A 105,668-nucleotide genomic window follows, 5' to 3' on the forward strand; every position below is an offset into this window, starting at 1 on the left:
TTTATATATGTCTATGGTCCCTATCAAGATTCAAGGCACTCTGCTATTTAGTATTTATTATTTAGCTACAAAACGTCAAAACAAAATTTAATATTATTATATAATATACAGATATACTGTATGCAGACCATAATACTAATAATACTATACAGTAACGCCGAACTCATATGTCATGTGATGCGATTGTTTCACGTCTTAGTTCTTTAATGGAATGGGTGAATCAGTGGTGGATCCAGGATTTAATTTTTTTTTTTTTTGGGAGGGGGGTATAGTCCAAAACGCAAACTTTAATTTTTTCAGTAATTAACAAATACATATAGACAATAATTTTAAATGTGTATTTAACTTATGCCAATGCGGGGGCCTTATATCCACCACTGAGGTAAATCGTGGATGAGTTCTATAGAGGATAATGGGTTAATAAAGTTAAATAAAGTGTTATATATTATATTACAATTGATGTCTGATAACGTGAAACAGAGAAGTTATAAATCAAATAGACAACAATTTTAGATTTCGCTTCACAAAAAAAGTTCAAGTTCGGAGTCATTAATAACCTAACCTAAGCTCGTATATCAACATCACATGGTGCCTCAAATTCAGTCCTCCATCAGGGGCGACACTACACGGGGTTCAGGGTGGCAAGTGTCTCCCAACATTTAATTTTGCCTTTCCCTTGCCTCCTATAATTTAATATTAAAAATATGTAAGTAAATAAATAAATTGTAAACCATTATTATAATAATTATATAATATATAAAATAGTATTAATTACTTTAAAGAGTTTTTAGACTTATGTTATATTATTTTAAGTTTAACTGAATTAAATATGCTTTTTTTGCACATTTAGAAGTAAATATGCTTATAAATTATAATAGAATTAATACTAACAAACTAACAGCACACTTTCTAAAATCTCATACATAAAAAAATAAAAAGTTATATGTATTGTTACATACCACATACGAATAAAAGAAAACAAAGGCAATTTGAAGTTTTACAGTAGGTAATACATTTGTGATAATAATAAACTAGATATATTTTGTAATTATTTATTTTGAAATATAACACATTATACCTTATATCCAAAACATTTTTACTAATACTTTCCTGAAAATATGGTATTAATAAATTAATGGGTGATCAAGTAGTCGTACATAAATGCCCCACCAGAAAAAATGTTCGCCCGGTATCGCCCCCCCTCCAATAAAAAATATAATAATATAAGAGTGTTACATCTAAATCCACTGTCAAAATTGTGAATAATATTCTTAAAAAATTTTTACGATTAAAAATATAAAAAAAAAAAATAAATGTCGCACTTGTATCTTGGCACGGGGTAAGAGCAAAATCTGCTGTTAAAAAATATTAATACCACTGTTATTTAAACGTGAGGCAAGTGACTATAACTTAATAATTGTAGCTATAATACTACGTTTTCAAAGCTGTATTTGTCCAAATAGTTTAAAAGTTACAGCTACTTCAAATTTCAATTTTTTTGTTACCTACATATTTGGAGTATACTACAAATCATATCCTAAAAATTATTTAAAACATCTCCTTACTTATATTTATTCATTTTACTTCACTCTCCGATTAAATATTTTTAATTTTTAATTTTTTTGATAAAACAACAAAGATATTTCAAAATACTTTATGGAGGTTAAGTATAAATATGATAAATATTTATACTTGTTACCTATATATAACTAACCTACGAGTTTACGCGTCAGAAACGATAGAAACTTTTACTTTGGAAGTTTTGAATCTACTATGGTGGTTCAGTCATTTTTATTTTAATTAACTCTGAATCTTACATGGGCCATAAACAACCAATTATAAATTTAATTTAATGGTCGGTTTTACTGGTTTTAGTTTTTGTTATTTTTAAATATCGTTAATCGTTGGTTTTTTTTTTAATCATGCACTATTTAATTTTTGTAAGACTTTAATGAGTACACTTGTTGAGAATACATTTTTTTTTAATCAACTATACTAACCAAAAGTAAATTATAAATTAATAAGATTCTTTATATGGCATACCGCCTAATGAAGAGTGTGAGGGAAAAGCCCTCTACAAGTATTTCATTGTGAAAAATTATGAAAAATAATAAAAGGGCCAACAATTATTGGCCCCCTTAGTAGAAATATTCTAGCTACGTGCCTGTAGATAATGCTGGCCGGTCAAATCTTTTTGTACGCCCCATCAAATCGGTAACCACGACGCGTTCCGCCGTTGCCGTACCCGCGCCCTTTGGTCCTAGCACTTTCGAGTGGCTCGAGGTAATCCACCACTTGTGGCAATACGGTATGGCATTGGTGGGGAACATACGCGAAGCTCCTCAACCGTCTAGACATGCGACGACGATCTAAGCTCACCGACCACTGCCAGCTCGGTTTCGTCCGTCTACGGCAGATTGTGGCTGGGGGTAGAGTAATGTGGTGTGCCACATAAGACCCTGCGCATGACACTATCTGGTTGTTCGAAGTACCATCGCGTATAGTGTTAAGTGTACGCTGCAGACGTCCGCGGCATCATGCTACATGACTGAATGAGCGTCGATCAACGACAACTCTCTTCCTTGTCGGGCGGTTAATACCGACCCGGTACTATTTTGAGGACTAGCAAATTCCGGGAGTGGACCCGCAAATACTAGCAATTGAGACGAAACTTTTGATACTGATTTGAATTGTTTTGAATAAGGTGGGTGGGCTACCTGAAGTTGACCCACCCTTGAACAGGGGAGGATGAAATGACTAGCAAATTCTAGCAAATTACTCGCAAAATTTTGGTATAGATTTTGTATGGATTGTGCGATGTCGGTGGGCCAACTTCATGAACGTCTCTCACGGGGAAGACATAAAATCAGGGTACCCAAATTCTACATTATCCCACAAGATTCCGCCTGTCTCGGTCACACTCTTCTTTGAGGTAGGCTCCGTCGAACAGTAACCGTAACTTCTGAATCCGACAATTATGTATCATTTAAAAATTTAAAATGATCCTTAACTTAGGAGTGAGCATGGAGTTTTGGATATAAATTTGGATTTAGTTTATATTTTTGTGGTCAAAAATGAAAATTTTTAGTATTTTTTAAAAATTGAATTGAAAACAGAAATTTTTACGCAAGACCAGTTTTTGACAAAAATGATTTTGTTTTTTTTTATAACTATAGTTAGTCGCAGAATATTATGTCAAATAATATAGCTGATATAGGTAAGTATAAAGTATTATATAAAACTGGACGTGACATTGTGTAGGAATACAGCGACAACGCAATGATGAAAGGGCCACCACCTTTGCATCATTTCTACACTAGCGCTTCATAGTGGCTGCATCATATAAATGGTCACCAAATATTAACATTGCTTAGTTTATTTGTCAACATGATTGATTGACATAACACCTGTATGACGAGTAAAACGATATGCGTCGGTCTTTCTATACATCATAATACATTTAATATTTATACATTTATCTTTATGATAATATATTTTATAGAAATATTCTTAAGTCTGTGTACATTTTATAAATTATTATTGTTATTATTTCATATTATTTAATTTTTGATTATTATAGTATTGTACATATTTAATACCTATTTATAGAGTTTGTAATTTTGAAGGGCCACATTTTACTGAGAAAAAAACTGGGTTAGATGATATGACCAACCAAACCCTCCTCTGAGTCTGCCCCTGATACAACCATAAGCATCAGTTAGAATCTTACCACAATGTACACTGAGATGCATAGATTTTAAATATAATGGTATAATGACATAATATGCAATATGTTCATAAAATATAAATAATATAAACAATAAATACCAGCCGAAGTGTTGTCGTTCAATCACTCAATGATTTCTACTTTCTTCAAAAAAGTATAATATAATATGTCCACGTACTTAGCACTCATGTTTATTGTACCAACAATATATAATACTATTTAAGAATAAAAAAAAATTTAAAAAAATATAATTTACTAAAATATGCCCTATGGCCTCCGTGTATTTTATATTTATTTTTATAGTTCTATATTTTGTTCATATATATATTATATATGTGTCTGATGTCTTGACCAATTTAATTTAAGAATATTATTTTATTATTTACTAATTTAAGTTGAATAATTATTTTTCCTGTTCGTTAATAAAATTATTGAACTTATGTAAAAAGTTTGTATAATAAATGTATTTAAAAAATATAATATTTTTACAAACGGATAATAAAATAAGAGCACAATATTTTGCATAATCCACAGGCATGATAAATGACATATTTATAACAAAACATTTAGATAGGATAGACATTATAATTTATAATAATAAAATAGGTATTGTTAAAATGTTGAGCGATTAAGTGTGTAGCGTGTAATATAATGTGTATTGGCTATTCACAAATAAAATAGATTAATTCGTTAATTGATGAGATTTTATTTTTCGAGTAATTAGTGATTATTTCATAATAGTAATAAAAGTTGTACGTACTTAGGTAATGATTTGAAAGTTCGAAACAGCGACTTGACATGCTGTCATGGAATAAAAACGTATTACCTGTGCGATCTCCATGACGTCGTTGTATGACTAAAATTAAATCAATACTTTGGATGTGCGCCGCGGCCCGCGGCCCACAGTTTTCAGTACGTAGCATACTATTTTGTGATGTTTTTGTTTTGACCGCCCCTGACTTCCGAGCGCGTAGTATTATGGTACGCCATTTATAATGACTGAGTCGTGTCAATGGCTACTAACGGCGGCGAAGAAGGAAGTCTTTTTGATTTGGACACTGTGCGGTCATTACATAAGACAGTAATTGCCCTGAGAACGGCTCTTGAACGGTCAAAAGCGGAACTCGAATTGGTCAGAAAATCTTGTGGCACCATGGATGATAAAAAGGTACCCACAAATTTAATATTTTGAATATTTTGATGGTTTCGTGGATTATTGAATTAAATTCAATTTAATCCAATTTATTAAATATGACTATATGAGTTTTATTGTATGCGTGTATGTATTATGTCTCCACAAAATATTCAAGCGACTAGTTAATTAATTGAATAGATATGACATTGAACATTTTTGTTATAAAATGTTAGGCAGTGATTTATTTATCTATATATTATATAGGTATTGAAACTTATATATATATGTATTATAGGTGTATATTGATTAGTATTTTTTCTTTGGCTCAATATGCAGAGTTCAACCAATTGTTCTTACAATGCTTAATTTATCATTTAAATATTATGGTGCTTCGTTAAAAAAAAATATATTTTATCATATTTTCCTGATATATTTAGATTGTGTGTCAAAATTCAGAAGAAACCGATGAGATTGAGTTAATATTTACAACAGATGACACTATGAATGTGTCACCTAATGAAGATCTTGTGTCTATAGATAATGTTTTGGAAACTGATATATCAAAGTGCGGAGCAAATGCCAAAGAAATGACAAATTCTAAATATCTTAGTCCCTTACGACCTATTTTAAAGGACATTACACTAAAAACTCAAGAAGTTGAAGCGCAGACAGACATCACTGCTTTGCCTCTACAATGGCGCTCCGAAGGATTTCTTGTTAATCAAGCCAAGACTACATCACCAAACACAACGTTACCATCCAAATTTATTGTACCAGTTGACAAGAATACACGCAAACAATGTTTGCGTGTATCTAAAAAGACTACAGAATCAAGAAGGGTCATGTTGTCAGATATTAATTTTACAAGTATGGTGCCAGAGTTGTCAAGGAGTGTTGATCATTTGTGTCGGCAACCAGGACCTCTCACTCGTGAACCATCAAGATCAAAGTATTACTTACAATGTTAGTTTAGTATTAAGATTAATTTTTATTTATTTTTGTATAGATTTCCACGAAGTCCTGGTTATTTTTCTGTTGGTTCATCATCTTCACGATATGATTTTGGTTCGGTATTTTCAGTGCATTCGTCATGTTACCGGTGTCAAGTAAGACCATCAGTTATGTCATTAGAGGCACGGCACAATGCATCATGGTCGTCGATACCATCTTCGCCTACTAAATGCCGGCGATCAGCAAGTGTTCCATGTGAACCATGCGCATCATTACAAGATGTGAAGTATTCATCTACTGCTACATTAAAAGCAGAAGATGAAGCACCAAAGAAAATCAAAAACAGAGTATCATTTAAAGGTCAGATTACTTTTTACCTAGTTGAATGAAAAAGACTAATTTTAAAAATAATTTAGAATCAGGGAAATTGCGTTTGTCAATGCCAGATTTAAGAAAATCAGAAGGAGACTCAACTGATTCACTTATAGAAGAATCTGAATGTGTTGTTCGTAATGCTATAGACTGTCTGATCACTGGATGTCCCATAAATGTCAAGGAATGCAAAAAACACAGACGTTATTCAGAACCGTATCATAATAACCTAGGTTAGAAATCAATTTTTATTTAAAAAAAAAAATTTCTTTCAATCTTATAAAATATTTTATATAAATAAATATTTTATTAAAATGAAAACGTCATATTAATATGTAACTTACCAAGATGAGAACTATATGTAGAGACAGTAGTTATATCTATTATAAACGGCCTATATATGTTTGCTTATTTTTATAATTTTATTATTTAACTGCCTGTTTTTACCTACAGATAACCATTATTCTAACTTATTCTACATTTGCCAATGCTATCACAAACTATATGAAAATAATATTACTTACATTATGGTATATTAAGGAAGTAGTAAGCAAATCTTCAAAATAAAATATTTTTATACATATAGGAAGTTTCATTATTAATTTAAATAACTTTTATAAATATTAAAAAAAAATTAAGAATTCTCTAGTAGATTTCAATGGTAAATATTAGTAATCCTGCCATGTTTTATTTAATTAAAATAAAAATATATTTTCATATAGTCTGTGATAAAAATATAATATGCTTATTATCTAAGTACTTATCAGTACGTGTTTAGTCATTCGTTCACTTTGTGTATAATAATACTATTGAAATGTTAGATGTTGAATTAAATGGAATTATAATAATTATTCAATCCAAAAAAATTAATTTTTGAGTTATCATTAAACCATTAACCACAAAATAATGAAACTAATAGTAATATAAATGGCATGATAATATAAAGAAAACTTTTCTACTTAAGAAAAGAAAAATTGGCCACCCATGGATACTTCTTGGTATCGAGTCTTCCATTTCAAATACAAGTAGATCACGCAGTCTGATAAGTCACATATTGAACGATTACTAAAAACAGTACTTAATATTTAAAATAAAATAACTTTATAAAAAATTAGTAGAAAAGTAAATACATATAATTTTAGAATGTTGTTCAATGAAAGTGTATGGTAAGCCATATTTGCCAAAGTCCATTTATGATCTTCAATTGAACGCCTATGTCAAAGTTATTACAAGCTTTGGTAAAGTAGTAGGTGGGCGGCTGCGATATATAGGTCATGTAGCGACTATGACAGAGCCATTAATAGGAGTACAATTTGATCAAAAGATTGGTGACTGTGATGGATCTTTGAATGGGATCAGATATTTTGAGTGGTAAGTTAAATAAAATACAGTTTTATTGTAATAATTAATTTAATATATATTAATGTTTTCAGTGGAATCAATAATGGACAATTTGTTCCATTTCAAAAGATTGTTATGGCCTGGAGAGATATTTAAGCATATACATGGAATATTCATAGAAAAATGTTATTTTATGTGTAACAGTATTATTCAGATAAATCTTGTTGTGAATTTACTATAATCAAAACATATTTATATTATTATTAGAGAAATTTATTGTAAACATAAAATAATTATCATTATAACATTATGTTTGAAATTTAAAATACTTTATTAACACAAATACAAATAAAGTTCAGATAATAAAGACAAATAATATTTGCTAGAATTTTTTTTATCCATATGATATATTTTACATGGCTAAAAAATTTATAACATTCTAAATTCTAAAATTATTACCTTCATATGCTTACATAAAAGACTTGGAATTTATTAATGCAAGCCCATTATAATTTTTCATTTAAGCTCGGCTTTCATAATATTTTGATTCTTTTTGTTTTCTAACAGCCTGTATGCATTTAGCCATAGTGGGTGATGATCTACTAATAGAATCGGTCATATAGAAGTCTTCTAGAGCAATTTGTTTAACATTTAAAGGGGTACTAGCAGTCTGGGAAGATAAATCCTAAAACAACAAACGTTAATATATTACAATAAAATAATTATAGTGATGAACAATGGACTTAATTACTTTAGACAAATCTGAAGCTTGAACCAAAAAGTTTGCTTCTTCTAGGTCTCCATATCTGGTCATGCTTGGACAAACATCAGTTATACGGTCACGTACCTCATTTAAAGTGTCATAGGGAAGTTTTACACCCACAAACTAATGATAAAATACAATATATAAATAAATAAATTATTAAACACATGATAAAATCTTACTTCAGAAATTGCTCTGATAATTTTCCAGTCTGAACGTGCCATTCCTGGTGGCTGCACAGCCATCAATGTTTGTTGTGCACGACCTTCGGTATTTACATAGGTTGCCTGTTTTTCTGTATAGGCAGCACCTGGAAGTACAATATCGGCAATAGCTGCTCCAGCATCTCCGTGATGTCCTATAAGAAAATTAAATATTTAAAAAAAAATATTAAAATAAACTATTATCTTGAAATAAATAATATATTTCCATAAAATATAATGATATATAATCTTACATCGCAAGTTTGCCAAATTTCTTAGACAAGAATAATCATTAAACATTGTTCCTTTACAATACATAAAACTTATAAAATATATTTAAAATGTATTTTTAAGACCATATAAATAAAAATTAAAAAATTATTAACAAGTGATAACCTGTTATAACAACAATCACATATACATCATTGACTAATTTGTATATTAAAGTAATAAATATATATTTTAACAAATAATATAACCATTACAGATATATACAGGTTAACAAAGCCATCCAATTTCTAAGATCAAAATATACATCATAATTAGTTGTTTTGCTAGTTTGCTACCTCAGTTATATAAATTTTACATATGTATACATATTATTTATCATATAAATTAATTTATTACAAGTTTCAAATATTACAATTTTAATCAAAATAACTATGATTTTTTTATAATTTGTATTAATAATTTCACTTAGTTATATTATTTAGTAATACAAATCCTGTGTATACTTTGATTAGTTTTATATTATCCATAGACATACTAAAATATGGAGCATTCTTACAGGGAATGGGTAGGTTTGAATCTTGTAATGACTCCAATCATTGTGCTTAAATTACAAATATGTAATAAATACATTTTTATCATACGTTTTATGATGATACTATAGGTATTATAGAAGAGTGATTGGAATTGTAGTGTCTATACACACTGAATAGTATAATTATAATTGAGAAATTCTTGCGCACATGTACAGTCTACATTATACACCAATAGCAACATATTCAAATCAGACTGCTATAACTAGTTATGCCTAATAGTATAATGTCAATGGTATCCTATAAATATGGAATGGCCATAAGCATAACATAGGGGAGCTCGGGTGGGCTTCAGCCCCCCAGAATTTTTGGGTAAATGTATGTGCATATAAACATATTAGTTTAAACTTTATTTTTATCTACCATATAACAAAAATTGTTTTATATTAATGATTAATCATTCATATCGGTTATAAACACCAATAGAAACAATAAATAATTAAAAAATTTGCTATAAAACATTTTTAGGAATTTAGCTCCCCCCCCCTTAGTTAAAGGATTAGTTACGCCTATGGGAACAGCTATTTATAGTTTTTCATATATACAAAATATCTTAAGTAATTATGCTTCTAAATATAAAATATGTTTACCTTGATATATAACAGTGGTTCCAGCAGGCTTGCACTTTGTTAATGATTCATTGTCAGCTCCTAATAAATAAAGTACTTTGGCAGCAGGTAGATTATGATTAGGCTTAAAACCTAAATCTAATGCAGCCACTTGTCCAGCAACTTGTTGCAATACATTAAGAATTTTCCATCCCTTTTCAGCCTAATTTTTTTTTTCTATTAGTATTAATTATAAAATATTAAATAAATAAATTACATTTTTTGCTAATTCTTGAGAAAGCTGCTGTGCCTGGGCCAAAAGTATAGCACCATCGTCCTGTTCAAATTGTTGAGCTCCTAAAATTATGACTGGACGCTTAGCTTTAGATAGTTTAGCAAAAAATGCGTGTCTTTTTTCAGCTAAATCCTTGAGTATTGCAGGAGATTCACCTAAATACTAATTATAAAATCTATATCTATACATAATATATGATATAACAATAATAATAATAATAATATTATAAAGAGGTAAAGTTTGTAAGTTTGTGAGCTTGTAGGAAGTAATCTCTGAAACTACTAAACCAATTTTGAAAATTCTTTCACCTGTAGAAAGCTATATTAATTCCTGAGTGACATGGGTTATATTTGGTTATGATTAATAATATTTGTCAATCAATTCTAAAAAAAATGGGTTGATTTATTGATTTATTGGCATGCACTGACTACATAAACATAAATGTGAAAATGAAAATTTTTATCATGCATGTTCTCTGAAACTATTCCTCCGATTATCTTGATTTTTTTAAAGAGAAACTTCTTTACAGAGGGTAGAAAAAAAAACGGCGGTAGGGTATGGTTAGCCGTCATAGACCTAGCAATTTATTATTGATAATATTATTATTAAATTATTATTATTATTATTTGTTATTGACTTAAAGTTAAAAAATTACTTATTATAATAAATTAAAAATACAGTTCTAGTGAAAACAAAATTGTAGTGTATTATTTTTATTTTATTCCAATATCCACCTAATATCTGTTGTATGACTGAGAGAAGTTTCACTTTATTCACGAGTACTTGTTTCAAGCACAGTTTTTATTTTTTTTAAACAAAGCAATAAGTGCTCGGAATTACTAGTAAAAAATAATATTAAAAACTAACTTACCTCGTAATCATAGGATAGGTCAACTTTAGGTCCTAATAATGCTATTTCCAGGTCATTATGTACATAAGATTTACGAATACGAGTGTTTAACAAAGGGGCTTCATATCGTGGGTTGGTTCCAATTAATAACACCAGATCAGCTTGTTCTAATCCTAAAAATAAATTTAAAAGTAGCTTTTAATTAGCTTATACAAATAATACATACCAGAAATACTGCTATTTAATATGTATGAAGATCTCAGGTCAGTACCAGAACCAGTCATTGGAAATGGTTCTTCTGTGTATAATTCTTCACTTCCTAATCTGTTGAGCAAGTCTTTTAATGCTATCATAGATTCAGCATCTGATAAACCGCCACTTACACCCACAATCTAAAATAACAAGAATAAATTACAATATATAAAATCAATTTTACTTTACTATTACATTTCCATTAGCACTAATTAATGCTCTAGATGTTGCTACTAATGCATCTTCCCATTCAACTGGTACTAAATTTCCTTTATTGTCTTTAATTAATGGAGTGATCAATCTTTGGCGTTTAAGTCCATCATACGAGAAACGTGATTTGTCTGATAACCATTCTTCATTAATATCCTAAAATAACAAAATTATATTAACTAATGAAAATAATACTGGGATCATACTAAATTACTTCATTTAAACGTGGCAAAATTCTCATAACATCACCAGCTCTAGTAGAAACAACAATATTGCTTCCTAGTGCATCTAAAACATCTATACTATCAGTTTTTCTAGTCTCCCACGGACGTGCAGAAAATGAGTATGGTTTACTGGTTAATGCTCCAACTGGGCACAAATCTATTACATTACCACTGAGTTCAGACAAGAACATTTTTTCTATATAAGTTCCAACCTAAAAAGTAAAAATAAAATAAATCAAATCAATGAATGATTTATTATAATGAATACTGAATCTAATTTATTGATTCATACAACACACAAGTGATCAAAATTTTTAAGATATTATACCTGCATATCTGAACCTCGCCCTGTTGTTCCTAGATCATCAACACCAGCTACTTCCGAAGCAAAACGAATACATCTTGTACAGTGTATACAACGTGTCATTATAGTTTTAACAAGAGGTCCAATATCTTTATCTTCAACAGCCCTATATATTATTAGTAATTAATAATTTAAATTTATGTATTTTAATTTAAAATAATAAAATACCTTTTTCCACTAAAATCTATGTCAACAAAACGAGATCTATCACTACCAAATGCCATACTCTGATCTTGTAAATCACATTCACCTCCTTGATCACAAATAGGACAATCTAGGGGATGATTCATCAACAAAAATTCCATAACACCTTCACGAGCTTTACGAGTTAATTCAGAGTTTGTTTTAATTTTCCATCCGTTCATCACTGGCATGGCACATGCAGCAACTGGCTAAATAAAATAATAACAACATTAGTTATTATTTATATAATTATATAATACAGTTGTGAACATACCTTAGGTGACCTTTCAACTTCAACTAAACACATCCTACAGTTTCCAGCAACAGCTAAACGTTCATGATAACAGAAGCGTGGAATTTCTACACCAGCAAGTGCAGCAGCCTAAATAACCACATTTGTTAAATATTTCTTCATGATTACAACAATTTATCAAATTACTTTACCTGTAATACTGTTGTTCCGGGATCTACAAGAACTTTTTTATCATCTATGAATACTTCAAGTTTGGATGGTGGAGCTGGAGTATTAGAATTTGGTCGAAATTGCCCTGATGTAACCGCCAAACGAATACAAGGCACAGTACGCTGAAGCGTTGACCGAAACATGTTAATAAATGGAATCTAATGAACAGGTTTTTTTTTTCTCAATGAGTTTTTAATTTCACTTCACATAAATGAAAATACACTTTTGCACTAATATGTACACCGACTAAATGTAATATCGGTGAACCTAGTAGAAGAAATAAAATAGTTTGATGGAAATCAAACCAAGTTCAAATGATAATAATCATATGATATTTTGATACCACATTATACCAAAAATATAATACCACTTCCATAGATAATAAAGTAGTATGTGTGATTGTATAGCAGTCTTTAATTAATTATTATTATAACTAGGGGCTGGTAAAACTCGATTTCAGTGTTTAGAAACCGCCTTCGAGGTGGTTGAGTGAAAATAGGGAAGGCTAATCGGTAGGGAATGGCGATCGGGTGCATAGACCAAAAAACTAGTCTATCGAGTGTCTAGAAATTGATCACTAAGAATGTGATAAAGTCGATTACCGTTTTTATGAGTTTTCTATAACTTATCAGTTATCATTCGGTGTAAAAGTTTCTCCCATCGCATGCCTGGTTCTTTTTTGAATTCCAAAATAATAAAAACATGCCGACAATTGTAATTGAGTATCTACCTATTAGCCCTCAATCGATACCTGATTCCTGACGTCGAAAGTCTGAAGCTGTGTTGCAGTATAAAATGTTAAAGTCGATTGCCATGTTTGAGTATTAAGCTTAGAATAATAATCATCAGGGAAGTGCATTTTACACGCATCTAAACCTAATAGGTAGGCAGTCCTGCGTCGGATCGCGGACGATAAGGGTGGTGCATGGATGAAATTGTGTATTTCAATTATATTATGTGGCGTACCCGATTTTTTTTTTTTAATAGTAAAAAAAAAATACTAAAAATGGTAATAGGGTGTCTAACTATCAGTCCTTAACCGATGCAAGTCGACACTTGTGCTGGGCAATCCCCTTCGGCGGTTTATTATACCTCCTGATATAGAAAATCTGATGCTGTTTTACAGTAAAAAAAATTTAAGTCGAATTACGTGTTAAAACTTAAATCAAGTTGTCAAATATCATCGGGAAAAAAATATTTTAACAAAATAAAACCTCCTATCAGGTCGGCAAACAGACTATGTCGGATCGCAGACAAGGCTTGATTTAATAAAATTAGGGCCAAGTGCACAATTTCTTTTGGGGCCCTCAAGTTAAAAAAAATGTTCTAGAAAAATTCTACATAGAAAAGGGAGGGAATGTTAATAATAAAAAAAATATATTTATATGTTAAAAGTGTTAAATACCAAAATACCTATCTCAAAACTCAAAATATTTGTACATTATTTCATGTACTATAAATATATTTTAGTTACTCAATTTAGTTTCTAGGTCTAGTAAATTAAGGACTATGAAAAGACAATACTAATTTAATAACATAAGAAAACTATACTATATTAAAATATTAAAAATACTTAAGGATTTAATTATATAAATTTAAATTTAAATAAATTAATTTCAGTCTTCCATAAAATTATAAAAATGGAAAATAACTTATTAATTTAACAATTTATTCTGTATAATTAAAATTAAATAAAAAATGACCAATTTTTATTCACATTTTATCATAAAAGAGTTTAAATTAGTTATTAGTATTACAGTAATGTAATAAAGAATGTGAGCATTAGAATTTAGAAAAAAAGATGTCAAATTGAAATTGTATAAGTGTAAAGTGTTAAATGGGTTTATTATACTGTAAATCACCACATAAACATAAATAATTCCTTTTTATATAGATTATAATATAGTACTTTATTTTTTAGGAAAATATTGCTATAACTCTTGCATTCTTAATTATTCGATCATTTTAATAACAAAACTTATTAATTCAATTTTTTTTGTTAGCTAAGAATGAGAATGTTATAGTATAGGTAGATTTATTGATACGCATTTTTAAAATAAATTCAAATCTTGAATTGTGAATTTCAGAATTTGTGAATAATGTTTTTAATTAATTTTATTAATATTTATTATCAATATATACAATCATATTGAAATACTGAATAAGATAAAAATACAATATACAATTTAAAATACAGCTTTTATTAACTTAACTTTAAAAATTAAATTGTCTTGGTTTTAAAGATGTAAAATCTTTGATGACATCTGATAGGTAATCAAAGTTGTTAGCGATTTCATGATCAATTCAATAGAAATTTTACCTAACGGTTTTATGAAATTGTTTAATTAAACGTAAATAAAAGAAAAGCTTCTCTCTGCTGAAGCTGAAGACTGCAGTTGCTGGTATAATTAATAAATAAACAGATATATTAGTATATTACACTACAAAAATGAAGATATTAGGGCTAACTTTTGATGAAAATCTCACTTAGAAATAACATAATATAAATAACGTAAAAATATACTAAACATAATAAGTGCAAGAAGATGCCTAGCAAATTTACATTGGGGAACAGTTACAGAAACACTAGTCAATAGTTGAGTAATTACTACGACTAATAATATACAACTTACTTATCAGATCAATGGGCAGTGATTGATCATGGCTCAATATTTTACAGTAGTGTCAAAAAATTCCACCTCTTTAAAAAGTATTTTTACAATTAGTTGTTGGCAAAACCTAACCTAATGTCACCTACACTTTAATCTGGCCTTAGATATACAACTATACAACAGCTGCTCTACAGTGGGATAATTAGAAATTAAATCTAACCGTTTGGCTATTACTGAGAGGTTTATTAATTATTAAATTATGTTAACTTAAACATATATTTATCTTAATTTTCATTAAATTATATACAGATAAATTCTGTACCTATGTGTATGTGTACTTATAGTATTTGAGATTCTGACTTGGACTTATGGGTTACTTAGTTTACTTCCAAGTTCCTTATGATTAAATATATTTTGGAATTACAACAAATTGTATAGAATATGTTATAAGTACAGACTAGGATACAGGGTATATGATAATAATAATAATAATATACAAGTATATCTAGTCCATGGTTATAAACTTTAATTTGATAAGACATTGTTTTTTTTTCAACAACATAATCAATTGTCAAGAGTTCATTAATTTAAAATTTAACTTTATATTCCATTTTTTTCAAGCAAAAAAAAAAAATCAATTTATTTTAATTGTATTATAGCAGTTTATTATAATTTTATAACAATAATGAATAATGATTTACGCCTCAAATAAAATGAATAAATTAAAATATTTATCAATCATAATCTTAAGCAATACTCAAAACTGGTTCTCTTTAAAATATAATGTAGTATATTTTAAACAAAAAAAACTAACTTCTAACTTTTATTCTTACTTAAGTCAGTATTTTCACAAAATTTACTTCTAAATAACTAAGTTAGAAAATTGGTAAATTTCAGAAACCAATTTCTATTCTAACTTGGTTTGTTTTTGTATTAAAGTAACATAACTTTAACTAGTTGAAAAAAATGACTAATTTGCACAGCTTTGCTCATAGCTTACATACAGCTTATACTATTTTCTTTTATAATAGTTACATCTTACATCATATAATTTTCTTTATTTTAATTTATTTTTAATTTTTTTTAATTTTTAATTACTCATATGAATACATTTACAAAAAAAAAAAATAAAATAAAATAATGCATGCCATTGCTAGGCTATTAATATAAAATGGAAATAATCAAATAGTAAATAATAGATAGCTTAATTAAATTTATAATTTGTAGCAAAATTATTGAGAACAACGATGAATGAAATTTGTCTTCCTAGAAATAATAGGTAGTTTAAAATAAATAAAAAAAAGTAATTTATTAATAATAATAATAATAATACAATAATATAGAAACAAATTTATAGAATAAAATATAGTTCTTAGTAAAAAATAAAAATTTAAAACTAAACTTAATTTGAAATGAGATTTTCTAAAAAAAAGTTAGAAATAATTATGAGTTATGATAATCTGGAATATTATAAGGTAAAGTTTAATGTTTAATGTTAAAATTAGTTTTGAATGTTCCTATTAAAATCATAAAATTTCATTTTTTAACCACTTAACTAATGTACAATGTCTGTATTAACTGTACTATATAAAATAAGTACCTATGTTATACACACTATGAATGATTATTGTTTATACATTATAATTTTTATGAAAACATAGATTCATGAAGTTGGGCAATGTTATCTTCTCTTGATTGGCGATTTTTTAACTCTTGCTTATACAATTCATAGATTTCATTATCAGTCTTTAATTCAAACTTACAAAGTGGACAAAAATTACTCTGAAAAAATAAATGAAATATTTTAAAAATGTCTAATTATTTATATAAAACAATTATTTCGTTACTTTTTCCAGCCATGTTTTTAAACAGTTTTCGTGAAATATATGACTGCATGGCATATTTAGTGCTTTATCATTCAATTCATATTGACATAAACAGATTCGACATTGTTCATCTAATAAATAACACAATTATTTTCAGTAAAATATATTTTTCTGAAATAAAAATTTTACCTATTAGTTCCTCAAATGATGGCGCACTAAGTTTTTCTATTTCTGATTTAGATGCAGGAGGTGTGTTTTGAAAATTGATCATATCACCATATCGTGCTGGATCGTGATCAAAAAGCATTCTAAACGTTTCTCTTGTTAGCCGTTCTGTACGAACAGTAGGCATTTCATCTTCTTCTACGTGAAGTTCATCAAAATAGCTTGCCATAACTAGATTTTTAAAATATATGTAAGTTTAATGTCATCTACAAATAGATACTTATCAATTAAACTTAATTACATACCTTGAATTGTTGAAGAAATTTATAAGTTCTATGATACTCTATAAAAATTATAAAATGACAGACAAATAAAATTATGACAAATAGGTTGTAAGTAGTAACTAATAGTAAAAAGTGGTACGCAGTAAGGAATTTTTATTTCAGTTAAAATTAATAACTAATAAGTCATGATTGACTCATAAACTATTAACCTCTTTTTTGCTATATTCTTTATAATTTATGGAAATTATTATCTCTTATCTATATGAAAACATATGTTTTGTTATCAGTTCAAGTTTGTTCTAGTCATCTGAAACGGGATGTTCTGAATATTATTTAAGTATTAAGGTCAGCACTCGAGATTCCATAATTTCTTATGGTTTAGCATTCTTTAGATAATTAATAATTATTTACACCAGTTTGTACAAATGGAAATGTGGATTGTTTAGATTACATTGAGAATAATTAATAATAGTAATAATAATTCTAAGTATTATTAATTGTATAATCCATTTATTTTTTAATTGTGTCTTACTTAATTAAAAAATGTCTGAAAACCAACCAAAAGAGGAGAATACACAAAATGCTTTATCCGAATTGCTAGATGATGCTCTCAAAGATTTTGAAAATACTGATGAATCAAGAGCATCAGACGATGCATCAAAAATATCTGAAATTACTAATTTAGATGCAAGTGATAACTTTTTAAAAGAGAGTCTTGAAGAAACAATGAAAACATTTATGAATAGTGATCAAGCAGAATTAGCTGCTGGCCTACAAGAACTAATTTTAGGAGATGAAGGATCTGAATTACAAATGGTTATTCAAGAATCATTAAAAAGTTTAGCAGAAGCTAAACAAAATCTACCTGAGGGAAGTGATTTAACTTCGATGTTTGCTAATATGGGTATACAAGAGGATATCAGTTTAGATGAAGATATGCTTCCAATGTTAATGCAATTTATGCAGCCATTGTTGAGCAAAGAAGTGCTTTATCCATCTATTAAAGATCTGTGTGATAAATACCCAAAATGGCTTGAGGATCATGAATCAACATCTGATAAAGAAGAGTTTGAAAGGTAAGTTATTGACATAGATAATAATTAAATAGTAAATACATATTTATTAATAAAACTATATGTTATATAAGTTTAATTTAACATTCTAGGTATACACAAATGTTTAATAGTATAAAAGAAGTTCGTGATCATTTAGAAAATCAACATGATACAGATGATGATATCACTAAAACTAGAAAGTTTAAAGAACTTATGGAATTGTTAAAAAAAATGCAAGAATGTGGTCAGCCACCAGAAGAATTAATGAGAGACGTAGCTGATGGCAATCCAATATCTGATAATGTTGGTCAATGTACTCTCATGTAGCAAATGTTTATCTTGAAGTATTATTTTTATTGAGTCTTGTTTATTTATTTATTATCAGTTCGATAAATGAAGACTGAATAAATATAGGGTATAGGTAAAAGGGTAGCAGATTTTACCAGTGTGAAAGGTAAACTTCTAAAGATACTATACATCATATTGAAATTTTCTAAATTTGTTAAAATTTTGATTTATTAAATATTATTGAAATCAAATAATTTCATTTTTGGTACTTTAAACTAAAATTTTTTGTTTTTTTTTTCTTTTAATAATTTAAGTATTAAATAATATCTACAAATTTTAAAGTGTAACATAACCCTGGTATAATACATAGGTCTGTCATATATTTTAATTCAAGTCACCGTTAAAAATAAACACGATGGCCAATAAATTTTAAGAAAATAATTTGTTATATCGATCAATATTACTTAAAATCTTTTTTTTTTATTTTGGATTGGGAAAAATTAATTTAATTAAATAAATAGTTATTTGAGTGGGATAAATCAAAATGTCTCAATTAGTGGTTTTATGTCAATCTTTAAATCTTTATGACATAAAAAATATTACTTTTAATTTTTTAATATAATGATTATTGATGTTATATGTATATATAAAATTAATTTTCTGACAGGGTTTTTTTTACTTTGATAAAGTGTATACTTCATTAAATATTATTATATCATTTAGACTTACAATCATTGTATACTTTGATATTTTCTAAAATAAAATATGGAGAATAGTGCTTACATTATTGTATAGACATTACGATTATTTATTATATTTGTGTAATAAAATCAAAATATTAATTAGTAACGAATAATTACTTTTATTACCTATCCATAATTTGTTTGTATATAGTGTGTACCACTTAAAAAGTAACATAAATATTTTAGCTGGTTGATCTAAGATTGGAATGAGAATTTTCGAAGAAAATGTAGGATACTATTATATACATTTTGAGGCAATTTTCGAAGTTGTTTTCTTTTTGACGTGCATTTGAGAAATTATTGCAATTGTAGTATATAAATTTTTTTGATTTAAGTAAGTAAATATTATAAATTATGATTTAAGTAAATTTGTGCAAAAAATATACTTATATCATATATATATTAAAATATCAATATTTTTTAAACGACTACACTCAATACTTTATAATTGATAATAATAAAGTCAAATACTATGTACGATCGTATATAGTACTTAATGAAATGTATCCTTTTAAATCATACGGTGAATAGATCAATTATAAATAAAATAATTACTATTAATATAACGAGCCTAAAATAGATTTTTTGTTTAATGAATCACTGTGATATTATATATTAAATAGGTATAAAAAAAAAAAATGATTTCGTTATCCGACATTCAACTTTAAACGCTTAAAACCCTAAAGCCGAGGGTACGAGCTATGATAAATTGATAAAGTAAAGTTTCCTTTATCATGCGTAAATCTAAAATAGTCACAAATATAGATAATAATTTATTTACCATAATATCTTATTATATTCTATTGTTTATTATCTATATATGTGAAAATAATTTTCGAATTTTTATGATATCTTATCTCTGCAGCTCCACCCCCGTAAATGATAGCAATTAAAACTGAAATGTAAACAAAATCGAAACAAATAACAATTGATTTTGTAGAAAATAAAAAAAATGACTAGTCATAGACTGGTTTTTTTATTCGTCTGAAAAAACTTCTAATTCGTTGATTTAGGTATAAATTTAAAATATGTGCGGAAGAAGAATCTTATCCGGTCTTATTACACTAATACAATAACAGACATGTGGACTCCAACCAAAACAAACAAATATGGAGTTGGTGAGTTTTACTTTGGATTTGAAATTATTTAAGATGTATAGGTAATATCTTACATTTTGTTTTAGTTATATACAACTGGCATGGAGATAATCCGTATGGTTTACATCTTGAAATTGGGGATACTGTCCAGATCCTTGAACAATGCTGTGGTTAGTATAAACATAATTATATACAATTAATATAATATTTGAAATCTATTTTATGTATCATACAGGTTGGTACAGAGGATTTGTTACTAAAAATCGATCAGTAAAGGTAAGACATTTATAATGTTATATCGTAAGTCTTACCAATATCATAGTACTCTTTTTAATATTATATTTTCTTTCATTAGGGTATATTTCCATCTACCTATATTCATTTGAAGCCCTGTCGTATTGAAAATGAGGGGTATGACAAATTTATACATTTTTATTTTTTTTTAAATATTTATTTCAATTTGAAATTTCAGAAGTTTTGAAACAGTTGTACCACTAGAAGATATGGTTGTCCGAGAAGTGTCATTGGTTTTACGTGATTGGAATTGTATTTGGAAGTCATTATATGTGGTATGTCAAAATCTATTTACATATTTATGAATTAAAAACAACATATAATAAAATATATTTGATAGTAATATGAAAAATGATATACCTTTTACATATTATTAATAATTAGGAATGAAAAGAATAAATCTTAACACACTCTCATAAATACAATAATAATTGAACAGTAGTATACATGATTATTTTAAACTTTATGGTATTTTGTTTTCAATTAATACATAATATATAATAGTTAATATAATATTAATTACAAGAAAAAATATATATTTGTAGGAACGAGAAACATATAAATTTATTACATTACGAAAAGTAATGCGAGAGTTACTTGAATGGAGAAAACAATTATTAAGCGGAACATTAACTCAAGATCAAACAAGAGAACTGAAATTAAAGACTACTGCAAAAATTGATTGGGGAAACAGGTAAATAGGAAAATATTGCATGTTAATTGCTTTATTCTATTGTTCTTAAAAACAGGGGTCAGAGAAACCAAATTGGTATTGTTACTCGGATATAAAAAAATTGTTGTATTCAAAAAAAAGCCAAGTACCAAAGTATTTGGTTTTTCATTGCATTATGAAATGTTTATGCTGGGTTTTATAATTCATTAAACATTTAATTCAAATAATTATGAGCTAATGATACCTTAAAAATAATTTTTTGGTTCAGCCATCATTGAATTAATTACTTTTTGCAATTTGTCATAAGAGTTCTTCATGTAATTAATTAGTAACATTATCAGTTATTTTTGTCACTTGAATAGTTCTGCATTTCAAAATAATTATTCATAATTTTCTAATCATCAAATACTGATGAATTCATCAACATTACTAAAAACCAAAATTGTCATAAATAGTTGATTTTATATTTTATGATTTATTTATTAATTGTGTAAAGTTACCTTTGGCATTAACAATATATTTTTTTGCATTGCTAAATGAATAGTGAATTGCTTTAGGTAATGCAAAATATTTTTTAAAAGACATTTTAATCCTCTTCAAAATGTATTTTTAAATTTGGATTAACAATGTTTGACTTACATAGTGCTATATTATGGTTTATAATGTACAGTTATTTCATATTTATAACTTTAGATCATATCAATTTTATCGACACAATGATTTTCCCAAGTGTTTTAACATCATTTTTATATTTTCTTTAGTAATATAATTATTTAAATTATGATTTTTAAGTATCTTGAGGGTATATTTTTTAATTTTTGGATTTTCTTACAAATAAGTATTATGAGGTGATAGAAATTTAATTTTTCAAATAAGAAACATTCTTTTTTTTTCATTTACCACTCTAAATTGTTAAGCTGATGATTTTTATTTTTTATATTTATAAATGTTGATATATAAATCATCAATTGAATAACTAGTTTCTAAGTTATTGAAGTATATTTATTATGGATAAATGTAATATTCAATCTAGTACTTAACACGTAATATTTAGAATTTTAAATTTAGAGTGAATTGACTTATTGTAAAATTTAAATAAAAAAATATTTTCAATATGGCTCAAAGATCATATTTAAAAAATATGTATTCAAACTTAAAATTTTTTTAAGGAAAAATATTAACATACAAACCTGTTTAAGAGTACAGATAATATTGTTATATTTATATTTTATAAGGTTTGTTAGCTCTAACATTAAAAGTAAATGTGAACTATAGAACTTTAATTTGTTATGCTTGTAAGTTGTAAAATTAAGACAATAAATACAAGTGCAAACTCTTCCTAATGAGAATTAATTTAAAATAATAAGTGTTTTTTTTATATTTGTAAAAATTGTGATTTCTATTAAAATTACAAACTTAACTTTTGAATACCAGTTTATCATGAAGCAGTTAGGCAATGGTCTATACCAGTGGTCTCCAAACTACAGCCCACAAATTTTTAACCGGTCTACCAAAGGAGGTAAATAATTTAAAAATATGTGTAATATTCAGTCGTTATTACGCACACATGTCAATTGTTACTTGTATCGAAGAAAAATAACAATTTCATATTTTTCATTAATAAAAAGTTATTATTAAAATTAATACTAAGTATATTTAAGTATATTATAAGAATTATAACAAGTATATATATAAATATATTTTTATAAATTTATAAAATTAAAAATTATGTGTTCATACATTTTGGCCCGCTAAGAGCTTTTGATATTTTATGTGGGCTTAAAGTGAAAGTTTGGAGACTCCTGGTCTATACTAACTAAAACATTTAATGCTTCAGGATTACACAATTAATTATTATATTATAATTTACATATAGTGTAGTTTAAAAAATATTTAAATGGTATATATTCTTGATTATTTGAAAATAGCCAGTTTAGTTTTCTGATAAAAATAAATCTTTGTTATGCTGTTGGCTGCTGAATTATCAATAGCTTTGTTGTTTCTATTGACTACATTTACATTTGAATGATTTAATATTGACAAAATTTGCAATTTTATTTATTTTGGTTTTTAATGGTTCCTAGTAATGATTTAAAACAATTTAATAAATAAGGGTATAATATATATATATCTATAGTGAATATTTTACTTCAACATCTATGTCATTTAATATGTCACACTAAACAATCAAACTTGAATAAATATGTTTAACTTTTCAATTTATTTATAGCTACATATAATATATGAATTAATATTTCTAATTTAAATAACAATTATTATTTTAATATTTTTTTTAATGAGCAAGGCCCAGGGCAAGTGTCCTATTCTTTATAATAATAATCAAAAATTTTAATAATAATTTGTGTAGCATCTATGAACTATTAAATTATCATTTATTTTAGATACAATATTAATGTCAATAATAATATTATATTATAAACTAAAATGTATTATTCTAGCTAACATACTATCTCAAAATATAATATATATTTAATTGATTTATACTCATATTATTTTCATTAAATGTTAAGAGGATTTAAGGATATCATTATCTCTGACTAAACATGTATACATTATAGAAAATGAAACTTTAAATCTTTTCAAATTTTTTCATTTTGCACTTAAGCTATTTAAATTAAGTTAACATCAATAACATCAATCTATTACAAAGTTTATTAAGGAAGTGTTTTGTGTACTACCATATTTGTTTGATATTTAAATGTGTACTGTATCAATAATTATAAATCCCAAATTCACTAATTCAGTTATTTATAATCAATGATTGTAATATAGAACTATTTATAATCAATTATGATTACAATAATTAAATATTAGCTTTTAATAAATATTTACGCTTCCTTAATAATTTGTGAAGATATGTTATGGTTACCTAGTTTGAATAGTTTGACAAAAAAAATGAAACATGGCATAAAGACCTATATATTTGATTGAAGTTAATGGAAAAAATTACATTGCATGTTCATTGCAAAACATAAACATATTCACTTTCATATATTATTTTAATTGAATATAGTCCCATTCATATTCTAAAAAAGTCAATGAATGCATTTGTTGTAATTATTTTTAAACATTTGCCACCCACAATAAATTGTCATAATATACCATATTATACCACTATGTTAATGTAAATATTTATTAGTAATTTTTTTTTTTTACATTCTACTAAAAACTATAGATATATGAGCTAAAGGTTTATTTAGACAGTATCTCATTATCTAGTTAAAAAGTTTGAAGTTAAGTTATAACATAGTTTTATCGATAATATTACTAGTTAAAATATAACCAAGTTATTGTCTTCATTACTAATGGTTATAAATAATGTTAACTTAACTTAATTTTTTTAAAGGTTATTTACATATTTATATAAAAAATACTATCTCCGTACCATATAATGCTCATGTAGAATGATTCCTTTGTGTAGTTGGACAACTGTTAAGGTAGAGAAGAAGGTCTGATGAGAAAAACAAAAATTTTATTATTAAAATTGAATAAATGGTTTGTGTAATATATTATAAAATAAAATAATAAATATTTATAAATATATAAATAAAATGAATGGGCTGTGTTAATCGTTTATCTTTACTAAAATTTGACTGTTCTATTTACAACATAATATAAGAGTGAGTAATATAAAAGAAAAACAATTTTAAACTTTCAACTGAACTTATTTAATGTTTTCTTAATTAATGTATATCCTAAATTAGTTACTCAGTCATTTTTTAAGTCATTTTAACATAACTTAATCAACTTACCTTAGTTTAAAAAAAAGTTTACTTGTTCAAAAAAGAGTAGTTTGGTAGTTTTAGCAAGGGCATATTGCGCATTATTAATTTATTTTTTAGGTTTATTCCATCAATGAATTCTTGAAGTAATTCTATATCTTAATCAGGGTCGCGTGGGTATCTGAGGGCCCAGGCAGGAATTATTTTCTGGGGCCCAATAATTTTATACTCTATTTTGGGGTAACACAGTACAAGGGCCAAGGCAGGAATTCCAGCCCTCCGGCCTGACCCTGATCTTAATTATTTGTTTAAAGACAGTCCAACCACTGCAAAATTTCAGGATTTTAACAATACTTCAACAAATTCATTTTTGCATAAAAGTAAAACATATTAGAATTACAATAATTATACCATCCTATAATTAAAAATATATAAAAATTATCAAAAATCAATAAAAAATTGAATCTTGTTCTATACTTGAATACTTCTAATTTATAAAAATAATTAAAAGTTAACAACTTGTTGATTAACAAAAGTTTTTTCTTAATGCTGTATTTGCTATATATTATATAGTATTTAAAATGTTTAACTGTTAATAGACTTATAATAATAATAATAATATTTTTATATGGAAATAATATTCCAATTACAATCATTAATAATATGTTATGCTAATCTGTTTATACTTTTTATATTAATATATGTACATTTTAAAAATAAATCTTTTTCTTATGTTTAGAATAAAATTTAGAACTTAGCAATTAGTCTTTAAATAATATAATCTTTTTTAATAAAATAATTTGTTTTTGTTGAGACTGGTACATTTTTTTATTGGAAATTATAGCTTGAATTTTAACATATTACTACCTTTTTAATTTTTCTTTATCTACAAAGATCAAGAGTTGTTTAGTCATTTAGTGTTCAGCAGTTTTCTTAGTCCCAGGATATATAGATGATGAAATGTACTCCTTAAAAATATTTATTAATAGTTATTACCATTACTATTATTAGTTCTTATTAGAAAATAATTGATTTTAAAGTATTTTTTTTTCACGTTTCAAAATAATTTTTTTTTTTGTAATTATTTATTATAAAGGACATACTTTCATAATTCTTCATCAAGCCATAAAATCCATTATGTATGTACTTAGATAAATATCTTGTACTTTTTTTATATAATTATTATTTTGAAATTTAGGCAATATTATAAAAATTGTTTGCATACCTGTGCATACCGCATGTTCATGCCTTTATATTGTCTTGATGAATGCACTATTTATTGGCAAAGGAAATAGGTTAAATTGATTATTACTTACATATGTAATTCAAGTCTAGTTGTGATATTTTAAAATATAAATAGTATTATATTAAAATAATAATACATTTTTAGTTAGTATAATATAACATTAAAAATAAAATTGATTAATGCATATAATCATTAAATAATTCATAGTTTATGTATAATATATAATTATAAAGTTCATTTATTTAATATTTAAAATTATTATTGAATACATTATTAGTCCTTTAAATTTAACAATTAAAATCAAATCATCGATACCAATATAAGGAGACTTTTTATACAATTTTTTGTTAAAATAAATCAACTAAAATAGTTTTAAAATTTACAGTTCACAATATCTTATCACAATTAATTACAACTTTAATAGAAGTTAAACTTCCAATTTAAAATCAAAATAACTTATTAAATATAATTAAAATAATTGTTTATACTAATTAGCGCCAAGATGCATAACATGACTGCTAGTCAATCATTTAAATATAAAAGAACACGATAAATTTATTTATATGTAGGAATAGTTAGGTTACCAATTGTTTAACATGGAAGATGTAAAAAACTGTATCAAAATAAAGGATGAAGTTGAAAAAATTTGGTCTTAGAACTAATATTTGAATAACACATAAATTACTTAATGTTCAAAGGTTGTGTATATGGAATGTTTTTCTAAGTATTGAACACAGTTTGAGATTAAATATTTTCAACTCCAGATGTTTTTCTTATTAGATAAAAAAAACTATAGACATTGATTGATTTTTTTTTGTTGTTCAAGTCTAAGCCTCAGTTTCTTTGTGAAGTCTCAATTTATCCAAAGGATACATTGGTGATAATTCCAGTGTTGAAGGAGCAGTTGGTAAATTATTTCCCAAATGTAATCGTGAACTGAGATCATCTAATACTTCGGTAAACTGTCCCATATTCATATTTTGACCCAAAAGATGTAATAATAAGAAATCTCCAACCTGAAATATAATTAGTTTCGATAGTTAGTAAAATATTAAATGTATGAATAAGGTTTTTTAATATTTCGTTTTCAAGAAAAGGAGTTTATTATTTGATATGATTATTACACAATCATTAGTTTTTGGACAAAAAAAAAATGTTACTATTATAATAATTTAAAAAAAGCTTACCTGTGTTTTCCTGATAAGTGCTGACACTGATTGTGGTGTACCAAATTTAAAACGGCGTAATAAAATTGTTTCTCTAATTGAGGGTAATGTTACAACAGCGATACTATATGCCAATGCCATTCCAGATATGACAGCCAATATAATGAACCAAAACCATAAAAATATGTAGATTTTTTCATTCAAGATATTCAATGCCAATACACAGAGTGCATCATGTGTTTGCATTGATCCAGATGGACCATACTTGTGGAATGTGCATTTAGTTACTCTTGGGAAAACAGCTACCATTGGATCAATTCGGTTTTCTTGATCCATTTGACTGAGTTCTAAAACTTTAGTACCGTACGAAAAAAATTCTCCTCCCAAGAAACTGTCAATGAGGAACATATTTCCAATTACATTAAGAAAATTGAATACCTAAAAATTACATCAAACATTAAATTGAATATAAAAACCAAGAATTTATTCAAATATTTACTTCACATAAGAAATATCCTGAAGCATAAACATTGTGCATATGTAATGTATCAATAAGGTATTGAACTAATTGTTTTTGACGACTTAGTCTGTCGTCATTTTGTCCAATAGAAGCACCACGTACACCATCAGTGATCATGCGAATTTTGCCTTCTTCCCAATTTTTCCATAACCAGTGGGGCACATAGAACAGAATGCCTTGGAAAAATAGCATAAATGGCACCCATTGATAATAAGCATGGTAGCGTACTTGATCTGTACCATCTATATAATCTGATACACCAGGATGAGCAACATGTGTACCAAGACCTTTACCAATTTTATCTGGCAGCGTAAAAGTATGGGTAATCCAACAAAATGTGTTAATAACATGTTCTGGGATAGCACCATCAGTTATACAAGATATAGGATCACCTACAAAAAAAATATGTTAACATGAATAATCAGACAACTTCTAAAATTTGGTTGTTTCGACCTTGATAATAAATGTAACAGTTGAATTCAGAATTATAAGCAACAGGTAGTTTATATAAAAAAAAAAAGAAATTCTCTGGATGCATACTAATCTATTATGCTATTTTACAATATTTTTTTTTTTTTTGAGGAGACAAAGAGAATTTAAATCTTGGTTCTACCAGGGTCCCCTACAATTGCGTCACTTTATAATGTTAATTTGTTTTTATGAATTTATGATTAATAATCTACTCTTTGAACAACCCATTCACTTGCTTATTATTTATATAGGTCCAGGGTCAATTGAAAGGAATTGCCTCCTTTATTACAAACAATAATAAAGCAGCGTTCACCGTTGTGAGTTGCTATTCTTCAAATAATTTACCATTATATAATTCGCATTGGAAGAATAATTGTAAAATTACACTTACCTATTAGATTGTTAGCAGTGACCAGTATACAACATCCAAAGAGTATTGCCGTGGTGAGCCTGTAATGCGCTCTGAACACTGCGTTGTCGATGTTGGCCTTGTCCACCACGTAACGCACCTTAATGAAGCCGGCCACAGCCGACAGCATCGGGAATATGGCCATATCGTCGTCCTTTATACGTTATTACACAAAGATCGGATCTAAATCGGGGGACATGCACAACAATCAGTTTATATTCAATGATAATTTCCGGAAAATTAAAATGGTCGTTCGACGTCTAAACGTCGTACAAATCGCGCAAAAACTGAAAAACCGTGGTAAGCTTAACCAGGGGGCGGGGGGTGTATACAAAAATAACAACTAAAATCCACAGTCTTCAGGCATGCCACCGGACATCGGCGGAGGTATGCTGTGTGCCTGTATATATATTATAGACACGCAGTAACAGGTATCTGTGTCTGATGTCAACAGCCTCCCGTGCTGTGCTGTGCCACTTGCCACCGTCTCCCCCTCCCCATAGTCGATCATGCAGCACGCTCCTCGAATGCACCGGAGTTCTTAGACGGTTGCCCGTTGTCTATTATTATGCTCAAAACTGGTTTTTCGACCCGATCGCACGCACACATAATAATATCACATAGGTACGCACACGCATACCCGTAATAATAATTCCGACGTGTTCATAAAATATATTATTGTTGTTAATATATATATATATATATATTATGTCTTCGGGTGAAATAAATCGTATGCTATATGGCCGTAAAGGAACGCCGCCGAGTGACTCATGTAGTCATGTACGATGTACCCATTATAATATGCACCGACCATTCTTCGAATTTTCTCGTTCACCTATGTGTATATAACACTGCGCTCACCACACCATCAACAATTACGCGCGACTCGAACAACACTATTCTGTTGCACAATGTTTTATTAGTTGTAATAATGATTCATTTTACTAGCGCGTCTCCCGACGATTTCAATTCAGAGGCGGCAGATGTTTGAGATATCGTCATCATCGCCAGTCATGAATTTATTATATAGAGAATTTATTATATAAAAAATAATATATAGGAATTTATTATACATCTTTTTTCTATCAGCTATTCAAATAAACCGAAATCCTTTTCCCCTTCAAACGGTCCTCCGGAATTCTAACATACCTAATTTTATATAAAAGCGCGAGAACTACGATGATAACGCGTACGTATATCATATTTATTTATCTATCACTGTAATACACGCATGTTACCTACAAAATAATAATATGTACACACAAAACATAATTATCATTCGGTAGGTACCTGTACAATAATGTAAAAACAAAAAGCACGTTTACACGCTGTGATGGCAAACAATGGGAAGCGGTGACGTGCTAGACGTCATTTACTGTATGTCAGGTGTTTGCGGCGCGATGGCGTAGGTCGAAACAAATACAAAGCAGCAACAAGTTGTAGCGCAAAAGATTTTTATACGAGAATACAAATATTATTATTATGGTGATTAAGTTGAACAAACCTCAGAGTCGCTCTAGGACATCTCGTACGGCAAACCGTATCACAGTCGATATTTTAAATATGGTATAATATACAATATAATATGGAGCATTATTTGTATGATACGATAACAATATTGTTATTAAATAAAACGCAATATTACGGGGTGGGAGGGGAATAAATCAAAAACGTGTGAAAACTAACCAGTTCGTCAGCAATGCCTGGGTGAAATATCGTGTGTCACCGTCGATCTGGAATCGTAATATTTTATTGTCGTCGTTACTTCGCGTGTAACACGTATCGGATGGCGATAGTCCGCACCCAATCGATGCAGTCGCCGTTACTAGCGGTTCGTTCGTCGACTGTATCAAACCGGTGGACGAACGCGCGCCGCGGTGCACGGGTTAGTCGCCGCCGCTGGAACGCGGAGCGCTCGGAACCGGTATCCGCCGCGCGCTTGATGATATTATGTGTTCACCACCGCGTTACACGACGAGCTGTTGTTTGGCGGTGTCATAGAGTGCAGGGACGCGTGCGTGGAGGGGATTTACGAGACGGATTTCCGATCGAAACTAAGCTACGATATTAATGACTGTCGAGTGATTAGTTATTACGATTTATGGTGGATTTACTGCCGAAATCCGTTCCGAGATGTGTGGAAATAATCTTGCCGCGTTCCAATCTTTTTACGGAAACGCGCTGCCAGTCCAGCCCGGTAGGTGGCGCCATACCCGCGCTAGTTTCCGTCGAACGGGTTGCGTTTTACACCTTTTCATCCTATCTGGTTATTATATACGAGCGGTAGTCGTAGGATTTTCTCGCAATGACTGGCTGATAAACCGAAAGTCTACCAATTTAAAATCATTTTTGATGTTGTTTAAATTTGTCATGTAACATGGTATTTAAGCATACATAGCAGTAAGATTGGTAGGCACTAGGCGTACGCAGTACCTACTGCCGTTGTGAAAAATAGAAAGTTTTGACGCGGTGAGAATTCGTTTAGGTATAATATACATAATATTATATAAAGAAAACAACGGATTTCCGTACACAATAATAAATTGTATTGTTCTCGCTGTGAGAACCGAGAATAAAGTATTTGTTTTATTATGACACGGCAAAGTGTAATAAACCATTTATACGTCTTTGCCATTCTCCTATAGGTTCACTTAAGTATAGCCAACTGCCAAGATTTAGTAAAAATCGAGAGCTTTCTAAATGCTTATAATTCTAGATCGTTATTTTTATGTTCATACTCGAAATACTGCCGCAAGATAATTATAAAATTTTTTCATCATCTTTTAGCTACAGGAATTTTTTATTATTTGAAAAACTGGTTTCTGGTTTCTGATAGGTAACGATGCCTCTGTTGCTCTGTTCAAAATCTAAAATGTCTATTACAGTCTACACGAAGCTGATATTTTAAAATATACTATAATAATTTATAATTATATAATATGAAAACATCAAAACATGATTTGATCATTAAAAATGTATTTAATAATTCATAGGTCCTCAGGAATATTTTAGTTGTATAAATTATAAATAAGTATTTACCTTCAAATTTTTGTTAGCAATTATTACTCAAGCGCAAATTGTGTCTTAAATTTTGGGGAGGTCAATGAATTTTTTTAGCCAACCCGCGGGGACCGCCTTACAGTTCTACAACCCTCTTCATTTAAATTATATATTCTAAAAAACAAGCATTTTTTCATCATGTAATTTATTATTAAACAATATAAACCGTCAAACTGTTTGCTTGATACGGAAATCTTATTATTGCTATTATTCGCTTATTTTTAAAATCTCGGAGATAATTTATATTTTGTAAAATAGGTGTACATATTCCATATAAACGTTTTTATACAAATAGTGAATAATAAATAATAACTAAAAATTAGAAGCTAAAGTTTTAAATTTAATGCAAATAATTAAAATCTCGAAAATTCACCGTGTGATTTTTTTTACAACTCTTTTTACAACTGATAATACACAATACCTATACTATTTTTTTTTAAGTATCATTAATAAGTTTTTATTTAATACAAAAAAACCACCAAAATCTTCCTCCTTTACCATTATAAAAATGTTATAATATACACATGACATTATGGTATTCCTAAAAATTCATACATTTATCAATATAGCCCATATTGATTTAAGTTAGACTTATTTACGTGGAGAAGTATGTTATCTTTATGTTTCACTATGTTTGTCAAATCAATCTAATATTTTGGGTCGTCATTTATTGTTTTAAATAATATTTAATAATATCTGACAAGCCGCTATATATTATATTTGCCTGTCTGCGACGTGGACTTTAAAATCAAATAATTCTATAGACATTTGATAAATAGCTGTGCATTTTGAAATTTTACCTACTGGTCCTATAAGGTTATAAATTATAATTCTGTCTTTATTTATTTAACATTACAAAACTCTTGTTTGTGTTTCCAAAATATAACATCAAATTTTATATTAGAAGTAAAAACAAATAATTTTAAAAATACAAGATGAGTTCAACTTCATCAGTCAGTTAGGGATATCTGTCAAATTTTAATAAATTATACAATATTATTACAATTTTATAGGATTATTATAATACACATAATTTACTTAAATTATAGTACCTACCTAAATTCTAAAACACATATATCTATCTAATATATGTACTATGTAGACTATTCTGTGAGACACTGTGAAATGTGTATGTATTTAATTATAGTTCATTAATAAAAGGTCTATTACCGGTGGCGCAACTAATCAAACTGCACCTCAGTGTGACTTTTAATGAAGGGACTCTAATTAAAGTTTTTTTTAAATGAAATCACTTATCTCCGTAGACTAAATGTTTGATCGATTAATAGGATTTTAACATGATATCAAATGATTATATATTTTTAATTGTATCTAAGTGTTAATTGAGTTTTAATTTTGTATTAATATATATTATATGATATAATACATTAATATGTTACGGTAAATTAAGTTATAGCGGATTATAATGTTCTTCGCCCGCCATTATAGGTGTACGCACTGGTGTTGTAGGATATGCTATAGGAACACCTGTGGGCTGCGAATAATTTCAGTTTTCACTAACAATTTTTATTTTTTCTAACTAAATATAGTTAGCATTATTAATAGTTATAATTTACAAGATAATATCACATATTAAATGCTATTTCTTATGATATTATTTTAAAATATTTAATTAAGTTATTATTTTTATCATAACTTTTAGAAAGTGCTTTTATGACTAAATTTGTTTTTAATCAAAGCATAATGTGTGTTGACGTATTGTATAAAATAAATTACATTTTTGCCTAATGCATTTTCAAGACTGAAGAAAAAGTGCTATTATTATTATGTGAATGCTGATTTCTTAAAGCTTAATGCTTAAACACATATAAATAAATAATTTTCAGCAACATCTACCATTAAGTTTTACGCACGCCTATGCCCGTTATTAACGTTATTTACTTACAAATAAAGGGATTGTTGGATTATAATCGTTGGTGAATTACGTTAATGACCTATGAAATGTAAAATTTTGATAATAATCCGATTTAGTATATTTATGAAATATGATTATATGGTTTGTCTAAGGCTGAATGAGGCAGGTTCAAGTAAACCCATTAATTAATATAGATTAAGAGTAGACTACCAACAAGTAGTGATGTTGAAGTACTAAAGGCAATGCATTCGGAACATTATCCGATTTTAAATGTTCCTATTTATTGGACTTTATTTTTTTTGAGGAATCTTGTTTTTGGAAATTTTGTTCCAATATCATAACTAAAACAGTATAACAATTTCGATACATTGAAAATTGGAGTTCATTTTCGCCAGTAGAGTTTTTTTTTTACAATTTTTGTAATTCACTTCAACAGAACAAAATAAGTTTCAAATAAATTGGTCTTGAAGGTGTCAGCTTCACGCATAACATAAATGTGTATAGTTCATATTGTTTATAATGATAATTATCTAGGTATGTATTTGGTTAATAGTTCCGCTTAATGTGATCACATTGGTTTAGATCAATTTGATTCTATTAACCGGTCGATTGCATAAAACATTTTTTTTAAAGTATGTGTTATGTGTATTTAAATGCTTATAATACTTTTAATACTTGTATATGATTTGAACATGAATAATAAATCGTTCGTTTTGTTAAGTTACTTTAGTTATCTAGTGTCTACTAATTTACTATAGTTCTTAAATGTTATTATGTTGTAATAACTATTTTTTTAAAATTTTTTGTTAGTATTAAATAACAGTATATTAGTATATTGCGTTAATTAATATTTCAAGGACAGATTTAAATACATATATTGTACTTGTATTTTGCATAATATACATAAACTATATACTAATGATATCTACTGTATAATATTAAATAGGTCATATAAAATAATAACTATTGATAATTGTTGCACTATAAAATTGTGACTTTATTTTTTATATAACTAATATAATTATACATAATATATATTTAGTAAAAACTAAAAAGTAGGTATACTATATTCATATTAACTTATTATTCCTAGGTTTTGGGCGTTATATTATTAAAATATGTTGTATTTCGTATTAATTTTAACGATTCAATTTACATAATATATTGGCTGTTGGTATTCGTATGTGTTCAAATTAAACAGTCGTTGAACTTGTTTTAAACCTTTAGTATTCGGTACTAGGTTCGTTAATAATGCTGTAGTAAAATGATCTTATATTCATTGTTGGTAACTACTGTGGTTTTAATATAATATAATAATATGTTCGTTTATTATTATTAATATATCAACTTACTATCATCGATGTCATTAAACATTATCATTTTATTTAAAACTTATTGAACGTACATTTGTGGTCAAAACATTATAAGTCTTCTAATTTTGTTTTTTAATTTAAGTGATTTGTTAATTTAAAAAATAAAACAATGTTGTAAGATCATAGTTTTGTAAGCTAATAATAATAGTAACAAATCATCAAATTTTAATACGGTTATTTTAATTAGGTATTTAATTTATTCTTATTTAAAACATGCTACTATTTTAATTATTTTTATTCGTATTATACATGAGAATTAACTAACTGATCATTAATTAAATTGTATATGACGTGTAAAAATAATGTATTAACATTTTACATTTAATACATTTGTACGATTGTTTTTTAAAAATATTTTCAGTAATATAAAATTTTTCTTATTTTCTTAAATTAATTTATTATCTTTTAAAACATTGTTGTTTAACTGAGAAATATTTGGTGGTACAATGTTTATCAACATTATAAATTTTTACTGACTGAATAATTTATCCTTTTTACATGTAAACACGTTAGCAAAATACATATAAAGATTTGTGCCACAGTTTAAAAAAATTGAACTAACGCAAATTATTTACAATCTTGTTCATTACTTCATCAGATACAAAAATGGTAATGTGTTATATTACTATATATTACTAATTGTAGTATTTTCGATAGTTTACTGTTTAATAATATGTTAATATTTGATAATGCTATAGGTATAATAGGTTGTTAAATGCATTTTAAATCATACTATATTTTAAATTGATGACTACAAAATTGAGATTGTTTTTTATACTGTAAATTTTATCTTTTCTATTAATTATTGGATTTTGGATCCAGCTAAGCGTACCTATATGGCTATATAATTTGAGAACATTTTTCGGGAATAGCTTCACATATTATAAAATGTGATAATAACCAAAGGTAAATTATTATTATTATCTATGTTTTTTGTCTCAACTATAAATAAAATATACTAGTATTAGACATATATTTAATTTTGACAGTTTTGTGATATTTTCATTAAATTAATGTAGCTTATTAATGTGGTAATATGTATCTAGTTAATAGTTATTAACTTTAAAAGCATATTACTTATTATTTTATCTCTGACTGAATATTTTATGGTATACATATCTAGTTTATAATCCTTGTATATTTGTATGCGAGATTATAGAGTGTACACTTACTATAGAAATAATAAAAGATATTTTTAGATAAACAATTTTTTACGTCTGTATGATATCTAACTTAGTTAAGCTAATAGTGTTATTGAATTTATTGTTAATCTTCCATCTTTTAATTATTTCTGCATATTTATATTTTAAAATTAAGTAAAAGAAAAACTTATTATCTTGTTTCATAAATGATTATCTAATAAAATAATATTCAGATTGTCCTGAATGCATGAACCGGCATTGGTCGTTTTCATTTTCAAATCGTAAAAGCGTCTAAAGTTTTTGCCTGCTCTAATTCTTGTCTCAAATGTTTATATTCAATTATACTAATCTCAACAAACAACTCTAGAAACAAATAATAAATTCAAATCGATTTTATAAGTTATTATACTTTGTTTTCATTTAACTACAGTGATACTACTACAACAGTCGTTAAGTTAGGCTATCACAACATTCACACCAAATAAGCTACAGTGAGTTTTATAAAAATTTGAATAGCATTTCGTGTAGGTATCTTTGGTATTGATTAGATCCGCCTAAAACTAAAATAATAATTTTTTTTATTAGCTTGTTTTGTGTATGAAAATTTTACTCCTACTCTCACAAATTTAAAATTCAGTTAATATCCTCATTTGACACGTAAAAAATTAATGAGAGTATTTTATAATATCTACTGTATTTGTTTTTAACAAAAAAAAAATGTATAAATATTCAAAATCACTAATCAGTTCATTGTTTGTAGAGCAGCAGAGCACCCTGTATTATGTTACGTTGGTTCTGAGTTTTATAATAATAGGTATTCGGTATAGCTACTTTATACTGTATATGTAACAAATAAGGATTAATAAGCATTATCTAATTGTTTATTCGAAATTTAATAATGAATGATAATAAACCTATATTAACACTTTACACACAACTATCGAATTCATTTTAGAAATAATATAATATATCAACACGTGTACGTATAATTTGTTATAAAAATCTATTATCTTATATTTAATATACTGGATTTGGAAAAAGAATATTAGGAAAAATAAAAAAGTAACGTTCCTTGAAATGATTAAAATCAACTTTACTTTTGTTTAAACTTTGAAGATTTGCCCCATATTCACCAAACACTGAACCTCAAATAAATAATTGTAATTTAAAAATCTATATATTTTTTAAATTTTAGTAGCTAAAACTTGCAAATATAATAGGTACAAGGTTTTTAATTAGCAGTTCAATCTGAAATCTAAAAATCTAAAAAAATATTTGAATATACATTTTTTTCTTGACATTTTTTGATCAAATTTGAATTTAATTTTTTATTCAAATTAAGAATTACGATTTTAGTTATTTTACTATTTAAAAATATTATTCGTGGGTGCTTGAAACTTTTACGTATATTATTAAATTATATAATGTATATAATGACATTTAGATTAATATTTATCTTTATTTGATAGATACTTATTATACCACGAAACTATTCACACCGTTCTACTGTAATAAGTTGGCATTGGTTCCATAACTCATAAGTAAAAAAAAATATATATATGAATATATGATATAAATATTCTAATATAACAATTAAATATAAATAACGTAACAAATGCAATGTTTTAGGCGTTTTTGCTAAAAGTTATTCAACTTACCTATACTATTTTTAATAAATAATAATAAAATTAATTACTATAGTGGAAATATAAATATATCATAATATGTGTTCAATAAAAAAAACCGACAGACGATTTCCCTCAGAATTTTTTATGTAATATAGATACTACGATTTATTATCAAATTCAAATTTATCCAATGACGAGGTTTACTTGATAACTATTGTATAGAACAGTAATTAACTACCTTTTCCCCCTTTTTGTGTTCGTTTTTTATATATTATTTGCATTATTTGTAATCATTACACATATTAATATGAGTAACAATAGTTTTAATATATTTTATATAATAACATTAAATGAATAAATATTTTATTATCTTATATTAGTCATTTTATATGTTGCAATAAAGAGTTATTTAAAAAAAAAAAAATACATATTTATGTAAACAATATAAAAAAATGAATAAAATTCACCAAAAATACTAAAAAATGAATCTAAAGCATTAAATTCCTTAAAATGCTGTTTGAAATTGTTCCATTAGATTTTATATTATTTAATGAATCAAATTTCTATAAACACGAGAAACACATTAGAGAAAAATAAAAAAATTCAAATGCATCAAGTTCCGGGACCTTATAGTTATAAATAATAACCACAAATAATATAATTTCTTAATTACTTGCGAATTCATACAATATATTTTATTTTTATTACAAAAACAGACTTATACCTAAGTAAATAGGGTACATGGTACATAATATATCATATATTACCTATGTACATATTAAAAATATTACACGATTAGAAGGGATTATTTTTTCGTTTTTAACTATTTAATTTTAAACCGTTTATTTTCTTCGAGTTTATCCAATAACTAGAATCTAGTATTTAATTTAGCTGTTAACTATAATTATTATTTATTAATTATAGAAGAAATATTATACGATGAGAAAAAAGAATAATTATTTGCGTAATCTTAATAAGTAATGTGATTTCACATTTACTATTTAGTATTTTAGTATACACATTGATTGTCAACATAGCGGATGGCGATGCTGTACAGAATATATGTGATAGGTAATAATAAAGTATAAATAACGTAATAAAATATATTGATGGTTAAATTACAATGCATTAATTGGTACCTACCTTATCTTTTGCAAAGTGTTGAATAAAGAATTTTAAGAAACAATTGTCGTACAGAATATGGTACAATAAGTATGGATTAAAATTAAAACACAGTGATTTATAACAAAATGATGAGTCGTAAGTTATAGTTCCGGATATGTGCCGAACCTCAAATCTCATACCTATATTAATTTTTAATTTTTATAATATAATATATAATTCTAGATGTATGACGATATAAATTAATTTATTCGAAATATGAAAAAATTAATATAGTTTAAAAATCTATAATAAATTAAATCATAATTGTTGGTATTATAAAGGTTCCAAATAGTAGATAAAATATTAAATAACCAAATAATTTATGATTAGTTATTATTTATTACCATTATTATTATTATCGTATCTTATAGACTGTAGTAGTAACTGTCAATTACCAAATATTTTATTACGTATACATTGAAAATAATTAAAAAACAACTTAAAATTAACAAATATCATATTATTGTGGAATATGCAGACCCCTGTTTTTATAAAAATTATTAAACAATTTTCTTTGCTCCAGATCTTGATAGTATATATATTAAAAATGTAAAATTAAAAAAAAAAAAATTTTTTTTTAGAAAACTGGGATTGGATTTAGTTCCTAGGTGTGGTGCTGAGATGGTTGATCCAGCTACAATGAGTGCCGTAGAGCTTTACAAAGTCGTATGTATATTTAATAATGCAATAATTAAGTACCTATCTATATTTAATTGTTTGTAGACATATAACTTTTCTCTTTATTAATTTCAGCATGTTCAAAGTTCGGAAAGCATTCAAGGTGTATCGGTTAGTATTTTATTATACTATTATTATATAGTTATTTAATATATATTAATAATGAATTTATTTCAATTTTAGGCACGAGGTACGTTAAGAAGGCCTAAAGATACATCTAAAATTCAAACACGTCATATGTTTATGTGTATGCGAGACTTTGGTTACCATATTGGGGAAGAAACCGAAGTATATTTTTCACTCTACGATGCCAAAAATTTTAAATTTATCAGGCAAGTTTTATATTTGTTATTTATAACTTATATTAATATGAAAATATATTCATTTATTCGTGCGAGTTTCATAATCGCTGTATATTAATTATATTGTTTTTGAAAATTTCCAGTGAACGATTTTTAGTAAAAATTTCTAAAGAAGGCTTTTCCAATTATATTGAAAAATTACACAATAATTGTACGATTTTTACGGTAAGTTATGAATATCTAGCGAATAATCATTCTTTATCGATTTGTTTGTTTTAATAATGTACTAAATATGTATACGCCCGACTATATTTCGTCTGTATAATAGGAACTCGGGCTGCAGGATTTGTCGCGCGATCTTTACATTGTAGCTCACGTAATGCGCATCGGTAAAATGGTGTACTCCGAGTCGTCCAAAAAAGTGTCTCTGTCGTCGTCATCGTCGTCATCGTCAGCGCAGACACCGGTGTCTTATTTCAAACGTCCGCTGGGGGTTGCAGTCCTGAATATCGGTGAAATGCTGACCTCAAACAACAGCGGCGGTAGCGACGAGCGGGAATTCACGTTCCGCGTGTTCCAGACGGACGAAAAGGACTTCTGTCAGCTGCACGACACATTGATCCGGAAACAAAACAGCAAGTACAGCCCGCTGTCCAGCCACCCCAACTATGGTATCGTCATATCACTACGGATATTGGACGGTGACCTACGACAGGTGCGTGAGGAAAACCCATTGGCGTTCAAAAACGTGTCGACCACGAAAAAAATGGGTTTCCCGGACGTGATAATGCCGGGACACGTGAGGAACGACTTGTACCTGACCTTGGAGAGAGGCGAGTTCGAAAAGGGCGGCAAGTCGACTGGCAAGAACATTGAAGTATCTGTTGTCGTGTTCGACTACGAGGGTAATGTTGTCCCGGATTGCATATGGGGCGCGTCGGGAACGGACTCGTTCGCCGAATACCGTTCGATGATTGTTTATCATCACAATGCTCCGTGCTGGATGGAGACCATTCGGCTGGCTGTGCCTATTGAGAAGTACAACATCGCGCACATACGCTTCGAGTACAGGCATTGTTCTAGTAAGTCATGCACGTTACAATCATTAAAATATAATTTAAACACAACCATTTTATGTTTACTAATTAGTACGTATACAGAGTGATTCTTTTATCATTGAAGTGTTGACTTTTTTCAATTTTTTTTTGTTCAAAATTTTTATTTTCATGCTTTTCTAAAATTATATAACATTTTTATTTTTTTCACTCTTATATTTAATAGTGAAGTCACTATCAACTTTTGATTTTCAAATGGCAATCTAAATTTAAAATGTTACAAAACAGTAGGACTTTTTTTAATGAATTTTAACGTTCAAATTATTATTTTTCATTTAACGGTTAGTGAGTAATAGCCGCTCAAAGTTGGATGGTTTGAAATTTATAGATGTTCGTCCTACAAGTTATTACGGCTGTGAAGCGTTGGTAACTACAGGTATACAAAGTTCATCACTGCATCGATAATTGATTATCGATAATGAGTTTATTACATATGAAAATAATAATATGTACCTCTTATTATCTGTTACCCATGTGACTACTGGTCTTCAGAAACGTAAGTATTATAAAAACCGAAAACCGCCAAACCTATATCTTGCTAAAAAATTAACGATAAATAATAATTTTCAGAACGTTAAGATTCATAAAAAATTATCCCTATTAATTTATAATATTTTAAATTGGTATAAGTCGCCATTTGAAAAACAAAAGTTGATATTGGCTTCACTATTAAATAAAAAGGTAAAAATATTAAATATTTCATACAATTTGAGAATATATAAAATGAAACAAAATATTTAAAAAGAAAAAATTAAAAAAAGTCAATAGGTATTATACTTGATGAATTAATGAGTGTTTAAGGATAAAATAATCACTTTGTATATGTTTATTGTTTATGTCCATGCGCTGTACATAAAAAGATTATCAGCCCGCCAACAAATGGAAATCGCCGATAATGTGATCAATAAATCAATATTTTAATAGGTTTTTACTATACTTGTAATACTTTGTATTAATAAATTAAAAACAAAATAATATAATATAAAATAATTGTAGACCTATACTAGGAAGTATCTAATAAAATATATATACAATAAATAATAGTAACATAATTTAAAAAATATATAATATAATATATCATATCATATCTATTATTAATTTTAACAGATATAACCGAGTTATAAAGTCTATATAGACCACCATTCACCAATATAAAGTTATTATATTTTTATAATAATTATCATTTAATATTATTTAGTATAATATTATATTACATTTTATTTTTATTTAAAAATAAATGTATAATCATTATTATAACTAGTAAAGTAGTAATAAATAATTTATTATAACAGTTGATAATTAATCTGTTTAAGAGCATTATAGGTTTGCTTTAATAATTTAAAATTCGTTCATTTCAATAGATTCACTTTGACAATATTACTATTAGTCATTATCCAATTCAATAATGTATGATAACTAATAAGGATTAATAATATATATTAAAATAAATACAATTTTACTTTAAAAAAAATAATTATAATGCTAATTTTGTTATATAATAATATTATATTTTATTATTGTACTTAGTAGGTGCTTCACTGCTTTATAATTTAAACTTTCAAGTGCATTCATTGTTCTACATTAATTTTGATTAGCTTTACTTTTATTAATATTCTTAATTATTATTAAATATTACTGATCAGCATAATTATAATATAGGTACCTATTGCAAAATCGAATGAATGTTTATCTATTGAAAATATAGATATAATTTTTACAAATTTAAACATTTTTTTCCCCAACGTACCTATGAATTTAAGTTGTACGGATTGCTGTAGGTATCTATTAAAAATATCTACTTGACGTTTGCGTTTCTAGCTCGTGACAAAGCGGATAACAAAAAACTGTTCGGCATATCGTTCGCGCGGCTGATGGAACCCGAAGAGGCTACGCTGCAAGACGGCATTCACGAATTGTTTGTCTATCGCTGCGACGAGCGCACCAAACTCCACCCCGATGACTACTTAGGTCTGGCGGCTAGTGTACACGAATCATCGACTTGGAGCAGTTCACCGGAACCTGGTTCTGTGTTCTCGTGCAGCCATAAAGAAATAGTGACGATTCGCACGATGTTGTGTTCAACAAAATTGACGCAAAACGGTATCTAACCATCTGAATTATATTATGATACGAACGTCAAACCTTATTATAGATGACAGCTTATTATTTCAACTTGTTTCGTTAAAACTGTGTCTGGAAAATTTGAGACTGCTCGTTTCAAATTCGTGTTGCCCAGTTTGCTCAGTTTGCCCACTCAAACATAGAGGCCGGTTTTGTTTTAGTCTAAACGTTTTAACATTTTATTCAAATAAATCTGATTAGAAGACTTCGTATTTTATCGGATTTTGTTTTGTTTTATGAATAAAAAGTAGTTACTGTAATGTTTATGTTTTCAGTGGATTTGTTGTCATTATTGCAATGGAAAGAACACCCTCATCGAATTCAAGAAGCCTTGACGCGAGCTTTACGGCTGGACGGAGAAGAACTTGTGAAGTTCTTGCAAGACATATTGGACGCTCTCTTTTCGATGTTTTCGACAGACGATGGCAATTCAACCATCCACTCTGGACTTGTATTTCACGTTCTAGTCAGCATTTTTAGTTTGCTCTATGACAGTAAATTTGAACATTTTAAACCAGTGATGAATGCTTACATCAAAGAACATTTTGCCGCAGCTTTAGTATATAAGTAATTTCCTGGTTATATAAATAACAAATACCATAGACATATAATAAATTATTATATACATACGGGCTATGAATCTATGGCAAATACAGTTTTATGACAAAAATTGTTTCATTGATTAAATTGAAAATACAATTATTTATTATATATTACTTTTTTGTCTATTTTATGTTTAGAGGGTTATTAAGCAGCGTCCAACATTGTGCTGAGCTAGTTATGTCAACAGACCGCCAAGAGCCGATACAAAAATGTTTCCGTTCATTAGAATATATTTTCAAATTTGTTATTCAGTCTCGCCTATTATTTTCTCGTGCAACTGGTGGCCAGTTTGAAGATAGTTTCCGTTATGATGTACATCGTGTGTTTGCTTCATTGGACAAAATGCTGTGTTCATCTTTTGAAATGATTTTACCTACTCAAGTAAAAAAAAAAAAAATATTATTATTTATAATTATTCAAATAGTCAAATTAGTATATAACTATTATTTTTCCTCATAGATTGCATTATTGCAAAGTGCAAGTGCTGTGTTTGACCAGTTAGTTCAAGTGTTACCAGTCATTGAGGTAGCCAAACTTGGAGTATCCATGTTAGATTGCTTGCCATCTCGTGATTTACCTACACCATTAACCCAAGCTAAATTAGGCGCTATTAAAGATTTGGTAGCTGGAAAGGTGTTTAAAGATGATGGTAATACATGAAATATTTCTTTTAAGTCCATTTAAATTAATTGTAACCAGATATGCATTTTTATTTTGTGTATTAAGGCTTATAAACAAGATTTCTTTCTTATTTAAAATATTTATATGAATGAACTTTTGATATACTATACTATATTTTTGTTTTTCTGTGTTGTATTGTAGAAGCAAGAAATTTGTTATTGATAACAATATGTAAACATCTAAGACATCATATCAGCACTAGAGAAGAAATTCAACTTTGTACAGATATTCTAGGAGAAATTTTAACATTTCTATTCCATTTAAATCGTTCTCACGACAGTAGCAAGGTCAACATATGTTTTCGCCGCGATTTAGAAATACTGAGTCTTAGTACTTTAGACATGTTAATTGAAACATGTCTTATTGTAATTGATAGAATGGTCTCTGTATTGGTAAGTTATATTTTGTTTTTATTATGAATTAATATTAAATACTATTATAGTACCTATTATTAATTTATAAAATTATAAAATTTTATTTTTCAGGCTAATATGGTTGCATGCTTAATTTCTTTATTACAACTTCTTGATGATTATCATTATAAACGACTTTGGGAAGAATTAGGTGATCGTAAACCATTAAAAGATTTTCTATTAAGAGCATTTTTATTGTTTAGACATCTAATTAAACATGATGTATTTCCAACTGATTGGATGGTTATAAAAATGACTACTAACAATGTAATTCTAGCAGCTTTACAACAATTAGCAAAACCACTAGTGTTTTGCTTCTTAGAGACTTGGCCACATTTTGATTACCAAGTTTGGTCCACTTATTTTAAATTAGCTGTTGCATTTCTCACTCAACCAGCTCTTCAGTTGGAAACATTCACTATTGTAAAACGAACAAAGATCATTGAGAAGTATGGTGATATGAGAGTACTTATGGGATATCAAATACTGTCTGTATGGTCTAAGCTTGGTAAAAAAAAAATTGTTTGCTTTTTAAAATAACCCTAATAAACTAAATTATAATTTAATAGGCGACCACAAGATAAATTTTATACCATCCATGGTAGGACCATTTCTAAAAGTTACTTTGGTGCCAGAAGCTGAATTGCGTAAGGCTACACTTCATATATTTTTTGATATGATGGAATGTGAACAACGAGCTCGAGGCAATTTCAAAGAAGTGGAATCAGAACTTATTGACAAATTAGATTATTTGATTAGTGAAAACAAAGGTGACGATGAGTATCGACAACTTTTCAATACTATGTAAGTTTTATACAATTTTAAAAATTAAATCCAAGACAATTAATTGATATAGATAATTGTTTTTTATTGCTGCGTATAGGGAAAATTTAAGTATAGTGTAAGTCCAATGAAACTTGAGAAAAATAAAAAATTTAACTACATTTTTGGTATAATTTTATAGACTATTAGAGAGAGTACATCAAGAAGAACAGGATGGAAGTTGGCAAGAAACTGGATCAGTGTTCATTCATTCTGTTACACGTTTATTAGAACGACTATTGGATTATAGGAGTGTAATGCGCGGTGATGATAATCGTGACAAACGTATGTCATGTACAGTGAACTTGTTGAATTTCTACAAAAATGAATTTGATAGAAAAGAAATGTACTTAAGATATATTTATAAACTTCATGATTTGCACATTTCTGCTGATAATTTTACTGAAGCTGGATTTACACTAAAACTTTATGCTGATCAACTAACTTGGACAGATGGACCAGTACTACAAGGTGATCCAGCGACTTCAATTTGTCAATGGCAAAGAAAAGAACAGCTATATCATGAAATTATACAATACTTTGATAAAGGAAAAGTAAGTATAAAAACATCAAAAGTTAAGCTTTATTATTTTATCATAAAATTTAAATGAATAAAATTGTTTTGTAATTATTGTTGCAGTGTTGGGAAAAAGGACTACCTCTATTAAAAGAGTTATCAGATTTCTATGAGAAACGACTATTCGATTACACTAGATTAAGTGCAGTATTGAAAACACAAGCCAAATTCTATGACAATATTCTGACTCAATTACGACCTGAACCAGAATATTTTAAAGTTGGATTTTATGGACAAGGATTTCCACTTTTTGTTCGGGTACATTATTAATTTACTTATTAATAGGATGTTATATCCACATGTGTTGTTTCTGTCTTACATACATAAATATGGACAATTTTCATTCAGCAGAATTAATTTTGTGATGATAGCTTTAATATTAGAGTAAATTTACCTACCATCAAATTTAAGAGTCAGAATATTATCTAGGAAATATATGCTTTTATTAATATTATAATTTTAAAGTGAGCTATGAACATTTTAAAGTTGTAAAATTTTACTTAGTTATAACACTTATAACTCACTTTAAAATGATAATATCAATAAAAGCATATGAATATATGATAATATGCCTTGATAATATTTTTACCTTTAAATTTGATAATAAGTGAATTTACTCTAATATTAAAGCTAGCATCACAAAATGTGTTCCGCTGAACTCAAATTTGCTATAATACATATTAGTAAGACAGAAATAACACATGCAGGTATAACATCCTCTTGATTTTAAATACATACATATTAATTATAAATAATATTTTTGCAGAATAAAGTTTTTATTTATCGAGGTTTAGAATATGAACGAATGGAAGCTTTTACCCAACGATTGCAAACTGAATTTCCAACTGCCCAACTTTTAACAAAAAATAGTCCACCATCGCAGACAATTTTACAGTCTGATGCCCAATGTAAATTATATTTATTATTAATAAATGATGAAGTCCTAACTTTTGAATTACATTTCAGATATTCAGATTTGCAATGTAAAACCGTTTCCAGACATTGGACCACCTTCTTCTGACAAACCTTTAGCTATGATTCCTGAAAAAGTTGGACGTTTTTATGAAGTAAATGATGTATGCACTTTCCAATTGGATAGACCTATGCACAAAGGTCTGGTAGATCGAGATAATGAATTCAAAAGTCTTTGGCTGGAACGTACTATTTTGATTACCAGTGAACGTCTGCCTGGTATACTTCGATGGTTTGAAGCTATAAGTACAACAACTGAGGAAGTGCCCCCGATTAAATTTGCTTGCGAAACTATAGATTCTGTTAACAAAAATTTAAAACTTATTATTAATCAGTATACAAACGAGCCAAAAAGAAACATTAATCCATTAAGTATGAGACTTCAAGGAACAATTGATGCAAATGTTATGGGTGGTATATCGAAATACCAGTCAGCATTCTTTTCTCAAGACTTTGTTCAAAATAATCCTCAATATTACTCACATGTTTTACATTTAAGCTCATCCATAAATCATCAAGTAGGATAATAAATTTCATCAAAGATTGAATGCATAATATTATGTTATATGTGTTTTTTTTAGATTGAAATAGTAGAAAATGGACTGTTAATTCATGGTCAATTAGCACCACCTGAAGTACAGCCTCTTCATCATCGTTTAGTCGAACGTATGGTACAACTGAAACAAAATTTAAGAGCCCCACCTCCACCAGAAAGCATAATCAAGTATAAATAACAGATTACATTATTCAAAAAAATAAAATAAATAAATATGTGTATAACAAATTAATTTTATAATTATTTTAGTACCCCATTACCACCAATACCATGTGTATCAAATGATAACAATTTCCATTTTCGTTCTACTGAAGAATATACAAATACCGTTACTTATTTTGATGAGCGACGTGATGAATATGAAGATATATATAGCAAGACATTTGATCTACCAGATGCATGTGCTCCAATAGTTCCACATAGAGAAAATCGAATTAAATCTGAAGGATCCTTACCAAACAATAAGATAAAGTAATAAATCAAAAAAATATGATACTTTTATTCATAAAATTATTGTGAATTATTGTGTTAATTCAGAGCTGATCCAAAATCAAATACTTCTTGGAAACCAGGAAGTCCCAATTTGCAAAGGCACTCTATAGATAGCAATGTGAGAAATTCATGGCCACTTGAAGATAGTTCTCCACCACCATTACCTCCAAGAGGTACCATTTTAATAAAATATTTAATTATTTATTTATTCATTTATTAATTTTTAGCGCCAGAAAAAAGAACCAATGATGCTCCTCCATTACCACGAAGATTACCTTTGCGCCGTGTAAGTAACATTTCTATTTTAATTATTAGTAAAATACTTTATTACTATTTAAAAATATTATTTTTCCTTAGGATTCTGAAATTACTGATATGGAAACACCTGTGTTACGTGATTCAGGCTATTCAGAATCTTTACATTCGGCATCATATGAAGAATTTGTACTACCTTCAATTGATAGAGATAAGACACCACCTCCATTGCCGCCTAAGAATATACAATCTCAACCTACTTCTGAGCCAAATGGTATAAATAAAATACAGTAGACTTTCGGTAACTCCAAATTCTCGATATCTTAAATAAATAAATTTCTCCTTCAAATATTAATAATAATTAACATTTAAATAATCATGCTAATTTAAAAATTACTTGAACAAGTTTTAGATATCTCAAATTTTCTTATCCAAATTTAGTATATACATAAATAAAGAGACGAGAAAAGTAATACATATTGATATTACATACTAAAAATAGCTTATCACTGCGATTATTTTTTTGTTTAAAACTTGATTTGTAAAATCTAACCATTATAGTAAATTTCAGTAAAGGCAATGAAAGTGTGGGAAATTTATTAAGCCATTCAGTTGTTTAGAAAAAGGAATTTGAGAATAATGTAATAAATAAACAAAAACAATTAATCTTACACTAATTCTTTAAAAATGATAACATTTAAGTAGATATATAAATGTAAATTTGAATTTTTTTAATGTAAGCTTCATACATATTTAAAAATAAATATAATATATATAATATTATATATTTTTTAAGATTTTGATAATTCAACATTTTAGCAAGTAGAATTTTTTTATTTCTTCATGAACTTTGAATTTCTGTGAGTCTACTGTAACTATATACTATAAAGGGTATATTTTTCAAATACATTTTTATTTTAGAACTCCCAATTTTGGAAAATTACTCTGTTCCTGGAACAATGAGGCGCTTGGAATCCAGCCCCTAGTCATAAACAAGACTCATATTATAGAACTGGTGCCATGATATGCATAAATGTAACTATTATTTAATATGAACTAAGTTATTCTTAAATTATTTTTATACTACATTATTGTATTAATGAGTGTGTTTTGATGTTTTAATTTTTTCATATATTTTTTAACAGTACTCTTTATGATTTAAGTTAAAAATTAGAATGTAATTTGATCAGTGTTTTTTATGTGTGTACGAGCATCACTACTTATTCCTATCAATCCTATCCAATTGGCTATTTTCATACACTTAACAATTATATTTATTCTATTCTGTATATTATGTACTGAATAACAATCAGAAAGGAACAAAATTGTTCATTTGTTTCGATAACATACAAAATTTGTGTTTTTTTTTTCATTTTTGAATATTAATTTTCATTACTACTTTTATTTAATTTTACTATACACATTAGTTTTATTAACTATTAACAATTAAAATTTTTAGTTCTTATAATTTATTTATGGGCTAAAATATTTTTATAGTATTATTTAATGGTTTAAGAAGAAGTCGTTATCAGCATGTGTTTTCAATGTCCAACTTAACATACTAAAATGTGCATTCAGGAGTTCCAATTTTATATTGTTAGCATAAATATTAGAACGAAATAACTAATAGTTATCAAACTTAAAGCTTAGAAACTAAAAGCATTATATATGTCTTTTTATTAGTTTTTGTTAGTTTTTATACTATATTAATTTTTAAGTAAATTATGAGTACCTATGTACTCTATAATGCTCATTAAAAATGCTCATAAATTGATTAAAAAATGTAAAAAATAGTAAACGGAAGATATTAAAACCAATAACAGAAAATTAGATTTGCTCAAATCAAATTTGGTATATTGTATAATTTGTAAGACAGAGACAACACATGCAAGGCGAAGTCCTCTTAAACAATATATTATTAAACATTATTCTTGTAAAATGTGTTAATTTAAAATATTTTTGTTTTATTTGACATTTTAGTATTGTAAATTTGTACTATTTGTCTTTTAGCCCATTAAGATATTATTATAAAGAACAATATAGTGTACTAATTAATAATTACTCTTATTTGTATGACTGATGTTACCAAATCTGTATACTATGTGTGGGACTGGCTTTTAATTCATACATTAATTTTTTAGTTCTCATGCTCAATCATTTATTTTGTGTGTGTCAATTTTATATTATTATTATACATTCCAGTCTTCCATGACTATATTGATTATATTATAATTTATTTGTATTACATTAGCTATATTATTATAATTTACATCCTCGTAATCCAACTTTATGATGCTCATTATTTATTTATCATGAAAAAAAATAGATTAGAAATTATTATATAAAAATAAATAATCGATGTACAACAGCCAAAAATGAGTTCTATTTTGAAGATTTTGATAATTTAGATTATTATAAAAAATTTGAGAAAAAAAACGTGGTCATGTGCTGTGTGCAAAACAGCAGTGCCCATGACCATATGTGTGTGTAATTCCATCCTTGTCTAGGGGAGTGCTAACCGTCTCTCCTTTTATACAACACGAAACAGTTTATCAGTTTTTCATTATATATACTATCAATTGCAATATTACCATGACAAGTGAGAGCGAGTCAACGATAAATAATCAGATCGCTCTATGTAATAAATGTGTTTTTCATATGATGTTTTTAATTTGATATATAGATAGCGCTGTATATATCAAAAAATAACGAAATGAAGTTTTTAGCTGACAAACATTTTGCTGATAGGTACCGAAATTAACTAACTATACCATTATTACGATTTTAATTACTTTTCGTCACAAAAAATTATTAATTAATCAAATATTTGTCATGCTTTTTATTTGATACTTGTTGTTGTTCGATTCACAAACTGGAATATGATGCGGTGTAGTAGTCATGGCAAATAAGTTTGAATGTCGAAATATTTATTTAATTTTATCTGCTATGTAGAGGAGATATATTGATTGAAGATGAGTCATGATCTACCTACGGACGAGTAGGACGTGGGTGTATTGTGTTTGTGTATAAAAGTAAAATTATAAGTATACACGCATATAGACACTGAAATTTGTTACACAATGTTATCGATTTAACAGCAGAAAATAATAAAAACGGATGGACGCACAAAGCGGTACCTAGCCGTTGAGGGTGTTCGAAAAACGACTGATTAATTACACTGATGCCCTAGTCGCCCTGACTGGACATCAGCGTTACTAAAAAACATAAGCTAACAACAAATACACAATCAATAGTTTTACACCACTTTAAGATCATAAGAATATTATAATTTATTTATGCAACTATTCCCCACTTTTGTTGCTACTAGTGTTAATATATAAGAATATTGAATACTCGTTACTTAAAAATTAAATTTCAATCTACAGACATACATTTCATATTAAAGTTTGATTAAGATGTAATTTATTATAAAATGGTATTTGGAAAAAAAAGCTCTGTACCAACTAAATACATTATTCGTTATTTTATTAAGATTTACATAATTAAATATAATTATTACATTTATCTATGTAACATTTCTTTAACATATCTGATATCTAAAAGTATAGCTGCAGTCTGTACTTCACATTGTTGATAATTGACATTTGTACCTACATAATTTAAAAATGTTAAAGGATAAAAAATTAAAATAATTGTCATTTGTATATAATTTAAATGATTTATTATTAATAATCATTTTTTAATTTTACAATACAAATGATAAACAATTATTTTAAATTTGTTATCCTCAAATTTTTTTTAAAATATGTAGGTACAAATGACAATATTATTGACAATGTTAAATGCAAATTGCAGCAATGTAGCTATATACTCAGATATGCTAAAGGAGTATTATATAGATAAATGACTATTGATTATATTTATATTTTATGTAAATCATAATAAAATAACAAATAATGATGTATTTAGCTGGTACGGGGCTTTTTTTCCCATGAATGTTGTTAGGGGATTTTTTATCCTAGATTCTATAAAATATATAAATTAAAGATTTCAAAATAAACCTATAATTTACTTGTTTTATTTGTAAACTAATAGAGTTTATTATAAACCTATTTCATTGCTCTTTCATAGTTTAGTGGTTTTATTTGAAAAAATGTATTCAACTCATGTAACCGATTATGTACCTAGTTATGTGCTTAAATGAATTTTCCATTTAAAATTATTTTACAATCTTATTCAGCATGTCTACATAATTTGTATTTGTATTTTTATCTTTTACTTGCAATTAATCTACTCTTTATTTTGTTGTACCTTTTCTCAGAAATCAGAATAGATTATTTGATGTGTGGTCAGCATTTCACGCATAGAAATTATAATAGTATATGAACTATGAGCACATATTCATCTTATTAAAGTTAATTTAAAACAAACTAACTTGGTCAAGTGTATATAAATATAATACCTACTTGATCACCAAAGTTTCATTTAGAATGAGTGTATCACACAGTCCACACGGCCAATAATAAGCAATAAGTATAGATTTAATTTATAACATCATTATATATTTTTGTAACTGATTATTGTATTAATTAAAAAATAATAGTAATCAAATAATCAATGTACAACATGTTATAATATTAAGGTAAGGCTAATAAAAATATCTTAGTATGAAAGATGAAACAATGAAATATTAAAATATTAATATATTATGAATATTTACTTTTAGTATTAAAGTACATTGATTAGTTAACCAATAAATAAATAAATAAAATAATTTAGTAATTTACTTTATCTCTAACAAGATTTTCAATTAATTTTTTCAAATAAGTATTTTACTTTCTTAGCGATCTTATTTGTGAATTGTCAACGTTCTCATTAGTTTATAGTTTTTTTTAGCAATATTTTTTGCATTGTTTCTCTATTCTTGAAAGTTGGTGATTTTACTCGCACCTTTGAGATAATTATTAATTTATATATTAACAGTAAAAAAATAATTTTTAAAATTAAACCTAGAAATAAATACAATTTTAGTGATCATTAGGGCCAGAAAATTTGTGCATTAGCATGTTTTTACTGAATGCACCAAAAAATCGCTAGATCAACTACAAATTGTAATCTGTGTGTAATTACTTGTTTTGAATTTTTATTTTATTTGTTTGTATATTTCTCAAATTTTTCATTGTTAATTGTATATTAGAGATAAATATTATGTAATTGTCAAAAAAAATTACTCAAAGGTTTATCGATAAATAAAATATAAAATTAATTTATAGTTGTTTGACAGCATAGCATTGACAAAGTAATAAATTGTGAATTGTAATGTTTAAAATATAATAGATATTAATTTTAAAATTTTTATTTAAATATTTATTTTTATATGTATAATAAAACAATATTTTTAGTTATAAGTCAACGGAATCCATATAAAAATTGTTGTATTATAAGGTAGATTTTTTTTATTTATATTTATAAATTTAAAAAATAATTTAAGATCATAATATCTCAGCAGTAGGGCCCATACAGGGTCCCGATGATCACATGGCTAGGGCTTAAATTCAATAGTAAATGAAAAAAATATGCATGGTTTATGAAAAATATTTCACTTAAATGCAACCAGTGGCGCTAAACTTGGCCTTTAACATTAAATTTAATCTCTACTATAACAGTTATATGAGTATATGCCAATTAAAACAAGATATTTGGGGAGAAGGGTCTCCTCCTCCAAAGAAAAAAAAATATGCCACTGAACATGTCAATGCATATAAATCTTATTCTTAGTGATCACCGATAACCTATAATTTTATTTATTTTATTGTTTTTAACTACTGACTAAAATAAATTTAATGTAATGGGAGTTGTAATGTTGAATAAATCCTATAAAAAAAATTATGTTTATTAATTATAATTAAATAAATTCCACACATTGATTATCAGATTATCAGTCAAGACAACATAGTAATCTTTTTTTATTTTCAATTTTTACATAACTCTAATTGTGGTTAAAATAAATAACAAATTGGATAATATTTAATTATTTTTAATTAGTTGAGAAATTAGGCTGAAATTAACATCAAGTCATGGTAAACTTTTTTTTAAACAATATTCCATGTACCCTAGAATAGTTTTTTTTCAAATTCGAAAATTGACTAAATTGCAGGCAATTTTTGATTAATACATTTGCCAGAAAAATTAGGTAAACAAATATACTCATAAATTAGTCTAAAACGAAAGAAAATATACAATAATATATAATAATAATAATAATAATAATAATAATAATCAAAATATTTTATAGTTTTATACATATAAATGTTTCTATACACTTCTATAATGGAAATTAATTGCAATAATTACAAATCAATAGTCCTACATAATTATACACTTACACTTATATAAATGATAAAATTTCAATATAATATATTCAAAAAAATAGAATGTACATAATCAATGAACACTTTATTTAATAATAATCTATTATTCCCGTATCAGTGGGAAGTGTTTATATTTTCGCAATGATTAGCATCAGTCTGTTTTGGCCATTTTGGCACGCAGTTTAGCATGGACTTGTAAAAATTCTGGTTTATCTTCATCCTTTTCTTTTGAATCAGTTTTTTCCATTTGCTACAAATCAAAATGAAACATAATAGTACTGTCATAAAAAATTTCCAACTCAAAAATAATTATGTAAAATGTTTAAATATTAAATTCTTGTTTTGGAAGTCATACATATAATTAATTTAGTTATTATTGCTTTACATTTTTTTGAATTAACTTCATTTTAATAAGTGATCTATAAAGGACATTTAAATAAATTTATTTTGATGGATGGAGTGAGAATAGCGTTAACCAATGTAAGATATCCTATACTCCGATTGTTATTTACATGATCCTCGATATACATATGTCATACGGTATCATTAAAGTATCAAATTTCTAGGGGGCTAAACCGCCTATGATTATCTATTATTTTAGTTTTTAGGTTATAACAAGTAATATCATTTGATTATTTTTATGTCAAGTTATTCGTTATAGATAGAAAAGACTATTTAAGTAGTTTAAAAGGGATAAAAGAGACTTACAGAATACGATCCGAAGTTACGGAATTTTAGGTTGCCTTTTGGTAACATTTTTATGAGAGAAAATCTCAATCCATACAAACTGCTTAAATGGCAGAACGATTTGCGGTTAAGCCTCGATGTTAAATGGTGTATATCAAATTTCTAAAGCAGTGTGACGTGGGTAAAATAATAATTATTATTTAAAGAGTCTCGCGTTTTAGCGTACCTACTAGTTTTAAAATATGTCTATGCATTCATATTATATACATTTATTATGTACTCTCTCCCTCCCAAGAAAATTTTCTACGGGTCCATTTACTTGTTCAATAATATTCATGTAATATAATATAACAGCGCTATTCGACTGTATAACCAATGATTTTTAACATCGAAAACGTTGGAAAATCTTTATGCCACTAATAGGAATTCTTATTTTATTTTTTTACGCGGTTCAGCACCAGTGAACACAAACATTATACCACCAATTTTCTATTGCCAACAGAAAATACTAACAAAATATTTTATGTTTATATTTAAAATAACCGTATATCAAACATCGAAATGTACATTTTTTAATTGAGCTCAGACCTATTACAGTAAATAAATATTTTTTTATTATAAATCTATCTACATATATATAGGTAATAAATCCTTTTTTCAGGTTGTAACCAATGAAGCCGCGGGAACAGCTTTTGAAATACTTCCACGGTGCAGGTATATTAAATATAATATACATAATCAGACTTAGTGGCTATATTGGTACTATATTTTAATATAGAAATACCAATATGTTTTAATTTATAATCAATTTATTAAATTAAAATTAGAACGTAATAATATACACATTGATGAACGTGCACTTGAAGTGTTGAATGATACTTAAAAGTGAAGTGGTATATTAATCTTATGAGTTGTTTTTTATAGTTTGTATACAAATTAAGTTATAGGCTTATAGCAGACCTGTAGTGACGTAAATACGTAATTATATCATAATTTAGAATACTAAAAAATGTTCAAACTTCTAATAAAATACAATCGCTATAGTTACAGTTATTATAATTACCTATTTGAAATATAAGTGATAAGAACATGACTATTATTGAACAGTTATAGTTTTAAATGTTACAATTTAAAATATTGTATTCGCCGTGTGTCGTAATTCATAATATATTTATAATTATGAAGAATTATGTACGTAAAATATTCTGTTCGTTGAAAATAAAATAAAATATTAAAATACCGTTTCAATTTTTTTGGCCCGTTCTTCTATCATTCGTTCGAATGGTGTACGGCAAGAGTTCTTTTGTTGTTCGATCTCCTTTTGACTTTGCGTACGCTTGTGTTTTTCTAGCGCTTTTTGTAATTCTGATTTTTGTCCCAGAACATTTTTGCCACTAAAATATCAATTAGGTCTTATAAAAAAAATTAAAAAATTTTAAACACCTAAAATATACATTTTTTGGTTGAATAGGAGTTCTCGATGAAGGTTTTGATGGTCAGCGGAGGTCAGGCATGGGTTGGCTGGCTTCCGTGGTAGGATTAGTCCATCCTGGTGCATGTCTCTCGTGCAATCAGTCGCCATTGTCATATCTGAATAATACAACATACAGTTATGGCTGTAATTAATAATAGATAAAACAATGCAAAATATGTTTTACATTATTATATAATATAATTGTCACAATAGTAATTAACTACAGAAAAAAACACACTGTTTGGTACGAAAAATAAATTCTACAGAATGTATATAGAACACAATTAATAATAATATTTATATTACTTGAAAATTATTATAATTCTACGTGATTCTGAAGTTTCAAGTAAATATTGGTTTATGACAAATTCAAAAATATAATTAGTTAGATAACCTCATTATACAAGGTTTAGCTTTTAATATATTCACTGTATAAATATATAAAACATACATCTTATATATAATCTTATACTTTCTTTGAAAATACATTTTAAAAATTTAACATGCTCGTATTTATATATATATATATATATATATATATTTTATATATTTTTATATATTACACATTACCACAATTTTGGAACAATAATATGGTTACCTTATGATGTTATATATAAAATTATAATAATGATTATTGTAATTTATTAGTATACGTAACCAATACTAAGGTTAAAATAGTAAAAATATACTTATCAAAAATTTTTGTCAAATGTACAGAATTGATTTTTTATCTTCTGTTAAGTTTTAGAAGATGAGATAGGTAATGTGTCTTTTAAACAATGATATTATAGCTATTATATTTACCTTTTTTTCAGAACCTATTGAAAAGAAAAAACTTTACATTTGAAAATATTACAAAATCAACAAGGCTTATGAAATATACAATATGTTAAATAGTTAAATGGTAATTATCATAATTTCATTTATAAGTTCAAATACATAATTTTTACATAGGTATTTTAATATTATATGCAATTAGTTAAATGAACACGTGATAACTTATGTAGATTTATTAAATCATTAAAACTAACACATTTTGTAAATGTTGGTTTATTTAACAATTAATCTACGTGTCAATGATGTGATTTATGATATTTCTAGAGAATATTAACCTAGTTACCCTATTTTCTTTTAAACTAAAAAATATATTCGTAAAATCAATAGCTTTCCTGTACCAGCTCAGAATACAAAAGGTAGGTTCTGACTTAAGTGTATTTTAAATTTTTAATCTTACATCATAGACCATATGCAGTTAATTGAATTAATTTCCCTGATGTAAAACTGGTATCTGAACAATTTTTATAAACACAAAACTTATTGATATACAATGATAATTTAAAATATAGTGTCATTATAATAAAATTCAGCATTGTGTCAAGATTTGATTGAATTATATTATTGCAGTTATGCGAGTGAAAAACTTCTCGTTGCCAACGCCTGCTACTTCAAATACTCGTTCCTTTCGTTCTTATCTACATTTTAAATTTAATATTTTGAGATCTACCATAGTTCACGAATGATAAGAACACTACTTTATGTTGGCCCTTGTATAAAGCTGACAATGGCAGTACGACCTTTTATGTAAAATAATTATTAACAAGAGTCATAACGGGCGGAATCGACACGTTTCTTGGTTTATAAAGAAGTTTGAAATTATGAAAGGGGGCAAGAACAATGATAATTTTAATAATCATAAAAATAAATTTAAAACTAACACACGTAATTTTTTGTTTTAGAGAATACTGACATCAGGACAAATTGATAATAGTATTTTCCAGTAACAAGTTAATATTTCTAATTAGTTATATTTAAAAATACAATAAAATAATTGTAATTAATAAGATCCATAAAACTTAAATTATTATTTTTTAGAGCCAAAAATAAGTTTTCAAATCCTAAAATGTAAAGATTTTTAAAGTTTAGACGTTATAATTTATAATGTATAATACCATTTATCAGTGTTTAATTTCCTTGAATATATATATATATATATATAATATTTATTTATTTATTTAATTTAATTCTCTCGTGTTTCGTAGTTACATATAGGTACTAGGTACTCATTACTCATTGTTTATAAAAATTAGTGAGACGTGAACTATGTAATTGCAAAATAAAATTACGTACAAGACCATTAAAAGCATAAATGATTTATAAAAACAAATGCCGCCGGTTATGGTGAAAATTTTAATATACCCATAAAATATTATTCATCTTAGCAATTCTCCTAAATGTCAGGAAAATTAAAAAATGCTTTCAGTTTTGTGTGAATATTTACTACGTAAAACTAAACATACGTATTAAATTGCTGCAAAAGTCAAAAATATTATGGCCACAGCATCAGCATACCAAACTTATGAAAGACTCTACCTAAAGCCTACTTTATATTATAAATTATCACCCCCTCCCCTAAAAAAAGCAAAATTTATAATTACGGCCACTGATACAATTAATATGCATCATAAATATGTATATATAGTTGCATTAAATGTGTCTATTGATATTATTTATATATTTTAATAATTGAGACCTTGACGATTTATTTTATATTTTTTTTTATTACTTATAATAATTATAAAGACATAAAGTAGAGTATTAAATGTATAAGATAAGTCTATATTTTTATTTTTTGAACAATTAAAATGACACTTGACCTAACTTAACAAATTACATGTGAACATAAGTTTAACATTGGCTGAATGTATACAATGTTCACACTTCTTACATTCAGTTATAATGTGTTCAAGTGTTTGGCCGTTAGTGAATAATTGCAAATAAAAAATATTAATATGTATTCAATAATACGAAATAATAAAAGTTGTACATGAATAATATAGGATCAGAACACAACGCACATGAGGGCTCTGACCAATGACACAATATCAAAAACATGTGGATAAGTCCGCGGACTTGAGACTTTTAATAAAGTTTTAGAATTTAAATTGAAACAAATTTAAATTGGCCAAAGTTTAGTATAATAATCAATTTTAATATAAGTAACAATAAGACAGTAATAATGTTTATTTTTTGCAAAATATAACGTTTAATATGTACTATAGTCTATATTATATTAATTAACAAGGCACGTTTTCAAACGGTATTTGAGTTGTGTTTTGATAGCAATAATATATGACAGTAACAGTAAGACACATTTTTTTTTCTATAGTCACAAAAAGATTTAAGTTTTAAGTGGCACAAACACATTTATGTCATTTTGAAGATTTATTGTAAGAACAATCATAGTATAGGTTGATACCTTCATCGGTTTCATTGTGCACTACTTGTTGCTGTTTGATCGTTCTAAATATATACGTAAGACTGTCACTTAAGGAAATAGTGAAAATACTTTTCAGCATTCTTATCGGGATAGCACAAAATATACAATATACAAAACACGTACTACTACACATAAACACAATAATATATGGGCATTGTCTATGATATAGACTATAATATGTTTATTATATATATGTCTATACTTGTACCAAGGTCATTATGTGTGTGTGTGTAAAATAAAATAAGAGACAAATACTAAAATATCATATACAAGATTTTCGGTTTTCTAGGCTAAGATAAAATGTCTGAAATTTTTATGGATGGGCCGCGACACGAAAAAATAATAACGGTTTAAACTATGCGGCCACTCCTCTTTCAAAAATAAAAGTATAAATAAATACTGCAACTCGAGTGGAAATTATAATAAGGTATTACAGGTAACAGGTTTTTAAGTCATTAAAGTAATTATTAAAAGGTGTTATACACATAGTTATTGATTATTTTTTATGCGAATATTTCTTTAAAAATTCGAAAATTAAAATTTTTTTTATATTAAGCGTATATTAGTAAAATGCTTTAATAGTAATGGTGTCATGCGTATTATATTATTAATACCGATTAATCACATAATGTTCCAAATATAACTTTTTTTCAGTCTTATATTTATAATTAAAAAATATAAGTATATAGTAAGTATATTTAATTATTAATTACCTATTAATTTTAAATATGTTTAAATTTGATATATCAAATAAAATTCGAACCTTTGCACTTATAAAATACGCCAGCCGCATCAGCGTCTATTAATATCATCTTTTCAAATCTAACCTTTAGAATAAAATTATATAGGTACTCATATATATATATATATGTGTGTATAAATTATGATGAAATAACTTGTATGTACATAAAAAAACATAATAATATGTAATTAAAGAATAAATCATAACATATTATTCCATATAATTAAAAATAATAATGATTAAATCCCTGATATGAAAGCTAAAAATTTCTGTTTTGAAAAAATTTGCGCTTTAAAGGGTAATTTTCTGCATCATAATGCGTCCGGTGAAATTCTGGTAATGTGGTATATGTGAGCATAGTATACGAAAATATGGTTAAATAGCAATTGTTATTATGTTATTATTATTATTATTTTTTTTAATATTATTGTTTGATAGTCGATATTATATACGTATTGTATTATATAGTTTAGGGCGAATTATATATTTTTTTAAAGAAGAATATTTCCTGTGCATTGACCCGATAGATTTTCAATATTTACATTTTTGATTTAGTTATTAAAACAATAATCAAAATTATTTTATATTAAAACATGCTTATATTTATTAAAAATATATCCGGTAATACACAGGAAATATTCTTCTTTATAAAATATATAATAACTGGTGCCTTTACCGTAATCTGAACTAGAGAATCGTAATCGTGGAAATACTGAATATCTTTGTTCCTATATTATGTAGGAAATAAACATAGAAAACAAAAATGTTGGTGTGGTGGCCCCTTAATATAAATATAGTAGAAAGCAAGTCTTCTGCAAAAGTGAATACGCGTAATAATCGCCATTATAGTTGACATCCCCTAACCTTGGAACGACCTATGGGTCAGAACGCGCGAGGTCAAGAAATCCGTTCTTCTGAAATCCAATTAATAGCTACGTGTTAGTATATACCTTTCGAACACAAAATACCATACAGGAAGTTTTCTCACGAATATACTGTATGCTCGTCATTTCAATCGATCGAATCATTCGTCTCGGTCATTGTTTCAAACGCGTACGTGCGATTCTCACGTGTTGATATTCAATTTGCGATGGCACTATATTGTATTAATAATAAGCCGCAATCGCTTCCTACGATACGTAATACAACATGCCGGGCGGCGCCGCGGAATCTTTTTTTTTTATGAAATAAACGTTTGTTCGATTGTGTACGCTGCTGATACAATATTATTATAGTGGCACGGACACAAGTCGGTCACGATCGTCCGAGTGACCTACAATCGCCGTCCGAGTGTCAAAGATAACGTGTTTACATTATTGTATACATTTTAGATTTTTCATTGTTCGGCACGTCTATTCTATGTGTAAATGGTAGATACTATATACTTTAAATAATATATATATAAATGCATATCGAAATAAATCGGCGCAACAAATGGGTTCCGTTTACCGATGAATTACATAGAGAACCGGAAACTAAATCGATTGGCACACTGTATATATATAATATTATAATGATCCCATTCATCTATTAAATTGTATTAATGAACAAAAAGAGACTACTCATTGTATATTAACAGAAAAAAATGTACTAGAAACTCTGAAACGTATTAATTCACCCCAGCGAGCAAACGAGTAGACTTTATGCATAACTCACGTTTGTTTTGTATGTTGGACGTTTGTATATAAAAACGTCGATTGGAAAGTCTTTCACTTAGATCACGATTATTTTATATAATAAACTAATAAACGGATTTGAGTTTTTGTGAAGATTTTTATTGTTCTGTAGCTTTATATATAAATGTATTATCAATATATTTTTGTTTATAAGTAATAAATATCTTAGAAATTACAAGTAGTGTCATTAACCCCTTTCATGCTTGACTTAATATTTTAACCGACAAAAATATACTTATTTTAAAAAACATTAGGATGATGGGAAAATATATTTTAAAAAATTTTGTAAGTGAAACTACCTCTAAAAATTGATTAAAATTTAGTTTAGGTACAAAATTAGTATATGATATATTTCAAAAAGTATTATATATAGAAATCTATACTAAATATTCCCGACAAAAAGTCCTAGAAAGTAGTATTTTTTTACCTAAGATCAATAGTACCACTAATATCAAATTTTTATTGTTGTGATAACATTAAGTGAGTAGTTTTTCACTCCACACAATAATAATGTTTTCAGTTGTTTATATTTTTCATCTGAAGTTCATGATTTTGCCGCTAGATATATGTGTATCTTATATCAAATTATTCGCCTTTTTGTGCTGAAATTGTAACTTTATGAAAATTTATTTTAAATAATGATAGAAACTACGAAAAACTTATTAGTGTCATTTAAATATATTTTAGACATTATTTTTTGTATATCAATTATGTATAGAGGAATAATTTAGTATGAACTCATGTCATATGAATCATAAAACAAAAATTATGCTTTAAATTTTAATGTATCTTTGAAATAACCCTCGGCATTAGTTGCCATTAGATATAGACTTACATACTACAATCATATTATTTATATAAAAAACATGGATTACGAAAAAATGTTTAAACAGTTTGTTAAGTACAATACTAATTGTGTTAAGAACTATTATTTTAGTATAAAATAGCAATATTATAGGGATCTATTAGATATAGGAATACTATATTACTATAGAATTAAATTATACAAAAATAATTTACATAATTTATAAGTCGACGACTAATTGTAATACTTGTAAAAACAAAATTAAACATACTCTGAGATAAAATTGAAACGAAATAAAAATTAAACAATAATCTCAATATATAGTTTAGTGATAATGTCATAAATTATAATATATTTTGAAAAATATCGGTTTACTACTGCTATGTATTAAAATCTATACTAAAGTTTAGTAACTTAATTATATCGTTAAGTGTAGACATTTGTGTTTATAATAGTGTGTGAACACATAAGCATATTATAAATAAAACTTACTTTAAGATTAATAGGATTACTCGGATTAGACGTACATAACTACTTTTTACTACACATTGTAAGTGTAGGTAAAAGGTAACTATCAATAATTATTATTTTCAGTCTCAAACAATTCTTTAAATAGCTGAACCGTCATAATTAGGGATGAGAAATTATAGAAATTGTATATTGTTTTCAATGTCTTCTATTTATAGTTAGGTTAGTTAAAAATTTGTTCTATAATCTAATGAGTTCAGTTAGTAGTTTTTTCCATATTTTTGTATTTTTTCAAACCCGTTTGTGAAAATTAATGCATTTTTAGTAAATTTGTAACTATTTTTGATACAATTTTTCTCACAAAACAATAAATCTTACAACTTGTCATCCCTAGTTATAATTAATAAAAAATCAGGTATGGGTTTATAAATATATTACCATTATTGATAAGTCATAAACTAAAACTAAAATGAACTAAATAATTTAAATAATTAGTAATTACATTCAATAAGATATAAAATATGGATGTAGAACGTCTGTGAAAATATATAATCTTTATATACGAATGTAACTTAATACGTAATATTATAGAATAGTATAAAGTAAGTAGGAAGTGCTTAATAACACAATTCCGTCACACCTAGTAAGTAATATCCATTATAAATTATTTCTATAGGTAGGTTATAGTTTATAATAGAATTTAATAATAAAATGTTTTTATTTATTGATTCAATAACTTGTTAGTTATTGTATCCAATATACACAAAGAAATATATTTTATTTGTACTATTTATTTGCTTTTCGATCGTTTATAATTACAAAATAAGTCTGTAATAAATTGTCGCAATTTTATACACATCAAAACAGTATAGGTATGAATTAGAAGTGTTACACAATTTCGTAATCTATTTATCCTATCAATATTTTACATACTTATACTTATCAAAATTTTTATTTGAAGAAAAATCCATGTTAAGCGGTATTAAACAAAATGTAAATAAAAAATAAAAGATAATAATATGCCAGTCAGACTCCGAACGACAATGTTGAATATTTGATAAATCCTAATTAAATAAATCCATTTTTTCCTCTCCTGCCCAAAATTATCTAGCTTTTACTTACATAATATATAGCACTGTATTTTTCTACATACCAATAATTTATGTTAACATTTTTCCAAACAAATTTAAATTAATGCAATTTTAGATTCTGAACGAAACGATGAATGGACTTGAGTTTTACAATGTGATTTTTTTGTGTGCCTTAGCCCTTAAGTGTCTTTTTATATCATGATGAAAGTTTCTGTTTTCAATATTCTAAGTCAGACAGCTTGATTAATTGTAATCATAAGTTATTTTTACAGCAAGTAAAAATATCAAAATACATAGTCATAATATTTATTATTTTTTAAACGTTTGAATAAAAAAAAAATAACCATCAAAAGCATAACAGTTGGCAAATAATTTTGTTGCTACAAATTAATAAAATTGTTAAACTTCACCAAACCCCTTTGTTCAGAATCGATACTTGTATGAATAGATTATCATCGATTTTAAATTTGACAAATCCATTAGTGACCAAGCATTGAATAATAACGAAGTAAATTCTATACGTATAACAGAGCGGTTTTCTAATTTTTTTTATTCAACTATAATAATTACTTTTACTTAGAAAATTTATCGTTTTTTAATTTTTACTTATGAATTAATAGTTATAGGTATAGTTTGTGTTTACTTACTATTTAATTGATGTTGATGTTTCTGCCCATCGAGACTTTTGTTATCTGCCTGAAAAAAAAATATTCATTAAAATTCACTTGATTTAGACTTAAATGTACCCAAAATGTATTAATTGTATTCATAAAATATTTGGCGTTTCTAAAAAATATTGAGTTGTAATTTAAATTTATTAGTTTAACTAAAATTGATTAGAATAATAATTCTATTTTCATATAATAATTTAGTTTGATATTTCAGTAGCAACCATACATAAAATAAAAAACAAAAATAAACATTACCTATTTTTATTTTTAAATGATACATTAATTAATTTTAATCTCCATGGTTTTGGATACTATACGTTATGTCGATATAATTATCATATAAAAAATGTTTATGTTCATTAATTATTTTGGTAATAAATTGTCCATATTAGTAGATATATTATTGTCACGTGATTTTTTTTATGTTAAATTCAAGCTACTTCTACAAGTGAACTAAGCCTCATCTTAGTTGATTATAGTCTAATGATTTCGGTATTTCTTAATAACGTAACCTGCACGATGCAGATAATGAGTGACTGTTTAATAATAGCACCTTCTATATTATAATATGTTCGTTAGCTTTAGTAATTATACATTCATAACTTAAAATAATCAATTTTTAATTTTTTTTCATAATAAAGCATTTTGAAATAATATTTTACGATGTCTTAAAAGATTATTGGATTTTCAAAAGAATATGATATTTACATCCATATTAGATTTTAATATACTGTAGTCTTATGTTAGTATCAAACAACAATTTTCTCAAAGATTTCTCAAAACCATATACAAATATGTAAAAATTTAAAAATAATTTCCTAGCTTAACTGATGAATTTGACTTAGGACTTTATGAGTGTTGTGACTTATGAATTTATGATATATTTATGAACTAAATTCATTAAAATTTAGATAGTAATAGTTGATTTTTGAAATCATGTATTACGAAACTCGATTTATAATTTCATTAAAAACATACAAATATTTAAGTAAAAATAACTAATAGATTTTTTTGTTTTGTTGATCAAATAATATAATCTGCAAATTACTTTTAACAGTTAGTATTTGTGTTAAGTTTATAAATATCACGATAAAAATAAATATGTATGGTTTAGTCGTCTACTGAATTAATTATTTATTTTTTCGCGAGGGTGGAATTTCAAGGAATGTAATATCAGAATTTATCAGAGGATTTACGAATGTATTAAAATCTTTTATCATGGAGTTTAATGATACCTTAGACAACAGGAATGGACATTTCTTGGCATGGGCTATGATACTTATAAGTATACTTTAGTTAGAATCGAGTCCTTTAAAATATAATAGAATATATTTTATGTATTTTAAAATTGTTAACTGTTACTGATTGAAGTCTGCTATACTATGAATGTGACCAGTATCATAACATTGGCAAACAGTATTACTTCCTTAAAAATTATATAAATTATATAAACTATATACGTTATTGAAGACTAAATATATGTTATAATCATTCAAAGGTGTTAACTGCAGATAATAATTGCGTTCTAAAGAAAAAATCAATTTTAATATTATTATTTTTTATTGATATTTGACTAATTATTCAGATCAATTTAAAACTGTAAATTGAATAACAATAATAACATTAACTCATAAATTGTATATTAGTTTGAAATTGTATCGTTTTAATGTTTATAATGAGATAATTTTATCATCTGCTTATCAATTCTTACGAGAATATAACTCGTAAACTCATAATATTAATGCTCATTATTTTGAATGGAATTGTCATTTATTTACTTACTGACCTGTGTCTTAAATAATATAAAGTAATAAATAAATTATAATATAAAAAATATTCAATTATTCAATTCAGCTATATTAAATAAGTGTCTAGTTTATAACAAAAAAATGTTTTGTAAAAATGGTTTAATTAGAAGAGTATAATTATATATCAATTTAATTAACAAATAACAAATTTTAATCATGAAAATAAATTTATACTTAAATATGGTTTTTATTTTCTACTAAATATTAAATAGCTATTTTTTCTCATAAATATTATAAATAAATTCTAAAGTGCCACTACACGCTAATAAATTGTCCCCTCCGAATATTAATGTAAATGTACATTATTCATAAGCGCCTGTATACGATTTTCAAAATGTTTTAAGTGATAATAGCAAACTGAAAATATTCTTCAATATATTTGGTATAAATTATCGTAACACGTGTCTAAAATTGAGTATAGGAAAACAAATGTTAATAAAACTTGGACGTTAAATACACATTACATGTATAGCCATATAATATAATAAAATTACATAAAATTTTATTAATTTTATACTAGCAAATAGCATAATTAAATTAAATTTAATGTATTATTGTAAATATTAGGTTATGTGATAGTGATTAAGTAATGTTAGATATAATGTAATATAAAATAATAGTCAAATTAAAAAATTAAAAATTTGAAAGTTGTCAGTTGTCAGTTGAACGTTATTTGATAGTACCGGTCCATCCGGGTTTGAATGCGGTACCATTCAGGCAGGGCAAATGATTAAATTATAAATAATGAATAAAAAAATATAAGAGGGGCAAACTCCATATACGCAAGACTTTAACACTTTTTATTGTCTGAAACTCGTTTCACTACAGATTACAGTTTTTTTTTACGCATCTAGTTCTAAACAAAATCACACGTGATGAAGGGGAAAAAACCATAACATCCGTTGCCTGTAGTGATAAGTTTAATAACAAAAGTAACAGTAATGCAGAAGGGGTAAAAACCGGATATTCAAATTATAATAATATAATAGCTATATTCGTGCATGTGCAGCGAATTATTTACTACTCACGAAGATTAGATAACAATCGTATGTACATATATAATCACTTGCAATCTCGCTTGTAATGTTCTTTTAAACAGATGACACTAATTTTTATCTTGGATGTTTAATACGATTGCGATACGATGACTATAAGCAACACCTTTTTCATAATCATAACACATATAGTACGTTCAATTAACTTTATTTTTTTCGATGTTTCATGTTGACAAATTTACAAATTATATAACATTATAATATACAAAATAAATGTATAGAACAAAAAAATACTAAAAAGTACAGAAAGCTTTCAATGCTCAACGGTCATTTTTTTTTCACACACCAACAGATATTAATATACAATTGATTAAATATCTATATGTTGAAAGAATATTAAAAATGTGTTTAATTTAAAATAATATAAAAATTGGTTCTATCTGATTTATAACACAATAAAAAATTTAATTTTAAAAATCATGAACTTAAAAAGTTTAGCTTACCATTCATTATAGATAAACAATATTTAACGTTATGACAAATTTATTTGAAAAGATATAATAAATTATTATATAGTCATAAAGATAATATTACATATTATGTAAACTTCAATACTTATCAAAGTAATTTATAATTTGTAGTACCTAAAAAGTAGAATTTTTAGATATATCATACATTCACAGATTGAAAAAAGTGACAAAATATAATAAACTTAATAACATAAAATCTATATTGAATACAAATTAAAGTTAATAGTTATTAACTCAGATTTCTAAAATCAAAATTATAGAGTATCTACTACATGGTGTATACAGTATAGTGTAGACACCTACTTAATTAAATTTAAAAAACACGTTTTATCAGATACTTTTACTTATATACTTATGTATTTTTTTTTTGTTAATATCTAAAATTGAATTAAATATTGTTAAAACAAAAATAGAAACTAATATTTTTGATATCAGTGTTTCAAATATACATTTGATATTAATATATTACATTAAAGAATACCCAAATAAAAATTATTAATAGTTTTACTTTCACATAATATGAACGACATGGCTTTATAGAATGACGTAGATACTAGATATCATAAACATTAAAAAAAACATACTGTAGTCGTAAACCTAATACGTTATAAATATAAATACAATATTAAGTTATAATACCTAATGAATTATAATTAATTTAATAATAAAAAAACATAAATTTAAATTTAATTTTGAATGTTGACAGTTAAAATAATTTAGCTGGTACACTGGTCCCACATGAGTTACTCCTATAGCAAAACGTTTTGAAATGTGTTTTCCATAATTATTATTACGATGCAATTTTATAAGTTTTTCAAGGTTGCTTCGTATTATCGAAGTTACACCCACATGTTTTCAACATAAGTAAACATCACTTGAACCGTATTAAAACAAACAAACTATTGCAGTATAATATATTATGATACATAATAATTATTCTAGTGACTAGAAGATAAAATGCATTGATATCCGAGACAAAAAAAATTATCCAAACGATCACTGCGACATAATAATATACTCCCTACTATTTATACGACAAACAACAATGTGTATATGAATCTTACATGCATTGAAACGATAGAGAATTTTTGTATACTATAACGAATAAAAGGTGGAAAAAAATGATTATCGTCGGTCAATTAAAAAAAGGTTATCGTGGTGTAGTCTACATAATATTATGTAGTATATAGAGTAAAGGGCACATAATTGTGTCAGCAATAATTTAGTGTAGGTTGTAGATACTGGACGTTCTGTTATAAGAAAATACGTCGAAGAAACAAATAATTTTCTAAAAGGTCGAAAATTAAAAGGTTGATACCTATTTCTACATATTTTAATATTTAAAAATGTGTTATTTAAATTTCAAATAATAAAAAATAGGAAAGCATGCTAGTTATTTTATACCAAGCAGGAAAAAAAGATCTATTAGGTACCTATTATATATTATTACCACCAACCTTGCCACCATGAACCGCCAACGCCGTAAAAACAATTAACATCCATTAGTCATTTCGATTATAAACAATTAAATAATGTATATTTTGAAGTATTCTAATGTAACATTAATACGTGTGGGTAGAGGTACACGACATCACGACTATAAGACGACAAACAATAATCCGCACGTTTGAGATAAAAAAAAATAAATAATTACTATACAGCAGAACTATGGACATATGGAATTCAAGGAATTTAGATTAGAAAAAAATGTATTTTAAGACACTACAATGATTATTTTCATTATCACATCGATTACGTAACCCCACATAAGGACATGCGGATTTTCAAATCACTCGTTTCCGCGCGGTGCATGTTTGAAGATCAAACAGACGGATATGGTATTGTATTTACTATTTATTCGTCCGTGTGCAATATCATAACCTACAAGACATCAAAGCAGTGTCGTTTAAACAATTTTCGAAATCTTTTTTCATGGTCTCATAGTAACGATAATAGATATTTGACATACGATAAGTCTACAAAGTATCATGAAATTAATTTAGTATATAGACGTATACAATGTACATGTATAATATTTACTCACGAATTGTTGTGATTACACCTGCTCCCACAAGTGTAGCAAGCTGTGTACGTCGTGGAATTCTGTTATTTTAAACGAGTGTAAACCGGTTTCTGTACACTGATCGTTGATAATAACAATAATAACAATAATATCACGTCGGTGGTTAGTCTGGGGGGTTACATTCGTCGTAGTTTTCTCCTGGCTCAAGGGGTAGGTGAGTGCAAGAACTGGCGGTATTGAAATATTTTGAGACGAGAACGTAGGTGGAGCAAAGGTCTTAGTAATTAGTCGAATGCGGCACGTCGGCAGACGTAACACACTTACACAAATAGGAAGTGTACGAATATCGGCGACTGACACTAAACGACGTACAGAGAGCAGCTGGACGGCAATATACAACCGAACGACATGAAACCTGAACGATCACTGTGCCATCTGCCGACCGTTTGCGGGAAACTGCGACGATATCTGTGCGTCGTTGTTGAGCGTTCCGCGACGGCGGGAGACCATTCGGTGGGGGCGACCTTGAAAGGGACGACGAGTGGTGTGCCCAGGGAACGCGGTACCGCCCTCCCACACTTGCATTTGTGTATAAAATATTATATCATTATGTGTGTCAGTCATCCCTTTTCACCGAACACCCACGCCGTTCCGCGCTCATTGTCGAGCGACGCTAAACTCGACAGTACGTCAGTACCTTTAGCGTAAATTCGTTCAAGCTGTGTGTTAAGATTAAGTTAATTTTGGACAAAAATAGTACTGTGCATGCGAAATTCATAATATAATTGAGACTCTAAGTGCTATGTCATTACTCTCTTCTACCCACAGGATAAAATTACTATTGCCTATGCCCTATTGGTTTACTAATATTAAAATTTAAAGATGAATAATGAAGAAAATCGTTTGTTCGATATAGGTATGCACTTAATGTCACGTGACTCACGTCGCAACTAAAGATAATACATTTTATGTTTATTTCCAAAATCGTTTTATTATACTCTTTTTATTGAAATAATTATTTTATATCAGGCTTTGAACTTTGAAGTCGTTTATGTCATTTGATAAAAATGCAAACCTATCCGAATCTCGTCTATAAGAGCGTACGGCAGATTACCATTGCGCCTTAACCATTAAAGGGTCTATAATCGATATAGAATAATTGCGCCCTATACACTTTAGTTGATAAGCTAGTTACGCTCTATACATTTAAGGGTCGATTAATGACTTTATTAAATTTTAAGCAAATAATGAGAATGTGAAATATTATAATTAAAAAAATTAAAATATTGTAAAAACCCCATAAGAAAACATAAATAATGTTCGTATACCTTTAAGTTGTATGATAGGTAAATTTTCACACTATTATTAAAGGTTTCTACAAATTAGAATCGCTGAAAACAAATTTTCTATGTAGTAAATTTGTAAGACGGAATTAACATAATATATGTGGGGAATGGAAATGACATTTTCTTAATGTTCAACCCGCATAAAACAATAAATTAATGCTATTTTGATGAATTAAATAACAAATTGAACTTCACATTTATAAACAATAAATTTTTTTTTTTTAAATATCTATTTAATGCTTTAGGAAAAACAAAATGCTTTTTACATTTAGCATAACATTTTCTAAAGCTTTTTACTTTAAAAATAAAAATTTCATAAAAAAATTAGATCGAAAATTTTGAAATGTATTACAAATTACAATGTACAAGATTATAAAATGTGTGATGAGAGTAATTTTAAGCTTACAGTTATTTAAAAAAAAAGAAGAGGTAAGTGAGTACCGTTCTGCTGTACACAAATTGAAGGATGGATCATAGGTCTCTTAAATTATAATTCAATGATAATATAACATTGCACACAAATAACGATTTTGAGCGTAAAAAGGCTGCCAGTCTATACCTCCAAGTGATTACGTTTTTTTTTACATATATCTAATAAAATAAATTATTTTACTTTTAATATTGTAGTAGATTGATATAATTTTTTCCGAAAATATTGCATTTATTGTATTATTACTTATTAGCAGGGCTCGGAAGTTGATGTATAAAATATGCATTATAATAAGTTATTAGTATTTAAATATTTAATTATTGTAAAAATATATATGTATACCATATAATATCAACTTATATATAATTATTTTTACTGCTCTTAAGGTGTAATATAGTCACCACAAAAGAAAAAACTTACATCTTTATATACATATCATCTTATATACAACAATAAATAATAATAGAAATAGGTATTTTTATTATAATATTTAACTGGATATATTGGTTTGAGGCAATAGTTATATAATTAGTACTTATAGGTATAATTCAATTAATTTTTACATACCTATAATATATAATGTATATATTTATAATTAATATAAATATAATTATACACCTAATAACTAATACAGATTATAAATAAAAAGCTATAAAAATATATATTATAAACGATAGGTATCAGCTAAAGTATTTTTATTAATATTAAAAAATTACAAATTGGTGGGATTATAAAATATGTTAAAAAATAATTATTTGAGAATATATATAATAATATACTTTATTAATTATTATTTTAAAGATCAAATTAAGTTTGATGAGCTATTCTGATTATGATCATTGTACATTTTAAAATTTTAAAATCTATTTCATATAATATAAATAATAAAAAAAACATAAACCCTCAGTGGCAAGGGTCAAATAAGCTAAATAATGCTAAATACAAACTTAAATAAAAAGTACATATCATTGTATTAATCGCTTTAAAAAATACTTATTAAAAATGAAATATAACACTAATACTAAGAACTAAGCTATATTATAATAAGCTTATTATTTGTAAATAATATTAGTATATTTATAATTACAATAGAAATCTCAATGAATAATCACAATAGTAACAACGAAATTATTAATCGAAGTGCACTCGTCAAGAAAATTATGTTCGTTTTCTTCTAACATTAAAATAAGTTGGTTATCATTTCCGCCAAAATCATTTTCTTTTTAAAATATTGTTTACTGTAGCTTATATTTATACACAAATAGAGTAACAAATAATTGCAAACCATCACAATCTCATTTTAATAAACAATTATTGTATAAATTACGTACAAATAAGGATTCATATATATATATATTATATATGTATAGAAAAAAATTATTTCTAGCCATTTTACAAATAATTATAAGATATTATAATATTATAAACGCATATTGTTATAAAAATTTTAATTTTAAAACTTTAGTATTGGATTTTTAGATTGCTGCATAAAATTAATTAAACAATTACAGAATTGAATCAAAATCCATAAATATTATTTGAAAATAGAAATATAAGGTAACATACTTTTTTAATATCAAATCTATTATACGAACATTATACCGGAAAGCATTATAATTATTTTAAATAAAATCATATTGTTATGACATTTATTTGGTGCTTGTCATGTTTTTTATGCCTTTGTCTAAACCTGCAGCTATAATAATAATCTAATAATATAATTCCTGTAGCTTAAGCCGTTCAAAGGTTTCGTTTTAGCTTATATATTTTATATTTAGTTAATTTATAATTTAATTTAAACTAAACTCAGTATATTTTAGATTCTGAGCAGAACGATGAATGTATATATGTATTGATTTTATAATGATGTGTTTACACATAGTTTATCACTTTAGGTATATTTCACGATATACATATACTTTATGTTAGAGTTATTAAAGTCGATTATTTTACTATATTAGTATTATGGAAGATTAGTATAATCTTTACCGAAAATATTGACTTGAATTTACTATATAATTAGTAATTAGTATAATAATACTATATATATTTATATACCATATTTTATAAAACTAATACAACTCAAAATGTAATAACATTTTTCTGTAAATACTGTAAAACAGTAAGTAAGAGAAAACTAAATTGTATAGTTCATATAGTATGAACTATAAACAGATAATATCGTATATTAGTCAAACATTTTATTGCGTAATAAAATATAATATAGGTAAAAGTTTTAAGTCCCTACGAATAATGTTTTTGATTTATAAAAAAACATATATTACCTTTATTTATCGTTAAAATTGTTAGTTACAGCATGAAATACTAGAACATTATTATGTTCTGTATCTGTTTAACGTATTATTATTATATTTTTAAACGTCAGCTATAAAAAATAAAGTTTTTATAAATTCTACTACAAAATACTACTAATTTTCGTGATTTTGTAAAAATTTGAATTTAAAATGCGTATAAAAAAAGTTAAGCTTATGTATTTTTAATAATTGTATACAGATATAAGAAAAACTTATATCAAATCTTTTATTAAATTATGAAGCATATTGGTCCAATTCTTATGAATTTCTAACTACAAAATAATATGTAAATTTATGAGATTTTGTAAAAATTATAACCTAATGCCTATAAAAAAATGTTGTGACAATAGATTTTCAATATTTTTTAATTGAGAAATAAATAACTTATGAGTAGTTTTGTATTAAATTTCTAGCACTTCTACTCAGTTAATAATTTTTAATCCACATTTCTAGAGAAAAAAAAAATTGAAAAATCCATGCCTTTTCAAAAAAAATCGAAATATTTCGATAATTTTACCGTTATTAAAAAATAATTATATAAAAATTTAGTGAACACTTCAAGTATCTACGGTAATCCATTTTCGAGGTACACAAAAATAAAACCAAAATAGATTTTGTCAAAAATTGGATTTTTGTAAAAATTCCCGTATTTCATTCATTTTTTTTATTTCCGAAAGTATATAAAAAAAAGTACTGGGAATTTATTTACTTTTAATCTTTCAATGTCACAACTAAATCCAATGTGCTACAGAAAAAAAACACATCATTGTAAAATTAATACATTTATCGCTCCGCTCAAAATCTGAAATACGAACATTTTGTTAACATTTTAAGATTATTCTTAAAATATTGTTTGGTAACCTGGGTAACCAAAAAGTTAGACTGTCTTCACTCAGAACTTCATCGCATTTAATAATTTATCATTAAAATTAAATTAATCACATCTCTAACAATGACCAACACTGCAATGAAGAGGTATATACTCAACACTTGTATCTATAGATAGAACAGAAGAACGATTATCTACTTGACCGCTATTTTTGTTTTAAATTGCACGATATACGTTTAAATTTTAAATACAAAAATGTGTACCCATTCATTACTTAGTAATACAAAGTAATAATAATAATTTATCACGATTTGGGTACTATTTTAAAACTACATACATATATTTTAAGTTCAAGCTTAGTATATAGTATAATTGTATATTAAATAATGGCTATTATTATAAGTTATAAATTATTATTCAGATATTTTATCTTATAAAAAAGAACCTTTAAATAAATTTAATTGTTTCATTGTTTCATTAGTTAAAATGTTAAGAACTTAAAATGTATATGTCTATATATAATATATTATATACTATATTATAAGTACACCAAATTATATTATTAGGTATACTTTATTCACATATAAAATTCTTATGTTTATCGGTATAGGTTAAATCTAAACAAAACATAATCATTGAAATTTCCTGTTTAATAAAATCATTTGCGGTCGTAATTATATTGAGCTAAAAACACGCTACATAAATAATCAGATAAATATTTATGCTTAACTCGGTTTATTTATATTGTCATTCAAAAAGTCAATGCCATACTTATTGTAAAAGGTATTTTCAATAGAATGATTAGAATTTTAATGTTTTACTGAAAATCAAGAGTATATGCACTATAATGAATTATTTAAACAATTTATATTTTAATGAGATATTTAGATAAACAACAAAAATATAAAAGTATTGTATTTACTACTTACACAATTTGTGAATAAATTATAAAAATAGGTATTCTGTGGTATCTATACAAGATAGGTATGATAAACATATATATTACAGATTTATACTATATTTCCGACAATGACTGTCAATGAAATTGATCTATGTTAAAGTTTTAAATTTAAAACCTAATATTTCTTACACAATGCTATGACCTATGGGCATAATAAGGAAATTCTCGAGCTAACTATACTCATCTGTTCAGAGACCAGAATATTTAGAGCAATAAAATTTAAATCTAATTAATATTAACAAAAACATATATAGTAGTAACTAGTAATATTATAAGTATAACACTATATTTATAGATTAAAATAATTTTACAAATTGAAAAATACCAGAATGTGGACCATTTGGTAATATAATAATATTAAGAGTTAATCAAAAGTAATACATAATTTCACTATTTAAAATTAATAATTTACTAAGAAATCTAACAATCAATAATGTTGACACATAAAGGTAGTTTTTATGTATTTTCAAAATAATCGAGAAAAACGATCAAAATTTTTTTAAATTTTTTAAGAAAAACCAGTTTTTGAGAAAATTAATTTTTTTTTGTAACTCAAATACATAAATAACCATGTTTATAAATTGGAACTTGATATTTTTACCAATTGTTTATGTATATTAAATACATAATAAAGTATAAACACATAAACAACCTATTTATAGACGTTTAAAATTTTCATTGCTTTTATAAATGTCGATAAATAAATTATCCCAAGTCAAAATGCTTGAAAAATTTTAACGAAATTCATAAAATTTCGGAAATGATCAAATTATTTAGTAGTTAGAAATTCATAAAAGTTCAACTAATTTATATCAAAGGTTTAAAAATGTCATAAAAAGATTCTTCATACATTTTTCTACCTATAACAAAAAAAAAAAATTCAACGAAAAATCGTATATTTTTTTATGAGCGTTTGAAATTCTAACCTTTACGACATTGGGTCTTTGCCAGTAAAGTACTAAATCTTCTTAAACGATTTTTGATATTTTGATGTATTATTAAAAACGAATAACCGTAGATACTTTAAAATTTAAATATTCACCAAATAGTTATATAATTATCTAAATTATATATTATATTATAACTACATATAAATATATAATTATATATAACCATTTCTATTCACATGATAAAATTTTCAAAATATTTCAACACTTTTTGAGTTAGGTATCATAGAGTTAGACATTAATGTATTTTATAGACATTTTAAATTAAAATTTTTTTAATTAGATATTTAAACTAAAATCATCAATAATAGTTATTTTTAATAATTTTAAACTATAATTCGTGGAGTCTTGAAACTTTTATTTATATATATACTCAAACATCCTTTTTTAGAATTTGATTGGCCAATTATAAATGTTTACAAAATATTTTTATCATATTATGCTTATTATTTATTCAAATTAAATATCAAGTTTACTGTTAATTTTATATTCGTTAAGGGGTCAAAGGATTCATCGTTAATATAAAAAAAAAATATTCAGTAGGTATAATTATAATAATATTTTTTTGTTAAATATAAATTAAATAGTATAATTCTGTAAACTAATAGTTCTAATATTTAACACACATACATATATATAGTGTTACAAAAACTCGCAGTTATTTAACTGTAACTAATCATTATTAATGTCTTAATATTATAATAATAATAGAATATAATAATTATAATAAATCATATTAACCATATAGAATTTTTTTTAATAATACTATTAAATTAATATTAAGTACACGTATGTTCAAATTGTTTATCTTTATTTTCGTTAAAAAATATATACTCAGAAGGATTACATTCCTTGTAAATAAATGTTAACATTCATGTGAGTACACCACATAATGTATAAATGCGATACATATGCTTTTGCTTGGGCTTTATTATTATCAATCAGTTATGAGTTAGACTAGTTAGAACCAAGGTTGTATACTTATATACTAGTGTATAGTATAACAAATAACAATATATAGCATATATAATAATTAATATAATTTTGAAATACTTTTACAATATTCAATGATTCATTAAAAAAAAAAAAAAATAGTTCAATATAATAAAATAAAGCATCAAACCATTAACTTTATCTATCGTATTTATCAATTATACTAGAACGTAACATATTGTAAAACATAATTCATTCTACCAAAACTAATCAATTTTGAACGGCTGTAAAGAGAATGTTCGAGTTATTGCTGAATACCGACATCATTAATAATATGTCTATAATATTGAAAAAAAATTTAAATTTAAATAAATATAACTAAAACTATGTCAATAGCCATACGATAACCAATAACCACGATATATTTAAATTGTTTGTAGTTATTAGGTAATTACTAACTAAACTATGTTATTGATGAATAAAAATAATTTCAAATCGATACCTATATGTACTTAGTATGCATAAGATGTAGGTATAAGAATAAACGTTAAATATATTTCTATAATTTATTATGACGTATTGTAAATTGTGTTTACGTGTGTATCTGACGTTAGTTGTTGGAGTACACTCTAAATAATCAGTACCTATATAAACATATACTAACTGTTAATATCATAATAAACAATTTTTAAAAATCCATTGGTATTTGGTAAATAATACGTAATATGTGTATAAAAAAATGTATAGCACATTTATGTAATTATGTATAATAATTAATTGTGTACAATATGATTATGATGTAAACGAGATACTTAGATATTTAATCCAAGTCATATATATATTGTGTGTATAATATATATACAGCCTATACAGGACAAGAGTTGGGGCTATCACCTCCTTCAAAAAGTTATACAAAATGTTTTTTTTACTTACACAATAACTATATTATAACTTTAGTATGCATTTTAAATAAATTAATTTATAAATTCAATTGATACACGCGAGTGATATATTTGACTGTGTACATAATAAATTATAACTACATTCAGGGCCGTGCTCAGAAAATGTGTGTGGGGGTGGGGAGGGGGGTTAAAGTAAAATTGAAGGAGCTTGACTTTTAGCTAACTTGACCATTTGTTGTTTTTTTTTTTTAGTTAACAACAAATTCAATTTATAAATTTAAATATTATATAGCTATAGCTATAATTATAATTATAGGTACTATGTATACTAATATATAGGGCTCGGAAGTGATGCATGTTGCATTTTTTTTGGAACTTTTTAGACGATTCTCTTCTGGCCACAAATTTGTTTCATTAGCATGTGAATCTAAACAACTAATTTTTATTTTGTATTTTTTTGCATTTTTTTTTTTTTGGTGTTTATTTACTTTTTAAGTCATTTTTTGATATTTTTAGGTCATTTTCTCACATTTTTAGTCATTTTTACTGATTTCACAGTTAACTTCTTATAGTTTCTTGTCAACCATTATTCCGATAACTTACTTAAAACTTTAAAAGATTACAGTCATCGTTTTCCTGTTGTAGTGAATATTATAGTCAGTTACTGCTCGTCTACGTCTATTATGTTTGTAATTTTTTTATTTAATTTTTAAGGAAATTTTTGTCATATTTTGAGTAATTTGTAAGCTTTGATAAATGTTTATAGAATTTTATAGTAAAATAGAGTGCAATTTAAAAAAATATATATTTTAATTAATTTAAAACAAATATTTGTAATTTTTTTAGGTCATTTTTTAATATTTTTAAGGTCATCAACTTCTGAACCGTCCTACTAATATACAATATATGGTCTATACGTCTGGTCTAACTGCTAGATGAGTAAGGAAGCTTGTAACATACTCGATGTAGGAAGCATTTAACGATAAAATATGAATTGGGAAATTTTATGGTAAAATAATTCGACAAGTACATTATAAAGATGCATTATTTCTTTTATAATTAAAAATAAAAATAATACGGTCAATGATGGGGAGGTTTAACCCCATGACCCTCTCCCCACTACGTGAGCACGCCCCTAACTACATTAAATACCTAACTATACATTACAATGTCATACTCCTAATTTATTACTGTTGAGAGCTGTATTACATTTGTAAAATTACCCTAAATAATTGAATAAATACTATCTATTATTTGAAAAAAATGAGGAAATAATTAAAATATATTTGCACTTTAAATATCCAGATAAATTTCAAACACTATTACACTATTTCATATATTACACTATTAAACTTACTTATTTAAATTTAATGTTTGAATGAATCTTTTAAAATTTGTAGGTTGTAGCCATTTTAGTTTATTAAGTATTTCATACTCCATATACATAGTTTGTACAAAGCTCATAGATTTACGATTTTCGATATAAACTGAACACGGATACTTATGGATATTATTCAATATGTTATATAATCGAGTTTTGCAGAATTGATTTCTAGATGAGTTACTAAGTAATGCAACGCATATGCTCTTAAGAAGGGTTGGTGTAAATAATTGATGTGACATAAAAACTTTAAATCTGTACTTAAATAATTAATTTTTTTACTACCCATGTGAATAGAAATTTTGCTGAGAGCAGTGAGTACAATTTTTTGCATATCAAAAATAAATTAGTAGGTGGTAATATTTTTGTTTGTTGTATATATTTTCTCAAAATAGATACTATATATAATAACATTATATTGCATGTGTACTTATATACAATTACGTAAATTCGAACATAATAGTTAGGTATACTTTTTTTAATTTATCAACATACATAAAAAAAATGTATCATAAATATTAATGTGTCTATTAGCATTTTTAGAATAAATAATCAACTTATCTTTGTAATATAAATAAATAAGTTAGAGAATATGTTTGTTGTATAACATTAAAATCATAACTTTACTGATTTTAGTAATAGTAATACCTAATAATTAATAAGTATATTACTATTTATGCTAAGAAATAATAATTAATAATAATGAAACCTATAATGTTCAAATTTTTAGTGATTGTAACGCGGTATATCTAAAAAATTCTAAATTTCTGATAATAACTGTACTTTTATTTTACATTAACATTTTTCCCGCATTTTATGCGTGTGTGTGTGTACATATGTCATATAGGTATATTATATATACATAAAACATTTACATTATACAATATACATATATATTTATATCTATTACGTATAGATATTTACAGTAAACAGTTAGGTTATTACACGATAACTTTCCAGACTATACTAATCGAATTTTACGACTGTTAAAGATGAAGTGTTTGAACATTAAAAAAACAGCGTATTTTCTATGTGATTAAAATCAAACCACGAAATTACAATACTCAATAGTGCATTATATATAATATACTAATATAATCATAATAATATTATATCTGTTGGAATTATTTACGTTTAAATATAATTATAATTTATAATTTATAATTTATGCAATATAACTGAATGTGAGACGTTAAATAATCTACGAAAACCGTTGGCAGGATATTAGAGTATATATATTTATATGGTTATTATAATAATCAACTGAAGTTACCTATACAAGAGTGAGAGCTGAGAGGGGTGAGAGTGATGACACCCTGGAATTTTTGTGGAGATAATTATGACACTTTTCATTTACAGTACATTATGCTATTATTATATAGTCGTTACCCGCGGGCACCGAGTTTTCCAAATTTCACAAAAATATCCATGTAGGTACAATAGTTGCATACATTTAAATTTAAAAACGATTTTAATTAATAATTATTTCACTATTTATGCAAAGCATATTATATTGGCTGTAGACTGTAGGGTGTAAGTGTAAATTATAATTTATAAGTGTTATATTATAATGACGGCGTCCTTAAAGAAATTCTATTTTTTTTTCTATAGCCATACCACTCATACCACTGCTGTCATCGATAATATTATATTACGAAATAAAGGCGCGGCTTACTTTGCAGGGAGGCGTGAGAAAAGTGCCGCTCAAGCTTGTAACTGGCGCTCGTCGTCCGGTCTCGGTCAGACATCCGTCCGATTTGGAGTCTGGACAAGAGGACGCCGGGGCAACTTGGTGATCGGTCGTGGGTCCGTCGCCGTGATGAGGCCTTTTCAGCTGCAGGTCAGGCACGGATGCTGTCTTCTCAAGTTGCTGTAGTTGAACAACGGCCCGATATGCGTTCGGGGACGACGGTGTTGACCTGCAGGCCACCACGGCGGGCGGTACGAGCCCGTCTAGAGCGGCCAACCGGTCACACATATTGCGCGCAACCGGCAGCCGCAGCAATGAGTCACGAGTGAGTAAGTCAGTAACGGCGACAAGCGGGACACAGGCACATAGCCACAGAGAACGGAGGCGATCCCTGTGCGCCACCGACAACTTTGACAGTGTGACCACAGTCGTTGCACAACATAGGTACGCATGTTTAATCGTATCGTTACAATATAATAACGACACGAGTAAACACGATAATTTATCTCGCTTCCCTCCAACGACACCAACCTTACCTAACGGCACATTTTTGACACTTTTCCGATTAAAATTGAGACTATGCGTGTGCAGAAACCGTTTTTATAAATACTCGGTGAACTGAAATAGTTTTAAATGCAAATCGCTGTTGATTCGTTAGTCGATCTTTTGGTAGCGGGTCACACTGCGGTCCATGACTCCTCCCTCGGTTCGATCCCGCGCCCGTTTTACGACGACTAGACGCAACGAGTCGTGTTCGACCCCCTTATTGCGCTGGGTCGACCCTTATATTGTACATCTGGTTATGCGTATGCGGTTTCGCAATACACACGCGATTTAAACTCTATAGAGAGCAACTATTTAAAATAATATGCTAATATATATAAGGTCCACTGTAGCGCCAAAATAGCTTACTATTATATAACTATATCGTTTTAGGGAAATAATTTCCCTAAAAGGATATACAATTATTGTATTTACGTGCACGCTAGCCGGTATAAAATATTTACATAATTCCAGTGTCAAAACAGTTTTATCTAGAGACCGATCCTGTTTTAAGATATTATATTCCATGTTTAGTAATATTATGTTTTCTATAATTAAACAGAATTTGATTTTTTTTATGGGTAAATTTGTTCTGGCTTTATGAATTTATACACCAATATATAGTGACCTCATCGTGTAATTTATGTGATATATAAATGTATAATATAGACATGGGTGTAACTAGGATTTAATAATTACAGGGGCTAGACTGCTAGGGTCTTAGAAAACCAAAGCTAAAAATAACTTAAAGGCTAATTGAGATTAAATATTAAATCCTTATAAGGGGGCTAAGCCCCCCTAGTTACGCCGATGAATATAGACAATAAGATGATTAATGATCACTATAATATTATACTAAAAATACTTTCTGGAACGTGTATATTATATACTGCAGGCATTACTTAAGTATTATACATAAGGTAACATGATGTATTATTACTATTATTACATAAAATATATCATACACCTACCAATATGATATGATGTGGTGAGCAAAAATCTATACTAGGTATAGTCTATAGAAGTCACATTGTTATCACAATGATACGTGTGAAGTTTACTATAGATTTATATAGAATTGTCTATTTACTTTTCTAAACGCCAGGTAGAGTGAAGTTGAAAAAATATCTAACATCACAACTGTGACTACTTTGTGATATCCAAATGTAACTTCTGTATGTGATGTATATACCTTATACCTACTGGCTACTGTAAATATATTTCCTATAGTACTTAAACAGGTTTATCACAAGGATATAAGATAGTAATTTCTCAATATTATCATACAAATGAACATCACGTTGACATTTTAATCCAGTTCACACCAGAGGTGGATTTTTTAAGTATTTTTTCCACGTTTAAGACCATAACTGTGAAGAAGGTCCAGGGGTCGAGCCCCCCAACATTTTTTTCAGTTACGGCCTTGTCAATGTTGCAGGATATGTATTAGGTCAGGGCTGGGCAAGATACCTAAAAAAAAATATCTAAATATAAGATACAAAATACATTTATAACTAATATCTAATTACAAGATACAAGATACTTAATATATTTATTTATTATTATTAATTTCTTAATTTACCTTGGATACAATTTTCTCACATTAAATTTTATCATACATCATTTATATTATATTATAGCTTATAAATGTATAATAATACGGTATGTATTGATCATTACCAATATAATTTAAAATTACATTTGATACGCTTAGAATAATAATACTAATAATAGACAAACGAAATAATAGGTAAAAAGATTTACAGTCTATAAAAAATATACAAAATATTGCTGATATAATATTATCGTCAGACACCAAAGTTACTTTAATCTAATCTTAAAACATATTATTACTTATTGGGCAATTAGGAAAACTGATATATAAATGAAATACGAAACTTTTTTTTTGAATGTATCTAGTATCTTATTAATCATAAAAAGATACTAGATACAAGTCAATAAAGTATTAAATAGCCAATAGAAGATACATTCAAATTATGTATCTCGATACAAGATACAATTGTGTCTAAGATACGTATCTTAAATACTAGTATCTAAGATATATATTATATACTATATATATAATATACCTGTGTATATAAACAATTATCTAATACTTTTATACTGTACCTAAATATCTCTCCATTATAAATAATAAATTTTTGTTATACGGTTGTGTATAATAAGCTATTAGCTAGGAAACTTACAGAAAATAAAAGTATTATACTATTGTATAAATAAGGGACAAAAATACTTTATAACTAAATAAAATATACAAATATAAACAGATTAAAAACAATTTTTTTTTTATTTAAAACAAAAGCTAAATAAACAGAATAATCAGACATTTTAACATAAATAACACATTTTTTTAGTTAACATACCTGTATGTATAAAACTATGGTTTTTTATACAATCAAATGATTTAATAAAACAGGTTATTTTATTAACTTTTTAAAAACTTGTTAAGTAACTAATTGTTCATTTTATAATTATTAAATAAATAAATAAAGTTATGAAAACAAATTATACTTACATAAAAGAAATGTATAACAAAATACACATATTGCAAATTGAAGTCTATTCTAGGAATAATAAAAATAATAATAATCCACGTATATATATATATATACATATAAGTATTGCATACAAATATCAAAATAGTTATACGCCACAGATAAGGTAAAGGTTTAATTACATTTTAAATATTATATAATAATTATAAAATAAAGTAATTTATTAATTATTTTATAATATGTGTGTAACCACAGCTTTTGATTCAAAAGTTGGAATAAAAAAAATATATTTTTTATTTGATATAATTTAATATCAAACCAGTGGCGTCATTTTGGGGGGGGGGGAAATTTAGTTATTTCCCCTAGTCTAACATTTACAATTTTACATCAACCTTAAGTCGGCACATTTAAAAATTATAATAAGTCTTATTTTTAACTATACTAAAGGCCATTGTTATAAATCATAATATTGAATATTGATATTTTTTATGTAAAGATTCATTGTTAATTTTTTTGTTGTATTTTTTAAAGAAGTATAACATATTATTAATCAAGATGTTTAGTATTTACATTATGTGACTATAAATACTGCTAACTTGTAAATCTGCAGTATTAAAAGGTACCTATTACCTATTTATTATTTATTTACACATTACTCAATTATTCTATATTTGATTTTATAATTCTAATAAACATTTGACAAAATTGTTTATATTTAATACTTCAAAATCCTGTGTGTTCCGTTCATATACCTGAAAATTTACCCTACCCCCCTCCTCATCAACTATGGCACTATTCTATGTGAACTGAATGGAAAAAATGTTGAGTCGGCAATCGGCAAATCAATTAGTAGTTGCCTTAGTCAAACAAAAACTGAAATGACGCCACTGTCTCAAACTGAACACAAATATTCATTAATTAGTAATTACATAAAAACAGCCTATAGTAGTTGAACAAATTGTGTTATTTGACATTTGAAAAAGTTTATTAAATTTACACAATTCTAACATAAATTTCTTGAATGTTCTTTAATCTGATTTACAAAAACTATACTTTAGTTCTATAAAATAAAGTAGTTGTCTTTTGATTTGATCAAACTTATACATTTTTCTGTAATCATGGATTTATAATAGTCAATAGGTATGTTATAAATGTGTTATATTTATAAAAATCATCATTTAGTTGAGTATTTCATTTTTAAAATTGGGATATATATATTTTTTTTACACTTATTTGAAGTTTGAACATATGTTCTATTACACGATTATTTATATCTTGTAATGGGTATACCTAGGTACTTAGATTTTTTTAAACTTTTTTTTAATAAATCGTAGATAATTTTCAAAATTTAAATGAATTAAATGAATCGAAAGGACCGTGGTTTTTTGCAAAATTGGAAAGATGAATTAAACTATGGACAATGGACATTATAACTAATATATTCCCTATGGTTTACCGTACAAATTAGAATAATCATCAACAAATGTTCATAATAATGTATTGGCCAAATCATTGTAAATAAAATAAGTTTCACTGGAAATAAGAAGGGGAGTTTCAGTATAAAAATATATAAAATGGTGGTAGAACTTTTTTTTTTTAATTTTCTTCTTAATACTACTGACCCGGTGTATGGAAGAAATTAGAGAGCCTATAGATAAAAATTATCTAATTATCTAAGCTCTCTAGAAGCAATGATCTGAATTCTATTGCTTTCCAAAATCCAATTTCTTCTAATAATCTCGGTAATCTATACAATTTTGATGGAAACATATATGGTGTACATTTAATAGCATACAACAATTTCAACAACTAATAATGCCATTAAATATGTACCTAACGTCCTCACAAATTATACACAAACTACGATATTAAAATATATATTTACCTGTTTTTCAGTCATGATTTTATAAAATGATAATTTATTAATCTAATGCATATTCGCATGAAATAAAATAACGAACGCGTATTAAAAGAGCACGCATTTAGTGAAAATAGTGGAATTCCAATATTATTTTCATTATTACAGTGTATCCTCCGCCACCCAAGTAAATGTGACGATTTTGACATCTATGTGATTCATTATAGGAATTTTCTAATATAATTATTATTAGATAAAGGATAATAATAAGGATATAGGCGATATAGTTATTAGAAAATAATTGCATACAGTCAATAATCATAATATAGGTATATGCAAGGCCGTACCTGAAAAAAAATTTCGGGGGTCCAACATTTTTTTTGTATATAAACGTTGAAAATGTATAGTCAATAAACTATATTCATCACTAAAATATTTCTACTTTTAAAAATTTCGGGGGGGTCCGGACCCCTGGACCCTCTTTCTAGTTACATATGCCATATGGACTGTTCACTAGATCACACTGCAGCCTGCAGGATCAGCACACATCGTATAACCACGGAACAACTACTTATAATGTTATACTGTTAGCTATATTTTCTAGTGGCATAATTTGCATAGTAGCAATAGTAGCATCATGGATTACTGGAGATCTTAATTTTTAATAATTTATAGTACAGAGTGTATCAAAAGTCTTCATCCGATTACAAATTTATATAGCTCGGCAAACGTTAGCCACTATAGTAAACGACCCATATACTAATGAAAAGATTAGATAACCAAGTTTATTTTAAGTTATCTTTCGATTAGTATATGGGTAATTTCCTTGCGGCTAACAATTGCTGAGCTATATAAATTTGTAATCGGATGAAGACTTTTGAAACACTCTGTATAATGATTATCATAATATATATACCCGTATAAAACCGGTATGGCTGTATAAAGTACTTTGCACTTTGTAGCGTACCTGTGGGCTGCACAGGTATAGCCGTTGCGGGGTAGATGTTGAACAGTAACTTTATTACGACATCTCCAAATAATATCTATTAAACATTTTAGAGATGAAATATTGATATGTGACAAGTTTCGACTATTGTAATGTATTAGCAACATAAAAATGTTACCTATTTCATATGCGTATTCAAAATAAGTAAATACATGGTGATGTTATAATCTTAAATACGAAAACATAATATCTATTAAACTTCTGTATCACTATTCGTATTGTAACGTTTATTTAGTAACTTTAAGTCCTTAACAAAACATCTCTGAATAGTTAACATCACCACATTGCACACCGAGTATCTGCTATGCGTGAATATTATTATATTACAATATGTAGATAGTAGATACGTCGAGAGTAATGATATAACAGATAGGTAGGTATTTAATAACATAAAAATACATATAATGATAATGACAGTTATTGTACTGCTCTGCAGTACTTAAGTCAGAGATATTTGATTTTTTTGTCATGGCGTTTTTATACGTGTGATGGTAAAAGCCAAAAGGTATATAATATATTGTATGCAGAGTACTGCAGACGACCAGTATGATAATAATTTCCTGCGCACACGTAATACATTATGAATTTTGTAATTAAAAATTTAACAAAGCGGTCGCTTGTTGCGTGCACATTTCCATTATAATATTGAGGGTAAACAATGGTGACTGTCCAGTAGACACAGTCTTTCCACACCGGTACACTTAGTCATAAGTCATAACTCATAATAATTTGAGCGAGCGATATAATATTTACACAATAACACGCAAAATAACTACAGCTACTTTGAATAAGTAATACAATCTTAAAGAGCATAAGTATAAAAATTGGAAATATATGTACGTAGTCTATTGGCGGAAAGAGAGTTATTATGTTCGAATATAATTTTCAAGTATATAGGCAGGTAAACTTGCATGTTAAAATTAAAAATTCATATAGGTACTTTTTTTTGTGTTCAGAAACCTATTACACCACAATAATTAATAATATAACGATTGGTAAGGAACAAAAATAATTATTATAGTTATAGCTGATTGTGACTAATTATAATTTATTTAAACCCATATTGATAATTCACACTAGTAATAATGTGAGTGTTATCTATGTATTCTAATTACCAATACTTAGTCCATTTTAAAATAAATACACTATCCATAGTATTTATGCCCCAGAAGCCAGGTGTAATAACTAGAAATAAATGGCAAAACCAATACCCGGTGCCAAAATTACACAATAATTTTTAAAGTTTTTATTAAAATTAAATATTTATAATTATAATGGTCATAGTTTGACTATATAAGGATTAGAAGAATTTTTCCTGTAGTTACAAAATTCAAGATAATAAACTTGGTTTGATTTTGTTTAATTATAAAATTATTGTAATTAAGATGTTAAAGCTAACATATGTTGTGTCCTATAAAAAAAAACAACACATAATCATTTTTTTTTTAATTTCTATGTAAAACGATTAATAAATTGTTTTTACAATAATTGTGGTTATTATTTTTTTTTTTATTTCTATTACTTTTGGTTTTGAAGCAATAAATGGTTTGATTTTTCTATTTTAGGGATGGTTTAGTAAATTGAATCTAGGTACTATACTAGTAGGTACTTTGGGAGGTCAAAAGTAAAAAAATTCACCGTCATTTTAAATATTACCAAGAAAAGCAAAAAAAAATTAATGAAAACGCGACACCAATTTTATCGAAAACATCGATTACATTTTTTTTTTGTAATTTAAAAAATATTAACTGTAGAAACTTGAAATATTATATTTTTATTTAAATTATAATTTTCTATACACAATGATAATTTAAAAAAATGTAATGTTTAGATTCTGAGCGGATCAGGCACGTACACAGCAGGGTGTTTTGGGTGTTCAAACATCCTCCCCCCCAAAAAAAAAATACTTGAGTTTTTATATGGTTATTTACTTATTCAATTTTAATGTTAATTTTGTTATATAAATGTTTGTATTTAAAAAAAGTATTTTAAGTATACCTAATTTTCATAATTATTAGTATATTTATTAAAAATGTTTTACTTTTCAATAACTGATTTTCAAAAACACACCCCAAAACTATTTTCTGCTTACGTCCTTGGAGCCGATAGCAAGGAATGTATTAATTTTACAATGATGTATCACTTTTTGGAGCAATAGAAATGCTTTGATTTTTAATGTTGAGGATGGTTTATTTTAGAAAATCGAATCTAATTGACACTTTTGAGATTCAAAAGTAAAAAATGTTTAATAATTAATATTTTGTCTAATAATTAGGAAAAAAAAATTAAGAAAAAACGGATATTTTTACGATGAACCAGTTTTTAACTAAACTAATTTCTTTATTTTGTTATAATTCAAAAACGAATAAACGTAAAAACTTGAAATGTTCACTAAGTGTTAATACTATCATTTCATATACACGGTATAGACTATACTATAGGTCGGCAACTGGCAGAAGGCAAAACTCTGGACCCTGTCAACACATTGTACTTACTTCATTATGTATAAAGATTTGAAAAAGATTTTTTTCACTGGACCTTATTGATTTATTATTTTAATCTTTAGGACTCCAATAGGAATTATTTGCCGACCCCTGGACTATAGAGTCACCGTCATAACCACGAATCCAAAAAAGCGACGGCAATATAGCAAAAAGATATAATAACTATTAGCTAATGTTTAAAACAGCTAAAGTATATATTATTATTATACGTTAAACGTTTAGTGATACATTAGTCTTTCGAATATTTCTTTCCGTTTATTTTTTTGAATTTATTAAATTCTTATAATGCAGTATCTTGATATATTTTTTTATTAAGTTTTGTCCGCTTATCCTTCCTCACATCTACAGTATGAAACTTCGCCGTTTTTGATACAAAAATTTGCTGTATTTTACGAGTGATTTATTTTTTTAAGAAATTAAATGTTTAATATTTTTAAATGACATATAACTATGAAACTATATTCGAATACGACTAATATACTACATACTATAATACGTTGTGAGTTTGTGACAGTAAACGATCCATGGTTCAAGTGTTTTAACTCACACTGTCGTTGTTGAATATTAAGCTTGTATCCACTATGCAATACACCTATTTATTATTATATCTCGCTCGTCCAGAATAATTGTTAATCCGATAGATAATGTAGCTATAAAACTAATTGTGATTGTCTGAATCTTTATAACATATAATATAAATATATTAGTAAGATAAAGAATTCTAGATAAATAGTAATAATAATAATTTTAATTTTAAAAATTGTAAAATTGTCCTTAAAAATCCACTTTGATTTTTGGAGTTTTTCTCAGTTATTTTAAAAAATGCTGGACATTTTTGTTTTGTTCTTTTTAAAGTGCAAACTTTATTAATTTTGAATTTTCTATCCAAAACTACCTTAAAAGTTTAAAATCAAAATAATATATGATTACTTATCGTACATACAATATTCACAAGAAAACTAAATACATAAGTTACCAAATCTAACCTAGCCTCCCACATAAGTTGATTTTATAGCTATATCTACAAAAAAAAAAAAAAAATAAAAATGTATAGATACGATTTTTTTTATGAGCATATAAAGTTCAAATGTTGACAAAATTAGATATTTAAACTAAGAATAACAATTTACTGACAGTGGCAGAATTGTCAGGTAGAGAAAATATAATAAGCAAAAATAAGAAATTAGTGTTGAAGAACGTCAGAGGACAAAATAAATAACCATACCATCAGCTGCCTGACGCCGTTATATTTGACTATGTCATTATATGTCTATGTAATGACCACAGTCATCGTACCGTTTTATATCCCAGTACACGTATGTCGTATAGCCACGTAGGTAATTTTTTTTATTAAGAATTTAAAAGTGACTTTGTTATTAAACATCATTATCAATATTTTATTACAATAAATTATTTATAGCTATTAAATTGAATTTTACGTGTCTGTTGTATATTTCCATTATATTGTCAATAAATATGTATTTAATATTGTGTATTTATGCCTTTGATTAATTTCCGTATTGATAGTTAAATTTGTTTTAATATTTGTGAATTCTTTAAAGATATATTTTTAAAGATCATTATATAATTCATATTTTAAAACAAGTTTGTTATTATTGCAACATTCTTTGCTTTTTTTTTTTATTAATTTTCATACTGAGTAATTTTTACTCAAAATTCGCTGTTTAATACCAATAATACCTAGATTAGATTTATATTATAATCACGGAACAATATACTCTATTCAGTACCTATAAATTATAATTAAAGTAGGTATTTATAATTCATGCATAAAAACATGTTACCAGTTATACTTTATACTTACATACACAATACATACATGTAACGCCACGGTAATTATTATATAGTGATAATTTTACAAATCCTTGCATATAAGTATAAGAAACGTTAAAACAATTCTTAAAATAGGAAGCTATACACAACACGTATATATTTATAGTCTTTGTTTATCTAATAGGAGAGGTAATTAAAAAAATTTTCGTTTGAAGTACTGAAGAATATTCTGAAAACTTTTTTAGATAAAAAATAGACATCTCATAATAATTTGAAAAATATATGATACGATAAATAAAAGTACGAAAAATATTATTCTTAATCATTTTTATAATGTGCCATTTTCGTCTATAATTACTGAAAAATCAAAAAAAAATCATTTTACCTCTTAATAATTACTAAATATGCTCGTAAAAATAATGTTGAAACATTTAGAGGGATGTTCTCATAAGAAACCTTCCCTTGCACCACTACACTGGCAATAAAAACTAATATGTTTTAAACGTAGATAACTCATTCTATAACATACTCTTTTGAGTTATTAAACTTCAGAGATAAAAAAGAAAATCAATTTGAAAATAAAAATTAATTTTTTACTTTCACTTCCTACTTCAGTGGGTTACAGGTCGTGTTGATATGTTAGAACAAGGGTCATATGACATTCTAATAAATTCCATTCACTCTCTCCAAATATAAATGTAATTAAAATACAAATTTTGGCAATGACTAGTTAAAAGGTTACAAGATAATTTTTTTATAACTTTTAATTTAACTAATTAAAAAAAAAATGTTAAAAATAACTTAGCAATTAAGTTATTTCTATTTATAAATAATTGTAACTTAGCTTATATTATTAAAATTGAAGTTATTTGTAAAAAGTAATTCACAAATTGTTTGTATAAGTATTAAAATTGAATAATATTGTAATCGTAAATACTATTATATAAGTGAAGTAATGACAATATTATTATTGTTGTGGTCACCCAAACTGTTTGGACAAAAATGGTCTATTAATTAAAATAATATTGAATATTATTATAATTTATAATATACCAAAACTAGTAATTTTCTTTTCGATAAAATAAAAATGTATAGGAGTATAGTTAAAGCCTTAAAGGTGAAAAAAGTAACTTTTAACATGAGTTATTATTTTTTTGAAAATGTACAATTTTATTTACTTAAATTAATTAATATTTTAAAATTAACTTAGCTTAATATTATTATTTTCTTTAGGATAACTTAATTTGAACCAGATAATAAATTGGTTAACTTTCCTAGCTATTATGAAATATTGTGTCAATAGCATAACATTTATACCAATAATATCAAGTTATTTGAAAACTCAATAAAATAAACAAAAAAATTTCATGAATTTGTATAATACTTATAAATGCTATAAAACAACTCTTTAAGTATTTTTAACAGTAAATTCTACTTAATTTTATATTCTTTATTCTTACCAATCAATCAGCAATTTTTAATAGAATTTTACCACTACTTTTATCAGTTGAAAAATGTTCTAATGCTTCATTTACTTGATCAAGTTTTAATGTTTCTGATATATTTGGAGTAATAACGCCCATTTTACACATGGTTAATACATCTTTGACAGATTGCCTGGTCAACAAATCGTTTTAATGGTTAAATAAACATTTTTACTCATACATATTAAAAATTTATATAGTTAAGTATTTAATAATTATTACATTCTACCCACATACATGTACCTATATAAACATTATATAAATGGGTGTAATTAGTATTTGTATGATGATTAACTTTACTGTATAAGGCAGACTCTGAACTTTTTCAAAAGAATTTAGATTTGTTTTTGCATAGTATAAAACTTGTTATCTATCCCTCAATATTATTAAATATAAGGTTATTTCTTTTACTTGTTCCAAAACTCTAATTATTTTTAAATATAAAATCAACAATAATAATTAATTAAATATAGTTTAAGGTATGAAAGATTTGAATAATCATTTTGAACTTGATTTGACATTTAAAACAATAAGCTAATATTAGACAAATCATATAAGATGTTTGGTTTCATTAATAGAAATACTCAAAATATTAATAATTTATATTGCTTGAAAACTTTGTATTATTCTCTTATATGTTCTTCCTATGAGATGAGGCTTACGAATTTAGTCACAAAATGTATCAACTTATATCAATGATTTTAAAGTAGTTCATTATAAAAGTATTAAGAGAGTAGCATTTATCACTATTTACCTTTATCTAGAGAAATTAATGATATTTTTTAATGTTTAATTAGTCTTAATTCTTTGTTTCTTAAAACAGCGTTTTTTTAACCTTTTTAGTCTTGTAACCCCTAAAACAAGGTATAAAATATGGTCAATCACTTTGTTATCCCCCTCCTTATCTATGTATAGTATAAATTTGTATAATTTTTAACTAATCAAGGCCATCGTAACTCCCTGCTAGTTGAGAAATGCTGCCTTAGAAGACAATTGTCAGATGTAATATGTTTTATTAAATGAAAATATTGATTATCCATATTTATTGGCACAATTATATATTTGAATTCCTTTATATTTTGCTAGATTTAAAAAATTATTTTATATTTTATATTTTTCGAAAAAATCATATGCTAATTCATTTTTCTCTCATACTTTAAAGTTTAAACATAGTTAATAATATTTAAAAATATTTACTTAAAATATTAATATTACCAATATCTACCTGTATATCCTTACTGAATGTTTACGGTAATTATTTAATGATACACCAATTAAACTAAATGAAGGACGGCGTAGAAGTTCATTAATATTTAACTGTGGTAGTTGTAATGATGCAAAACCTGCAACTATTACTTTACCTTCATGGCCAACACTAAATTAAAAACAGGTCATAATTATTTATTGATATATATTTTATTAAAAATGTATTAAAATAATTATTATTGTACCAATCTAATGCTGATGGAAAAATTTCTCCGCCAACAGCATCAAATACCACATCTACACCTTTGCCATCAGTTTCCTTTAATACTCTTTTGCACAAAGACTCGGGACTTTTAATTTCAAATGAAATAAAAGCTCCTTTATCTCTTACAATAGATGTATTTTTTTCCAAACGACAAGCTCCAATAACCTTAAATTGTTAAATAAGGGTAATCTGTTTTGTTATTTTACAAATTAATAAATAATTATACTTTAGCTTTGCACATGTTTGCAGCTATATCGACTGCAGCTAAACCTAAACCACCAGCAGCTGCTGTCACTAAAATAGTATTATCTTTTTTTAGGTTTCCACGGCGAGCCAATCCTATTAACGCTGTTGCATAACTGTCTCCAATTGACACAGCGGTTTCATAAGACAGTTCTGATGGTATTCCAAAAACATCCTAAATATTAGAGAAATTACAATTTTATACTTAAAATAAATAATAATTACATACTTTTTCATCAACAATACATTCTTCGGCAAATCCACCCATGATTTCTTTGTTTAAAACTAACACTCGATCACCTACTGATATATCTTCTTCTTCATCATCGGCATTTGTTGCTTTGGATTCAATTACTTCTCCAACAATCTCAAAACCGGGAACATATGGCAAAAGTGGTTTGATTTCAGACAACCCAGAGCAAATTAAAGCATCAGACATGTTTACAGCACAATACTTTACAGAAATCCGGAGCTAAATATACAATTATTTAATTAGAAAATATAAAAATTTAAAATCTTTGTTATATTTACTTGGCCTTCTTTGAGTTTATCTGCTATTTTAAAATCTTCAAGAACCAATGGTTCTTTAGTAGTTTTTAAAACAGCAGCTTTTGTAAATTTTGAACGAACATTTCGCATTTCATGGTTTACATGAATGTTATGAATAATACGAGTAATATATTTCATTTTATAAATGTATATTGGTATAGGTATTACAATTTACAACTAATAATTAAATAATTTTATAAATAAAAATATTATTATTACAAAATTTATATTTATACGATGAGGTATCAACTGCTACTTATCAATCGTAATTTATCATGAAGCCGGGGGTCCATATCACGACCTTAAAATATACATTGTAATCTATATGACTATATATCACTAGCTTATATATCTCAATCACAGCTATAGTATGTTTATTCTTTAGTTATGGCCATGAATTAAGAATAAATATTATATCTCATAGGGTAATTTTACTCTAGGGTATATCTCAATTTTATTTCTGATCTATCAGCTCATTATATATCTATCTTAATACTGGAGCACCTTGGATAGTGTAATGAATTCATTAAAATCATGATAAAAATATTATCCGTGGTATATATATATATATGGTATTATGGGTATAAACCATTTACTTATAAAGTCAATGGTATAACCTGTATAACAAAATAACCAAATTGATAAGTAATCATAGATAAATAAAAGCATGATAAAATAACTTATCATTAGATAATTATATTATGAGCATAGTAGAACATATATATTCAATGTTATGAGTAAACAATGAAAATATGAATAAGAAATTAATAACAACTGTTGTGTAATAATAACGTTGTAAATTTTAATTTGTATTATTTAATAAAAATATTATTATTTCTCAAATTTTGAAATGGGCTTAAGTTTGTTAGGTATTATTTCGAAATCAAATTTTCGAATATTTAAACCAAAGTTACTAGGTAACTGTATTCGAACGAACAAGGAATTGGGATGCCCAAGATTTATGAGTAACTATTTATGTAAAATACCAATCGCCACATCTAAAAAGGTACCTATAAATCATTTATTTTATATAACCAAGTTTAAATATTTTAAATGTAGCTATTGTAATATTTCCATAAAGTTAATTATACTGAATTTCTTTGTACAGTAATTATAACTTATTAATTTTTAGTATAATATAGCAGCACAAAAGGAATTAGCTGCCATAAATAAACTTATCTTCAGATATACACATTCTCAAAAGAATGAAAATGATAGTAAAAATGCCGATGATCCAAGAAATGCAATGATGATTAAAATCATGATGGCGATATTTACTGTTTATTTAACAGTATATGTTATAAGTATGTTGTTACCTAATGCATCAAATCCTGAAGTAAATATAAATAATATACTTATATTTTTCACCTAATGGGTGTAATATAAACATTATAAACACATTATTAATATTTAATGCTTGTAGGATATGCGGTACGTATCTTGGAATGAGTTTGTACATTTAATGTTAGCTAAAGGTGAAGTAGAAGAAATTATTGCTCGCCCTGATTTAGATATTGTTACAGTAAGATTACACGAAGGTGCTATTATTAAAGGACGAAAAGTAAATATAAATTTATAACTAGTTTTATTTCTCCCTCAAAAATGTGTTTAGTTTTAGTACCCTTTAGTTCAGTTTTATTAAGATTTATAATTTAAATATTTTTACAGATTGATCAAAGAACTTACCATATGAATATAGCAGATTTAGAAAGATTTGAACAAAAATTAAGAGAAGCAGAAACAAAATTGGGTATTAAACCTGGTCATGGAGTACCTGTAGTATATGATCGTTCTCTTAATGCACCAGAATTGATATTATTTTTATTTTTTGCTGGTCTTCTTGCTTTGGCATATTTTGGTCGTTCAAAGGGAGGATCAAAGTCTCCAATTAGCTTAGATATGTTTGTAAGTATTATAATCAGTGGTATATACATTGTGTTGGTGTTAAGTGGTAGGATATGAAATCCTCTGATCGTGCTATATCATTAAAACATAAAAACATTATTTAACTTGATTAACATTTAACAAGATATCATTAATCACTATAAATTATTTTGATTTAATTTAAATAGTGCATTAAATCACACAAGTAAAATATATATCCATAATAGAAATATGGAATAATAATAATAATAATATTTTTGTTTTGTAATGCTATACAGGCCATTAAGGCCTTTTGCATGTTTCCACCAAGTTTCTCCATTCATTTTGGTCTATCGTGTCATCCAGTTGTTTTGACTTTTTTAGTTATTGGTATCTAAAATATCCTCTTTCGTCTAATTTACCCATCTCTGTCAAGGTCTTCCTCTTGGTTGCTTCTTAGGGGGTTTTTGATTTAGACGTTTTTTGTAAAACTTTTGATAGCTTGCCAAACATGTCCAGCCCAGTGGCGATCCTACATGGGAATAAGTGAAAGTTTTTTGGTTTTCAACTTTCTTCTTGAAGGATACTTGCTGCTTCAGTAACTGTTCTTTTTATTTTTTTCCAGATCGATTCAACTTCAGTTTTTGGTGATTTACTTAACTCATTATAAATTCTGACTTGATACCTATGTAATTATTTTTGGTCAATAGCTTTAATCCAGTTGAACTGTTTTGACTCATTTTTTGTTGTTGTTTCATCCTCAAACTAACTGATAGTTTTTCAGAAAAATCTATAACTACAAGGTAGTGGTCCGTTTCCCTATAGCTCCTTGCGTTACTAATACAAGATTTTTGTCACTTTTCTAAATTTAACGTGGTATTTTTAGCTCTTATTTACTGTGTTTGTAGATATCCTTTCTAGAAAAAAAAGTACTGCTTACCACAAAATGTTTAGACTCTGCAAAATGTATTACTCAGACCTCATTATCATTGGAAATTATAAGTAGGCTTACTCGTCCAAAAGTTGGCCTGTGGTTGAGCTCATGTTCGATCTATGCATTAAGATCTCCAACTATGATCTTTACTGTATTGCCAGATAACAGATCATATGCGTTTTCTAAACTTTCGTAGAATTCACTCTTTACATCATTATTTTTATATTTCGTGGGCACGTAGCAATTTAGTAAAGCAATGTCCTACATTTTTCCTTTTATTCGAACAATGTATTATCTCTTGTTGATTTCTGTAAATGTTTTCACGTTTGGTAATATTGAGTCGTTAATTAGGAAATCGACACCATTTTCATGTCTGTTGTTTTCTGTTCCACTATAGAAGATCGTATGATTTCCGGACTTAACATTGCCCTTACCCAGTCATCTCACTTCGGTAATATTATTATTGATAAATTATACATGGTCTTAAACAGAGTTCTGATATTCCATGTTCCTATTCTTAATTTCTTGTTATCCTTTTTCTGTTTTCGGTTTTGTTTATCATTGAGACTGTTCCAAGGCTTAATTTTTTGATTCACCACAATATGTCTTTAACGAGGTAAAGTTTGTTAGCCCTACGCTCAACCCCCAACCTGGAGGATCAGAACACTCAGTCAATTAAAACCAGGGGATGACTTGCAGTTTTTGTTTCCGATTATGGTAACAGATACTGGGTGATAGGGACGTCACTTTCCCTATGCCCAATAATTATTATGTACAATTTTTAGCATAGTACTATGAACATGATTTCTTTATACAACACACACACAAATGCTCAATGATAATAAATATGAATACATATGTTACATTAGGATAATATAATTATCCCTATACTCCCTACACCCACCCAATATGTGATGCGCCTCTTGAAAAATCCTGTTTATTATACCATTGATTAATAAATATACATTGTATATTTAATATTATAATTTTAACTATCATAGATAATTACTAATTACTATTTAAATTATTTTAGTCTCAAATAAAACGAGCAAAATATACATTAATTGACCCATTGATTGGCCAAGGTAAAGGAGTTCGCTTTAAGGACGTCGCTGGTCTTAAAGAAGCAAAACAAGAAGTTATGGAATTTGTTGATTATTTAAAGAGACCAGATCATTATAAAAATTTAGGTGCAAAAGTTCCCAAAGGTGCGTTACTTTTAGGACCACCTGGATGTGGTAAAACAATGTTAGCTAAAGCTGTTGCAACCGAATCAAATGTACCTTTTCTGTCTATGAATGGTTCTGAGTTTATTGAAATGATTGGTGGTCTTGGGGCTGCCAGAGTACGGTTAGTTTAATATGAATTAATTATATTAGTTATTGCTTAGTTTGCTTTAATTATTTACAAAAAATTATAAATTTTGATTGAAAACTATAGGGATTTATTTAAAGAAGGAAGAAAAAGATCTCCATGTATAATTTATATTGATGAAATTGATGCTATTGGCCGTAAAAGATCTTCAAGTGGTCCTGAAGGGGGTGGTGATGAAGGAGAACAAACATTAAATCAATTATTGGTTGAAATGGATGGTATTGGATCTAAAGAAGGAGTTTTAATGTTAGCTTCGACAAATAGAGCAGATATATTAGATAAGGTTTACAATAATTGTATTATACGTAGGATGAATTATTTATATAAATAGATTTATAAATAATACAAAAATGTATGGATAATTTAGGCTCTTTTAAGACCAGGACGTTTTGATCGTCATATTCTAATCGATCTTCCTACATTAGAAGAGCGTAAAGAAATTTTTGAACAACACTTAAAAATAAAACTTGATAAAGAACCTAAACATTATTCACAAAAAATGGCTCATTTAACTCCTGGATTTAGCGGTAAATTTATGATACCTATTTTATTCAAATATATTTTATTAACTATTTATAAATATGAATTAGGAGCTGACATAGCCAATGTTTGTAATGAAGCAGCATTACATGCTGCTAGAAATAGTCAAAAAGTTGTGCTAGAAGCTGATTTAGACTATGCAGTTGAACGAGTAGTTGGAGGAACAGAAAAACGATCTCATGCAATTTCTCCAGATGAAAAAAAAATTGTTGCTTACCATGAAGCTGGTCATGCATTAATTGGTTGGTTGTTGCCTACTACGGATGCTCTCCTTAAAGTTACAATTGTGCCTAGAACTAACGCAGCTCTGGGATTTGCCCAGTATACACCCACAGAACGATATTTACTTTCAAAGCAAGCTGTAAGTTTTAATTTTATAATTAGATTACAAAATATTTTAATACATTATTATAGAAGCATAAAGTACCTGAATCAAAAATATGATTTGGTACATTGTTCTATTATAATAGATATAATTTTTTTTAATCTCAATTTTATATGATATTTTTGTTTAGTTATTTGAAAAAATGTGTTTGGGGCTTGGTGGCAGAGTAGCTGAATCAATAGTTTTTAATAGCATTACAACTGGAGCTCAAAATGATTTAGATAAAGTTACAAAAATTGCAAATTCTCAAGTATTATTCAACATTTTTATTGGTTTTATTCATGTGAAAAATAATCACTGAATTTTTACTTTTTAGATACGTCAGTATGGTATGAATGATAAAGTTGGATTGTTGTCATTTCCTGAAGATACAAAAAATAGCATAAGGCCATATAGTAACAAACTTGCAGCACTTATGGAAACTGAAGTTTCCCGATTAGTTTCTGATGCTTATTTTAACACAGAAAAACTACTAAAAGAAAACTATAATAAACTAGAATTGGTACTGTTTTCATTTATGTATTTTCAGTATAACATACTCATAAATTATGATATTGTATATTGTCATTGTTATTCAATAATTGGCCAAATATTGCTATAAATTTGATGATAAACACAGTTTTAATATTAAAAATGACATTCTAAAAGCTTTCTACCAGTAATTTAACCAGAGAAAATGGCTTAGAGGCTTCATCCTTTTCTCCATTGACTGTGCTATATATTTAAAAATCTTATATAGCACAAGGCAAAGTAAAAAACATGATATTTCTATCATGGTGCAAGCAAATATGAAACTGGTTATCTTAATGTTACAAATTGAGCATATTATTAATAGTAGAGGTTATTAAAACTTTTTATAAAAATTAATTTGTTAAGATATCAAATTTTGATTTACTTTGTTTATTTTCAGCTGACAACCCCCTCAGGTTACTACACAAATAAACTTACCCTTCCTATGCATATTAATGTTAAATTTATTGTATATTACTTGATTATTATACTCTATTAAAATTATAACTCATAAGTATTTTCCATTTTATAAAATAAAAAAGAACACTAAACATAATAAAATTAATCAACTTTCTTAAATTTTATTTTGTATTTAAAAATTATGTTCAATAAGTAATATAAATAATTTATATGTTATTACTATTAAAAATATATACTTTAAATTTTTAAATGTTATATTCTAAGTATAATGTTATTCATTAATAAAACTTTTTAACATTATATTATTTTCACTTTTTAGATTGCTGAAGAGTTGTTGCGGAAAGAATCAATAAATTATGAAGAAATGGTAAAATTAATAGGTCCACCACCAAACGGTGAAAAACGTGCTGTAGAAGTGTACGAGTTTAACACACCCGTGGATACAAAAAACACTGATTCTTCAAAAAATTTATGATTGTTTAATATTTAAAGTATTTTGTTAACTGATGTTAGTTTAGATGTAATTATGTAAAATAATAACGACTAATTTAAAACACTATGACTTAAATTTTGAATTAAAATCATAAATAATGTTTTATTATTTTCAAATATTTTAATAAATCAACAAGAAAAAATGATGAAATTAAAAAAGGCGCAAGTGGGTCACTGTAATGGATGTGTTTTATTTGAACTCAATGAGGGTAGGGTGTCCAGAGATACCAGGTTTTAAAAGTTTCTCCCGTTATTTCAAAAATGTTTATAGGGACTTTAATATGTTGCGCATTAATACATTAATATAAATTTGTATCACATTATGTTAAAATTTATATAATTTTTATGGTAATTTGTAAAATCAATTTCTCAATACAATTAACAATAAATTTAAAAATATTATATATCCTAAAATTACATAATTCATATTGTAAATTAAAATACATATCTAAATTATTATAGGTACATTTGTTTTATTCAAAATAATTTTTTCTTTATGAAACATTATTTATTTGTCTCCGTTATTCTTTTTAATAATCTGGTCACCCTACAATGAGGTATCAATGTATCATTATATACAAAAAACGATTAAGTGGAAACATTCAGCCTATATTACTAACTATATTTTATGATAGATATATTTAATAATGCTGTTAGTTATTTATTTTAATATTAGTACCTATTACACTGAGATCTATTTGAGTGTATGGTAACTATATAATTATATCTTTGCTTTAAGACATTATGGACTATTAATTTTTTTTTATTTTGAATACTCTAAATTATTATTTGAGGTTTTCAGTGCAATAACAGACTTACTCCTAATTAATCACATGTCCATTTTTCCTCTTAAAACTATTTATATTTTTAAAATCCAATAACGATTTAAATTTTGCCATCTAGTTAATATTTAGTGAAGGTGGTTTAGACTGTTTATGAATTGAATATTATGATGTATAGTTGCTATAATTCCATTTACTTAAATACTGTAAATGAAATAAGATTATTTTTGAATTTATGATATTGATAAAAATAAATAGCATGCATTTAATGAAAAATCTTCAAATATATTACGTAACTTCATAGATTTGAAATTATATCCGTTTTTCTTAAATAGGTAAGTGTTTTTCATTAAAGCAGTTTATGTTTGCTGAGCGTATATGCAAATCTGTAGATGTGCCAAACTTTCTCAAACCAACACCATGCAATTATTATTTATTGTTTTAATTAAATATTAATAATTAAATAATTTCATTGTTTCAGATTTTAGTATTTTGATATAAATATTTAAAAATATATCATAAAATATGATTTAAAAATGTAAATGAAGTAGGTACTTTTTTTGTTAATTTATTAAAATCTTTAAAAATTGTATTAATATTAGAATTGAGTTATGTGTGTTCATAGGCGCCGTTAGGAATTTTGTCAGAGGGGAGCATCGTGCATTGTATTAGTATACGTTTATAAGTGATTTCTGAGTAATACTTAAATTTTTTAAGTTAAACATGTAGAAATATTTTTTTAAATAATATGACGATAAAAAGTTATTTCAGTTTTTTTCAACGGCTACAAAGTAATGCAGGCTAGTGGCTACGATTAAAAAAATATGTAAAATAAGTATTATAATAGATATAATATAGATAATTATGCATAATTAAATATTTTCAATACCTTTCAATTTTTTTTTATTTTTTTGAAATGCCTCTAGCACTTACACCCCCCTAGCGGCGCCCATGTGAGCATGT

General features: G+C 26.4%; 9 protein-coding genes and 1 non-coding gene across 14 annotated transcripts; 4 read left to right on the forward strand and 6 right to left on the reverse strand.

Moving 5' to 3' along the window:
• The first annotated feature begins 4,739 nt into the window (after positions 1-4,739).
• LOC113560439 lies at positions 4,740-7,812 on the forward strand. Its single transcript, XM_026966309.1, has 6 exons — positions 4,740-4,895; positions 5,300-5,811; positions 5,869-6,173; positions 6,230-6,418; positions 7,328-7,556; positions 7,619-7,812. The coding sequence occupies exons 1-6, from the start codon at positions 4,740-4,742 to the stop codon at positions 7,680-7,682; spliced, it is 1,455 nt and encodes a 484-aa protein (XP_026822110.1). The 3' UTR covers positions 7,683-7,812.
• LOC113560438 (NADH-ubiquinone oxidoreductase 75 kDa subunit, mitochondrial) lies at positions 7,576-12,983 on the reverse strand. The gene is made up of 13 exons (XM_026966308.1): positions 12,684-12,983; positions 12,514-12,621; positions 12,225-12,448; positions 12,021-12,162; positions 11,683-11,904; positions 11,454-11,624; positions 11,233-11,398; positions 11,028-11,179; positions 10,139-10,318; positions 9,904-10,084; positions 8,472-8,647; positions 8,278-8,412; positions 7,576-8,211 (listed from the first exon to the last, which is right to left on the reverse strand). The coding sequence occupies exons 1-13, from the start codon at positions 12,843-12,845 to the stop codon at positions 8,047-8,049; spliced, it is 2,184 nt and encodes a 727-aa protein (XP_026822109.1). The 5' UTR covers positions 12,846-12,983; the 3' UTR covers positions 7,576-8,046.
• Positions 12,984-16,605: 3,622 nt separating this feature from the next.
• Positions 16,606-17,802, reverse strand: LOC113560553 (E3 ubiquitin-protein ligase RNF181-like). Its single transcript, XM_026966493.1, has 4 exons — positions 17,611-17,802; positions 17,330-17,536; positions 17,162-17,271; positions 16,606-17,096 (listed from the first exon to the last, which is right to left on the reverse strand). The coding sequence occupies exons 2-4, from the start codon at positions 17,532-17,534 to the stop codon at positions 16,962-16,964; spliced, it is 450 nt and encodes a 149-aa protein (XP_026822294.1). The 5' UTR covers positions 17,535-17,536; positions 17,611-17,802; the 3' UTR covers positions 16,606-16,961.
• A 134-nt stretch (positions 17,803-17,936) lies between these two features.
• On the forward strand, positions 17,937-19,239 carry LOC113560552 (peroxisomal biogenesis factor 19). The gene is made up of 2 exons (XM_026966492.1): positions 17,937-18,665; positions 18,755-19,239. Exons 1-2 carry the CDS (start codon positions 18,133-18,135, stop codon positions 18,969-18,971), a joined length of 750 nt encoding a protein of 249 aa, XP_026822293.1. The 5' UTR covers positions 17,937-18,132; the 3' UTR covers positions 18,972-19,239.
• Positions 19,240-20,542: 1,303 nt separating this feature from the next.
• Positions 20,543-57,330, forward strand: LOC113554642 (dedicator of cytokinesis protein 3). Of its 3 annotated transcripts, XM_026958589.1 has the most exons (30): positions 20,543-20,793; positions 20,859-20,942; positions 21,008-21,048; positions 21,128-21,183; positions 21,245-21,341; positions 21,612-21,760; positions 40,119-40,203; positions 40,291-40,326; positions 40,399-40,547; positions 40,661-40,742; positions 40,846-41,599; positions 43,451-43,732; positions 44,029-44,320; positions 44,494-44,737; positions 44,816-45,005; positions 45,179-45,429; positions 45,523-45,958; positions 46,020-46,254; positions 46,334-46,351; positions 46,415-46,826; positions 46,913-47,107; positions 47,616-47,757; positions 47,816-48,339; positions 48,403-48,545; positions 48,627-48,848; positions 48,915-49,042; positions 49,097-49,155; positions 49,227-49,398; positions 50,046-50,159; positions 56,805-57,330. In XM_026958589.1, the coding sequence occupies exons 1-29, from the start codon at positions 20,757-20,759 to the stop codon at positions 50,108-50,110; spliced, it is 5,580 nt and encodes a 1,859-aa protein (XP_026814390.1). In that variant the 5' UTR covers positions 20,543-20,756; the 3' UTR covers positions 50,111-50,159; positions 56,805-57,330. The 3 variants fall into 3 exon arrangements, with proteins under 3 accessions (XP_026814390.1, XP_026814382.1, XP_026814397.1); XM_026958581.1 differs by lacking the exon at positions 56,805-57,330 and having other exon boundaries at positions 50,046-51,429; XM_026958596.1 differs by lacking the exons at positions 46,334-46,351; positions 56,805-57,330 and having other exon boundaries at positions 50,046-51,429.
• LOC113554660 (innexin inx3) lies at positions 26,859-31,222 on the reverse strand. Of its 2 annotated transcripts, XM_026958609.1 has the most exons (5): positions 30,981-31,222; positions 29,277-29,477; positions 28,394-28,806; positions 27,916-28,332; positions 26,859-27,744 (listed from the first exon to the last, which is right to left on the reverse strand). In XM_026958609.1, exons 2-5 carry the CDS (start codon positions 29,437-29,439, stop codon positions 27,556-27,558), a joined length of 1,182 nt encoding a protein of 393 aa, XP_026814410.1. In that variant the 5' UTR covers positions 29,440-29,477; positions 30,981-31,222; the 3' UTR covers positions 26,859-27,555. The 2 variants fall into 2 exon arrangements, with proteins under 2 accessions (XP_026814410.1, XP_026814418.1); XM_026958617.1 differs by lacking the exon at positions 30,981-31,222 and having other exon boundaries at positions 27,111-27,744; positions 29,277-29,714.
• On the reverse strand, positions 51,554-51,665 carry LOC113550774. Its single transcript, XR_003405082.1, has one exon. It is a non-coding gene; the product is annotated as a U6atac minor spliceosomal RNA (small nuclear RNA).
• On the reverse strand, positions 55,107-83,792 carry LOC113554673 (protein FAM107B). 2 transcript variants are annotated; one of them, XM_026958627.1, is made up of 5 exons: positions 83,423-83,792; positions 66,324-66,372; positions 57,598-57,733; positions 57,384-57,537; positions 55,107-55,706 (listed from the first exon to the last, which is right to left on the reverse strand). In XM_026958627.1, exons 1-5 carry the CDS (start codon positions 83,723-83,725, stop codon positions 55,608-55,610), a joined length of 741 nt encoding a protein of 246 aa, XP_026814428.1. In that variant the 5' UTR covers positions 83,726-83,792; the 3' UTR covers positions 55,107-55,607. The 2 variants fall into 2 exon arrangements, with proteins under 2 accessions (XP_026814428.1, XP_026814434.1); XM_026958633.1 differs by lacking the exon at positions 83,423-83,792 and adding an exon at positions 71,138-71,285.
• Positions 83,793-95,081: 11,289 nt separating this feature from the next.
• LOC113548969 (quinone oxidoreductase-like protein 2 homolog) lies at positions 95,082-97,647 on the reverse strand. The gene is made up of 6 exons (XM_026950086.1): positions 97,388-97,647; positions 97,086-97,328; positions 96,840-97,031; positions 96,594-96,778; positions 96,368-96,517; positions 95,082-95,275 (listed from the first exon to the last, which is right to left on the reverse strand). Exons 1-6 carry the CDS (start codon positions 97,541-97,543, stop codon positions 95,122-95,124), a joined length of 1,080 nt encoding a protein of 359 aa, XP_026805887.1. The 5' UTR covers positions 97,544-97,647; the 3' UTR covers positions 95,082-95,121.
• Positions 97,648-98,145: 498 nt separating this feature from the next.
• On the forward strand, positions 98,146-104,029 carry LOC113551997 (paraplegin). The gene is made up of 11 exons (XM_026954635.1): positions 98,146-98,411; positions 98,538-98,741; positions 98,829-98,966; positions 99,074-99,310; positions 101,236-101,552; positions 101,643-101,859; positions 101,944-102,103; positions 102,167-102,477; positions 102,632-102,751; positions 102,818-103,003; positions 103,751-104,029. Exons 1-11 carry the CDS (start codon positions 98,256-98,258, stop codon positions 103,904-103,906), a joined length of 2,202 nt encoding a protein of 733 aa, XP_026810436.1. The 5' UTR covers positions 98,146-98,255; the 3' UTR covers positions 103,907-104,029.
• The last annotated feature ends 1,639 nt before the right edge of the window (positions 104,030-105,668 follow it).

This window comes from Rhopalosiphum maidis, chromosome 1, assembly GCF_003676215.2.
Source record: "Rhopalosiphum maidis isolate BTI-1 chromosome 1, ASM367621v3, whole genome shotgun sequence".
NCBI lineage: Eukaryota > Metazoa > Arthropoda > Insecta > Hemiptera > Aphididae > Rhopalosiphum > Rhopalosiphum maidis.

Coding starts and splice junctions, on each gene's coding strand:
- LOC113554673 (XM_026958627.1), bottom strand. CDS start 83,725: ATGTGTGACCGGTTGGCCGCTCTAGACGGGCTCGTACCGCCCGCCGTG. Junction 57,734..66,323: donor ACATCAACATCAATTAAATA/GTAAGTAAACAC, acceptor TGTATTATTCAG/ATATGACAATGGCGACTGAT. Junction 57,538..57,597: donor CTCCTATTCAACCAAAAAAT/GTATATTTTAGG, acceptor TTGATATTTTAG/TGGCAAAAATGTTCTGGGAC.
- LOC113560553 (XM_026966493.1), bottom strand. CDS start 17,534: ATGGCAAGCTATTTTGATGAACTTCACGTAGAAGAAGATGAAATGCCT. Junction 17,272..17,329: donor ATCATTTGAGGAACTAATAG/GTAAAATTTTTA, acceptor GTTATTTATTAG/ATGAACAATGTCGAATCTGT. Junction 17,097..17,161: donor TAAAAACATGGCTGGAAAAA/GTAACGAAATAA, acceptor TTATTTTTTCAG/AGTAATTTTTGTCCACTTTG.
- LOC113560552 (XM_026966492.1), top strand. CDS start 18,133: ATGTCTGAAAACCAACCAAAAGAGGAGAATACACAAAATGCTTTATCC. Junction 18,666..18,754: donor GATAAAGAAGAGTTTGAAAG/GTAAGTTATTGA, acceptor TTAACATTCTAG/GTATACACAAATGTTTAATA.
- LOC113560438 (XM_026966308.1), bottom strand. CDS start 12,845: ATGTTTCGGTCAACGCTTCAGCGTACTGTGCCTTGTATTCGTTTGGCG. Junction 12,622..12,683: donor CCGGAACAACAGTATTACAG/GTAAAGTAATTT, acceptor GTGGTTATTTAG/GCTGCTGCACTTGCTGGTGT. Junction 8,648..9,903: donor AACCACTGTTATATATCAAG/GTAAACATATTT, acceptor ATTTTCTTATAG/GACATCACGGAGATGCTGGA.
- LOC113554642 (XM_026958589.1), top strand. CDS start 20,757: ATGTGGACTCCAACCAAAACAAACAAATATGGAGTTG. Junction 47,108..47,615: donor GATTTCCACTTTTTGTTCGG/GTACATTATTAA, acceptor ATATTTTTGCAG/AATAAAGTTTTTATTTATCG. Junction 48,546..48,626: donor CCACCAGAAAGCATAATCAA/GTATAAATAACA, acceptor TAATTATTTTAG/TACCCCATTACCACCAATAC.
- LOC113554660 (XM_026958609.1), bottom strand. CDS start 29,439: ATGGCCATATTCCCGATGCTGTCGGCTGTGGCCGGCTTCATTAAGGTG. Junction 28,333..28,393: donor CAGGATATTTCTTATGTGAA/GTAAATATTTGA, acceptor TGTAATTTTTAG/GTATTCAATTTTCTTAATGT. Junction 27,745..27,915: donor CACTTATCAGGAAAACACAG/GTAAGCTTTTTT, acceptor ATTATATTTCAG/GTTGGAGATTTCTTATTATT.
- LOC113560439 (XM_026966309.1), top strand. CDS start 4,740: ATGGCTACTAACGGCGGCGAAGAAGGAAGTCTTTTTGATTTGGACACT. Junction 6,174..6,229: donor AAACAGAGTATCATTTAAAG/GTCAGATTACTT, acceptor AAAATAATTTAG/AATCAGGGAAATTGCGTTTG. Junction 7,557..7,618: donor GGGATCAGATATTTTGAGTG/GTAAGTTAAATA, acceptor TAATGTTTTCAG/TGGAATCAATAATGGACAAT.
- LOC113551997 (XM_026954635.1), top strand. CDS start 98,256: ATGGGCTTAAGTTTGTTAGGTATTATTTCGAAATCAAATTTTCGAATA. Junction 102,104..102,166: donor TTTAACTCCTGGATTTAGCG/GTAAATTTATGA, acceptor AATATGAATTAG/GAGCTGACATAGCCAATGTT. Junction 103,004..103,750: donor ACTATAATAAACTAGAATTG/GTACTGTTTTCA, acceptor TTCACTTTTTAG/ATTGCTGAAGAGTTGTTGCG.
- LOC113548969 (XM_026950086.1), bottom strand. CDS start 97,543: ATGAAATATATTACTCGTATTATTCATAACATTCATGTAAACCATGAA. Junction 96,518..96,593: donor TTTCCATCAGCATTAGATTG/GTACAATAATAA, acceptor TTTTTAATTTAG/TGTTGGCCATGAAGGTAAAG. Junction 95,276..96,367: donor CATTCAGTAAGGATATACAG/GTAGATATTGGT, acceptor TTTGTTGACCAG/GCAATCTGTCAAAGATGTAT.